General features: G+C 38.2%; 2 protein-coding genes and 1 long non-coding RNA gene across 5 annotated transcripts in view; 2 read left to right on the top strand and 1 right to left on the bottom strand.

Annotated features, from left to right (window-relative positions):
• Positions 1-29,330: 29,330 nt before the first annotated feature.
• LOC148639739 (uncharacterized) lies at positions 29,331-40,020 on the top strand. Its single transcript, XR_015930580.1, has 3 exons — positions 29,331-29,489; positions 38,175-38,307; positions 39,631-40,020. It is a non-coding gene; the product is annotated as an uncharacterized LOC148639739 (long non-coding RNA).
• Positions 40,021-45,393: 5,373 nt separating this feature from the next.
• Positions 45,394-112,603, top strand: ntrk1 (neurotrophic tyrosine kinase, receptor, type 1). Its single transcript, XM_088620789.1, has 17 exons — positions 45,394-45,735; positions 57,442-57,516; positions 62,722-62,793; positions 67,442-67,510; positions 71,091-71,245; positions 73,058-73,200; positions 80,674-80,812; positions 84,958-85,284; positions 85,653-85,670; positions 87,908-87,966; positions 89,233-89,335; positions 93,541-93,705; positions 98,620-98,750; positions 99,784-99,956; positions 104,055-104,295; positions 105,406-105,564; positions 108,468-112,603. Exons 1-17 carry the CDS (start codon positions 45,551-45,553, stop codon positions 108,651-108,653), a joined length of 2,400 nt encoding a protein of 799 aa, XP_088476915.1. The 5' UTR covers positions 45,394-45,550; the 3' UTR covers positions 108,654-112,603.
• Positions 112,604-139,351: 26,748 nt separating this feature from the next.
• The window catches only part of LOC148639737 (membrane-spanning 4-domains subfamily A member 4A-like), an 18,943-nt gene continuing 15,803 nt past the window's right edge, over positions 139,352-142,491 (bottom strand). For all 3 annotated transcript variants that reach the window (XM_088620560.1, XM_088620561.1, XM_088620562.1), the window contains 3 exons: positions 142,280-142,441; positions 140,794-140,913; positions 139,352-140,477 (listed from right to left, as the gene is read on the bottom strand). In XM_088620560.1, coding sequence (XP_088476686.1) covers positions 140,346-140,477; positions 140,794-140,913; positions 142,280-142,441 — 414 coding nt within the window. In that variant the 3' untranslated portion in view covers positions 139,352-140,345. The remainder of the gene's footprint in view (positions 140,478-140,793; positions 140,914-142,279; positions 142,442-142,491) is intronic.

The raw sequence follows: 142,491 nt of genomic DNA, 5'->3' as shown, positions 1-142,491 counted from the left end.
TGTGGCTTGCACAGCACATCCCAGTTTGTAGAGTCCAGAGCACCACGTAGATCCTCCATTGACCTCCATCCTCCATCCACTATAGTTAACAACATGAGTTCTAAGGTCTGCAATAATTTTTAATAATCTTAACAAATACAACTTCATTTAGCAATCTTCAGAGTTATTTTCAAGTTTAAAAACTAATCGACTAAAATAAACCTACTATGTCAGTCAGTGAACACGAACATGCTGGTGTAGTGCAAGAATGGGGCAAAAACCCAAAAGATAGCATCTGTTACCTGGTGCAAAACATGTAGCTGTACATGGTACCAGTCAGTAACTTTCATAGTAGTTTCCCTGTTAAACAACCCTGTCTATAACAAATGTTATATAATTAGCATAATTAATTTCTGTATGTCATTTCTGTTCAATCTATTAAAAGGATTTTGTCACTTTCTTAATATTAGCTTTATAAATGTCTGGCTGTAACTACATTTTGATTTTGATTTTTAACAAGCAACAAATTAAAAAATTAACAGGCAAGCAGCAAATTAAAAAAGTAAGATCGATAGCCCTGACACATACAGAATGACAAGTTGAAGAATCCCTACCTGCAGTAACTCCTTCAGTATTTTTTGGGAGTCTATGACACAATATGCTATACCCTTGACTTCAGCCAGCAATTTCTGCCAAAGGAGGATTTACGTGTAAATCATATGTGTACAGTGCAGTTTGAGCATTCCTACACCCTCTTAAATTTGATTACTGCAGTATTATTACTTGTAAATACGCCATAAACCCATGAGATACCTCATGTTTAAGACCACTATATTTCGGATTTCAATGACTCAACAATCATAGGTCTTTCTATTTCAATTGAAGTCAGAATGCATTAGGATCTATGGATCTTTCCTGACAGACTGCTGCCATTACCACAGATATTGGTGTTACTGGCACATCACCATAGCCATTGTAAGTGCCAGTAACACCAGTACTTTAATCAGTCTATACCAATAGGAATGAAGACACTATGTTATAAATGGAAGCTGTTATAAGCAAAAGAAGAAGTGTTTTTTCTAATTTAATGGGTAACATTCATTTTCATGTTATTGAGTTATTGATTGTTCTCATTTCTATTTTTTGGCTTCACTCATGCCCTAGTGCAGTCTGCCTATCACCAGAGCTTTTTACAGCACACCATGTAGGTTCATTTTATGCCTGCCTGCGGGCATGGCGCATGATACACTGTTTATAATGAAGTGGTCAGAAGTATGCACCACTTGAGCAGTCTGAAAAGAATCCCTTGCTCTCCACAGTCTATAATTGAATGAAAGCTGGGAGAGGGTCGGCTCTTGTAGCTGTCTCCATGGCAGCAAAAAGCACATGGCACACGCTTCCCTGCCTCGTTCAACCAGTCCTCGAAGGAAAGGAAGAGCATCAACAATAACAACTTGAGAACTCACACTCCTGGAGCTACAAACAACAACACAAAAAATCAATTCCGGCTTGCTTTTTCCTGCATTCCTAAAGTTTTCTGAGCAGTTTATTGGCCCCTTTGCTTATAATATGTCTAGCTTGGTTCAGTGGCTCAAAAGTACAGTGATGGGATCCACTGTGTTCAATAGTTAGATAGAGTGCCGGGCTGCTGTGTGTCCAGAATCAGCTGCTCAGTATTATAGCTCTGGGATGTGGTGTTTTTTATTTGTTTGGGTCAGAATGATGAAGTGCAGTGTGGAAGGCTACAGTATATGCTGATAAATATGTTATCATACGGCAATGACTTGTGTGGTTTCCTCTCAACCTTAATATTATCATTGCTCTTCAAAGTAGCATCATCAATCATACAGTACTCTGTGAAAGCAAAATGATTTTAAGAGTTCTTATTTCTTAAGACAAAGCTAGTTAAACAATACCATTAAAACAAAACATTCTCTAACAGACAGAGCACAACAGTTTGAAAGAATTTACCATTTTCTAGTACTATTTGGAAACATTTTGTGAATTTACACTAGCCCTTTTCATTAATTCTTCCAACCAGCTCTTATTTGGCATGTTTAGGAGTCTATGTAAAGAGTCTTAAAATGGTTTCACTTGCTGAATTACTTGCAGTGTCTGTATACTGTATAGTTAAATTACTAACTGGAAAACTTTGTACTGTAAACTCGTTTGTCTTTTTGCAGACTCAGAAGTGCTCTGTTTTTTGAGGCGCAGATCTAAAAACTTTCAATGCAAAGGGCATATTAAACAAACAATATTTTTTTTGTATTACCAATTGCATACTTAGTTCCCGGTGTGGTCTTTGCTGTTCTTCAAGACAAGCAAGAAAAGTGAGAAAATAAGTTCAAAATATATCACAAAAGTATACAATTGTTTTAGACCACATGTTGAATATTGAATAGGTTGTTGTTTTGTATATATACACAGAAAACTACAGAACATACACTGTGAGTTTCGAATTGACCGCTGATCTTTAAATGTGTTCATATCTCTGCCCATTCCCATCTTACCTACCTTTACCAGCAGCCATATCACTCTACAACTCACAACTGGCTGCCCACTGAAGCTAAGCAGGTGTGAGCCTGGTCAGTACCTGGATCTGAGACCTTGGAAAAACTAAGGATGCTGCTAGAAGAGGTGTTAGTGGAGCCAGCAGGGGGCGCTCACCCTATGATCCATGTGGGTCCTAATGCCCCCACTATAGTGACAGGGGCACTATACTGTAAACAGGTGCCATCCTTCGGATGAGATGTACAGTAAAACTGACGTCCTGACTCTGTGGTCATTAAAAATCCCAGGGTGTTTCTCGGAAAGAGTAGGGGTGTTACCTCTGTGTCCTGGCCAAATTTCCCATTGGCCCTTACCAATCATGGCCTCCTAATAATCCTTATGTATGAATTGGCTTCATTACTCTACTCTCCTCCCCACTGATAGCTGATGTGTGGTGAGCGTTCTGGCGCACTATGGCTGCTGTCGCATCATCCAGGTGGATGGTGCACATTGGTGGTGGTGGAGGGGATCCCCATTACCTGTAAAGAGCTTTGAGTGGAGTGTCCAGAAAAGCACCATATAAGTGTAAGCAATTATTATTATCTTAAAGGACTGTTCCAACTCTAGAGGTCCACCCAGAGCTCCAGGTCTGTGTCAAACTCTGTGTCCCAAGGACTAAGTTGTCCTCTGTGAGCAGTTCAGTTTTTTTTTCCTTTGCTTCCCACCTCTGGAATAATTTGCCCCATGTCATCAAGGCAACCAAGGCAACCAAGTCCTTGGCAGCATTTAAATCAAGAGTAAAAACATATCTGTACAAGAAGGCTTTTGTTGCTGCTGGATTTTTATCGCTGTTGTATTGATTTGGATTTGTTTTATTTACTTGTATTGTTCTGTACATTTTAGCCTTTGATTTTTTCCAGCATTTTATCCTGTTTATTAATTGTGTTGCATTTACACTACTGCACTTTGAGCCTTTTGAAAAGAGCACTATAAATACATTCTTATAAATAATATTTAATTTATATAAAACTGATGGTTGATTAATGTAAATTCTTCACTTACAGTATAATTAAAAAGGGCTTTTTTCAAAGATTTTGTTTCTGCAAAGGAAAAATTGCAGGGCAGCTTTCAAATACATGACTACATTTACATTCATACAGTAACATTGAAATGAAATCGCTTGAAGGAAATAAGGAAATTGTTCTTTGCCTCTCATTTTACCATGATTTTCTCTTTTAAACTTGTATACATGCTTTCATAGCTACAGAAACAGCATTTTCAGATCCAGCATTTATTTATTTTAAAAAATTGAAAATTGATCCTGTAATTTAATATTAAATTAATATACTGGACCATGAGTAAACCAGATATTCTATAGCACTAGGGCTCCCAACCCTAGTCCTAGGGACCAACATACAGTAGTTGCTGTTTTCATTGCATCTGAGATCTTTTCCTAAAAGATTAAGTGTTAAATTAAACAAGTTACCTGGTTGAAAGTTTTTTGTTTCTTTGCAAGTTTTTTTTCTACTTCCCATAGGTTGCATACAAAGGAAAGGTATGCAGAAATCATCGGAAACCACAACAAAAGTAGGATGAAATCAGTGACTAAGGTGTCAACATAGCATTGCAAATTCACATTGGTCAACCTTTTAAAAGCAATATAAAATTGAAGATTTATACTTCACAAGATTCATAATTCACAATTTCCCAAGGTTAGACAGATCATCCTCAAACATTGTTTCACTGTGGATCTACCACAGCAGTTCTCCTGATGAGATTTCTGTATTCTATTACGCTGGGCAAACGTCCCGAGATCGAATTCTTCCGCGACAGGGGTACCTTTAAAGCGGAGACGACGGCACCGAAAATTTTTGGCGCGCCCTCTCTTTAAAGCCCTGGCCAAATACGAAGACAGTACGTACAGTTATAATTCAAACGGAATTAAAAACTACACATCCCAGTTACCATGGTGGTGCTTGTGATCATTGCGTTTAACAAATGAAACGGGGCGAAAAATCATTCACATGACTTTGGGGCTGAGTTTCGAAAGCTTAACCTATCAGCAACAAAGCGAAAACTACACGATAGGCTACCTCAAACTGTCAGTTACACGACTGTGTATGTCGCTTAAGCCACTCCTATTTGGCATTTTAGTTATGGAGGCGGGAAGACGCCCCCCCCCCCCTTCTGGGTGCCTGACTTGACGCCATCTTTAACCGTTCTGGTGCCGAGCCGCAGCGAATCAGAGACACCCTGCGAAAGAAAAAAAATGAATCCAGAGAAAACGCTTGTGTGCCCTGGTGGTAAGGGGAAGCAATACATCAGTAGCTACTTCGAGGAATTAGGGATAGATGTAGAATTAAAATCTGAACGAATAAAAAAACTAGATGTTAAAATCTTGACGAACAGAGCGATGATGGAGATCTACAAATTTTCCGGAGCCAAAAAATCAAATAGGAAACAGATACTTTTTGATATTTTAAATCACAATTTCGACCTAGGTCTAAGAAATGAACAGGAAAAAGAATATTTTCAGCGAGTGATTAGTTTGTATGTACAGAGGATCATCAATAAGAAATCCCGCATAAGAAAAAGTGAAAGAGAAGATTTTGACAGCCAGATCTCTGCTCTGCCCTTAGTAAGAAAGGAGAGCAGTGAAATTTCAGCTGCAGAAGATGCACAGCAAACAGCTAGCACTAGTTCTGCTTGTGATGTAAGATCAGGAATGAGTGAATTAAGTGATGTAAAGTGCACTAATGAGGTAGTTAGTGAATTAGGAGCACAGTTTAAAAATGTGCATAGATTAATGGAAGAATGCAGGAAACTAGATGATGAAAGAGCTAGGTTAGACAAGAAAAAAAAAAGAGAGAGGACTTATGCTTTATAAGGCTGAAACTCTCTCAAATAAATTAAGCAAGGCAAATGAAAAGTTAGGACATGGAAGTGTTAGGAATGTGAATAAAAGGCTTAGACGCAGGGATAGTAAAATTCGGACACTTGAGCAAAAAGTTGTGGAGTGTGAGCAGGCAGTCATTTTGAATGAACAGGAGAAAAGTGAGTTAGAGAAGGAAAAGGCACAGCTAGAGAAGAGTATTGATGAATTGCAAGAACAGTTGGAAAAGCTTAGATATACAAAAAAAAAGGAATCGCAGAAGGTTGCGTATTATAAAAGGAAATGTGACTCTGAAACAGATTTGGCACATAGGGTGAGGGACCTGAATGAGGAGGTACAGTTCTGGCAGGGAGAATATGAAGGCTTGAAAACAGAGATAGACAGGATAGTGAGTCACAATATTAGCATGTATGAAAAAGGCAAGTATAGTGATGCTGTAAGAGAGGCTTATATGGATTTAGTAGCAAACATGGGCGTTAGTGCACGAAAGGCTTCTCAGATAGTCAGACTAGTTTTGGATAAATTGGTAGGTATTCAGGTAGATAGATTACCAGGGGAAAGTTTTTGTAAATATCTTGTGTTAGAAGCGAGGCAAGTTTCTTTGCAACATCTGAAAGAAAAACTGTTGCAAGAAAGTAATTTAACCCTTGCCACAGATGGGACCACTAAATATGGCCATAAATATGGAACTGCAGGGATTTCTTTCCAGGATGGTAGCAGAATGCATTTAGGACTCAGAGAGCAGGCATCGGGTTCAGCTCAGTGCATATTTGACACAGTTAGAGAGATGGTGAAAGATGTTGTTAACAGTGGAAGCAGGGTTTCGGATGCAAAATTACAAATCTAATTGGCGACAGGGCAAGTACAGTAAAAAAATTTAATGAAATTCTGGCTCAGTACAGAACTGATATCTTGCCTGAAATTGTAGATGGATTTGATGACCTCAGTGAGACAGACAAGGCTAGGATCGGAGTTATCAATGAGTTGTTCTGTGGATTACATTTAATTGATGGCTTGGCACATCAGGCAAATGTTACACTTTCTGTCTGGGAAAGAATGATTTTTGGTGGTGAAAAGGTGGGCAGTGTTAGTTTAGATTGGATGCATAGAACAGTAGGAGAGAGTGGTACAGTTAGATTGATTAGATCAGTGTGCAAAGCCATCCATGAAAGAGGGTGTGAGAAAAGTGGCAAATCTGTGCAGTTTAGATCTTTTTTGTTGAGTCAGGGGAAATCTGATCATGTCCCTCTGGTTCCCTTTAAAGGAAACCGAATTAATGCAATGTTCCACAATGCAGCTGGAGTTTATTTTTTGCATGCTGAATTGCTGGAATTCATGCATGATATACGTAATGAAAATAAACTAATAGAAGCAGTGTTTGAGGATTTGAGTGTAGGTCAGTTTATTGCAGGATGCAGAGCACTGGGAATTATTTGTAAATTAGTGACAGAGCCTTTGTGGAAAGCTCTGGGAAGAAAAGAGCATGTTTTAAAAATGAATGGAAGATACAGGGAGTTAGTGTGCAAACTGAAAGAATGGCAGGCTGATAGCAGTAAATTAGTCAGAGGTGAGGTATGCTTGTTTATTGACATAGAGGTACATTGTGGACCTGTTCTACAGAAGCTAACAGAACAGAGGAGCCCTGAATTTGAGGGCATGACTAGACAGGCTGTGGAACTGATCCTTGCTAGTTTTGTAAAGGTGTGTTGTAGGATGGTAGCAGATCATTTAGAATATGGCAGGTATGATGAGGTTTCAGAGGAGATGTTTGAAAAGCTTGAATCAGCACCCAAGACGAATGTTAGCTGTGAGAGGGATTTTGGAATCTTTGATAATTTACTTAAAGTTAAGTAAGGCCAGAGCAACAGCATTAGCTGTCGAGGGATGATTATGTTCAAGGAGAACAGGTCTTGGCAGTGGCTTGAAAAACTAGATTCTGAAAAGAAGGCAGAAGTTTTATCTCAAGCTAGAGAATCAGTTAAAGAGCAGAGGGCTGTGTTTTGTGAGAGGATGTCTAGGATAAGATATGCCAGGTTGCAGACACTTAGAGAGAATAAGGAAAAAAAGATAGAAAAGGAAACAAGAGATATAAAGACAAAGGAAGTACTAGTGGTAGAGATAGGAAAGTATGGGGGACTTTGGAACAGTGAGGAAGAAATAGACGAGCAACTGAGGAATTTAGATGAGGACAAGAAGCTTCCTGCAGTTACAACACAGTTGAAGTTTAGGAGATTTGTGATAGGAATGAAAAATGAAAAAGGGGTTTTCAATTTTTCAAAGGACGGGAAAAGGCTTAGTCTAGAACAGCTGATTGCTAACTTAAAAAGTGTTGTCTGCAGGCCAGAGGAAATCCCAGGTACATCTAGAGAAGAAAAAGATTGTTTGGCACCATCAGAACGTATTGTTGAAGAAAAGGCAGAGTTTTTAAAGGAGGCTGTTAAGCAGCATTTTAAGGCTAGAGATCTAGGTAGAAAAAAGGTTGGTATGGAAAGATTAAGAATTCCTATGTTAATTAAACCAGAACACTTGTTAGGAAAGAGAGTTAGACATGCTTTTGATGAGAAAGGTAGGAAGGTGTGGTACAAGGGCACAGTTGCTGAAATTAGACTAGATGGCCAGGAGTATATTTTTAAAATAAAATATGATGGATTTAGAAAAATGTGGTGGTTTGATTTGTGGAAAGATTATATGGATAGTTATTTAGAATTGCTTCCTGTTAGTGCAGAGGACTTCGTAGGCAAGAAAGTAGAGCACATGTTTGTGAGTAGTGAAGATGGGAGAGAATGTTGGTGGCCAGGCAGGGTAGTAAATGTAAATAGAACAGGTGACTTGTTTGTTGTGGATTATGTAGAGGAGGGTGACGATGAAGTTAGTGGCATAATTGAGTATCCATTGTTAGATGATTACATAAATAATGAGGTGAGGATTGTTGCTTAGGTTTCTTAAGTTCCAGGCTATTGCTAATGTTACACTGTGTGTCAGATGCAGATAATTTTGAGGAATACGAATAGGAACATCTTGTAGCCGATGCTGATGCGCCAGGGAGGCTGGTGAAAAGCTGATCCCTGGAGCCAGCATCTTAAGATATCTGTATTTGTAGATACCTAGGGAGTACATTAATTTGAAAACATGCAGATTATGGATGCTGATGCGCCAGGGAGGTCAAAAGGCTGATCCCTGGAGCCAGCAATGTGAAATTAATCCTCTATACTGTACATAACTGCTGATGTAACTTCCCCGATCCTGAATATGGGCAGTGTACTTCTGAATGAGCAACCCTGCAATTAATCCATGCTGTTGAAGTAATTGAATCCTGAGTCACTGAAATCACCAGACTGTAAGCAAGACCATGTCACCTTCACATCACCCTCTGCTTCCTCTTCTGTTTTATACAGGGCTGATTGACAGCAAATAGTATAAGGGCTTCTAATATTATCTTGTATATTATATATTGAGTTTCAAATGGCAGAATGTTTTTCAATCATAATGTATACTCTTTGAGGAAAAGTTTTTGGAATTTACCAATTTTTATCACAAGAGGGAGACAAATGGAGACAAATGGCTTTTTGAAGGCAACCCTGTGTTTAAGACCATTGGCTGGTGATCGTAGGTACATACCAAGACCAGAACAGCTAAAACAAGATACAGTATGCCATTCAGCCCTTTTAGCTCATGTCTTTTTTCTTAGGAGCTTATTGATCCAAGAATCCAAAGATTCTATCCTGGCTTCTTTCATAATTCTTGAATGAAGCTCGTGTTATCAGTGTTAACAGCGTGGCTGGGTAGTTTGCTCCATACTTCCACAATACTTTTGTGTAAAGGAGATCCTTCTGTTCACAGTTTTAAATACCCTTCCATGTAAATTCCACTTGTACTATCTGAAATTAGTTTGAGCTTTGATTGCTACTGTCTCTCTCAAAACATGTCCTCTGTTCCATGTTTCACTGTTCATTCTGAAGGAATCAGCTGGATCGAACCCTGAGAATTACTTGTATGAAGTCCCCTCACAATCTTCTCTGTTTAACAATTAAAAGGTTTGTTGCATTCAGATTTCAGCCTTTAGCCCTTTCAATATTACACTGAAAAGCACTGGACATTCCCTCAAGCCCTGGGATGCATCTGGGCACTCTTTTCTAGACTGACTCAAAAGCAGCAGGTATTACTAGTGCACTGTTCAATTGTAACATATAATTTAAATATTTAAATTCTGCACTTTTAACCATTTATCCTAACAGTTTGCCTTTTCAATTGCTTCCCCACATTATCTAGAGGCTACTGTACAAAATGATGTCTCAACATAAACATGTCTTTTTCATAAGAAGCCTCTTCTAGCTCAGTGTTTCCATCCATCTGTTTTTTTAGATGCTTCTTCCAATTCACATTCGCAGGAGAGCCAGGTCCTACCCAGGGCAAGCAACAGGTACACCCTGGACAGGAAGCCAATTCATCACAGGCAGAGACACAGACACAAACATGCACAAACCAAGCCAGGACCGATTTTCCCATAAGCCAATTAACATACAGTGCCATTATGTATTTGGACTGTGGGAAGAAACCAAAGCACTTGAAGAGAACCACATGAATATAGGGAGAACGAACAAGCACCATGAAAACAGCTCCAGGACCCCAGGTCCAGAACTGAACCCAGGGCCCCAGTGCTGCAAGGCAGCAATGCTGACCACTACCACCATGCCGGCCTGCAGTGACTACAATTGTGTATTTTATGTGTATTAAGTTTTTCTACCTGAATGCAAATACATGTACTTCTTTACATCAAATAGCATTTGCCAGTTGTTTGCCAATAGTATCTTCATCTTCTTAGAGCTATTCAAGGATGATTATATTTTATATCAGGGTTTACTAAGTATTTCCTAGCTGTAATGAATGTGCTGATTCTTTGTAATCACTCCCAGTATTACTTAGCTTTGTTTAGCCTCAGGAATCATTTTCAACAGACATTTTTTGTGCTAGCATGGCATTGAAACAAGTAATCTAAATAGGAATAACAACAGACAGGATTGTAGAACACTTCCATATACTGTAAAATCTTTTTCCTCTATGCCCTGTGGCATAAATATTATCCTTCTAGTACTGTGTGTCTATATATGCGATTATGTATATATACTATGTATATTTATATACTCTGGGATTTTAACAGAGTATTCACAACACAGGAAATCTGAGTTATGAACTGTATATATAACACAGATTCTACTGGATTGTGTTCAAGTGCTCCACACATACCTAAGCACAAAAAACAGTATGATGCTTAAGCTGCTCATATTTCAAATCCTTTTGGTTTGTCAACAGAAACAATTAAGAAAATACATGAGGAGGAAAAGAGCCGTAAAATGTGAAGTGTTTCATACACTCAATTTCATTTAAATTTTTTTTTAATAATCTCACCAGAAAAAAAAAAAAGAATTAAGAAGGATTTCTACATGATTTCGAATCTATATTTCTTGTCCATTATGGATTCTTTAGACCACAAATCTGTTCTCTCTGGTTTCACTTTGATATCATACATTTCTTCCAATCCATTTGACTGCCTCTGTAAAAGGTACTGGACAAGACTGTAAACAGCGGTCCTGCGACAACAGCTCTGCCTCCTCAGCTCCTGTATTAAACATTGTCTGCAAAAAGGAAAATATGAATGTTAAAGGGTATCAGTGTTTGGGTATTACAGTTTTTCTGAGTGGGACATTTATGTTTTGTGTGACATTAATTTGTGTCCCATTTGCTCATTCTTTGCAAGTCTGGAAACATTCTCTCTGAAGTATGAGTGTGCTGAATATGATGCAAGGGGAATTCTTGCTGCAGTGAATAATAATCAAAGGAATAGCAATGAGAGAGGTCCATACAAAATTTATATTGCCCAAAGGGAATCTAGAAAGAATTAGGAATAACAGAAAGTTGCTAATGACACAGACTTCAAAAGGGCTAAGGAAGTAAGTCTCCTCCAGGATACACAAATCACAATCAATTGACCTGAGCTCCCTGTGTCTATATACCCTGTGCAGTCAGCCCACTAACACACACTACATGGGCAGTGTACGTAACTTGTTAAAATTGTCTTCTGTTTATGCCAACTTAATATAAACGCCAACTGCAATTTTTCCCAGACACACTTAAATAAATAAATTGTATCTTTACATGTGAAATATAGGCCTGGATTGTTCAATTCTATTAGCACTCATAATGTAAATTCCATTTCACCGGCCATTATCTTCCATGTTCTCTCTCTAGACCTGTCTATTGGCAATATACACTGATACCTCCAGGGACACCCAACAAACTGCTTATTCAGCAATCACTGCCATAAAGATGTGTAATGACATTTTAGAGGAAAAAAAGGCCTGTGTGGTTTTTAATTCATATTTAATGATCATCAGGGTAAAAGGCTCTTGTTCCTAAATGGGCCCTACCACTCCCCACTCTTTTCCCACTTAAGGCTGAAGTTTGTCTTTGCTTAATGTTTGCATTTGTACTTTGTGGTAGGAGTCTCTTGTGTGTTCTATTTTATTTCCCAATCTTTAGCTTTTTTTAATGACTACCTTGGTAAATGGAAATTTAAATGGAGTGTTCACTCTTTTGCACAAACCTTTTATTTTTTCCTCATTTTGCAAGAACTGCTACACAGTGCCATCCAACAGAATTGGGACAAAGTCACAACTATTTTTTTTATTTACAAATACAATGTGTGTTTATGATCAATAGATTAATGTGAATGATAGGTATAACACTTTGTATTTAACTCCATGATTTCAAGTGGTAATTAGTATCGGGAGACATTCACATTTCAAAGTGTAAACATCAGAATGCAAAAATATACTTCTGTGTAATCTCAAGCCATTATTGCAGGTGGGTTTGTATTCATTCTTGTTCTTACTCTTTCAGGCAATATCTTATTCAGCATGTAAAATACGTGTTCAATTGGATTTAAATTGGCAGATTTACTTGGCCGGTCTACGTTTTTCCCACTTTTATCTCTTAATGAACTCCTTGGTTGCATTGGCCTTATGCCAACAGAGCCATTTGTCTTCTGTGGAAGAAGGCAAAATGTTTCCACAATCTTGAGAATTTATTCTTCTGTTGCCATCATCAAAACAGAGGACTTTGTCAGTTCTAGCGGTGGCTCTGCACGCCCAGACTGACAGTAACTCCTCCACATTCACCGATGAGGTAGTGCTTCTTCAATTCCATCCATTTTCCACTCTTCAGCTTTTCTGTCACTTGTAATCTTAGTCTTGTTTATCCATACAACATTTTGCCCAAAACTCTCCTGACTTTTCTTTGTACTTCAAGGAAATTCTAATTTCTTTTTTTCTTAGCACTGAGTAGATGTTAACATTTTGCTGTGCAACCCTTGTAATATGTCTCAGTACTCTGAATTCTGGTGCTTGAGATTTCACTCCCTTCTTCCCAGCACTCTGGAGGTTGCTGGTGGTTTCACTGTTTTTGTGTTTTTCTTCACAGCTCCGATACTTTGTCATGAGCTGCATGTTTTTCATAGCCAACCTGGTTTTAGCTGATAATTAGTTCTGCATTTTCCTTCTTGAGTATATTCAGTGCTAATTTAGGTATGCCCACTGTCTGTCCGGATTCTGATTGAGTCCTTGATTTCTTTCAGTTTAATAATTGTCTGCTTATCTCAAACAAAAAGTTAGTTGGTTTTCATTTAGTCTGAGTTTAGAATAATTTATTCTAGAATAATTTGTTTATTCATTCCAAACTTATAAACAAAACAGATAATCACACTGAAAAAAAATAAGTCTACAAAAATGCCAGCAATCCACCTTCTTTCCATGGTCTGTCCCTCTCACAGCAGTCTTGACTGTGCCAGCCATATTGACATTTTCTTCAGACGGACATCACTATCCACAGCTTGATCCATTGTCCTTCTGGCATTACATTGTCACATGCTATACAACAAGAGACATGGTTTTACAGATGCCCCTTGTAAAAAACGGTCACAAAAGGGATAGCCACTATCCTGAACATTATTTCACATTCAGAAAATACATTAAGTCCACATCCTTCCATGGTGCACCTGGAAGAGCTTGTCCATTGTCATCTGTATAACAAAGACTTTACTTAGAGACATTCTGGGACACCATCCATGCCAAGTCTCAGTGCTGGTTCAGTAAGTCAGGCTGTCTAATATTCTTCTATATACAGTAGAAGTGTAGTCCCTGGGAAAACTGTTTGCATGCATCAAAGACAGCAGAGATTTATACAGTGCTTAGGTAAAGCTTTCCCAACACAATTCTCCAAATCATTTCACACTAAAAACAAACTTTTGGTATAGAGCAATTTAATTGATTTAATAGAGGGACAAGTAAAAGAAAGGTCAGTACTTGTAATATTCATAATAGAATCCACCTTTGGATTAACCCTGTAGAAATAATGTTAAAATGAAAATCTACACATTTGCCCTTATCTATTTGCTTAAGTCAAGCAGGTCTTCCCCTCCCCCCTTCTCCTTACTTTGATACACTGTTTCTCATTTCAGTCTTTCACAAAAAAAGAACACTGCCTTCTTGCTCCATTTAGGGCTAAGTGTGTCAAAAAACACATCATTGCTAAAACATGAAAAGTGCTAGATATTATTTTTAAGGAGCTCAACCCATTAACTATTTCAGCTTTTTTTCCCCTCCAGTTCAAAATTCCTGACCCAGGTGCATCACATTTCAGACAAGATTTTACTAAAATTAGTTTGGTATTCCCTCCCACATTCCATAAAAAAGTACTTCACATTTTTTCTGTTCAACTGAGACACCAATATCTCACAAATCTTCCAACTTCAAGCTTTTTATGATGCAAAAGCTACAGTTTCCGGTAAGTCAACACCATCCTGCTGTCACACATGCTGGTGGCAGCTTTGTCATACTGTAGTTCTGCTACTCATCAGAAGGAATTGAAAAGATTGACAAGACCGATGTTACATTAATGGAGTAAAGTACATACAAATGTTAAAGAAAGGCTTGCTTTAGACCTAAATCTGGGACAAAAATTAAGCTTTCAAAAAGGACAGCATACAAGGCCAAAGCTAAACTGGAGTAGTACAGTTAAAGACCTGGCTTGAACGGTATTGAGAATCTCTGGAAACACTTAAAAATTGCTGTCCATTAGTAATCCCAAAGCAAGAGAAATTTTGAATGAATCTGGCAAGAACAATGGACAAAAATTGGACCAAGCTAAATGGAAACTTGACAAAAACATACCTAAAAAAACCTGCCGAAAGGTGCTTCCCCGGACACAGTTCACAGATCTGAAAACTTATGCAATTTCTCTTTAGATTCTGCTAATGTTTACTGGATTTACCTTTATAACTCCTTAATTTTAAATTCAGGTTTAAATAAAGTTAAGTTTTAATGTATCATTTTGAAATTTCACAAATGGATACAACAGAAAGGGTCTGCATATATCAATTACATAAAACAAGTTTTATAGATATAATAACATACTGTACATAGATATAAGGAATAATAACAATGCAATATTTGGTAATATCTTGAATAAGGTAATAAATTAAAGCTTTACTTTCTTTCAAAAATCTGCTTAATATAAACACTTGCTTTACTTATGACAAAGGAACAGTTGAAAGTGCCAACATATAAACAGACAGATAATGCAGGTTGATAGATATGCACATTGATTATTAAACATCCTTCTAAAAGTTTACTGTAACTAAGCATACGTGTAGGGAAGTATGTTGCATATGGTATACTTTAAATGTTACTTTCACACAAGGATGAAGTGAACAGGAAATTAGAGATACACTCTTTTTCTCTCATTCTCAGCTATCTACTGTATGTGCAAGGATACCCACCCCCCAAATTATCCAGCATAAGACCCCTTTGCGCTAAAATGTAAATACATCTCTGGCAAAGGAGATCCAGTATCCTGTTACACTCCTTACAATCAAAAGCCCTTTCATACTGCCCCAGAGAGTCATTCCTGTAATGCTGCTACATGAGAGATGCCCACAAATCTCTCTCCGTCTTTCACTCTTACTCCTTTATATCTCCCTTTCAGACACACAAGCTTCTGCTCTTCAGTGCTGATGAGTGTTTACATATGAGCATACAGAAAGAGGGATGGGGGGTGGAGACATATTTCAAAAAGGCCCTTTTTGCTTTAAGACAATTTTATAATAACATGAAATTCTTTACCTGAACTGAATTTTTGGGGCAGTTAAAATGGTAATCAAAACTAATTTTTTTATTTCAACAGTCTGCATTACAAGTAGAAGATCTAGCGACAGATAAAGCTGATTTAATAAGTGCTTTAAAACAGAGGTTTTTATAGCCCTAAATATAGTGAAATTAGAAATAGGTTTGGTCACAGAAGTCATAAAAATAGGTGTTTGTTTACTAAAAGTGCTGTTTTTAAAACTATATACAGTAAAAACATAAGAAAAAATAGAGAATTTGAAAAAGAGATTAACCAGCCATATTTAAAGGAAATGTCCTACTAGCAGGTCCAAAAGTGTCAGCAACACCAGGCTGGATTACTACACAGACCAGGTACAATACTAGATGAGCCTTAAAAGACAAAGTAAAGCCAAACTCGTTCCACCCTGAGTGCCAGGTTAAATACTAAGCTCCATCCCCAGCTCCTGTTGGATAGGAGGCTGTCATTTCACCCAGGGGTGAGATAGGCTCCGTAATCTTGATACAACATGGTGGGACAAACAGAAAAGGACAAGATTGTGGATCCACAACTGGTAAAACAAATACAACATGTTTAGATTAAGTTAATTACAATAATTATACCAAAGTTTAAAGTATAAAGAAAGTGACTTATCAACAAACTAAGCAATAGGTGAGCAAGTACTGTATACCACAATTTAGTTATAGACATCAGCAGAGATCATATGAGGAAGTGCACAGCCCTTCACCAGAGGTGCATAACAGAAATGAAGACAGCCTCTGAATGCTCATTTGAGATATACCCTAGTACTATTTTTTAAACATTTTACACATGATCAAGAGTGTTAATGTTGTCAGGAAACCAATGGGTAGAATAGGAGGATCCTTATGCGTAACCATGAACCTCGCAGGATGCAGAGTAGCATGGGGACAATCCAGAAGATGTAATCCAGGGGCTTGGTCAAAAAGGGAGGCAAAGAGTCCAGTAATGAGGGAAATCCAAAAGGCAAGAGCAAAGTTAGGTACCAGGAGATCAGTCAAAAGGTTAAGAATTTTTTTAAATTAATATACAAAATAAGTCGCAACTAAAATGATCACATTACAGAACACAGTCCATCCTTATCCTAAGACAAAACGTTTCCCCCCCCCATCGTTCCTTAGCAGCCCCATTTGTTGCACTCATCTCTGCTGCCTGCGTAATTCATACCTTACCCGCCCACTGATCCCTTGCACTCCCCACTCGTATCCATGCTTCACGAAGTGGTTCCTAGTGTCCCATAGAATCAGTTTGATTAAACACACAATGAACCACAACAAAAACTTGATCCTTCATCACCCTTAATCGTTTTCCAGCCCCATAAAACCACATCCTCTGTTAGCTGGAAACTCTGCCATAACCCAGAAAATAAAAAGCTGTCTCTCCCAGACTTATTGTGCCACCCTAGAACCCCAGAACACATGCACAATCAACTACAGCCCCACATTCAGCCCTCGGGTACACAGACGACTTTGTCAGCTTATGTTTATGCATAACTTCCTGCACCGAGCGCTTCCCCCAACCACACAACCAATTCAGGTCTTTCATCCTATAAGATAAACCTTTATAATGCAGGAACCTCCAGCGATACTCTGGGACCCTTATGCCTGGGTATTCTTTTTGCACACACACCTCTCTCACTCTTTCATACAAGGCTCTATGTTGCACACACACCTCATCCAGCTTCCCATTCGAATATCTTGTCAACCAGAGTGTTGCTTGTTTATAAAACCATGGTGTCCTTACCGCTTTGGGCGTGGTGTTTGTCCACTCACACAAAGGCCACACTGACCAGGAGAACCAAAGTCTTGCGAAATACTGGTACTCATGTTGTACCTCATTATGCACAGCGTCACATACACCTGCAACAAATATGGCACTTAACTTTAAAAGGTAGATCTGGTACATCCCTCCCATTTGATGACATACATATGCACCCTACTCACACACTCATGCTTTCCACTCCAGATTAATTGAAACACCAACCTTGTCAACTTTTTAGAGTAACATGTAGGCATGGGAAAAACATTTGCCAAAAAAAAAACAAGCATAGGAAGTATGTCCATTTTGATCACCTGTACCTTCCCAATATACTGTATGATAAACGTCTATTTCTCCACATGCCTAGCTTTCAACTAACCCGGTTCAGCTGCGTTTCCCAGTTGTGTAGCCCTAGCACCCCAGATCCAAATTCTACTCCTAGAATCTTTATTGGCCCAAGTTCTGCCCTCAGGGTCTCGGACACCTCAGCTTTGTTTCTCCACTTTCCAAAGATCTTTATTACGCTTTTGCCCCTATTAACCTTAGATCCTGTCGCCCGGCCAAACTTGTCCACAGTCTTTAGGGCATACTGGAGACTAAACTCTGAACTCAGTAACAAAGTTACATCATCTGCATATGCAGCAAGCTTAACTTGCCTCCCTCCACTTCCTGGCACACACAGACCATGTACCTTACTATTAGATCCAATCATGATAAGCAAAGATTCCATGTACAGAATATACAGCAAGGGTGACAAAGGGCATCCCTGTGGGGATGATGGAAGCCCCCTGCCCCACGTGCATCAGATCGAAGTAGCACTCTGTACTTTTTTCCCCCAGTCCAGATATTACGGCTATCCATATTTTTCTCTGGCTGACCCATGACTGAGACATGTCATAGGAGGAAAGCCGTTACATCATCATCCCCAATAAAGGGGTCATATAAATGCACTATCACCACACGAAAATTGTTGTTGTAGCAACCCAACACCTCAGTCTCTCAAAATTCTCCTCTCTTGTCCATAACTCTAACAGACACCCTCTTATATATATCCATCTTCATTTCTCAAAGAAACATCAATATACAGTACTTCAAGGGTCTATTCCCTTGGACACACCACACATCATCGGACGCAAGGCCCAAAACAATCTTTAAACTCACGCCATCCCGGTGGTTCTCCCTCACACATCCAGCAGAACCAAAAAGTCAATTTCAGCCTGGGAGCCTCCCCAGGCAGATCATAGGAGTCAACCCCTTCCGCCATCCTGGAGGAGGCCTCCAAGCCGGCTCTCCGAAGAGTCCACTCCAATCCAAAGGCAAGTAGACCCCCAAAGTCCAAACAATCCAAGACAAAGAGCACTCCACAGGCAAAAACCCAACTGCAATTTCTTTCTTCTGGCCTACACACAAGAGAATTCTGCAGGATGCTTCTCAATAGTGAGTAAGGGTTGGTGTGAGAGGGAACTTTAAATACTGAAAGGAAAGTGATGTGGTTGGATAATTGGTTTGGTAGTGAGAATTTGTGGAATCTGGTGCATGTGGGAATGTGATGGGTTCCATTAGGAATGAGATTGTGAAACAGTGGGTTTGGGAATGCAACACCGTTTGCGAGGGAGAGTGGGGCATGATAGGAATGGAACGGCGTTTGCAAGGGAGAGTGTGGGGCGTGACAAATGTACAGTATAGAATCTGACCTATATAATTATTTACATTGTAGTGATTCATAGCCGTTCAGGGACGCCAAATATGTAATGTTAGTGGCTCTCTGAAGGCACCAGTTCTGTAGGGTTTGGGCATTTACTGAGACAATTATTAATTGTAGCAGTAAATCACAAAGTTGATTCTTTTGATGGCTTTAGAGTCCAACCATGCGACATAACTCAAACAACGCACACACACAGGTACTAATACACGAGGATACATTTATTAATACATAGAATATGCCTTAAACTAACAGATCTTATCGAGAGGGTTATCAGAATACAAAAGATATATATTCAATCAGTTACGAAGTGTTACATATATCAAGAGGACATACGTTCAGTATATCATTCATTAAGACCGTTTCATAAATGAACTTGGTTATAACTTCTACATTAGATACTCGAAACAAGTACATAACTCTTAGGAATTAAATTGATATCAACTGGTTGGGATAACAATTGAATTCTTGAGCTGTAATGCATTGAAGTTGAATACTCATCCAATCTTTGGGGATTCAGATCTCCTGCGGGCACAAAGAAACAGTTGCAGGCTGTTGCTGTCCAATCCGCGCTCTCTGGCTCGGTGCCAGGCTGTGCTGTGCGGCTTGCGACGGTGCGCTGCTGATGCTCACTGACTGGCTAGTTAGTGTTGGCTTTAACTAGCAAAGTTTGTGCACAGGAGAAAAGATGACTGTGGGTCCCAGCAAGTCAGGAAGAGGACCGGTTCGTTCCTAATGAAGAGCTAGTTCTGAATAGTGATTCAGCTGTCCACAGTTCCGACCTGTTCACGAGGCCTGCTGCTGGTTACTCTCTGGCAACCTCCACTCTAGACTCTTAGAACAAAGGAAAGTTCTGGCACTCGGACACACTGGCCGTTCCGTGGTTGTCCGGGCTGAGTCTCAGGATGGTCAGGAGGCGCGCTGCGAGGATGTCCTGCCCTTGGGAGCCTTCTGCTCCTGGGCCGTCCTGCCCTGGAATTCTCCTTTGAATTCCCTTTAGAACAGTCCACAGAATCCTCTCCAGAATCCCTTCTGAATCTTGTTGAATCTGAATCTCTCAGGCTCTCTGTGTTGCCTGTTTTTACCTGGAGGAACTTCAGCTCATTGATTGGCTGAAAGTTCCATGGGCATCAGAGTCACACGTGGGTTACTCGGCCCTACCAGTCCCTGATTGGTTGATCAAGGTGAGATATGAGTCACTTACTCCTGACACTTAGGAATGCAATCCAGATGTCCAACTGGCACTCCCTAGACAGATAGGCGCCAATGGGTGACCATTGATCATGATAGCCAGGCTTAGCTAAGTGCATCCCCCTTTGGGAGCTGGTTTCTTATCACAAGAAAACATCTTGCATGAATGGTTTCTCTGTGGCTGCACCACAGAGATGAACAGAGAAATGGGGCCTCATTTGGGAAGCTCAGAAACACTTAATTCTGCCTTATTAATAAGCCTCACTGCTACAACATAATGTACACAATTGTACTATAACAAATTTGACTTGTATTAATACAACTCAGAAGCTTTTTAAGAAACAAACTTGTCAATTACAAATCACTAAATTTGTTTGTTGTGGTGAGTCCCCCAGCCTCATCAGGGTGCTCAAGACTAGTTAATTGGATTCTGGGGTTTTTAGTTAATAATTGGGAAACTCTACTCAAAGCACTTAACATGTAATAGAAACCCCCCTTCTCCATCACCAGCAGTGTGTAGCCCCACCTGGATGATGTGACAGGAGCCAAAGTGCAACAGTGCACTCAAGACACACCAGCTATCAATGGGGAGAACAGAGCAATGAAGCCAATTCAGAGATGGGGATTATTAGGAAGCCAAGATTGGTAGAAGCCAGTTGGAAATTTGACCAGGACACTGGAATTAACACCCCCACTCTTTTCAAGAAACATTATGGAATTTTTAATTACCACAAAGCATCAGGACCACGGTTTTACGTCTCACCCAAAGGCACCCAAAGGCACAGTTTGGTGTCTCAATCACTAATTCTTTAAATCCAGCCTTTTTCTAACCTGCTTATCCGGTAGAGTTACTTGCGGAATGGCAAGGAAGGATACACCCTGAACAGGATACTAGACCATCTCTGGGCACAAAAACACAAACATCCACATGCTCACACCAGAGCCATGCTCACCTACCAGCATGTCTTTAGATTAAGTCTGGTGTCCCCCAGGGCTCAATACTGGGCCCATTGCTCTTCAGCATTTACATGTTCCCACTTGGTCAGCTTTTAAGATCACATGGCCTCAGCTTTCATTTTTACGCTGACGATACTCAAATATACATCCATACCAAACCCGACACTGATGTGGCTGTCTCTATTCTATCTAATTGCATCTCTGACATAAAAATTTGGATGACTCAAAACTTCCTTCATCTTAACTGTGACAAGACTGAAGTCATGCTTATTGGTACCCCCCATCAACTTCGTAAAGCCAGTCCTGTAACCCTGTCTGTAGATGGCTCTGTACTTGAGCTTCAATCAAAATTGAAAAACCTTGGGGTTATATTCGATTCTGGCTTAACATTCGACCCACATGTACAACATACTGTCAAAACATCTTTTTTTCACCTTAGAAATATCGCAAGACTACGCCCTATGCTATCATTAACTGTGGCTGAAAAGCTGATCAACATATTTGTATTCTCTCAAATTGACTACTGCAATGCTCTGCTCCCTGGGGTATCTAAATCTACTCTGAACAAGCTGCAGTATGTCCAAAATTCAGCAGCCAGAATCCTGACCAGGTCTAGTGCAAGTGTTCACATTACTCCTATCCTGGAGTCCTTGCACTGGCTTCCGGTCAAATTCCGCATAGACTTTAAAATCCTCATGCTCACCTACAAGGCTTTACATGGCTTGGCACCTCAATACCTGTCTGAACTTTTATCGCCCTACTCCCCACCTCGCAACCTCCGCTCTTCAAATTCTGCCCTCCTTACTGTCCCCCAAGCCCGTCTACATTGTATGGGCGACAGGGCCTTCTCCTGCTATGCCCCCAAGCTCTGGAACTCTTTGCCCAAGGATATTAGAGAGTCACCTTCTCTAAACTCCTTCAAATCCAGACTCAAAACCTTCTTCTTCAGAAAAGCCTTTACTTAACTGGTTCCATTCTTCACCCCTCTGCTCTTCTTAATACCATCTTCCACGGTCTCCTCTATTGTTATTGTTGTATTGTTGTAACTATAATTGTGTCCTGTCTTGTGAAATTTTCTTATTTATTATTGTAGTCTTCTTATTTATTGTTATTGTCATCCTGTAAAGCGCTTTGAGAAGCCACCTTTAAAGGCGCTATATAAAATAAAGTTTATTATTATTATTATTATTATTATGGGAGGAAACTGGAGCACCTGGAGGAAACTCGCACAAACTCCAAACAGACAACCCCAGGGATTGAATCCAGGTTAGGAGCACTGACCACTGCGGCACCTTGCTGCTACTTGTTCTGTCCACTTCAAACATAGTTAGAACATAGTGAGTAAAGATTAGCAATGTATGTGGGAGGAAGATGTGTCTGGCGTTCTAAACACATAGTTAACTCATGTACCATGCTGACTAACATTTAGTGGCATGCTCTCTTAGTTTCCTTCCCTAACCTTTGGCAATTTATTGTAAATTTTAAAATTTTAATATGTGAAAGTGTCAGCAGTGATAGAAAAGACAAAAGTAAAGCAAAGACTGAGTCTATAATGGGACAACAGCCTAGATAATTTTGCAATCAGTGAAAAAAAACAAAGAGCTTTAAAAGGGAACTGCAGTCCCAATTTCTCAGACCGGTTATTAAATCTTGGAAACAGAATAGATTCATTGACTTTACAGAAAAAAATGACATATTTCAAATGAAGCACAAAATCGTGAACTTTGTGAAAGTACTGTAAGTGGCCATGTTGTCACAAACTTGTATTCAGATTCCCATAAATTGTGACGTGATGTGGCCCTTCCTGCTCACTAGTCTAGCCAGCAGCCATATCACCTTGCAACTCACAAGGTGTGAGCCTCGTCAGTACCTGGATGGGAGACCTCCTGGGAAAAACTAAGGTTTCTGCTGGAACCTATAGTGACAGGGACAGTATACTGTAAACAGGCACCGTCCTTCGGATGAGATGTAAAACCGAGGTCCTGACTCTCTGTGGTAATTTAAAAATCCCAAGGCGTTTCTTGAAAAGAGTAGGGGTGTAACCCCAGTGTCCTGGCCACATTTCCCATTGGCCCTTACCAATCATGGCCTCCTAATAATCCTTATCTTTGAATTGGTTTCATTACTCTACTCTCCTCCCCACTGCTAGCTGATGTGTGGTGAGCGTTCTGGCGCACTTTGGCTGCTGTCGCATCATCCAGGTGGGGCTGCACATTGGTGGTGGTGGAGGGGATCCCCATTACCTGTAAAGTGCTTTGAGTGGAGTGTCCAGAAAAGCGCTATATAAGTGTAAGAAATTATTATTATAGTCTCCATAATGACTAATGTAATGTGATGTACAATCAAAACAAATGCAGGTTGTGTAGCAGATATTTCGGCTCAGAAATATTACAACATTGATCTGAATGCAGAGGTAACAAGTAAGTAGTATATTTGTCGGCAAAACCATCTCAAAATCGAAAGCAATATTTCTATTGGATTAAAAGAGATTTAATTACAAGCCTGCTTGTTTGCAATGTCAAGGGCCACACATTGAAGTTTTGGTGCCTCATTTTGAAAAGCAGAACATGGCGCTGCACATACCTTTACATTTAATTTGTTTTGTGATAATATTGAAGGTTTTACAAGTGTACATTTTACTTTTATTGTGGTTTTGAAATGTACTTATCAAAACTAGAAAGAAGAAGAAAACTAGAAACATCACCAAAATACAGCAAATTATCATTAGTGTACAGGAAGATTTAATGTTTAGATTTATGAATCTCAGCAGGTACATACTGTATATATTCACTAATAGCTTATACAAAGCAATCCAAGAAAGAGCAAAAAGTAGGGGACCAAGAGGACACCCTTGTCTCATACCCCTCTTCAAAGTAATTTGTTATGCAGTGGGTGATTCTTAAAATGTGTGCATTATCTTTAGAACTTGAGCATAAAAAACAAAATGCCAAAGCACTGCCTGTAAGTATTCTCACTCCAACCTAATAAAAACCTTCCAAGTTTAATTACTTGAAGTAATTCTGTGCATGTTTTCTATGTACCTATGTTTTGTTTTGCTACCTGTATGTAAATTTCTGTTGTTTATATAACAATTATCTGCCAATTGTTATCCCCATTTTGAATTGTCTAAAACATTTTGAATTGTGCTTTGCAGCATTTAATAATCCTTCTAACAGGGCTATGTTCTATAAACTCCAATAGCTTATAACTTACAGTATACCAGTATATGCTGCAGAATGTTGATATAAATTAGGAAGAACAGTGTTCGTAACACCAATCCCTGTGGTACCCTGTGGTTTAATTTGAGCTTTTATCCCTTATATCTAAATTCTATCAATTAACTCATTTTCAATCCAAACATATGCATCACTATCTATACCTCTTACCCACAATTTCAGAGTTAATCTTTTATGAAGAACTTTAACAAAAGCCTCATGGAAATCTTATTATAACATTATGTATGCACTGCCTGTTTCTCATTCACAGAACTGTAACAAGTTAGGTTAGCAAGATAGGTTAGCAAGAGTTACAGTACTTTTTCTAAAGCCATGCTGGGATGAATGTACCTGTTAATAAATTCAGGGGTGGTCACATAGTCCTAAAAACAGCAACTAAACAGTTGAGCAAAATGGTGTTTCTTTATTAAAAGTGTGCAGAAACAGACACGGACAAGGACTATGGATCCACAACAGATTAGGCAAACATGAAATCAACACACAAATTAACTTAGTTACAATAAATATACCAAAATCTAACAGTTACAGTGTAAAAGACAACAGGTGAATAAGTGAATAAATATGTGTGATAGACCTCAAAGGTTATGTGACAAGGATGTGTGATAGCCCTTTGTCACACATGCTTTACCATACAACCCTATTTCCACACTGGAGATCCTCTGTTTCTAGTTCTTATTACATAACATTGTACACAATATAAGAAAGATTTATTGGATTTAAAATACTTAGTTCAGTTTTATTACCCCTTTATGGATGGGTGGTGCATTAGCAGTTTTCCAGACAATAGGCTTTACCTCTGTCCCGAGCTTGTGTTAGAGCAACACAGGAGTTTTTTAAAGGCTTACAAATGCATCCACTGTTTCCTTAAGTACAATTGGTAGAATGCCATCAGTGTCTTGAGATTTATTTTAAGTGATTCAAGCACCTTTAACACGTCTACCTCATCTATATTAATACAGTTTAATACAGCATTTTGTGTTTTCTCAGTCTCAGGGAAAATGTTCAGTTAATCACACTATTTCATCATCTTTCAATTTGCTATGATACTCATAGCTACATTTTACTTCATCCTTTACTGTTCTACTATCTACCGATATTGTTCTAGGGAACTGAACAAACATGGTTCACATTTAAGTGAAAATGGACTATTACATTTCAACACCTTACACAACTTGTTCAACGACTTACACAATGGATTATAAATATGATGACTGGATATTGAAAATAAAATTTGGATCACTTTTAAAAAGCAAAGGAAGCAGATAATTTGATATACTGGTAAACCTTAAATATGTGCTTAAGTGCTTTTCTGTTTTGTAGTGGACTTGTCTCCTTGGATCAGAGGTTTAGATCACGCGTAGAATATTTTTAGGGGGTGATTTAGCTTTGAACTAGCTTTGGCAATCAGTGTTAACTGCCCTTGGTAATGAATGGGCAAACCTTGTTTACATCACCCTAGATACATATTAGATGCAACTGAAATTACAATTTTAAAAAAATGTTTTCAGTCAGATATGTATTGCTCCTTCTTGTATTTCAAGAGGATCCTGATGCAGGATCCATAGCAGTGAACTCAGTTGGTTAACAGAAAGGCCATTTGTACTACGAGTATAACATTCTGATGTAAGTGTTGATAGCATGTCATATAAAACAAAAACATTTTCTGGATACTGACATCTTTATCTTGGGCAGTGATAACTAATTGTTCTTGAGGATGCTGTGCTTTTTAATAGTCTGTATGCATTAATATTGACGATACTGTATATCACTTTGAGACCAATATAGCATAGACAGTTGTTTAAGATAAATAAATTGTCTAAGATGCGAAAAATACCTGGCCATAATATTAGAAATCCTGTGTTGTGCCTCTGTAAACCACACAACCAAAGCCTGCAAGCTTGAACAGGGTTTGGTCAGTACTCCACAAGGATGTGAAATATGGGTGACCCAAACTCAGCTCATTTTTCTAGCACGATGGTGAAGAAGATGAAATATTTGGGAGTAAGCTGAATGCTTCACTTATTGTTTTGGTTGTCAAAACGATTAAACTGGGGTTTGCTCTGACTAGTGATTATGACAAAATCTTGTCTTGCTCACTCTCATTTCCTGCCACTGAGGACTTGGCATCCCAACTTTATTTAGGAGGACTGCTACTACACTCAATCACTCAGCCTTTTAAGGGACTCACAATCAGATTGTAGTGATTTTTCATTTAGTGTAACCAAACATATACAGTAAAACAACATTTAACACGGTCTGCTCAACACGCAGTGCAAATACAGTATTTAAAAAAAACCCTCCAAGGCGCACACATTCCATACCAAACAGATCTTTATGAATTTTGCCATATTAATCAGAATTTAAAACCATGTGATGCCAAAAACTCAGCAGGGCTTCCGAATACTACTGTCCAACTCAGGGCAACAAAAAATAAGGTGTTATTTTTTGCATTTCATGTTTCGGAAAACAGATGTAGAGAACCCATGTTTTTTGCAAAACTCCTGATATTCTCATATTAGATTGGTAGGTTAGCCAGCAGATTGTGCTAGCTTAGCTCCCTTACAAACAAACCTGACAGTTGATGCTCTCACTGGGCACTAAACAGATCTTTGAAAATCTCATAGTGTCAGATTGATTTCCCCTACTACCCAATTAGCTAGCATGGTGACATTTGATCAGTGCCTTTGTGAGCCAGTGCTTTATGAGCCCTGAGCAGACATAGATTTGTTTATAAAGGAAATTGTGTGTGCTGACAAATCTGCTGAGCAGGAGAGGAGATGTAAATACCCCAACTTCTTGAATATTTCAAGCGCAAAGAAAAGTCTTGCCCAATGATTGTGCTTTTTCTATTTTTAGAAGGGATCAGAATCTCAGTCATTGGTGTTCTGTTTGGGTGTGGAGAGCATTACGAGCATATACTGTAACACACTCATGACATTCATAAGATAAGATATACTGTAAAAGGGAAAGTGCCTGATAGTTTATTCAATTCAATTCAACTTTATTGTCATTAAACTTACACAGGTGCAATGTATAATGAAAAGTGTTTCTCATTAGTCACTCAGGTGCAGTATATAAATAGGACAGAAGATAAGACAATAGACAGTTACACAATAGCAATAATAGTAACATGTAATAACATAACATAAATAACATGTAATCAAGTAATCGAAAACTGTGCAAAATTCCGCACACAGAGAAAATTTAACAGGACAAAAACAGTGCAAGGTAATTCTTGGAACAGTGCAAAAAAAATAGTGTGGTTAAAAGTAGTATGGTTAATTATTATTAAATATTATTATGCCTGTTACAATTTTACTGGGCTATCGAGGGGACAGTACAATTTTGGCTTACATGTGTGTGTGGTGCTGTAGGAGTACAGTGGTTGTGGGTACAGGAGGATGTTAGGAGAGATCATAATAAGGTGGAAGGGAGTGGGGGCGTCACCAACTTGACAGCTCTGGGGAAGAAGCTATTTTGGAGTCTAGTTGTGTGCGACTGGAGTGACCGGAACCTTCTGCCAGATGGTAGGGGAACAAACAAGTTATGACCGGGGTGAGTGGGGTCAGACATAATTTTGGTGGCTTTTTTCAGACTCCTGGTGTTGTATATTTCCTGGATGGGTGGTAAGGCACTGCCGATGATGTGTTGGGCAGTTTTGACCACCCGCTGTAGTGCCTTACGGTCGGATGCGATGCAGTTGCCGTACCAGACTGTGATGCAGCTGGTCAGTATGCTCTCCACCGTACATCTGTAGAAGTTGGTGAGGATCAGTGGATGTAGGTGTATTTTCTTCAGCCTTCTCAGGAAGTACGGTCGCTGTTGTGCCTTCTTGATGAGACTGGAAGTGTTCAGTGTCCATGTAAGGTCCTTAGAGATGTGAACACCTAGGAATTTGAAGTTATTCACCATCTCCACCGCAGACCCTTCTATGTAGATGGGGGAGTGAACTTTTCCTTGTCTTCTGAAGTCAACAATCAGCTCTTTGGTTTTGCTGATGTTGAGACATAGGTTGTTGGTTCGGCACCAGTCTGTGAGTTGTTTTATCTCCTCCCTGTAGGCAGTCTCATCGTTGTCAGTGATCAGGCCCACGACTGTGGTATCGTCAGCATACTTGGTGATGGTGTTTGTGCTGAACTTAGCAGTACAGTCGTGGGTGAACAGGGAGTAAAGCAGTGGGCTGAGCGCACAGCCTTGAGGGGCACCGGTGTTAAGCGTGAGTGTGTTGGAGGTGAGGCTGCCAATCCTGACAGTCTGGGGTCTGCTGGTGAGGAAGTCTAGGATCCAGCTGCAGAGGGTTGTATCTAAACCTAGAGCCCTGAGTTTGGTAGAAAGTTTTATGGGTATGATGGTGTTAAATGCTGAGCTAAAGTCAATGAACAGCATTCTTGTATAGGTGTTCCTTTTATCCAGGTGGGTTAGTGTGGTGTGTAAAGCTATAGAGATTGCATCCTCTGTGGAGCGGTTTGTGCGATAGGCAAACTGGAGAGGATCCAGTGTTTTTGGAATGCTGGCTTTAATGTGCGGAATAAGTAGTTTGATCCATCAGTTTGTCTCTTAAGCCAAAATCAGCACTGAAGACAAAATCTTCACCTGATTGAACAACTGGAAATTAGTTGTAGGTGCATTCAGCAACGAAAACAGAAATAGTATTTTATTCTCAGGGTCTGTTATGTCTGGACCCAACTGCCCAGTAATATTGCAAATTCAGCATGGTAATCAGTGTTTTAATGTACAAGGCAAAGTATATTATTTTGTGAAACAAGTAGTACTGTTATGTTACTTTGCTATTATTGTATTGTTTCTTCTTCTGAACTTCCTCACAGTCTTCATTAGGAAACTGTTACACAAAATTCTAGTCCTTTCAAGTCTGATTGGGTAGGTTGCAGCACCCCCTGTCACTGGAACTCACAGAGTCCTCCATCCAGAATAGTAGCTTTGCTGTTTGCCCTCTGGACTTGCACTATGATAAGAAGAGGATTGATTAACATGCACATTTGGAAGACATCTATTTGTTGTTCCATCTGTCCCAGGCTGACGACAGAAGGTTGCAGATGTGATTTTGCTTGAATTGTGCATTTCATCTTTGGTAGGTAGTAAATGAGATTTCAAGTGTATGTACAAAAAAGAATTAAAAAAACAAAATGTATGATATTATCTAATTACCTGTGCACATTAAACTTTCTGGAAATAATATGTGAGATTTTTGTTTAGTATTTTATTATAAATGTATTTTGAATTAAATGGAAAGCTGAGAAGTACAAGATCCTCATGGTGTTTTTGATGAGAAAAGTGGAAGAGGAAGTGAAAAAGTATGTTGGTATTTTCACTTACAGATATCTTCAAAAATGTTTCACACTTTCTCTGTCTATTCGAAGGTATACACAAATTTTACCAAAAAAAACAATATGTTTTCACCTGTCGTCTTTTTCACTAAGCACAGTAAATACATGCTGCAAATGTATTTTGGTTATGATATCCATTTAGAAGCATAATTTAGGCCTAATAGTTCAATGATTAAAGGCTGTCATTAGAAGTCTGTAAATGAGATTCCTGTGTAAATTCGGGTTTAAAGTTGGATTTTATGGTTTTCCTGTTTGCAGATCTTTGGATTTACTGTGCAAAAAAAGACCCGATCTTTCTGTCCTGTCCTGATACAAAAGTTTTTAAGAAATAAGTGAAACCTCTGATTAATACTTTCAATGATCACTTCATGTCTGTGCAGAACTTTAGTATACATTCATCTGGGCTTGTATATTTTTGTTAAACACTGTATCATCACTGTCATAGTCCACAGAGAATTTTTAAAATCACAAAACACAACAGCTCCCATAAAAATTCTAGCCCACGCACATTCAGGAATAGCTCTGTTACTTATACACTTAAAAAATGTAAGTCTTGTGTTACACAACACCGAGCACAGAATGGAGCAGAGAAGACAGGGAGTCTGTTCAGACAAGTTTCCAGCCCCCCTTTCTCATTGACAGATGGGCCAGGCTCATTTGTCTGGGCCAGGTGGCAAATCTGCAGCCCCCACTCAGCAGATCAGAAGTTGTTCAAAGCGGAAGAATGTGTTGGGCTGACAGACCTGCATGTCTGTTTGATTTGATTGCAATAGCAACCACTTTGTCTTTTTTATTTGATTTGAATTATTTGTTGCATATATCCAATGCCAAATGCTTAATTGATTATATATATATTTTTTTTACGTTTTGGATGTCTTACACTTTTCAGTGTAACTCACTAAAAATCTTACTGAGCTGCAGAACTGGAGGTCAGATGTCTGTCTCCTAGAAAAGAACGAATGTTGCTGTGCTGAAAGGCCTCTTCAGCACATCGGCTCATGGGAAGTCTGATGAGGCTTAAATTACTTTATCCTAAAGCCCCGGGAAAAGGAAAAGAAAAATACACAGCCACAAAATATGTCTGGCAACTCTTCTGACACGGATTTCCCCACAGAAGACAAAAATCTCGATCCCAGAAACTGCAGTGAGATCATACTGCTGAAATTCCCATAAGACTATTTTTCTCTAAAAAGGTATGGGGCCTCTTCACTGTGAATAAGCTCACCTATCCCCACTGTTCGGCAATGACTAATTTTACATTCTGGTCACAGTTTTTCACAAGCATGACTGCATTACAGATAACAAAGGAAAACAACTTTCGTTCCCACTTTATTCTGTATCCTCCTATTTCTGCCATGTTATGCTTTTTTTATCTGACTAATCCAATCTCTCTTTAACTATCTTGAAAGAGTCTTCTAATGTGCTAATTCAAACTAAATGTTAGCTATAGAAATCCTGGAGCTTTTTTGTGTTTTCTTTGCTTCACTTTTACTTTGAATAAGGCTGTTTGTCACGCCCAGTACACCTAGAGGGTGCTCTACTTCTCTCCTGCTCCTATTTCCCTGTGATTATTCATGTCTTTCTGGTGTGTCTTGTTGTGTAGCCTATTTACTTCCTGCTTCTGCTCTGCTCCTTGCTCAGCATCGAGGTTCGGATGTCCTTGAAACCTGCCTAGCACCAGGTCGCCCCAAGTTTGCTACCTGAGGGCATAGGTTTCTATACGGCATTTCCTGAACAACTGAGCCTGGGCTAACCCACGTCTTGCCGCTACGCATAGGGTCTTTTTCGCTCTCCTGCCATTCCACAGTTCGTCCCTTCCGACATCCGTGACACTGTTACTGCAACATTTAGTGCACTGTTCAGTAGTTATTGAGAAGTGTTTATTTGCCATTCTTGAGCTCTCAATGAAAAAGCTCTCAGTATCTTCTTATAAGTGTTGGTGGACTCCTTGTATATCTAATACAATTACAAGGCCTGTGATTGCCGCTCTCTTCAGGCTTCACCCCAGGGCACCAATCTCTGACTAAAGTACATTATCAGGGCTGCTTGCTGTTGATCTCAACACAGAAATCAATAGATAAACTCAGGAATTTATATGTGTAAATATTTAAGCCTGTTACTTATGGGAAAATATATCCAGGACTATTCTAATCTGGTTAAAAATAAAGGTAATATTGCAATTGCAAATCATTCCTAAATCAAGGCTCAGTGCAAAATTAATTCAATATGTCTGTCCAGGTTATTTTTGTTGCCAGTAAATATATTACTATTACTAAGTAGTTGGCACCTTATCTGCCAACCAGTTTCACTAGTACATTTGTGTTTGCCTGCCGATTGCACTTATGTTATAACTGTAATGTAACCACTAGTAAAGATACTGTCTCTATTTACATTATTGATTCATGTTCTCAAAGTGGCCAAGTATTCTCAATCCTGAAGGCCTTTTACCATGTCAAATCAGAGGACGTTTTAATGATCAGCATCAATACTGGGACCCCAGAACACAAGCAGAAATTAATATAAGGAACATTCAGTACATAAAAGAAAAAAAAAATCTGTACTTAGAGGATTCCAGAGTCATGAACCAGCTCCTTAGCCATATCTTGAATGTGACTTCATGGAATCTTATAAGAAATGTATTATTATAATTCTTAAAATATTAATATTATTATTAGCAACCAATTAAAGAAGATTTACCAAAAAGACTCCTTTTATTTCTACCTTACTTATGTTCCTATACTCCTTTCAATGGAGACAATGTTTGGTAATGTAATTGTTAACATTAACCCTATACAGTATTTTAAATGCATTTTTCATAATCTTGCAAAATATTGATACATAAACAATATTGGTATTATTATATATTTTCCTTATACATTTTTTTTGTTTTGAAGGTCCTGGAACATTGTTGACTACTCAGTGTATTCAATAATATATAATTAACCTCATTAGTACAGATTCTTCTCAGTCAATTAATGAATACTGACGGACATGATCAGCAGAAGAAATCAGAACCAGGTTATTTGCATGGGTAAACATTTAAAAATCCAATCTTTTCAAAGTCTACTATCATTATCCATTATTATATGCACAGCCATAAGCTGAAAAACAAAACATGATCCCTTGTATATAAATAATATACAAGTGGGATACCTGAGGATCAAGCAACCATGGTACAATATATTATTAAATGAATATAAATGATGTAAACAAACATGAAATGCTTAAGCACAACAGTTCACAAAGAAAAGGGAGGTTTATTTCAGGTCAGGCAGCAGGGTTTGAAATGAAGTGGGATGCTGCTGGATTTCTTTAGTTATGAGCTAACTGTTACTCACACAACAGTAACAAGCTACTCCTCATGTTTCAGCTCATCTGCATGAAGACAGCACACACATTGCCCCCCTGCCACCAAGAAAATGATTCTAATGAAGAATGTGATATTCAGTTACATTACAGAAGCTTATAAATGCACTAGCAGATCAATCCACCTTTTCTCTTGTGGGTATTTTAACATAGTCTAGTTATTTAGTCTAGATGTTGGTATTTGGGAGTTTTTTGTGTTTTCCTTTTACTACAAATAGAAAATTAGGCTGCAGCACCAAACAACAGAAATCACTTGCAAAATGAACAAATCAGAGCAGACCACCTCAGCTTGTCTTGGTCCTCCATTTCATGCAAATGCATTGATCTAGTTGTTGATGGATTCCATAGAAACTGCAGTCACAGCATGGCCTGGGCTGTTTAATCCATATGGCCACCCCTCATTGTGAGAAGATATTCCTTAATTTCTCATTTTTGAATGCAGTTCTACTCCATCTTTCTTTTTTTCTTTCTAATGGAGTAAATCTATTTTTATTTTTTTATTTCAGAGCAACATTTAATTCAATAGTTGTTTTTTACACAATATGGTAAACTTCATAATAAACATTTTTCTTGTTGTTTTTTGTTCTCATGATCAGAATTGTAACTGTGCTATAATCCTTCTGTTAATCAGTGTACCACCCTACTCCAAAGGAAAACATATTTTTTTCATCTTTATATAAATGATTTTAACAGTCATATGGAACTAAATTTACAGCTACAGTTGCTACACTTGCAGTATAAAAAAGATAAGGACAACATTTCTGTATCCTTTTAAATTTGCATGGTCAAAAGCAATTCACTCACTTCCTTAACACTGCAGGTGCGAACTACGCATGCCCATGCTGAAAAGCGGTAAGATGCCACATTAAGAATATGAACCCACTCTTATCATCTTGCAACTCACAACTGGCAACCCAGAGAAGCTCAGCAGTAATGAGCCTGGTTAGTACCTGGGTAGGAGACCTCCTAGGAAAAACTACAGTTGCTGCTGGAAGTGGGGCCAGCAGGGAGTGCTCACCCTGCGGTCTGTGTGGTTCCTAATGCCCCAGTATAGTGACACAGTATAGGGGTCACTATACTGTAAAAAGGTGGTGTCCTTCGGATGAGACGTAAAACCGAGGTCCTGACTCTCTGTGGTCATTAAAAATCCCAGGGCATTTCTCGAAAAGAGTAGGGGCATAACACTGGTGTCCTGGCCAAATTTCCCATTGGCTCTTACCAATCATGGCTTCCTAATAATCCCCATCTATGAATTGGCTTCATTACTCTGTCCTGCTGACTGCTGATAGCTGATGTGTGGTGAGCATTCTGGAGCACTATGGCTGCCATCGCATCATCCAGGTAGATGCTTCACAGTGGTGGTGGAGAGGAGTCCCCATTACTTATAAAATTGCTTTAAGTGGACTGTCCAGAAATGCACTATATAAGTGTAAGCAATTATTAATTATTATTATTATATCCAGTGTTTGGCCAAATGTGTCTTCCTTCCTAGAACACAGCCCCAGTTAATGTATATAAGCCAGAAATTTTGGGCCTATAGGATTCAACATACACTCCAAATAGAGTGTGGTATCACCTGGTAGCCTTAACTTTTCTTTAACAGAACTCAATACTTTGAGTCTGCAATGATCATTTGGGTTAACTGTTTTAACACCATCACCAAATCTTGCTATTTACTGTATTTTAGTGGTGGTGCGGTGGCTCTGTGGTTAAGGATCTGTGCCTGTGGCTGGAAGGTTGCTGGTTTTGTATCCCGTGGCCGGCAGAGGAATCCTACTCTGTTTTGCCCCTGAGCAAGGCCCTTAGCCCCAGCTGCTCCTGGAGTGCTGTATAAATGGTTGATCCTGCACTCTGACCCCAAGCTTCTCTCCCTGTCTGTGTGTCTCATGGAGAGCAAGTTCGGGTATGTGAAAAAGACAAATTCCTAATACAACATATGGCCAATAAAGTGATCTTATTTTCTGGACTAAAAAAAGGAACATATAGAACAAATAACGAGTCTTTGAACTTCCAAACATGAACTTTGAACGTCCATTCATTTTCTATTTTTTTAAAATACAACAAAACACATATTAAAATATGGATAGAAATTGAAAAGAAATTGATAAAATAGAGCTTAAATGGTCTTTTGTTAAAACCTCTGCTTCTGTCCCCAAAACAAAAAGCAAATACAATTTCACACATTTAAGAGCTATTCTTTATCAAAACCTGTATCACTTTTGTGAAAAATTATTTCCATGTTGCAATCAGTGAGGCTGTGTTACAAATTCAAAAATGCATACATTTGTTAATTTTAAGAAAATGTATTTACCAGCATTCCTCTTGTGAAGATCTAAAAGTTCCCAACATCACTTTGTCTCCCTACTGCATTCTCCATGTGACTATTTCACATTCCAATAAAACAGTGTCTGGAGGACTCAAGAATGGTGGCAGATTCACGGTTATGACTTAGCAATCACTTCTGAGCTTTAACTGCTCACTGTGTAAAATAAAATTATTGCTCCCTTGTATCAGTTCCAAATCTGCTTTTACTGAGTTTCCATTTATGTTCCCCTGCAACCTGCCAGACCATTTCGCTTTTGAAATAAGAGTCAGATCTTTTAACTTTTTTGCTTATGGTAAAACAACTTTGCTCTTTCTGCTGGCAAATGACCATGTGCACAACATTTACAATAACTTTGTTGTACACTTTCACCTAATTAATTGATTACACTGAACCCCTCTTCCTTTTACTGTCCATAGGATTGTAGGATCCTCCAGCACCAAAACTGTAGAGTATTGATTTTATCCACTCTACCATAATCCTTATTCTGTTTGAGTGCTCAGGATTACAGGATAATTATCTAACACTACTGCTTTCTACTGCTCTCATACGTAATCAGAATAACTGAAAAAAAGCTCTTATTATAAAGACATTATGTGCCAAATGTGTTCAGGAAAATATTTCTGATACACAATTCACAGTTAACTTTAACTTTATGTCTCTCTAGCTAAACTATAAAGCAAATTACTGTATTACAGATTTTCTTTTGTTTTGTTAAGAGATTTTAAACTACCACAATCTCTTAAACTCTCTGAAGTGTTCTGCAATTTTCCCATTTAATCAACAGATGTGTGTTCGTTAGCTAACATGGCTTTATTATTTTCTATTTGATGCACCCCCAAATCTGGAATGATCACCTAGCTGCTAAACTAATTTCATTTCATTGCACAGGACAAATGATGACCTCCAGCTTGCTGCTTTGATGTCCTCCTGTCAGAGTTATTCCTCATGCTGTTAGCTGTAATATGAGAAATAGCACCAATGCGTCTGTGATGCATCTCCTGACAATGCTAAGCAAGTGCCGGGGTTTGGTGTTAGGATAGAAACCAGGAAGACCTTAATTAAGTCAAGCATACCCAATCCTTGTGGCTCTTGGTCATTTGCATGTTGCTATTGGAAATTCTCATCAAAGAAGGCCTACAACATAACTCAAACTGGCCATATCTGGGGAATAGCAGAATTGAGCATTCATTTTGGAATTATCTGATTATTGCTTAGTATAAATATAATACAGACCTTACACTGCAGGGCAGAAAATAGTCTTTTTTTCTTTATCTTCATTTGCTGCAGTGGCATACATTAATGAAATAGACGAAAAAACTAAATCACATATGAATGTAGCCTTGTGATCCATCATAGGTTCGTTGATACCCAAGTGTTCTGTCAATAGTTTAAATGGACAGGTTAAGTAGCACAAAGTGGAGACGAGGAGGCCTGCCCCAGCAGGTCTGGGATCTCCCCTAGTGGTAGGTTTGGTTAATGGTCTGGGTTTGGTTCTGACCCAAGCACTCAGGAGGCCAACTGTAGGAGTGAAGTGGAGCCTTTTCATTTTGCCTCTCAGGCTGCACTGATGAATAGCCTTTAGCTAAGGCCCTTGACAGATGTTGCCAAGAGGAAGATGGATGATTGTGAAGTCCGGGCTCCTCCTAAAGAACCGTGAGAGCTGAACCATTTTCCTGCCCTATAAGTACAGTAATACATCATTCTCCATCATTGCTATTTCTCATCCCAATAATCACATAATTATTTTGTGGTGTGCAGTGTGACATCTCATAAAACAAGCCAGTTAAATGTGTTCTATTTTAGGGTTTTTTTTAAGGTCTTTTTGATCCTCCCCAGATAGTGGATACAGTACTTAAAACACTTGTTTATTTTATTTTTTGTTGATATACCTTTTTCAAGATGGTAAAATTGAATTAATGAGACAGTACACATACCAAATAATGACTCTGCCAGATAGTTCATCAGTAGCTCGAGAAGCATAAGACCTACTATGTCCAAAGCAATCCCCAGACCTCAATTTAACTGAACCTATGGAATATGCATCTCAGTCTTTCACACCATTTCTCATTCTTTTCTTATGGAGATGTAAAAACAGTACCGTGGCAGTCCTACAGTACAGTAGGTGCTGGTTTAAGAGGTTACAGCTGCAGCTGTGAGACATTATACAGTATTTAAGTGGCCTGCCCAAAGTTTCTTGAGGATGAAAACCTTCTTTGAAAGAGAAAAGGTCATTGGTACAAAGTTCTCCTAATCCTGTTGAAAAGGGCCTGGTGTGTCTGTGTTCACTGGGGAAGAAGCACCGCTGGACAGTTGAGTGCTACGTGCTACAGGTGCCTCAGAGGTACAGGGGACACAACTTGGAAGGGTGGCTGGATCATTGGAGAAGCAGCCAGACAAGAGCTATGAGGTGTTTGAGTGGTGAAGAGAGAGAAGTGCCACCCTGCCTTCCTCTAGATCTCTTCATCGTTCCTTCTCTTCCTCCCTGGGCTACCTGCCCCCCTCTCTTACTAAACCAGCATTCCGTCTCTTCACAGGGATCTGTTCCAATACCAGGCTTTCTAATCACCTCCTATTCCTTTACAGATGTTATTGTTATAATATAATTCCTAAAGGATTTCGCTTGAAATTTAAGACTTTTTCTTTTGACTCTGACACCACCCAGAGTAACACTCAAAGACTTATAATAATCCCCATCTCTGAACTGGCTTCATCACTCTGTTCTCCTCCCCACTGTTAGCTGATGTATGGGGAGCGTACTGGTGCACTATGGCTGCTGTCCAGGTGGATGCTGCATATTGGTGGTGGTGGAGGGGAGTCCCCAATATCTGTAAAGTGCCTTGAGTGGAGTGTCCAGAAAAGCACAATATACTGTAAGTGTAAGCAATTATTATTATTATTATTATTATTATTATTATTATTATTATTATTATTATTATAATCATTTTACTGACAAAATAGTTTCAGCTTAATTTTGTCCAGAATAAAATCATTCTTCTCTACCTCCCTTAGCCTTTCTAATGTCTTGTTGGACCTGTCCTTGAAACTATTGCGATCTTTTTATTTCCTTTTACCTTTGTCCCTTTTGGATATTTTGTAATGTTAAACCATTAAGCCATTTTTGTGCTTCAAAAAACAGTATACCTCTCAGATGTAGCCAATCACTCATTCATTAATGTGTCCATGTCCATTTTATCCCATTCCCTCTTGAGCAGTGTTCCATTCATTCACAGTAGGCTTTTTATACCTTTGCTTCTGAATTGTCTGACTGGGGTTTCAAAGTTAATTTTAAACAGTCATGTTGTTATCACAGCTCCCTAAGGTTGCATTACTTTAAGGAAAAACACAACATTTCAACGTGACACCCAAAGAAGGCTCCGCAGCCGAAACGTCGTGTTTCCTTTCTTCTCTTTTCAGCAGGGAATAAACCTTTACTTGTTCCTTTGCAGACTGCACATGCTGACACAGCTACCTACTTGTCTTACTTTAGCCTTCTAAATCTATTTAAGTCAATTGTAAAGACAGGATTAAGAAACACTCTTCCCGGTAACACTTTAGAGTTCACAAATTCTATTTATACAATCTTTAAAAGATTAAAAGTTCTTTAATTGAGCATTAATAAATTTATACATAACTGGCCCTTATTAACAATTAACAAGAATTCAGATTGGTCTTGTATATTATATGTATGTTATATTAATTGATAATTAAGAGTTAATGGTGTTTTACAGTATTATTTAAAATGCTGAAATTAAACTGCCGCCTCTTTTCCATAGTTAGTTTCTACCATTTCATCTAGTTATGTCAATCAGGTAATTGATAGAAGAAGGCATGGCAGTAAATTAAAAACAACTAAAACGCTACTGTATGCATTAATGCTAAAACCTTCTTCATATTCCACAAATTAATAAAATAACAGCTGGCAGTAAAGCCTTTAGTTACAGGGCCCCTAGCTTATGGAACAGTCTCCCAGCCCATATTCGGGATGCCATGTCAACCTCAGTATTTAAATCAAGACTGAAGATTTATGACTTCAGCCTAGCCTACTCACACCTTACATTACAGCCTGCTGCAACCATGGCTGCTGGTGCTGCTGTACATGCCATTGTGTGTCTCTATGTCGGCCTACCAGGTAGATACATCTGTTCTGACCAAACTATCCTATTCTTCTCCCCACATGTCTGGATGGCGCCCAGACTGGGTACCATCTGAGTTGGATGCTGCATCACTGCCATGGATCCAAGAGGGACATCGTAGATAAAGCTATTGTTTAGGAGGAATTTACTGGTCTACAGATATCTGCACACAGAAGACATGATGGCTGAATGGATTAATACCCTCATCTTTTCCTTTTTTTAATGATATAATGTTAGCATGCCCAAAGGGGTTGGGCAACCAGTTGACCTTGGACCCCTAGAGGTTTTTTCTCTCCTTACTAAGGAGTCTTTGGTTCCTCTCCTCCATTGTCTTCTGGTCTTCTGTTCTGTATTGACAAAATGTATCGTCAATTGTATTGTTAAGCACCTTGGGGCAACCTTGTTGTGAAAGGTGCTATATAAAAATAAATTGAATTGAATTGAATTAAACCAGTGCAAGCAATTCTCAATTAGAGAGAATATACCATTAGAAACAATTCTGCAGTCTGAGGAACATATCTGCTTCCTTGTTTTACGTTTTGTTAAAAGACTCTAACAGCATACAGATATGATTGTGTATATGTTTCATCATGTGTAAATTTAAATATTTTATTTCTTCATTCTTTAGACCCATCTTTTCTTTTCTTGCTGTTGCTCTTAAGCAGACGTTGCATTACTGTCCTCCAATTCCTCCCTACATTCGATTTAATCCAGTAAATATGTTATTTACTTCTGCAAGAAAATTATTAATGTAGCTATAGTCTATCTGTGTATACCAGGTGTATATGTCAAGAAGCCTCTTGATTGTTTTGAAATCTAGAAAATATTTTTCTTTCTTTCTTGGTTATCAGAACTTCAAAAGGAAGTCAAATTCTAATATTGCTGTGGTATAAAAATACGCCCTGTCTCTCCACAACTCCACAGCTGTGGTAGCTCAGATGGTGAGAGTGTCTAGCTCCTCCCTGGATGGTCCTGGGTTCAATCCCAGGTAGGGGCAAGTGATGTACAGTAATTTGCTCTACTTCCTTCCAGATGGGTCCCAGGTTCACTCAGCCTACTTTCCAAATGAGTGCTGGTGGTTAATCCTTCTTGGGATAATAGGCTGGCTGGAGTGTGATGCTGACCTCATCACCTCCAGTGTCAGATGGTCAAGAAAAATGGTGGCCCTTGCCCCCCCATTCCCCATGGGGCTTTATGGCATGAAAAGGCACCTACCTACCTCACAGCTCTGTATACCTTTTCTGGTTCTCCTTTTTGCACCCCAGCTTCACTGTTGCAGCACCTCACTGGCGTACTCCTCATAAGCAAGAGGGGTTGTGCCAGCACTGGTCTTTGGCAGCTGTTTTTTCCTCATTCAGACTACTAAAGCATACAAAAGCATAAAAAATACAAAGCATACAGTTCTCTGTGAACTTATTTGGTCATTATTAGAATTTGACTGAACAACAGAATGCACTTTTAAATTGAAATGGTGCACTCTACAGCACTTTAGGGAGAAGGAATGAGATATCTTTATTTTGACCGACATCAGGTGACTTAAATTATGACATGCAAGTACAAGCCATGTCATGGTGGCAGCTAGAATGTTCATTTTTAGTTTCAAACAGGTGGTTTTGCACTAGAAGAGGTGACATTTCAGTAAGATCTAAGAGCTTATGCTTACTCTTCTCTATCAACTAGGCAAAGCGGAATACAGTAATACAAATGGAACAGAAGTTGATTCAGGTATCCAAAATCATGAAAGATATCAACTTAGTCAATCCACAGATATTCTTCATAAATCTAAAATATAATGAATGATGCAAGTCAAAATTAAATTCCAAAGAGGAAAACAGGAGACATTCATTTACTGAAAGAGTTGTGAAAGTCTGGAACAAGCTCTCTAGCCACGTTGTTAAAGATAACACTGTGATAGTGACTTCTAAGTACACATAACTGTAACAAGAAATGCTGTACAAATATTGATTACTCATCTTTAATAGTTCTTTTGTGGTTTCCAGAAAAAGGATTGCCGATTAAAGGTAAAGTAGCCCAAACAATTAATTTGACCGTCTACAACTGAATTGCAAAATTATAGTTTTAAGACATTTTATTTGCACAGTAAGTGTGTGATACAACAGATGTACAACAGATGTAAGTCCAAGTGGTGATAGCCTAAGGTTAATTTAAATAAGGTATTTTAATTTACTATTTAATCAAGATTTCTCTGTAGTCAAATCATAATTATTATTCCTGAGCTATTTGTTTTATTAAAGTTTTTATTTATAGAGTAATAAGAAAGACTGTGAAATATGATATTTTATATTCTACCACATGTCATATGTGACTGTAGTATTTAATATTTAAGTCCTTTAAAACATTAATTTATACTGTATGACCCTAATAAAATGTCTATTTTCTTTATTAACCTTTTGAATTCAAATTTAGTTTTTAACATTTTGTCAAACTTCTTTCCTAATGATCTACTCTTAGACTTTAAAAAAATATGTTTTATTGTTTATGATATTTCTTCAGTGGTATAGCATTTGACTGAATTCTTATTGGACTTTTCTTTGCATTTGATACTTAATCTGATTGGTCACACATGTAGCAAAAGTGTGCTTTCTTTTGTATTTCATATCAATACTCCACCCCTCCCCTATCTCTCTACTGTTTAGTCTTTGGAGTTCTGTAAGTTTCTGAGTTGTTGTGAAATCTGGGGAATGGGTAACTCTGGAAATAAAAGTCCCCTGTTCAATCAGAGAGCAGATATGTCAGATGCAGCCTTGGTTACTGAACCTTTAAAGACTATAAACCTTAGATTCTGTCTCAATGCAGTAACAACCAATGTTGTGAAATAAAACACCAAAACAGATGAATAATGAAGATAGGAGTCTTTTATTTTTTAAAAATTCAGGCCTTGCTAATTTTCTTAAAAAGATCATACAGGCTCCACTCCACATTACACCATGTTCTGGACAGGAAATGAGAAATATTTGCTAAGAGTTCTTCGGAAAATGTCCCTGCAAATTGAAATACATTATACTGTATATTAGAGCCAATATTTGGTTAATTTTTCACCATAAAAAGGTGGTCTATAAAAAGCTGAAAAGAGTGGGGTCATGTTGTTGCTGTTTTCCCAGAAACCAAAAGCCACTTGTTTTCTCACTAAATTGTGCAAACGCTGGGGTGGCTCTCAAAGGTAACACAATTCTACTGTATGAGTGCTGGTGTGGCAGGAGATGTAGAGGGCTGAAAATGGAGCCATTTATTGTATCCTGATTGCATCAACAAAACAGTAATGCAGGCCTCGTTAGTAGTTGTGGTTACACTGTGTTGGCCCTGCTCTTTATGCATGGTAATTCTAATGGCTGCTGGTGGAATACTATATTTATCCCTTGGGTGGAATCGACTCCACTCACAGCTCAAGGTTTAGCACCAAAGCTTTGTCTCAGATGGACACCCAGCCACACCCCAAGCTCTGCTAGTATTGCTCCATCCTCCTGGGTTCCTTGTATTCAAGTGGGTGGGAGTTTCTAAGCACTGATGTTTATCCAGGCTCTCAAGACAAAAAGTATTGTTATTAGACTTGCTACACATTTTTTATATCTCCTCTTAGAATAACACAGAGAGGGAGAAAGGGAAGACTTCTATTGTGAAAATACCAGTTAACAAGGCAATAATGACATTATTTAGAAAAATAATGTATTATGTTTTCAATAAAATCTTGATTACACATGACACTTTTGATAACTATCTATAGAAACTGGTTTCATCATGTGCTGTATACATTTAGCTGATGAATACAAGACAATGTGAACTGGTACCAATGCAAAATTCTCTTAGTGGTATCTCTGCATTGTTTTTATTTCTAACTGCATGTCCACTTCTGCTTTTCTGTTTTTTACTTTCACAAACCAATCACTTCTCACCATATAGTAGAGGTTGATCCAATCTATAGCTGAAGTGAAATTCAAATTCAAGAATCAATGGAGTGAAGACTTAAAAAGGTGGTACATTTCTCCTGGTATTTGTGTAGGCCTGGGAACCAATTTCATACAGCAGATGACCGTGGGACTGAGCAAATAGAAATGTAGACATATTGACACACATCTGCTGAAATGTGCACTTCTGGCCATTTCTATTTATATCCAAATTCCATTAATGAACTGTAGTACCTAAAAACATGCCTTTAAAAATGTCTTGCTTTAGGAAAAGAAATGGAAGATCTGACATCTTATGTCACACTCTGACTCAGGATTTTTTGCAGCATGTGTTGTAAGGTTTGAGTTTGTCTTATTCTGCTGTATGGCTCACAGCTCTAAGGAAATATCTAGTGAAAGATGTTCAGTTATTTTCCGTGCTACAAAAAAGAAATAAGAAAGAGCTAACAGATTTTACCCTTGCTAACAAAAGCTGTATTTTAATCACATCTTTGTGAAAATCTTTATTCAGTTTGTTTCAGCTTTTTACACATCTGTTATTCTCAAGAGCACAGTATTTGCAACTGATGTCACCACTACTTGCTAACAAATGTATCCATCTAAAGCACTAATAAACGTTACAGTTAAGATCTGTTACTACAGGATTACAGATACCAGGACTATGGTTCTTCTGTGTTATGCCCATTTGTCTGTTATTCCATTGATCACCTTTTTTTAATAGTTCATTGTGATCCTTACCTACAAGTACAAGTATTTTATTAGTAAATGATACAGAAAGTTTTTATACAGTATATATTATATTCCATATGTCCTGTAAAAGATTATGCAGTACAGTTTGTTAGACTTCTGGTAATATTTCTTTTTATTTCAGATATTTCCATACTTTCTTAATCAAATTCTCATAAGGACTTTGTAATTAGTGCTTTGTAGTTATATCTAAAGCATTTTTTATACAAATGTAAACATTACCCTAACATTTGTGCTGTATTGTACATTTTACTAATAGGGCAAAGCACAAAACATTAAGTAACTGTGGGGTCACACAGTGAGTCTGTGGCAATAAGGTCAAGTTCTGGCAACATCAAATGAGTTCTCTTAACAAACAGTTTACTTTAACTACTGGGCCACCCATACTCAATTTATTTCTGCTTCTCTGATGAATAACAAGAAAAGTCAATATTCCTACCCTGTTGAACACTATTTAAAATTTGTAGACTATTGTTCGCTTAAGGAAATCTCCTATATTGTAGCTTTCAAAGGCAAAGTATTCTAGTTAAACACATATTGTATATTGCCCTCAGATATATTGATTTTATAAGTTATTTATTAGAATGGATTATTATTTATTATTATTATTTATTATATTATTATTTATTTTTCACCCTCTTACACTCTGGTTCTGCACGTAAACTCGGAGGACTCTCACTGCTTAGCCTATATTTCCATTTCAGGCATTTGGAATTACAATCTGTTGTGTAAGATAATATCAGAGGTGTTATATTTTAACAATAGTATGCTGATTGCAGACAAATTGTGGATTATATAACTTCTCTTCTTTCATAGTAGAGCTTTTTTTCAAGTAACTTAAGGCTCAAAAACACCTGAAAAGTCTCCAAGTTCTTTTAAAAATGAATAGAGATTTCCTGATATACTATCCTTAAATTTGGGCAAGGAGTGTTATGCAGAAACAGAACTAAAAAGATTGATCCCCATTAACTCCATCTAGAGCTTCATCTCTGCTCTTTATGTATTGCCCAGTATCAGTAGTACCCTTCTGACTCTCTGATACAACAAATGTATTGTCTTGCTCCTCCCTCCATCTATGACTGGAGAGAGGAGGCTACATGCTATGTCCCTGGGGCCCAGAGTAGCTGCTGTGTTCAGGAACCAAAGTGCCTGGCTTATAACAGAGCAGTCTGGTAATAGCCCCGTGCTGACAGACTGTCACTGAAGAATAAAAACAGTTGTTTGGCTATCTGAAGAAAGTGAGGGAATCTATTTTTGTGAGCCTGTTTTTGTAATCGAGCTTGAACAACCAGTCTTTTCTGAAAGGTATTATGGCTTTAGGCTTTGCAGGCTGGGGGACTCTTGTGCTGGCAATGCTAAGCTTGGCACTGCCAGCTTTCTGCAGCTGCCCGAGCTCATGCAGGTGCTCCTATGCCACCCTGCAGTGTTTCGAACCCAACAGCATCACAAGCATCCCAGCACTGCCCTACCAGGAGAGCGAAAATGTTACAGAGATGTAAGTCTTTTTCTTCTTTAAATTCTGAGATAATCGTTTGAGAACCTTGGAGGTAGAGAGTGTATGTTTGTTTTGTGGGTGGTATAGTCTTCAGAAGTTAACTTATCCTTAAATTCAGTGATTGGCCCAGCCCAGGTGCTAGATATAGTCACCACAGAGCTTCCTTTCCTTCTCTCCTTACTTGTTCCGAATTCATGAACCAGTCTAATGGCAACAAGTACTGTGAAACAAATTGGTTATGGCTAAAAATGTTGGACTTTTGTATTTTAACTAGGCTATGTTGTTTTACCAAGTACAGGTAATAAAATTAGTTTTCTTTTGTTAATGTGCTCAGTATTGATTATTATTGTCTTTCTCAGTACTACAGCTTCTGGTACTTCTTATATTATTATTAGCAGTGATTCTAATGGCTCCACCAATCTCACCTTTATGTTTCAATATGTTGAAATATTTTCCATTTTATCTTTCTGATGGCTGCAAAATATTTATTTGGGCTATACATTAAACTGAACAACCAGACTGTAGTGTTCATTTGTGATGATATAGTCCTTTATGTATTTATCAAGCAGGATTATTGAATTTGACCAAATAAATCCCAAACAAGCAGGCTATGTTTGCATGATACTGTACAACTCAACAAGGTTTAGAACAAATACATACCTGTAATACTTTAACATATAATTTCATGAAAGTGGACATTTTGCACATGAAGTTTGAAATATTTCACTATTAAATATTTTATGCAATGCTTCTGAGTATAAATTGTAACTGTCTAGATCTAGAATGATAAAGAATTAAACAATCATAAGTCAATATAAACCTAAAACAGGGAAATCTGAGACATATCCTAATCTCATGATTATTAGGAGGTTTCGCAGGAAAAAGTGCAAATGAAAGATGTTCAGTTTGGTGACATGTGGGCAGTGATCTATTGCAGAGTGATGATGGGATGTTGATCTGATTTTGAGTTTCACATGTTAACAGTCATTTACTTTTGTCTAGTAATGCATAATTCTTATAGATTCAAGGGATTAAGTGAAAAAAATGAACCAAAATGACCTTTAAGAGTTTACATAGAAGGAATCTTACAGGTTTTTTTCAATAACTGTAAAATGTATTTTGATCAACTTGAGCAAACATTTCAGATGTTTAATTTTTCCAGTCCCTTCTATTTTTTCAATGTTTCAATGCCCGAAAGGCACTATATGATATAAAAATCTTTTTCATTTTTTTGCAAATTATATGTGATTGATTACAATTGATTATTTTAGAAACTGTATGGATGTATACGTTTATAAAAATATATTATATAGGGTTCACAATTGTGCATCTGATGTTCTGTGAAATTGTTTTTTGAATGTTAGGTTATTGTCATCTGCTTTTCTTGTTTTTGTGTGAATTGTTATGAGCCAGAATACTGTGAATGTGATTAAAACATCAGTTGAGATGACTCCTATTGAAAAATAGTAAAAAAATTGTAGAATGTTGACTGTAATCTCACAATTAGCTTAAACTAGTGTTTACTGTCCAATGAAATTCAAGGGCTATGTAAATTCAATTCCAACCTTAAGCAGATATGTTACTATTAACTTAGAAATCCTTGTTGAGATTTCTAATGCAATAAAATATAAATGTGATTTAACGAATTAGCAATGAATGCCTGTTCAACGACAATTGATAAAAATTAGCCATTTCACTAAATTGAATATACAGGGCAATCAACGATTTCTGTCTAGCCAGCTGGCTCCTTATGTTGCAGCTGTATGGGTGCATGTGAAAGAAAGAAATATCATACCAAATTGTTTAGTACTGCAACACACATATAGCCACCTTTTAATGTATATTTAAGGCAAGACTATTCAATGGGAAACATGTTTATATTTAACATTTTATTTTTTCAGAAAATATTGAACATGCAGACACTTGCAATTTTTTAATATTTCTGTAACACTAAATCAACTTCAGATAATTAGACAAATGAAGAAAGTAACTTGGAGGCACTGTGGTGCATTGGTTGGTATTGCTGTCTTGCAGTGGTGGCAACCTAAGCTCAGGTCTGGATCTAGGGTGCTGTCTGCATGGAGTTTGTGATGTTCTCCTCCTGTTTGTGTCAACTTTCTGAAGTTACCTGAGGGTCACTTACGGACAGGGGTTTTCAACTCTTTTCAAAGATTCCTAAAAGCATTCAGTGTGGTTTTGGCCTTGTGCTGTAGATTATTGTACATGTTTTCCTCTAGTATTTACCTGGATTTTCCTCTGTTCATTCTTTCTTCAATCCAGGATGCTTTCTTGTCTTTCCTAAAGAGGAATATACTGCCAACACCATGCTTGACTGTAGGATGGTGTTGACTGGGAGATATGATATTTTTCTTTTGCTCTAATCATAATGATTTAGACCAAAACGTTCCAATTTGTCCACAACATAATTTGGCAAATTTTACCAATATCTCTTAGGTGTTTTGTTGCAAAATCCATGCAGGGTTTGAGATGGGTTAGTTGTATTAAATACTTACTCATAGTAGCATCTTTCACCAGTCTCCTCCTTGACCAGCAGCTCAGTTAGCAGGGATGTCCTGATCTAGGCAGTGTCTGGGTGGTATGATGGGTACCCAGAGTGCACCATCCATTTCCTGATGACTTAAATATACTGTGCTCAAGGATATTCAGATATTTCAGTTTTCTGTACCCTGCTCCTGATCTGTGACTTGCTTAGAAAGCTCCTTAGTTTTAATGTTTGAGTCTTTACTTGAAATTCACTACCTAACCAAGGAACTTCACAGAGACAGTTTTTTTTTTTCTGAAATCATCAGAACTACTACTATGTCATTACATGGAGACAGGGGACACCCTGTCAGTTGTGTGGTTCGTTGTGGTCATTTTATTAATTTAAATCAATTAAGGTTTGTCACAGGAAAAGATCCGAATACTATGCTATCAAGACTGTTTTCTTTCATTTTATGCATTAACGTTTTGTTTTTTTCCTTTAATGTTTGGGGTAGGGAAGGTCTGAATACTTTTGAAAGGCACTCTGTATATCAGTAATAAGAAATAAGATGATATACTGAGAAGAATGTTAGTTGCCACAGCAAAGAAACACTGAAGCATCCTCCTCAGCCCAGGGCATCCTGAACAATGTACCCCTGGTATTCGCACTCTATCCTGTTTGTGTCTAAGTCCAGTTCTGGGTTGAGGGGGCAGAAAAACAATACTGGGATTTCCTCCTCTGCTCTCAGTCCCTAGTCTTTAGGCTTAGGCCGTGACTCGTTCGCTGGGGGTGAAGGTTTCCCTGTGATATCTTGGGCAGAGCAAACTGCTTGGGGCTCATTGAGGAACTGGCTGAAGCCAGATGGCTAGGTGTACAAATACTGTACATTGCGTATTTGCACCCTGTGCAGAGTCTCCATCCAGATCGCAGGCTGCCTTCCAAACCCACATGTCACCTCTGAACTGTGTGGTAATTGCCTGGCGTCTGTGCTAAGAGGGCCTTTGTTCAGGAGAGAAAGTTCAGGGAGCAAGATTCAAATTCTATTACACTTATGGTGACACTGCCCCTTCAGTGCATCTTTTGTTTGTTCATTAAGCTTTCATAAAGTGGAATTTGCAACTCCGAAATTAAACGTATACCATCATTCCTCATACAGACACTGTGTGGAGGTGCATAGTGTGTTGGTTGCAAAGGAACAACATGAGTTATATGCCTGTTATGGATTTAGGGTCATCTTGGGGTGTGAGAAAAGCTTTATACAGGTCTGTTACGCTGTCACACTGTTACTGAAGCTGATACCATGGGAGTCTTTAAGGAATATCTTGCTGGGACTCTCAGTCATTAAGCTACCAGTAATACAACAAACACAAATGTCCAAAATGTTCTTTTTTTGTAGCCTTTGTAAATGCTCTTCCATTCAGAAACTGCCAGATGAGATCCTCAGGTCAATTAGCTACTGGAAACTAAATCAATCAGAGGAGCTGGATATCTGGACTGTCTGATGCCCTTTTTATGTTTTCAAGTCTCTATTTTTGTAATTTTGTAACCCACTGTAACTGTCCAGCCCTATCTCCACCAATTGAGCTCACTACTATCCTGCTTGTGTGTCAACCACACCTCTTTCCAATGGGCAAGGAATCTTGCTTTGAACTTGCACTCAGTATAATTTGGAAGGCATGTTTGTTACAATTGTTTCGATTCAAATTGAGTTAAAATATTTCAGTTCAAATGCCAAATAAGAAAGAGCTAACATATTTTACCCTTGCTAACAAAAGCTGTGTTTTGTTAGCAAGTATCTCTCATAGGATCTGTGAATCTGTGAAGACATGAAAGTTTTACATTAATTTCGATTATGGAACGGTTAGCCAAACCCTAGCTTGTGATCAACAGTGAAGTGATAACAAACTCTTATACTTGAGTTTAGCTGTATCTGTTTGGTTTGACAATCTGCTGCATTCTGGTTGTTGCTGATCCAAGACCTTGTCATAACTTGCTGGGGCTCCCTGAATCAGTAAACTGTATCCCTTCCTAGCTCTGTGCATCATCTGTCACATTTCTGCGACTGCAACGCTCTTCTAAGGATTTGTCATTAGCTACTGTACCTGTTTCTAAAGTTTCTAAAAAGTGAAAGTAACAGGATTTTTATTATTTCTGTCAAAAGAAAAATCAAATAGAACTGCGCTAATGGCAGGCATGCTGTGTGAGAATATCTTTGGTAGTTGTACTGTATGTATGCGCAGGGAAAAATATAGGGGAAAATATTGATAATAACTAAAAAACCTCTTCTAAAGTACCTTTATCAATTACAAAGATCTGTTTCAGTGTGTTCAAGCCATTCAACTTTGTGCATGATATCAATCCAGCATGGTTCAAAGATTTGTAGGGTTGTGCCATACATGAATCTTACACTTGAATTTACTTCTAAATGGAAAATGAAAACATCCCCCATGAATGCAAAAATCACTGACTTGCTTAGTGGGCAAAATAACCAGAAGAATCCTCCTGTGTTCTTCTGAAATAAACACTCCAAATACCATCAAATTATCTTACACCTGTAGTCAAGCAACATCTGTGTACTTGGCATATTGCCTGTACAATGTTTTGAACATGTTTCTTTCCCAATATTTTTTTTGTATAATAGAAGCACGGATAAACAAATCCTTTTGACATTTTGCACAATTTATTTAGAATAAAAGACTAATTTCTTTATGAAAGAAGGTTCAGAGTAAAAATGAGCACCTGGTTGTGAGACCAGAAAACAGGAACTCCTGGCTCTTGTGGTGAACATTGGGTGAAGACCAGAGAGCAGTATGTGAAGCCAGAAGGACCACAACTCTGTGTGTCTGTATCCGCACTATAAAGACAAAGAAGGACCCTGATAGGGGTGACTACATTCCAGACTGTGAGATTGTGAATAGCTATGTATAGTGGGCGTAGAAAGTAATGACCTCCTTTCATCCTCTACCAAATTTTGCTATGTTTCAACCTCACATTGCAACACATTTGAACAGGATTTTTTGCATGACTAACAAAACATATTTAACAATTTGATGGGGCATAATCATTTTTATTATAACACAAAATTTTATTAAAAAAATAGAAAATTGAAAACTACAGGTTGGACAAGTATTCACCTCCCTGAGACCTAAAGGTAGGTTGGTAGGTAGGTATGGCCCCTTTTCCGGCCATAAAGGCCCATGAGGGAATGGGGGGCAAGAGCCACCATTTTTCCTCAACCATCCCTAACTGGAAGTGGTGGAACCAGTCAGGAACCAGATGCCCTTGCCGTCTGAGCTACCATGGCTCCCCCTAAGACCTAAAGCATTTATTATTTAGTTGCTCCTCCTTTTTCAGCAATCATGTCCTCTAGTCTTTTGTGGTATATAGTAACCAGCTTTGCGCATCTTGCAGTTTTTAATTTTAGCCCAGTCTTCCTTGCAAAATTACTCCAACTGTTGCAGGTTACTGGGGGAGTGGTAGTATACTGTACAGTAATTGACAGTTCCTATAATAGATTTCCTTTTGGATTTAAGTCTGGACTTTGACTGGGCTTTGGCTTTGTATTTAGAGTCCTTGTCCTGTTGAAATATGAATCTCTGTCACAGTTTCCGATCTTTTGCAAATTGTTCCAGGTTTTGAAGCAACCCCACAATATTATGCCACCACTGCCATGCTTCAATGTGGGGATAATGTTCAGTGCTCTTCTTTCGCCAGACATACAGTTTGGCATTAAGGCCAAATAATTAAATTTCTCATCAATTTTTTCCCAAATCAATTCAAAGGCTTTACATGCCTTTTTGCATATTCAAGACAGGACTTTATATGAGTTTTTTTAACATGTCTTCCTTCTCGCCCCTCTACCATAGAGCCCAGTTTTCTGGAGTACCTGAGCTATTTGTTGGCTCAGTTGTAGTTTCTCCCATCTCAGTTAGGATATGAATTACTGTAGGTCTTTGAGGGTTGTTTGAGCTTCTCGACTGCTTCTCTTCTCTGATGTCCATTTACACAGCTGCTGAGTTTTGGATGATAACCAAATTTGAATATACTGTATATGTCCTCCACTTCCTGATGGATTTAACAGTACTCATTAGGATATTCAGAGCATTTGAAATCTTTTTATATCCCTCACCTCACTTGTGTCTGTCCACAACTCTGTTCCTTAGCAATTGTGGAAGCTCCACTGTCTTCGTATCAATTTTATGTAGTGTCCAACTGTTTGAACTCACACAAAGAGGTGTATTTAATCTTATAAAGACGTGTATTCAAGCTGAATGGCTAACCTCTTTCAGGGTTGGCACTGAGCACAGGTGAACTAGGTGACTGCCTAGGGCCCCGAGGCAGCCAGAGGGCCACCTCAATGTGTTTAAACAGCACATTCAAATGTGAGCGAAAAATTCCCTATAGCAGCTCTTTTGTTGCTACTGTGGATCATCCTATCATCCTATCATCCTATCCCGATCCTATCCCGATCAAAAACTAACAAACTATAATTGAGTATGTGTTGTGTTCTGAAGCGCATAAAAGAACAGTGGGGATAAGCAATCTCAAAACAGAGCTATGCCCAAGTCATTGTAATAGTGCACAATATTCATAACGATGTAATAGTTTGTATTAAATTTGGTTTTGAGTCTGTCAGCTCCATGTACCTAGCGAACAGTAGACTGCTTGAGGTGTTATAGTAGAAATGAACAAATCAAGTAGGTAGCTGCGTCAACTACAAGGGAACAAGTAAAGATTTATTCCATGCTGAAAAGAGAAGAAAAGAAACACAACGTTTTGGTTGTGGAGACTTCTTTGTTTATCTTTTGTTGTACACATGCTGTGTCAGTCTCCTTCCTAAAAATCAGAGCTGCACAGCCAAACAAAAATGGGAAAGCTCATGTACGATACAAAAAACTGTATTTTACAGCAATTAGATGTAATCGTCATTAAAATGCGATGTTTTCCTGTATTTCATTAAATAGGAGTATTGAGTACTCAGATTGAAGTCTCTTTCCCAGTGACAACGACAGGAGCAGAGGAGCTTTTCAGAACTCAAGTTGATTAAAACACCCAAGTTAGAAAATACTGTATAGGCAAATTGATTTATAGAACATTTGTTTAATAAAACTTTCCGATCTGTTCAACCTTACTAATCTCACCTCCCTTGTTATCGATTGGACATGTTTTTTTTTTTTATCTTACTTAATTTCATATTTATTTCTACAATTCTTTTCTTCAAAGGTTTCAGTGCAGTACTTTTTAATTTATGATTTGGTATAATTCTGAAGTAACAGAGGTCTTGTTTATCATTTTTTATTTTTATTAATCTTCCTGTTTATTACTTTCAATGTTATCTTTGTAAAATGTGTGCTTTGTGTTCTTGTTTATGTAATTTATCATGTGTTCTTCAAAGCTGGTTTATTAAGGTTTCTAGTTATAATAATATTATTATTATTATTATTAATAATAATAATAATAATAATAATAATAATAATTGCTTACACTTATATAGCGTTTTTCTGGACACTCCACTCAAAGCAGTTTACAGGTAATGGGGATCCCCTCCACCACCACCAATGTACAGCATCCACCTGGATGATGCGACGGCAGCCATAGTGCGCCAGATATATGTAGACTATATAATGCATTAATTTAATTGTACTATATACGTAAATAAGGTTGTGTTGGGAGCTAATAATAATGATGTTGGTCAAGTCGTGATCCAGAGGGGGCCCTTTCCAAGATCTTGCCTAGAGCCTGCAAAAAGCCACAAAAAGCCAAAAAGGACCACTTTAATTGCACACAGCTGGTTTCCAATCACCTTTTGCTGCAGCACTATAGAAAGTGTCCTACCTAGTGGTATCAGTGTGTAGTACGGCAATACTACCATACATGACAGAGTCGCACTACAAAGGGTTGTGGCAACGGCACAGAGAATCTAGGATCTGACTTACCATCCGTTGATGGGATTCACATCATCTGCTGTTGCAATAAAGCCTGTTTCATTATTCCAGATTGTAACCATCCCAGCCACAAACTATTATCCCCCCCCCCCCCCCCCCATGTTCTGGCAAGTAGTAAATCTCCCTTAAAGTACAGACAACTTGGCTTAAGAATAGCTTCTACCCTATAGCAGTGCCTTAGAATGTAATGCACCACTGTACTCTGCAATTTATTCTTGGATATCACGTATTTATTGTCCTGTGTTCATTGTTCTGTACTACCCATTGTATGTTATTATGCTTTGGTGTACTGGCATTATTTATTGTATTTATGTACTGTTTTGTAATGTAATGTGCACATTGTGTAAAAGTGTAGTCTATTGTACTGTGCACTGTGAAAGAAGAGCATGAATATGAATCCCAGTGTACACATACATACAGTATGGCAAATAAACTTCTCTTTCTCTCTATCAAGATATTGTGCAAATTCTGAAGGCAATGGATGAGACAGAGCTTATTAAGGAGTGTTAATGCTAAGGGGGTGATTACTTTTACAATGTAGGTTTTAAGTTTTTATTTTTTACTAATTTAGTTTTTTCACTAGTTACAGAAAACTCTGATATGGTAGAGCAGTGGCTCTCAAAGTTCTATGGTCCACGGACCACTTACACCACCTACAGTATATCTACTTACACTTCTTACCCTGTAATAATCATCACCTATGAATGTACTACAATTAATATTGAATTGAATTTAATGAAAGTACTCATATTTTTATGAACAAAATAATAATAATAATTGCTTACACTTATATAGCGCTTTTCTGGACACTCCACTCAAAGCAGTTTACAGGTAATGGGGATCCCCTCCACCACCACCAATTTGCAGTATCCACCTGAATGATGTGACGGCAGCCATAGTGCACCAGAACGCTCACCACACATCAGCTATCAATGGGGAGGAGAGCAGGGAGTACTGAAGCCAATTCATAGATGGGGATTATTGGGAGGCCATGATTGGAAAGGACCAATGGGAAATTTGGCCAGGCTGCTGGGGTTACACCCCTACTCTTTTCGAAAAACACCCTGGGATTTTTAATGACCACAGAGAGTCAGGACCTCGGTTTTACATCTCATCCGAAGGACAGCGCCTGTTTATAGTATAGTTTCCCTGTCACTATACTGGGGCATATAGTGCAGCAGCAACCTTAGTTTTTCCCAGGTCTCCCATCCAGGTACTGACCAAGCTCACACCTGCTTAGCTTAGTAGTTAATTGATCTGAGGATCCTATACAGCCGTTTCTGGGAAAGAGCCAGGGTATTACCTTCAACAACAATTTTGGTCACCATGTTAGAAGGCAGATATTGTTGCTCTGGAATTAGTCAATATTAGAGTAGATGCATTCCAGTTCTCAAAGCACTCACAATGACACTACTCACAATGACAGGCTAATAGAGCTGAACCTCTTTAGTGATGAACAGAGGACAAGGAGAATTTATTCAAGTATTCAAAGGCATTGAGGAGGTCTTTCTTCAGAAACAACACTGAAATATGAATCAGAGTTTTAAAAGAAAAAATTGATTCTGCAGACATTGGGTTGACTGTGTTTATGTCTATACACAAATTACAGGATAATGGCAGGCAAAAATGAAGGGTGTGGAGTCTCTGAGGGCAGGAGCTCCCATTAAGAGGTGACAGAGAGAGGGTGCCACTGGGGCAAGTAAGTGTGTGAAACTGTAAGAAAACTGTAAAGGCAGCAGTGGCTGGGTTCGAGAGTGAGGTGCAACAGCGACTATGAGTTGCACAGCTTGGGACACAAGAGTGAGGAGTCCGAGAGGTTTGTCGGTTTGATGAGAGTACCTCGTCTGAGCTAGGATCTGAGGCACTGGAGACTTAAAGTGTTGTGTGGCGAAGGTGGTGACAATAGCAGCTTGAGGAGGACCTAGAAGTCCAGGGGCTAATTAAGTTACAGAGCTCATAGCCTTCATGGGATATGTGACAGGAGGGGAGCAGAGGCTTCATATGGGAGAAAGAAGAGCAAGGTGTTTAAGATGTGAGACATCTGGGAGCAGGAGGCTCTGGATTAAAGTAAGGGAGCAGACAACTCCATGTGTGGTGGCTAGAGGCAGGGAGACTACTAGAGAGATTATATCATCGGGGTCAGGGAAGGCCTTGGTCGTTGCTGTGTCAGCTTGCCGGTAAGGTAAAGATCATGATAGATTGGGTGTGGCCAAACAGGAATGACCGAGTTGAGCATTTTCCACTGCTGTTCCCTGAAAGGGACAAGTCAAAGGGTGAGAGCTGGAGGTGAGGTTAGTCGAGCCCGTGAATCCGTGAGAAAGGGTTCTGCAATGTGTGTAAACCTCAGGAATGATCTTAGAGGAGATAATGAATGGACACAGGCATGTGTGGGTAGGAGCCTCTTAGCCTGATAGCCCGCAAGGGCTCAGAGATCTTGAAATATGTTTGCCTTGGGTCCAAGTTGCTGTCTGAGAAGAGTGCATGTAAAAGTAGAAAAAATGAGCAAAACAGTTCCCCAACATTAGGGGTGTGTCTAGAGAGGTGGACACAATTTGTTCATGCCCACAGTGGCAGCTACCATCCCTGTGGCAATATATACAGCACAGTAGAGGAATGGTGGGTGGTGCAGTAGCAAGTATATTTTAAAAGTAGAAGGGTCTCAGGGAAACAGACACACATACACACACAGCTATATGGTAAAAAAATGGTGCTCTTTTTATAGCATAATTAAACTTACAACACAAACAATAGCATAGTTTGTCTTCTGACATGCAGCGAAAATAACTTCTTCAAGCGGCCTCTAGATATAACCATGTAGCTAAGTACCTTAAATGTTATCAAAATCCAGACTCAATTCCAAAAAGAGCCTCCACGGGCTCATCAGCTGGATGATGAACAGTGGTATTTCTCTCACTAACTGGGTAACTGAGGAAAGATGGTCATTCTTTTGATCATGTTTTCTGAGGGATGTAGTTTAGACACGATCTGCCATCCTATCACAATACATATATATATTTAAAATGTTTCAGTTTACAAGTGCAGCAGTAGAATTAAATGTCATTGAGTAAGAGCTCTCTTTCTTTCAATTGGTTTTATTCTACCCCTGCTTGATTTTGCTAAGGGTCACATCTAAATAGGATGAGTGTGACTTGATTACAATTACACAAATCACATAATAAAGTGCAGAACACATTAGAAATAATGATTTAATTTGAATTTGTTGTTGCATGGGTTGTATTAAAAATTATCACTCTTTTTCTGTACCCTGTGAAACAGTTATATTGAAAACCAAGACCACCTGGAGAACATTACAGAAGCTGACCTTGTCAACTACAGGGAACTGAAAAATCTGTAAGTTTGTTCACCTGCTGTGTTTTCAATCTAAAATATCTTCCCAAAGAATTATACTTACTCTGAGGCAAATATTCTCTATACTCATTTTGGTATATACTATATACTCATACCCAAGTGTTATTTATACAGCTACTGTGAAAGCTTATTAGTGGAAGAGAAACACATAAATATTGCATTATTATGTTATCTTGTACTGTGTAATTTCACAAAAATTGTAACATGTCAAAAGAATCCATTAATAATGATTGTGACAGAAAAGGCACATTTTTACCAATGGTTTACATTTACTCATTTCATACATAAACACATAGAACACAAAATCTTGGTGCATACATTCATTCATACCGTGCATTCAATTCCTTTTTGAAGGAAAAAGGAACATCTAGTTTTTCGATGGCAGGAAGCACAAACATGAATGAAAAGGAACCCGCTTTTACCAGTACGATGTACAGTACTCTCTCAAGATGCTGTACAATAAAGCAAAAGAGACAGGCACACCCAAAGCAATACAGCTAAACTGAATTAAAAATAGTGTATAAAAGTCAGTTTTTAAAACAGGATTTGAAAGTGTTTATTGGGTTAAGCTTTATGATCTGGTATGAGCTGGGAGATTATTCTACAGCCTTGGAAGTGCAGCCTCCCTTTGTTCAGAGTTTCATATTGAAACTTGCCAAAAAATGTCTGTGTTGAAAGAGCTCAAAAGAAAAAATAAGACATCCCTCCGAAAAAGCTTAACATTTGACCTACATTATTTCATTTGCTTCAAAATTCTGTAAAATATTTTTGAAATAACACTATCTCAAAATACAATTTTTTTTTCATCTGTGGGAGTAACAAACTTTGCTGATGTACAGTATATTTAATTTTCTATTAATACAATTTAAGAAACTCTTGCTGTAAATGTAAAATATTTCTGTAATTAAATGAGATATTTAATTTCTCATTTGAGGCATATTTTTAATGCTACAAATCTGTGAATATCATTATATATATATATCTTTATATATATTAATTTAAATATCTTTTTATTTTACATATCTTTGTATTTTACATCTAAAATAATCTACATCTCTTTGTATGATCAACAGATTATATTAATTGATTACATTAATAGAGTGTAGGAGGCTATTACATATTGATTTTTCTAATTTTGCATTTTTAATTCTGTTGGTAATTATTTTACTCTGTCACAAGCATTGAACTGTACTAAGCTTATATAAATACACCAGTAATTATAAATCTAGATTTCATTGAGTCATTTCTTGAAGTAAGCAAAGAGAGTTTATGTACTAATAAAAATTATATTTCAGCTCAAAAGATTAATAAATGCCCTGCAATGGACAGACTTCCCATCCATGGTGTATCCTACCTTGCACCTTTTGCCTGTTTTAATAGTCTCTAGTTCTCCCATAACCCCAAATAAGATGAAGCAGTTAAAACGGATGAATGGAAGATTCATATACAGTAAGGTAAAATGTAGAATTTCAGTTTTTTTGTTTCTGGGTGTTACTGTCTGGTGGAAAGTAAGTATACCCTTTTTCAGATTTTATGGTTCAACATATTTAGACATCTTTGACCTTCACCTGTTCCTCATCATGTCCTAATAGTAAATAAAACTCACACCGCCTGACAAATAACACACATAAATTCTACACTTAATAGGTGCACCTACTTTTTCACCACCCTTTATGTTACATACATGTTCAACCATGTTAGAAAAATGTGTTTTTGTTGTGTTCAATCCCCCTATTTCAAGTGAGTAGACATATTGGCACAAATGATTGACAGGTACTTCTTATCGCTCAGGTCATCCATTTTGCAGTATTTTAAAAACAAGAGAACTGTCTCATTCTTTTGAGTTTACGCTCAAAAGCTGTGAGCTGTAACAAAATCACTAATATAACAGAGAAGACTAGAGACTAGACATTGACTAGATAATTACAAGGGGTATGCTACAAGATGCAAACTTCTCATAAGAACTAAAAACAGAAAAAAAAACATTAGAATTTGCAAGAACAAAGATGGGCCACCACAATTCTGGAACAAAGTTTTATAGAAACACGAGATGATCAAAGTGTTATTATTTGGACAAGCATGTCTGCCTCTGCAACTGGCCAGCAGGTCTTTCATAATGATGTGACTGATGATGGCTGCAGAATGAATTCTGAAATGTTCAGAAACATCTTGTCTGCCCATGTCCAAAAAATCCTCCAAACTCATTGGGAGGCAGTTGACCCTGCAGCACAACAATGACACAAACATACTGCACACTTATCCAAGGAGTTCATCAGGAAGAAGTGGAAATTTTGAACCAAGTCAATTGGTTGATCTGAATCCTATTGATCATACATTTTACTTATTGACAAGGAAACTAAAGTCAGAACATCCCACAAACAAGCAACAACTAAAAGTGACTGCAGTTAAGGCTTTGAAAAATATCTCTAAAGAAGACATAAAAAATCTGAGGGGTCATAAAATGTCAAGGGGATATAAAAAGTCAACAGGTCACAGACGTGATGCAGTAATTGCATGTAACAGGTATGTTAGGTGGAAACGTTACAGAAGCTTAATTTAATTTATAGTTAATTTAGTCCAATACTTACAGTATGTTCATGCAACCCTGTCTTATGGAAGCCAAATATAAAACTGGCTATGAATGTTCCACACGTAGCATTGGCTTAAGAACAACAACTCCCATAAACAAATGATGGTGTCTGTGTCACAGTCCCTGTGCTGCCTGGCTGTGATGACGTCCAGTACTGTCAGCTTCATGGCTAGTCATCTCTTGTAACTTGTAGGCACAGAAGAAACTGACATGGGATTCCGTTTTAAAAGTTTATTTTCGAAAAAGAAAAAAACATGGGACGGTTCCCAGAGATAATTACAAGTCAGGAGTACTGCAAGCTGGTAGCAAGGATCTAATTGCCCACCTGCATAAGGAGCTGCTTCCAGACTCCTTTCCCGACCCCATCACATGGTTACATTCGAACACTTACTTGCAATGGAGGGATTAAACACTACAAATGACATTTTTTCTAATATGGCCAAACATGTTTGCATAATAACACCAAGAAATGAGGAATCTAGGCTAGGAATGTATCTGGTTGCTGTTTCCTTGGACAAATCCCTGAGCAATATCTTTTTTTATAAACACTCTGCACTTACCTACATTAAATGTCATCTTCCATGCTTGTCATAATCTTTTTAAGATTGCTTTGCAAATCCAATTTCCTAATCCTCTGTTTTTGATATTAGCTGTGAATGTCACTGATTTTATAATCAGTCATGATTATCGATATAGAATAGGAAAACCTATGGTCCTATTTTACTCTCCTGTGTTGCTCCACAAATTCTCACCCAAATTTGAACATTCATTACTTATGTGTACTTTCTAGTCTGTGTGCATTAACGAGATTTTAATCCAGATACATGCATGACTTGAACGCTGATTTCAGTCTAGGTATTAATCTTTTATGTAAAAAAAATGAAAACCTTAATAGAAAAAGATAAATCAGACCTTTTTAAACTGATGTTGGTTATCCCCTAGAATCCTATTGAAAAAGAGACAATACTCTAGTTCTAAATATGGTCCTATAACCTGAAAAGTGCTAAAAGTGTATTGCTTTAATTTTTTAAACATGTCCTACATGAGGAATTTTGAGTGATGGTCATAAGTGTTTTGTAAATGGCCTATAAATGAATTGAAATCCCTTGTGTCATTACGTATTGCACTGGTAGACTCAGTGTGGGCTTGTTGTAACACTGTGATCTCTTGCGCATTTGAATCATTGTCATGACAAGTTTTATTCATAATTAGTTTATCTCTGCATACACATTAATACTCTTAAAGAGCTACTGAATCATAATAATACCTAGCAAGCAACAGGCACAAGGCAGGGTACACCCTGGATGGGACACCAGTCCAACACAGGACACACACGGACACAAACAGAAAACTGTCATAAAAATCTCTACCATTTCATTTTTTTCTGCTGGGATTCCTTTGTGTTTTTCCCAGTGATTAAGAGAAAATCTGAAGTCTCCCATAAAATATACTTCATATACTGTAAATAAAATTTCATTATACAATCTTGTGATTAATAGAATATATGGATTTGATGGTCAATAGCCTACTGAATAGATATGTATGCCAAGAATAATGGTGTTCATGTCTATCAATTTTATAACTTCTTTATCCAGTGGATGAAGGGCACCGAGATCCTATACCAGCAAGCACCGGGCACATGGGGTACACCCTGGATGGGACACCAGTGCATCACGGGGCACAAACAGAAACACACTGACACTAAGTACCAGTTTTCCTAGAAGCGAATTTATCTAACTAGTACATTGAACTGTGGGGGAAAACTGGAGCACCTGAAGTTAACCCACGCAAACACAGAGAAAACATACACAAAAATATCACCCGGTCAGGTATTGAAGGTATTGGTGCTGACAGGGGTGCTTTCCCCTGAAATAAATATAGAACCAATAACCACAAACAACTTACAAATTATTATTATTATTAGCACCCCCCCCCCCCTTCCCTACTTCATTTCATGAAGTGAAGTTCAGTAAAACTCAATTACTAAATTACAAATACTACAATGTGTTTTCACACCTGAAAAGAATGAATGTCCTGGGATTTAATTAAAATTTCACACAATTACAAAATTCAGTACCTTGATTGGAGTGGTGTAGATATTACCAAATTATATGCTTCCTGTTCTCACATTCATCATCATTTATGTTTTTCCATTGTTTTGTTTTGTTTTTTGGAATGCACACACACTTTCTCTGAACTTGTTTTTCCTTGAATTGTTTTCAATCATGGTTCAGATACAAAGAAATGAGCGCCTTCACCTGGGAAGGGAACACAACACGGTATTGGAAAAACAGCACATTAAGTTAAAAATGGCATTTAACAGAATCCAGTGTTTCCAGAAAAGGGACTTTTACATTAGTCTTTACAATTTAGCTAAAACTTGAATGTTAACAGTGCAGGCTCAGAAGAGAGATTATTTTAATACTTTGTGAACTTCCAGTTCTGTACTGGTAGTATATCCTAATTCCTGTTCAAAATTAATTTAAAGAGTAAATGTAGGCTCTAGAAATGAGAGGAAGAAATAACTGACATTGTTCAAGACAACTGAGAACATAGTGAATTCCTTTTTCACTTTATTATGTGCTTTCTCTTTCCAGAACAGTTATCTTTTGTGGATTGGTGCACATCTCCTTAGGGGCGTTTCAGCACAACCCCAAGCTTCAATATGTGTAAGTTAACAATATGGAATTGTTTACTTTTCACAAAACTGTTTTCTTCTATCTCAATTTTTTCCTACAAAGTCATGATTTGGATGCCCTAACTCCTAAGCAAGTAAAAACCTTCAAGTCCTGTATGTCCTCCTTCTGTCTCACTCCATTAACAGCACCATTCAGGCCAAACTGTCTCCATGCTCCTCATCTCTACACAATGGTGAATATACACTGTGTTTACACAAGCACAGATATTATGGATTGAGTAGCTAATTGGACAGCTTCTGATATTACTGTATGCTGTGGTATACATGCTACCAAACACAGTTCAGAATCTGTACTCCTGACTTCTCAGATGTTGAAAACACAATCCAGCACAGTCACAATACTTACTAATGTAAACACAACTATGTCATACTTTTCTACAAAGAGAAAAAATGTACATGGTACACTCATAAATAACATAATTTCCTACATGTTGTTTTAGCTTGAATGTGAAGATCTTAAATTATTTATTTTATTTTTATATATGAATGAATATTCTTCTTTGTGTTGTCACTTTGTGATGATGTTTGATGTTGCGTGTTCACTAATTATGTTGTCCCACGCACAACAATGGCAGACTGTTCCACTGTTGTGTGGAATTTTCATACACAAATTATTCTACAACAGAACAATGATTCCAGAATGCAGGTGAAAAGACACAAACGCTGTCTCTCTGTCTCCCCAAGTTTGTTCAATAGCCCTTAAAGGGGAACCACAGTTCCAATTTCTCAGACCGCTTATTAAATATCGGTAACAAAATAAATTCATTGAGAATTTTTTTTTTTAAATTAAGCACAAAATCCTGAACATTATGAAAATACTGTAAGTCACCATGTAGTCACAAAACCCTGTTCTCACCATGGGCGAGAGCGAAAGTTGCCACGAATTGTGATGTGATGCGGCCCTTTGTGCTCACTAGTCACTGAAATGATTCATGGGATGCAATGTAAGAGCAAATAAGAACAGGTTGTGCAACATGATCTGCATGCAGAGTTAACAAATAAGTAGTATTGGTTGGCAAAACCGTCTCGAAATTAAGAGTAATATTTCTATTGGATTAAAAGAGATGTATTCACAAGCCTGCTTATTTACAGTGTAATAGTGTAATCATGTCACTGGAAGTTTTGTTGCCTTGTTCTGAATCACAGAATATAGCGCAGCACATAGCTGGGAATTTTGTCTATTTTTGTGATGTAAATTGGAGGTTTTACAAGTTACAGTACTGTGTACATTTTACTTCAATTGTGGATTGAAATTACCATATCAATGCTGATTCTTTCTAACCCCATACATTTCTAACCCCAAAATATAAAAATCTAAAACAAAATATAAAAATAACAGTTGCTCTTTAACATCAGGAGTTTGTTGATAAGAAGATGGGAGGAGGATGGGGGGGTGTCTGGAGTAATTGGAGACGACATCACCTTTTACTCACTCCTGCAGATTATCGACAATTGATGCATAATAAATACACTCCACTAAGGGTCCATTATCGCTTAATCGATAGTGCACAGAGGGCCAGAGTTGTGTACTACAACAGATGTGCCCCTTGAACTGGAAAATCTACACCAGAAAGAGAGAGAGAGAGACAGGAACATTCTGATGGGAAACAGTGGGAGATAGTGATTTGAAAGGGTAGGCTGGGCGAGTTGTGCAATTTGATTTACCGTAACCTTATAAAAAAAAAAAACCTCTGTTGCCCTAATTCCTCCATACACCATTTCTATTTTTTATTATACGACAAAGTCAAAAAGAGAAACAGTGCCAGCCCTTCCTTCATAACAGCCTGTTCTTTCTTCACTTTTCCCTGGGGTTTTAAACAGAATTGAGCTGGTGATAATTGATAGGCCCTTATGGTTAACCTGCTGATGTGAACCCTTTGCAGCCAGGAAAACAAATAAGTTAACTCCCTGCCCCCAACCCAGCATTAGCCCTGACGTGACCTACATGTAAAGGCTTTATAGAGTCCAATACAGTACACTGCTTCATCCTTTTTCACAATTCTTTAGAAATGCTGATTGTGGTCTGTTTCAGGTGGAAAAGACCAAAAAATTTAAAACACACTGTTAAATAAGAAATGATTTTTTCATTTATTATGCAGTGATATGGATAACTATGTATTACAAAGAGATACTGTACATTATGTCAGCCCATGTGTTGATCTTATACAGTATGTCATATGGTACAGAGATTATGGAAAATATCTTATATTGGCCTAGTGGACAGAGAAACTCAATTAATCCTCACATAATCCTCACATAATACTCACAAAACAACTACAAATTGTTTTGTAGTTTGCACAAGAGGAGTTAAAATAATATTTTATATATATTATTTTGTATTTTAAATATAAAGGACATATTTAAAGCTGCAGATTGTTTTAATTTTCAATTTTGTTTCATTCTGTTTTTTGGAATGTCAATATACTGACTTAACACAGTAAGTCAAAATTCAAAAGATACTGATTTTTTTCCAGAGCAAACAAACATTTCTATATGAAATGGTTTGTGAAGGTAATATTTACTTAAAGATTATTTAAGATATAAAGTTATTTGCAGTATCATACTATAAATATAAATCTAATAACCTTTGTTTAGCCAAGAGCTTTATAATTCCAGTGTTATCCACTTACATAATAAATTGTAAAAGAAAATATTTTTTACTTTGATGTATCCTAATACAGTTTTCAAAATATGTACTCTGAATTACTTTTCAATTACATTTAATTATTTCATGACCAAAGAAATAAAAAATTGTTGACTCACTGATGTATAGCTGGTGGGACTAAAATAAAACAATGTGAGCATTACCTAGCATCATCACAAATAATTTACACTAGAGGTTAAGATTCAATTCAGGTTTAAATTCAGTCTTCACTATTTTTTATGATTTTTTTAAATTTAGCATAATTATCTTAAGTAATTACTTTCATAACATTTCTTTTGGATGGGGTATTTTCCCATATATTTTGATATAAACTTTTAATCTTTTCTTTATTAGGATTTGACATATGACTTCATTGATCGGTTAAACACAGAGTGGAGTGCACAAGTACAGTAGAAACTACTTTAAAGTATAACCAAGAACAGGAAGCACTTCTTTACCCAGAGAGTTGTAAGAGTGTGGAACAATCTGCCCAGCCATTCTGTTGAGAGCAGAGTAGAGGAGTTTATTGCCATATGAATACTCTCTCCAATCTCTCAGGACAGACACAATACAGTGAACACAGTACAACAGACAGCACCACACTATGGAGACAGTACATTACTAAATGGTGCATAATAAATAATAACAACCAGAACAATAAATATGTTGTAGAGAACAATAAATACAGTGGTAGTGGTGGTAGTGAAAGAACACATGGTATTCCATGCAAAAAGTGCATAGTGCAGACAAGCATTGAGCTCTGAGGCATTGCAGTTAGCTGTGGTAGGGTAGAAGCTGTTCGTAAGCCTAGTGGTCTATACTGGTACACTGAAGCTGATGGACTGTCTCCTTTCACGTAACGTCTGTCCTTCCATCAGTGAGCTTCTGTCAAACGGGCTTAATGGAATGAATGGTATTTTGAAAAAAAATTCTATTTACCGTCTTCATAAACTTATAACCTTATAAATAAATCACACATTTACTGCACATTTTCATTATTTTTTACAATTTGGTTTGTATATTTTAATATGGCTGTTTTGGGTAATGGGAGTGCCTTAATAAACTATGACACTGTTTCTTAATGGTATTTACTACTGTATAATAAAACGATAGTTTACATTTTGCATTTAAAACCTTGCCCCTTCAAGTGAAATTATGAAATTGCTCCAATTTCAGATTTTATTACTGACTTTAAAATGTTGCAGATTTGTTTAAAACAAGTGGAAATAAAGTCAATTCCCAAAATATAAGAGATTATGAATTTATTTAAACTTGAAAATCATGTTGAGAATTGGCTTGATGAATTTATTTCTTAATAATAAAAAACGAATCTTTGGGGCTGCAAAATTAAAGATCTCTCCTTATTTATGAAACCTTTCTTGTTGCCTTCTGTCCCAGCTGCTGAATATTGATCATTGCTTTAACAATAATATCTATTGTGTGTGTTGTCCCCTCAGCCACCCTTGTAATGCCAGAAGCCTCATTCAAACGAATAGAGTGACTCCCAAAACAAGTTTGCTCCAAAGTAAAACATGCTCTCACGTGTTTAAATGTAAATTTAGCAAGATACAACATAGGAATGTGAAAAGAAGAAAACAATGTTGTATAAAAACTGTAATTCTTTTAGGACATCTCTATTTTTGTCGCACAGAGAGACAAACATATTGAAATCTGTTAAGATCATACAGAAATGTATTTATGGCATACAAAAAAATAATACATCTGCTTAAGAGTGTATTTGGGGTCACTTTTTGTTTGGGAACTAAGATACTGTAAGCATTTTATTTTCCAGATGGCATAGCATGATGGAGTGTTGTACTATTTGTGATCCAAGAGGACCAACAGCAAATGTTCTGAAGACTTTATTTATCCATCCATCAATTTTATACATTTAAACACTTTTTTTCAACCGCAATAAAAACACTGTGTGTCATTCCTGCTGGCCTCTGACCCTTTCTCCACTTTTATTTTACAGCAATCTGGCTTCCAATGCCCTGGAGCATGTCAGCTGGAGGGTCTTTCACTCCCTGCCTCTGCTTGGCCTGTGAGTGCATCTCCATACTCTTAAACTGTCCACTGTACTGCCATGGGTATTGCCTCCCTAGAAGTGTTGGATTTGTGCTATACACATATGAAATGTCATATGAAATTCGGAGAGATCATTTTTTTCAATAAAGTACTAAATATAATAATAATAATTATTATAATAAATAACAATAAACACTATTTTATATAGCGCATTTAAAGGTGGCTTCTCAAAGCGTTTTACAGAATGACAACAACAATAAATAAAAAGAATACACAAGATAAAACAGAATTAAAATATACAGAGGAGACCGTGGATGGTGGTACTAAGAAAAGTAGAAGCAGAGGGGTAAAGAATGGAACCAGTTAAGTAAAGGCTCTTCTAGTTCTCCTCTAGTTTAGAGAATTCTCTGATTTCCTTGGGCAGAGAGTTCCAGAGCTTTGGGGCATAACAGGAGAAAGCCCTGTCACCCATACAATGTAGATGGGCTTGGGGGAGAGTAAGGAGACCAGAATTAGAAGAGCGATGGTTGCGAGGTGGGGAGTAGGGTGATAATAGTTCAGACAGGTACAGTACTGATGTGCCAAGCCATGCAGAGCCTTATAGGTGAGCATGAGGATTTTAAAGTTCACACAGAATTTAACAGAAAGCCAGTGCAAGGACCCCAGATAGGAGTAATGTGATCACTTGCACTAGACCTGGTCAGGATTCTGGCTGTCGAATTTTGGACATACTGGAGTTTGCTCAAAGTAGATTTAGATACCCTAGCGAATAGAGCATTACAGTAGTCAATTCGAGAGAAAATAATTGTGTTGATCTGCTTTTCAGCCACAGTTAGGGATAACATAGGGCGTAGTCCAGTAATATTTCAGAGGTGAAAAAAAGATGTTTTGACAATATGCTGCACATATAGGTCGAATGTTAACCCAGAATCAAATATCACCCCAAGGTTTTTCAGTTTAGACTGAAGTTCAAGTACAGAAGCATCTACAGATAGGGTTACAGGGTTGGCTTTACGAAGTTGATTGGGGGTGCCAATAAGCATGACTTCAGTCTTGTTACAGTTAAGATGAAGGAAATTTTGAGTCATCCATGTTTTTATGTCAGAGATGCAATTAGATAGAATAGAGACAACCACATCAGTGTCGGGTTTGGTATGGATGTATATTTGAATATCATCAGCACAGAAATGATAGCTGAGGTGTTGTAAGATCCCATTGCCTTTATTAATGATTAATCCATTCAAAATACTCTCTGTGTGCAACATTTAGGTGCAGAAAGATGAATCTCAAATAGTTTTTGAATTCAGTAGTATTAATTGTTAGTGCCATCTTTTACCATGTAGCATTTACTTGTATAATGAAATGGGATGAATGTTTTACAGTCAAACAAAACTCAGTTTTACTTAATTCAGTTGTTTAATGAAATATATACAATTTGAGCTAAAAATGACTGAATTCTTTTGTATTTTTTCTATTTTTTATAAAAGGGTAATGGAAGAATAGTATTTAGCACTTGATCATGTATGTTTTATATATCATACAGTATATTTATATTCTTAACACTGTAAACAGGGGTGTAAGGGATTTGTACTTTTCCCTCTCATCTGGTGTTTACCTTCTTTGAACAATCACTAGAAAAATTGCAGTTTTATTCCCATGTGTGGCTTTTTTGCACTACTAAGACCAGTTCCCTCACAGCCACAATTATAGGTGCATATGAATGGTAATCCTGATAAGGATTCAGGATCCAGAGGAATGTTTTTCTCCCCATTAACATTTAGTACCATTCTAATCCATTCTAATGTATATACAGTATATGAGATGGTATACCGTATGTCATATGATGGCGCAGTACCGATCTTTGCATCTTGGGAGTGTTCTGTGATAAAGTGATTTTGAGTGTATAGACAGTAAGTCCCAGGCTGTTCCTTCTCAAATATAGCTCCTAGTTTAGTCTGTCTTCTAGCAGACAAAACTGAAGCCAAAAAATATATTTGTGAGACTGGGGGGAGATTGTGATTCTTCTGACCTGGTTACATTCAATCATAGGTATTGTTCTTGTAGAAAGAAGCACAGCTAAGCTGCACTGTGCTAGTGGAGATGATTTTCTCTCTTTTCATAGCAAGCTTAGTTACCTATTTTTCTTTACTTTTTGTTCCTTTTTCCTATGTGTGTTGTTGTATCACTTCAATTTTTTTTAAACATTTTTTACAGTATAGATCAATCTGAAAAGTATTTTTTTATATGGTCATGGCCAGATTGTTGGACAATTAACAACAACAGAAATTATTGCAGCACCTGGTGTCTTTAACAACTTTTTTAATAGCTAGTAGTTCTAGTACTAGCTAGTGTAGCATAGAGAGCTGGCAAAAAATGTGAACCCTGATGTTATTATCCGAACTGCTGTAAAATTTCTTAACACTCTACCATTGTTTAATTGAAAATGGTCTTTTCTTAACCAAAATTCTTCTTTGGTAAACAATTCTCATCATCCTGGAGAGGGTTTCAAAAACAATTTCTAAATATCTGGGGCTTCATCCATCTGCAACAACCAAAGAGCAACTCAAATAGATCATCCAGGAAGTCATAAAGAATCCCAGCGTAATCTGCAGACCTCTATTATTGTGGCTAATATCAGTTGTCTTGCCTCAGCTGTCAAGAAAATACTGGAATTGTTTTCACTGAAGGATAGCCAGGAAGAAACCATGGCTCTCTAAAAAGAACACTGTCACCTTAGAGCACCTGAAGGATCCACAAGACTACTGGAAGATTTTTCTCTGATCAGACAAGTCATAAATTAAATATTTTGTCCAGAATGAGAAAACTTTGTGTGCTGAAAATGAAATACTGTCTTCAAACGGGGAAGACATCCAACTTGGGGCTGTATTGCTGCTTCTGGAACTTGACAGCTTGTCATCATCAATAAGAACTGTGAATTCAGTGTAGTATCATATTAACAAAGAAGCATGTTTCTATAGGAGAAAGTCACACCATCCATCTCACCATCTGAGAATTACAGCTGAGACAAAAATTAGTTTTGCACCCAAATTATGATCTCTAAACATACGAGCAGATCTACAGCAGAATGGCTGAAGAAAAAATGTCACATTTTAGTTTGGTAACATAAATAATTAAAACACATTTTATGCCTTTGTGTTACACATTTAATCAGGTTATATTCATTTTTATGAAGACTCTCATTAAAAGCTAATTACATTTGAAGTTATCTACAATACCGGCTAACCTAGGATGTTCACAAATGTTTTTCTTAGCCCTGTAAGTGATTTACTTAATAATAATAATTCCTTACACTTATATAGCGCTTTCTGGATACTCCACTCAAAATGCTTTATAGGTAATGCCACCACCAATGTGCAGCAACTTGTGCCGGTGCATGAGTTTTCATCAGGTTGAAGTCACTGAGGTTGTAGTTTACTTACCAAGACCATAAGTCATGAGAAATACCATGAGAAAAATAAGTATCTTCTAGGAAATTATCTACTAGTTGTTTCTGCTAGAAGTCAATGCGTTCTTGCTGTTGCTAAGTTGAGATCTTCTCCTCTCCCCTAGCCTGTCGCCTTTTTTACTTCTTCCAGAGTTCTGAAGGACAACCCACTTGCTTGCTCCTGTGACATTCACTGGTTGCAGCTGTGGCAGTTTGCTGGTCGGGCAGATCTTCTAAACCAGTCCCTGACCTGCCGCACTGAGGACCACATTCTGCAACTAGAGACTGTGGTGATGGAGAACTGCAGTAGGTGGAACATTACTTTCTAAGATTTTTTTCTTAAAAATCTAAGTCTTTGTGTTCCTACTAATATTACTCATAGTACTAAAATATTGCTTTTTAAGCTTTGCTTTGGCATGTGGGAAGTCAGTAATGAGCTTGTGGTGACTGCAGTTTGGACTCATTAGCCGTTGTGTGCTCAGGCCTGGGTTATGTCACTAGCCAATTGTGAGCACGGTGCCCCAAGCAGTGGCTTACAACTAGTAGAGTGTCTGCACCAGTTGTAGGAATGGTATTAGGTAATCCAATGCTCTTGGTGGTTCAGAACAGAAACTAATGCAACTGTCTGTCTTTTGGGTCCTGCAGAATTGCTGTACTGTCAGTAAAGGATGTTATACTTCGCCAATAATTAGTAGCCATCCTGTAAATCACTGTGAACCTTGCACTCTTTGCTCTTAAAATGTGAAATGTTTTATATACAAATATTTTAAAATGATAACACTCAAATAGTTATAGGTTTCACACAGTACTTTCTGTTAGGTAAAAGTTGACAATATCTGAATGTGAGTGGTTCTCATTTCAAAATGATGTTTTTGTTTTATTGCATATGGTTACTGTACATTGAGTGAATAGGTATTTTCAAGTTAAAAATTAATTTAGTTCATTTTTGGCCAATAACTGTATAATGCAGAATAAACACTAAAATATTAAAATTCTTCTAAATGTTTTCCTTTAAATAATCTTAAAGGTGATACTATACAGTATACTGTATATATATATAGTAGTGTAGTTTAGGGTATATACAGGTAAACAGTATGTACAGTAATTAATTTAACTGTAAGGAATTATTATTATTTAATTTTGAGTGACATACTGTAACATTTACCTCATTCTCATGTTAGGAGCAGACATACATTCCAGTGACAAGCAATGCCTGTGTTATTTTTTCACATAGAAGATTTGGTACTGTAAAGAGCTCCTTGTGGATTGGAATGTGGCACAGTGGATTTATATGGGGCAGCTCCCTTACTACTTATTTAATAAACAATTTGAAAAGAAGTTAATGGGGCCTCCCAAGTGACGGAACTGGTATTAGTGCTCGTTTGAGCACAGGATCATGGGTTGAGCCTGCGACTCTCACCAGCTGACTGTGACCAGGTTTCCCCAAGCAGCAGCACACAATTGGTCAGGGACTGATTAGAATAGCTGATTAGGGCTTTCTGGGATCTCACTGACACAACAATACCTTAGTCCCTTTGGCACTTGCAGGTATGATGTGCTGTTTGTGATAGACGCCACTCTCCTCTAATTTAAAGAGTTTAAAGCTGCAAGTTGAAACGTGAAAGCCACACAATAGCTATTCTAAAGTGGGTGGATATTAAATAAATAATCTCTGAGTCTAAATTTGGTAGATATATTGACAATAAGCATTAGCTAGATATATAGGTTGAAGGTTAAAATACCCTTATTTTGCTCCTTACAGTGTTCTTTTTTGGGGTGGTGTTATTTTTTAAATAAAGTTTATTGCTTGGTTTCAAAATTCTCTTTATGTTACTATTTTTTCACAAAATCATTCTAAACAGAAGTATTCTAAATGACACACGCTCATCTTTTTAATTTATATTTAAAGTTCCATATTTAAAGTTGTTTCCTTGGCATCTGGGCTTGTGAAGATTTTGAAACCAGTGGTTTCACTCAATATCTTCAGCTTTCTGGGTAACTGTTACTCTGAATAACGTTTTGATACATTTATCACTTTATCTAAAGGCTATGTGCTTGAAATAGCATCACAAGATTCATGAACAGCCTTGTCAGTTGTCAATTTGTGTTGCTTTGCAGGTGTACCTGAAGTCTCTATCATTGCTCCCCAGCTGACAGTGGAAGAAGGAGGCAACTTGACCTTCTTCTGCCAAGTTTCAGGGACCCCGATGCCTGCAGTGAGGTGGCACACTGATGGCCTGAACTCCCAGTACACCCTGGAGGTATGAATCACAGCTACTTTAGATGGACAGAAGGCAGGGAAAGGACATGGCCTCTGTGACTACTCTACTTGGAAAACCTTAGAGAATTTCAAGTCACTGCTACCTTTCCATTGTGTTCTTCTTACATAAAAACAAACATTTTCAAAGATTCTCGTTACAGATTTTATTAATGTGAGTCCAAATATCGAGTACAAATATAATAAAAACAAATTTGGAACACCTCTCATTAGCCCTTTGATTAACCTTTGACCAAGGGTTTAGAGCAGTGGTTCTCAAACATTTTGGACCAAGTACCACCCCTAATCCAACCAAAGCATCCAAGTACCACCTACAAGTCATGATCTCATAGGAACCCCAGAAATTCTCAATGACCAACATGAGCGCGCGTGCACACACACTCACACATACATATAATAAATATTATAATAATAAACTTAATTTGATATAGCGCCTTTAAAGGTGGCTTCTCAAAGTGTTTTACAGAAAAAAAAACATTAACAACAACTAATAAAAAAGCACCATTTCAGTGAGAGGGGTGAGCCTGTTTAGTTGAGCAAAGCAGATGTGAATTAATTTTTCGAGCCTTGATACAATTCACAACAGTCTAACAGATTTTAAATCAACAGGCATTTTCTTGACGGCAAAGGTCTCGCGGTGGATGTTGTAATGCGTACATTAATTTCTGGAGCAACCTCTCTAATTTGTGCAACTACACCGTTATGTCGGCTTGTCATTGCTCTAGCACCGTCTATACAAACTCCGACACATTTTATCCAGTCGAGGCCATTCTCTTCGATAAATTCATTCAGAAGCTGAAATATGTGCTCTCCTGTAGTTCCTGTTGGTAGAGGTTTACAGAACAGAAAGTCTTCATGGGACATGCCCTCAAACTCGTATCTAACGTAAACGAGCAAATTGGCCAAATCAACTACTGACTCAGTGTACTTTTGATATAATCCTTCATTTCAATAATTCTGTGAATGACTGTGTCTTTCAAGGGGAGGGGGGCAGCAGGTCGAGCTGTTTAGCAGCTTTTTCTCCACACATAATACGTGTCAGCTCTTTTGCCAACGGTAAATAAGGTTCTTCAGAAATAGTGTACTGTAGCTTACCTGCTTTAGCAATCCGCAAGCTTGCATTTTATTTCCGTATTTATTTAAAGTTTTTATTTCATGCGCATGGGAGCGAACACAGAGACGCTCTGTGTATTTTTCTCAAATTAGAACAATTCTTAAATATTTTTCTGTTATCACGCTTTCGTGTGCTCACAAGATTACATTTGCATCCGTAGCACACATTGCTATAGAGTGGTATAGAATTACAGAGTATCTCTTGTGTCCACTGAAGTATTAGCGCGCACTGTATCGTAGTACGTAGGCTGCCTATTCGACACGTATTAAAATACAAAATATGAAAACCCGTCCCGATTTTTCAGCGCACACGACACAGTTCCAGGGTCATTTGGCGTACCACTTGGCGGCACTCCACATACCACTGCCGGTACGCGTACCACAGTTTGAGAACCACTGGTTTAGAGGATACAATTGTTTAAATTATGAATTGCAGTGTAAGATGACACAATAAAAGTATGAGTAATATTTTCTAAACATTGGAATCATGTATGGATTCATGTGCAGTGCAACTATGTTTTCCTTATTGCCTGCAGCAAAAAGCATAAGAAAAGGTACAAACAAGAGGAGGCCATTCAGCTCACTATGCTCATTTAATAGTTTAGTAAAACCTAAAGTTTTGTCCAAATATTTGTTTAAAGTCCCACCATTTGAGTATCAATGACCTGGCTGAGAAGCATTTTCCAGATAACCCAAAACCCATTTCCCATATAATAAGTATTAGTAGTTCAGGTGGGTAGCTGTGTCAACATGCATTGACTGCAAAGGAACAAGTATTATATACTTTATATGTAAACATTAATATAAAGACGTGTTTCTTATTCTCAATCCTAAATAACACCCTTTTGTTTCCAAATGTGATCTGTGTCCTTGTTTCACTACCAACTCTGTCTTCAGGGTTGACTTTATTTTTAAACTCACCTTTGTTCAGATCAAAAAGGAAGTTCTTCTTTGAACTCTTTTATTAAGATTTTTATCCCTTTTTTTCTGAATGTGTATGTTCTATGGTTTCATTTTTTTGTCCCTTTTGAAACTATTTTGTGATCTTATCCGTTCAAGTACAGAAAGGTTCCTTTTTTAACCTCTATGAGTAGGACACTCTGTTAAGCCTGAACATAAAATTAATATGATTGTTCTCCTCTGGACTGATTGCAGAGTAGCAGTACGATGATAAAAATTTAACACAATATTCAAAAAGAGGTCTTACTAGTGCATTGTACAATTTTAACATAACACCCCTTGAAATTCTACACTTTTAAACATCAGTCCTAGCATTTTGTGTGCCTTTTTAATTGCTTTCCTTACATTATCTAAAAGTTGTAAATGAGGTGTTAAACAAGTCTTTTATCTCTTTTAGCTCAGTGTTTCCCATTTTTTATTTATAGTTTAGGTTTTTACTACCTCTCAGTTTTCTCCTTTTTGTGGATGGATGCTACATTCTACTTTCAGCAGTTTTAGCAGTACTACCTCTGTCTTAAGACATTGTTGAAAGAGTTGCATCAGTGAATCTAGTAATCTGGCACTTCTCCCTCTTTAGGCAAATACCTTGTACTTCCGTTACCTGAGGCAAACTGTTGGCTTTTTATTTCCTTTTTATTTCACCCGAGTGAAATACCCACTTAGTAAAATACATTAGCAATCCACCTTTCTTTGTCTGAAACAGTGGTTCTCAAAGTTCTAAGATGCGGTGGACCACCTATGCCTACGTCCACTTCTTACACTTTAAAAATCATCATGTATTAATGTACTAAAAATAACTGATATTGAATGAAGCTGCTTTTGTTGAACAATCAGAGAAGTGATATCTGGATCCATGCTGAACAACTTTAGTATTTTGTCGGGCTCCACATTCAGCCGATTTCTCTTCTTTGTTTTCAGTCCAGTTGGTAATAGATGCTTCTGAGCTATGTCACTAAGTCCAGCATACTCAGATCGTACTTGGAGCCAAATGTCTGTCGAACTTTTTCCAGCAAATAACAGCTTCATTGATCCATCTGATGTCAGCTCTACAAGATTGTCCACCTCTCTTGATGGAAGCTTGAGACTGGTCACTTCAATTCGACCAATATTTGCAAATTAATTTCTTATCCATTCAAATCCAATCTCGGCCTCTGGAAAATACATCCCGAATTATTCATGTAGTCCTCACAGATGTGCTTTGAAAAAATCAACAATCTGCTCATCGGTTTCTTGCTCAGACATAAGTACAAAGTTGTGAATGAGTCAAATTCTCCGCGATCGATACAGTCACACCATAGCTCCAACTTTATGCACAAAGTCTTGACTTTATTATGAACATTAAACATAGTGACATCTCTGTCCTGCAATGCCAGATTCAGTTCGTTCAGAATGGTAAAGATGTCAGCCAGATATGCCAGTTGAGCAAGCCAAGAAAAGTCATGCATGCATACCAACAAGTGACAGATCTGACATTCACTGTCATGCAAATATATTTTGACCTCTTCGCGCAGTTCAAAGTGACGGGTAAGTACCTTGCCCCGTGACAGCCAACGGACTTCGGTATGGAAAAGCACTTCCCATCTCTTCACACAACTTTGATAAAGTTAACAGTTTTTACAGCCTCATCCAGAACCAGTTTAAGTCCGCCTGGCATCTTTTTCGCAGCCAGTTGCTCATGATGAATGCAACAATGTGTTGCTACTGCCAATGGTGCAACTTTTCTGATATGTTCAGGCCTTTCACCCTACCAATCATCAACAAAGCTCCATCAGTATTAATACCAACGCATCGTGTCCAGTCAACGTTATAACTAACAATGAAATTGTTTAGCAACTCAAATGGCCTCAATGGTTGTGTTGGTTGACAAACATCGGCAAAAAAGAAATTCATCGTGTACTCCTCCTAAATACTCATACCTGACATATGCCAGAATGTGAGCATTGGCTACTATATTGGTAAACTCATACAGCTGAAGCGCGAAGTACTGACTTTGACACAAGTGTGATATCACCTGGCATTCCACATTTCAGTTGCATAAAACTAAAACATTGAAGCGATAGGCGCTGATAGAAAGAATGAAGAGGTGTGGTGTACAGAAGAGTACAGCCTAGGAGAATGAATGGAAACTTTGCACTTTCGGCAGACCCTCAAGCCAGCCAAGCCGATGACTAAGCTGTTGCTTGCCCCATTACTGACACACACAGTACCCATAACGGTTGGTGAAATCCCGATACCTAGAACCAGCATGCAAGTCCCTCCTACTATGCAGATTAACAGTCCAACTATTTACAACTTGCAGTTCATTTACGTTCATTGTTTTCTAGTCTTTGTTTTACTTACTATAAATCTCATCTATATCTATTCTGTTCCATTCTATTTCTATTAAGTGCTCTTTCATTCCTTCAAAGTCTCCCTTATTTGAAATTCTAAATGTTTGATGTGGATGCAACTTTGTACAATTTCATAGTTTACTTCAAAGATCACCATATTCTGATCACATTTCCTAGTGGTTCACTCACCTCTGTTTGCTTCACTTTATCTTGATTGATTACAGACACTCCCCACTCACAAGAATGTAAGGAACAATGATTTATTGGGTGGAACAAAAAAAAACAGCCTGTTCTGTATGAATTCAACCGGGGCAAAAGGGCAAACAAAATCACCCAGCCAGGCTTTAGCCCTGAGACTGGTTTAATATAACCCAGACCGGGGGCGTTCAGCCCTGGTCTGTACTGAAAACAAAGACAGCCTTTGCTGGGTGAGTGATAACAATATACAGTAGCTACCCTGAAGCGCTGTGGCTGGAAAGGGGGGAAAAGCCTGTGTTTGTGTTAAGCAGCTGTTTGTAAATACAGCAGATGTTCTTAAGCCCTGTAGCTGGGATTGTTGCAATGGAAAAATATAACTGCTTTTTTTTTAGCCCAGGGCTGGATTGCGATAAGATGTACAGTACGTCACCATCTTAGGTAGCGGGAAAGATTAGAAACAATTTAGGAAAATGAACTGTAGAAATAACGCTCCGAGGGGAGACAGCTCCTTAAGGCATCACATTGTCAAATGTATCGAAGCTGATAACAAGCATTGAAGAATGTCATTAAGTATCTGATCTTGGCACCTGCCGTCAACTGTTGATGTCACTGTCAGAGACAAATCAGTCATGCAGTATATTTACGGTCCTCTTCAGATGTGTTTTGTACAATGTCTGTCAGTTCACCAGTACTTGATTTTCATTGTAAATGAGCAAAACATAGTGATCATTTACATCTGGAGGTTCAGCTGTAAATATAGATACCCTGTTAGACATTTAGGTTTTGTGCAAATCAGAAGTCTGTTGTAAATAAAAGCTGGTATCTGGTACAAAGGCATTGTCAAGGTCAACCCAGTATATTTCTTCAGTATGAGCATTAAAACATCGATCAGAGGACATAAATGAAAAATGTGCAAAAGTTTAAGTTTAAAACCAAAATCAGGGGGTTGTGGGAGTATAGAACGAGCTACCCTGCCATGTTGATGAAGACAGTTCTCTGAAGAAATGAGATCCTTGGATCGAATATCTACTTACTATAAAACAAGCTAGATGAGCCAAATGGTCTCCTGTCGCTCGACTTGCTGTCACATGTGCCTCACCATTTGCAGTTGTTGAGAAATGCAGGTACAGTATCTTTGGAAGGGTAACCTTTTCAATCTAATACCTGTGCTACTCAGTAGATTCAGTTTTTCAAGTTTTCTTTTCCTTTGTGCTTTTTAAAAGAAGATTTCCTCTTGCTACCATCAATCTCAGTCTTTCATTTTTATATTTTTTCTGATTTTAAATGTGAAATGTTTGTCATTATCTTCTGAGGGTCAGCCAATGATAAATATCTATTTGTGTGAAATGTGTCCATTACACTAGACAGATACTATATATCCAAAATTAGTACATTTTATAATACAGTAAGTATTCTCAAATTTAAAATCCTTCGTAGTATTGCATATGGCTGTATGGCTGTATATTATGTACTGTATATTTGCTGATTTCTTGAACTGTGACAATTTATTTGCACTACTTATGTCGTCATCATTTCTAACTGTTTAATTAACAACAGTTCTTATGATGATTAGATTGGTGAGATTAGAGTTCTTATGGCCCCTTCTTTGCCCCAAATCCAATCTGCACTGGCTCAGTATCACCACACACCTCAACATGCTATCCCTTACTATATGGTAATTGAATGGCACCTGAGTAAATAGTGTCCTTCAATGCTTGTTGATTGATATGGTACCTTCCTTAGTATTTGTACTTCAACATGTTGATTAGAGGGAGTCTCTGTGTCACTTGTTAAATGCAGAGCTACTGTAGCTCAAAACAATAATTAAGCAAATCTGATTTTTCTACTTCTAAATGTTAGTTATTCCAGAGACTCCTACTGTCATATAGATGATATTATAGCTAATTTTAAATGATTTTTCCATACTTTCGCATGTAATAAAAAGTAAGATTTAAAATAATTACTGGGTTTTGTCACCTACTATATCAGAAATTTTCCAGTGGATTAAGCGAATGGCCTCAAGAGAATGTTGAGTTTTGTTAATGGCCTAATAATACCTATTGTTTCCTTAAGTACAATACTTTTACTTAACTACAATACCATCAGACCCTGGTGGTTTCTTCATCCCAAGTGTTTCTAGTACCTGAAAAACTTCTGCTTCTTGCATGCTGATATAATGTAATATATAATATTGTGCTTGCTTCACACTTCCTCTTTTTCCTTGGTAAACAGCTGGGTACAATATTAATTAAATCGTTTTAATCAGGCATTTCCATTAACATCAGAGAAAAGAGGCTGTCGTCAGCAGACTGCAAAGAACGGGTTTTGAGGCTTTAGTCTCAGTCTTCCTCAGAGAGTACATTATATTTACATATATATTATTTAACAGTATACTAATATCACACAAAAAGTCCTGTGGGCTGTATGGTGGCATTCTGTTAGCAGTATAAGTTGCTAATAGCATCAGTAATTAACTGTTAGTTAGCTACGCTTAACAAAGGCTTCAGTGTGTTTTCATACTCTCCTCATGCCTGTTGGTTAGTAACTACATTACTAATGGTTTTCTTTAGTGGTTATCTTTTGCTATTATATAAATTGCTTATAAACTGCTACAAATGCAACTTTACTATAATACATCTGCAAAGGAACAAGTAAAAGGTTTATTCCATGCTGAAAAAAAGAAGAAAGAAAACACAAAGTTTCGGGGTCACACCTGAAGAACCACGGCCGAAACGTTGTGTTTTCTTTCTTCTTTTTTTCAGCATGGAATAAACCTAATACTTGTTTCTTTGCAGCCTACGCATGCTGACGCAGCTACCCACCTGAAATAATACATCTGTGCTGGTTGTCTGCAGGAGAGGACATCAGGCCATAGACAAATGGTAGTGCTGCAGCTGGTGAACGTATCCTCAAAGGACAATTTGCAGAACTTGACCTGTCAGGCCGAGAACAGAGCCGGGCCGGGCCAGGACACTGTGAAGCTTGACATCCTCTGTGAGTCCCACTCAGTCCTTAGCACTTTACTGTAAGGAGTTTCCAAAAACACTGTCACAAATGCAGGCCTCCTTTGCAATTAATTGAGCTACTGTGCATGACAAGACACAGATTCCATAAACTGACATGTAAACTGTATCGTATGCATGCCATATGTGTACATTAGTGTACATTGTTTCATACATACAGGCCTATATATTTCATATACTGTATAAATGGCTTTTACTGTGTAGAGCTGCAGTACATTATAGAACTTTATAAGTCTTTTGAACCCATTACATATCCTTTATCAGTCTTTTGAGCTCGTCACATATCCTTCATCAGTCTTTTGAATGTTTGCCTTCAGGAATATGTTTTAGCTGTCCACAGTGCAAGACAAATAGATTGAAATTTAGTTTTGTTCCAGAGGCCATCAGGATTGCAAACAATGTCTATATAGAAGTCTTATCAATATGATGTCTGTTGAACAGACACCCCTCTACAAATGTGCATGTACTTTAATTCTTCTTTTTATGGTCTGTTTGCTGTTTTTATTTATGTATAGATTTTTTTCTTAGCAATGTTTTTTTTTTTCTATTGTTGTGTTTTATGCTGTACCGCTAGCTGCTTAAATTGCACCTATGCTGGGGATAAATTAAGTATTTTGAATTGAATAAAACTATGTAGGACAGCCACTAATAACAAGCCAAACAGAAGCCACAGAAGTGCAAAAAAACACACATACCTACAAATGGCCTTTTCCAGTCCAGACAACCATGATAAGAATATACTGTATAGTCTAAAGCAGGTCTGGCTCATTCTACTGTTTTTGTACTGCCTTGCCAAAAATCATAGACAATCTGCAACAGCAGATTAATCCATCTCTGTCATTGATCGCACTGGCATGTGCATTCGTGCCATTATATGTTTACATATACTGTATATGAGGAAAAGGGAGACAACTCAGCCAACAGCAGCTGAAGCAGCTCTACATGGTATATAGTAGTGTTGAACTACGTCTTATGTGATAGTCAAGAGCTTACCACTGGCATACTGCTAAATTCCAGGGAAAACTCACCCATGTGGTTGTCTGCATTGACACATTGCATACAGGTAGGTGTCCTGTTGATTTCACAAGAGGCAGATATACTGCACTAAGAAGACTTCATAGAGAAGCACACAAATGAAAACACTTGGTTTACTAATCCTTTGCAGTTCCTTGGAAATTATTAAATGTGCATGAGCAGTCTCCTTTTATCTACAGGATGGATCATACATATGAAGAATACCTTCTTCAAATATCTTCAGAACATTTAGTCCCAATTAAACCCCTCACAGTAATGATGAAAAGAAAAAAAAAAGTATGGATTGCAATTGCAAGGGGTGATTGTAAGCACAGCAAATGGCAGACTCCAGCACTGTCGGGGGAGCCAGGCTCTTGTCAGGAAGAAGAGAGGCTTAATGTTCAGATCCACTAGAGATGAGTCACATCTAACCTGCTGATTAGAGATGCTGAGCTAATGGGCCTCGCCCTCATGTTCCGGAAGCCTAATTGGTGAAACAAACCCTCATGATCAGTAAAGTGCCTGGCAATATTCATCCATCACTATCAGTGCCCCCATTTCCCTCCTAGACCACAGATCATTAACTCCCCCTCCTCCATTAATTACATCTCATATGATGAGCAGTGCTACTGATGTTCACACCTCTAGCTTATTCCAATAGGTCTCGTTTTTTCTGTTATATAATATAATATATATATGCTATGTAATTTTATATATAATGCTACTGTATATTATATTGGGCAATCTGCAATGTTACTTAATTGAACTGTAGCTGTGGAAGGATTTGCAGAAAAAGATACTCCCAGAAATATGAATTTTCATACCCTTCATTTTGTCTCGGTGATGTTAATGGTGATAATAATAATAACTGCTTACACTTATATAGCGCTTTTCTGGGCACTCCACTCAAAATGCTTGATGAAGGTATTTCCACCCAGTAAGATGTGGATACCCTTTGTTAATTATGGAAATATTTCTTAGCAGCTGGGTTTTTCTAATCACAGTGGTTTAATAGAAGATTAGATTATCGTAGTGCAGATATCAAAAACTAATCCTTAAACAAACAAAATGCTATGTAATCAGCTGTGTTACCTCTTATCCTTCAGCCTGCAAAAAATCTAAATGTTGTTTAACCAATATGTTTTTATGAAAGATATGTGTCATTTCCAATATTTTTCTTAGCATTTCTAAACATGGCTGCTCTGTGGTGGATTATTAGATTTGTTGCCTCACAGCAGGGTGGCTTCTATCTGGAGTTTGTATGTTCTCCCCATAGTTTCTGCCTGGTTTCTCTTAATTGATGTCCTAGAGTGGTATAAAATAAAACAATCTGCAGGTCATGGCTAACTCACCATCATGGACTGTAGATTCACAGTTGCAGCCAGCTTAGCTGAGCTGATGGTACTGATATACTGTAGCAGCTTCACATTATAAAGCCGCTCTCAAGGAATGTTCATCAGTGTAAATACTCAACGGATTTGTTCAGAATAGAAGGAATTCCCAATACAAGAATGTGATTCAGTGTTTTTAGTCACTCAGCACTATACCACATAAGATAAAGATAGATAACATCATGAGGCCATTGTTCCTACATTGTTTTGATCTGGACATCTGCCTCAACATTCAGATTCCTTTTACTGTATATGTAGCTTCCTGCAGTCTAGATTACGAATGTTATATATATAGTGTGTTCCTACTACCAGTAGTAGTCCTATGACTTTGTCCTTTTGTAAGTCTTTTTTTATTCCTTTGCTGCTATTTCTGTGTTTACACCTTTTGTTATGTGCTAGTTAGTTGCTACTTAGGTTGTTTGCTAAGAATATGAGAACCTATTTTTTATGTTTATCAAACAACAATGAGCCTGAAGTTTACCTTGAGGCACACTTAGTGACACTAAGTAATAACAAAAGCAAACAGAATTATACCTTGACACCAGAAGAAATCTTAACAGATTATATGTTCTGCTTTTTCCTTCCGCTTTTCAGTGTACAGTATACTATATCATATTGTATCATTTTCTTTTATCTATTATCCATTTTGCTTGTTTAACAAATTCCAGAAAGCTAGCTAAACAAGCCATTACCTTTCTAAATCCTTATTGGCTATATCTTAAAATGACATTCTTCTAAGCACTGTAAAACATGTAATTATGATTTAGTTCAAAGTATCAATCCATTAACTTTATCAATATTAAAAGTAAAATCTATTTGTCTAAAGATTACCTGTTCTTTTCTGCCACCATTATTTATGAACTGGTCTCATAATTTCAGTTTTGCAATATCTGGGTACTCTTGCCATTTCCAATGATTTTATTGTTTATGTTAGGTTTACTGTACTGATGAAAGACATTTATTAAGTAGAACATGCACACTCAAACAGACTGAGTACAGTCACCATGTATATTTTAAAAAGAAGAATAATATTAACTCCCTTTAAAGGATGATCCCTGCAATCTACAATTGCATCTTCTGGAAAACATTCTTTCAGGAATTTCAGAGCCGGATTTTTCTAATAGTATAGTATCTGTGACACTCTCAGAAGGGATAGTACCCATTTTATTTATTGTTTCTCTTGCAAAACTCAGGAGGGTTGCATATTATGAAATGAAACAATCATTTTATTTGCTACAGTGCCCTAATTAAACAGTACGCCACATATTCTTTAGCATTTATTTCTTTTGTTTTATTTTCCCAGAAATTAAAAATAATTTGAGTGCAGATAAACACCCTTTATATTTTAAACATCTGCAAATATTAATCAAAGTTGAAGAATGTTGGACAAAAGATTTCTAATTTCAGGATCTTTCAACAAAAAGACAACACATAACACCCTGGAACCACCATTAGCACTGTGCAAGCCAAACAAATATCAAACAAAAGCCTGACTGCATCTATGTGAGAACGTGAAGTTCTAAACCCTTTACTAATTACCTAATAGTTCAGTCAACCCCCTAATGGAGCTATTTACAAGTTATTAGAGGACATATAGCAGATTCTAGGGGCAGGTTGAATGTAACTATAGCCCCTTTTTAAGCCACACATACAGAAGGTTTCATATGAGAAACATCTGACATGAAGATGTCTCCTTGCTTTCTGTTCACAGTTCCTGTCAAGATCCTCTTCCTGGGCGATGCTGTTCCCCAGCATCACTGGTGCTTCCCCTTTACCGTGGATGGGAATCCGGCACCCCAGATTCGCTGGCTCTACAATGGCACCAAACTACCACTAACAGAGTTCACATACACACAGCTGATTCCCGATGCAGACGATGGCTCTGTCCTGCATGGCTGCCTCTTCCTCAACAAGCCCACCCACCTTAACAATGGCAACTATACACTAATTGTGGACAACGGCCTTGGATATGACTCAGCAAGTGCCATTGGCAAGTTCATGGACAACCCATTTGATGACTTAGAGGGCATCATACCAGGTACTGGAAGCGTGAGATGGCATGCCACTCATTGTGTCATATTCGGTAGTGCTTAAAAGAAGTCCTGAGTGTCCTTAAAGGAGAAATCCTTTAGCACATTTTAAGCTTAAAACATGGAGGTACCTGCAATGTGTTTAATTACTATACCATTTTATAAATATTTATATGTAGTTATAATTGATAAATTGCAAACTTGCCTAACTGTCCTTTCTTACAGTTTTTCTAGACTTCACTGTGCTTTGAAGTTAATTACTGAGACTAAAAATCCACTTTCTTTTTATAATGTTTCCTTCTGTTTTCCCTGCCTCTAACTTTGCATCTCATCTTAAAATTGTCATTTTCTCTCTTTTATACTTCTCCCCCCCTAGTTCTGTTCAACGATCCAAGTAAGTATGTACCATGTTTGTGGTCAGCAAAACTGCATGAAGTAGCACACAATATGTTTCATGCCTTCATTTTACTACCTTTTATGTTACTGTGGTGTACTAGTGGTGTACTAGTAATTTTATTTGTTTTGTATGCTACAGTACATCCTAATTTATATTCTGCCAAGGAGTCTTACTGGAATTACCTGGTGTTCAGTGATAGCAAATTCAGTGCTATCAAAAGCTTGCTACAACAGACAAAAAAAAATGCCTAAAGATGTCCTAATAAATGTCAAAAGGTTGCTAGCAAAATCTGCCAACCTTATGTTTTTCTTATGGTCCTATCTTCATCGCAAATATTCATTCTGATATACAGAATGGTACAATGTTGAAGTAATTTGCCTATAATGTACCTATAATTTCTGAAAGTTGCTTTCATTTTTATGTGCCCAGATAAGTTTTGAAAATACTGTGTGCATTCTACTGAAAGTGCATTCCCACAGGTGGCCCTGAGATCTGTCACTCTTTACAGTACTGCCTGTACTGTAGCTACAGGCGCAACCATGCGTGGAGATTTTATGAAAGCTACTGTATTTAATAGCTGTATAATACAATGTGTCAGAAATATAGCAGCCTTGAGAGACACCTATGCATATTTCCAAGATAATGCCATAAAAGCATGTGTGATGAAAAAATGCATCTAAAAACATGTCAAAGAAAACCAAGAAAACAATATACAGTATCAACATATTGTATAACCTAAACCATTGTACCAACATGAGGGTGAAGTACAATACTACAGTTTTCAGAACTTCACTATGCAGTCTTCAAATTAATTGATTTATTATTAATTCATTTTGTAAGATAGAGAATGTGTTTCAATGATGAAATGTGTTCTTTAGTGATTGTGCTGTAAATTAGTATTAGAATCCAATAGATGTTATACAGTTAAGTTGTGACATGATAAATGTCCTCCACAGAACAAGGTTAAAATTCTTTTAACACAATAAGGGTATAAGAAAACAAATGTAACCTAACCACTGCATGTTTTCTTACTTCATTCAATGTATTTGGAGACTATTATCCTTTCCATTGGCTAACCAGATTCCTTCCCCCTCACATCCACCAATGATGCTGCTTAATCTTCTTCTCCAACAAATATTTGGAGTATCGACATCATGTTTCTCACCAGAAATGCAGTTGAATTATATACATTTTTCACATTTTGCAGTCATATACTGTAGTTTGTTTTTATATTTCCAGCCAAATAAATAAATACTCAAGAGTACTAAATCTAAATCCTAAAACAAGCATGTTAATGATTATCTGACAAATCTATTGTTTATGTATGGTTTTATCATGCCTGTGCCCATCTTTTTTGTTAACAAAACAGAGCTGCATTACCTTGAGAAGATAAGGATGTTTAAGACAAGTTGTTTTCTACTTATATATCTATAGTAGACAGCTAAATTAACAATATTTCAAATCCACAGCTGTCCCCCATGGTGTTCTTTACTATACTACATTAAGAGCTCTCACCCAACCAATAATTATAACAATATTTAATCAGACGTCTTTCCATGTTCATGGAGACTAGTCAACCAATGCAAGCAAGCTACACTATAGATTTCTAGATCACACTTCCCATGAAAAAGAGGCAATATAATCTAATACAATATAAAATCAATATAAAAAATAAAAGTCGAGTCATTTTCCTGAACTGAAAAAGCTATCCAAGTAGATCTGATTTTTCACACCCAGTGGTTGTGCAAAATACTCTTATTTGAGCTTAGAAGACTCTTATATATATACACACTGTATGTGAAGACATTCTAGTCCTTTGATCAACAAAAACTACCCAATTAAAAATCAGTCTAAATTATGTTAGATCACCATTCTATATGTCCCAGACCCCTTCCTGCATGACTGAATGTAAAACTCACACATGTATGTATTTGATTATGTTGTCCAACTGGGATCATTGCTCTGAAGTTCTTGTACTGTTTTCGTACTTATTGGTGTGTTTTTTATTGGTATTCTTTTGTAACAGGGGCCCTCAGTAGCAGTACTTGAGGACATAATCCAATGAGTTTTGACCTTGGGTGCATTACAATCTATGAGACCATTGAGTGCTGGAGTTGAGGAAAACTACTTTAACATCTTGGATGTTGTTTGGTGTGAAATTTCTGCCTATTGCCATTTGTAAAATTTGCTTTTAATTTGTCTGATAAATAACATTTTACACTTATTCTTCATAGCTCCTACAAGCCTATCTCCCAGGAGTGTGACAGAGAACCTGGAGAACAGGAACTTTGGTGTGAGTATTCATGGTAGAGGAACTTGAACTCGAACTTTATTGCTATATGTAACCGGTACATGTACTGGTACAATGGAATTTTTACTTAACTAACTTAAAGTCTCTCGATTGTTAAAAAAAAGTGTAAAACACAAAGTGCAGACAGTGCATCAAGACAATATACAAACAAACAGTAGACAATGTACAAGTAAACAAGTAAACAGTTCAAATGTAAACAATGCAGACATGTAAACAATGACTGGAGATGTGCAATAAATAAAATCATAATGAGGTAGATGGTGTACAGGTGTGGTCCCAGGGGCACGGCCAAATGTGTTCACCAATCGCATTGCTTGTGGGTAGAAGCTGTTGAAGAATCTGGTGGTAAGTGTCCGTATGCTCTTGTATCTCTTGCCTGCGGGCAGTGGGGTGAAGAACTCATGCCCGGGGTGGTGACTGTCCTCTGTGATGGCCAGAATTCTACCACAGCAGCGATCTTCATCGAGCTGTTTAATCTCTGTGAGACCACAGCCGATGATCATTTTCTTGGCCACATTCACCATTCTCTGCAGTGCCTTTCTCTCTCGAGAAGCGGTGTTGCCGTTCTTGAGGCACCTCAGGAAATAGAGTCACTGCTGAGCCTTCTTCAAGAAGGATGTTGAAGAAGTAGACAATTGCCAAGTTGTCTGCTCCAAAATAAAAGTTAAAGTGAAACAGTTCTTTTTTAAGAAACAACTTTCAGATGAAAAAATCATGGATATTTCACTAGATGGAACACAAGGGTATTGTTCTCAAAAGAATTGGGTAGAGACATTTGTCTCATTTAACAGCATAATTCAGGTTAGTGAAATGTGTCTCTGTATAAACCACTGCACTTACACAAAAAAGGTAGAGAACTCTAAAAACCAGGGCACTAATATAGAACAGCAAATATGTCCATCTCATACAGTACATATGTCTATCTCAAAGTCCACCCCCCCCCATCATAATCCCACCTGTCCACCTCCTCACAAATTACTGTGCTTCAGGAAAAAATGTGTTTGGTATTAATTGGTAAATTGTGTATTAATTGGTAGAAATCTGTCATATTGTTACCAGCGTACAGAAGAAACAACATTCAGGTATTATTGATTTTGTGAAATATTTTAAACATAAATTATAGATATAAAAAGGAAACACCAACAAGTTACAACTTGTTAGTAAAGGATTTGAAAATATAGTGGGAATTACAACAATATGTATACAGTTGCTGTGCTCACTGGTGTCTGTCTGTGCATCTGTGTACAGGTGTCTGTTGCTGTGGGACTGGCAGTGTTTGCGTGCACTTTCCTCCTCATCATGTTGTTGGTCATCAACAAATGTGGGCGGCAGTCCAAGTTCGGCATCCACCGTGAGTCCACCCCATCATCATCCCACCTCCGCCTCCTCACAAATTACTGTGCTTCGGGAAAAAATGTGCTTGTTATTAGTTTAACTTTTGTGCATTAATTGGTAGAAGTTATTGTTACCAGCACACTGAAGAAACAACACTATTACTGATTTAGTCAAATATTTTAAACATAAACTACAGATATATAAAGGTTGAAGAGGCTACTTAAAAGAAATGTAGGTGCTTAAGTAAACACATCCCTTTCAGACAACAAAGTATAAAAACCAAACAGAATGTTAGTATCTACTGTTAAAAGTATAAATTTTAAATCTAGAGATAGTACGTAAAATCATGTATTTTTTAAAGTTTAATTATACAGATAATTAATGTAAAATGTCAAACACTTAACACCCCGCTGTACTTTGTTATAGAATCATGTGGCATGAGCTCAGTTTTCATTTTCATCGTGAATCAGTGCGTTTCTATAGAACACCAAAGAACTGGGATGTCAGTACACAGTTATGTCTGATGGGTTCAGTTTAGTACTAAAGAAGAAGTACTAAAGAAAGAAGTACTAAAGAGTTATTCTCTACAGTTAGAGAACAGGCAGCCTGGGGTGTGTTCTGAGTAGACCTGGCACAATCTTGTCCATGTGGGATTTCCCTGGACACTTTTGTTTCCCCTGACTGTCTCTATATAAGCAGGCTAGGTTAATGGGTGTTTCTAAATGGACAGTAGTCTCCTCCCTGGCAGACTGCACATACCCCTCTGGGTTACCATGATGCTTACTAGTAATAAATGTCTTTCTAATAATGGATGGCTGAAAGTTATGTACAGTAGCTAGTCAAATATGGCAAATTAATTATTTTAAACAGACAACAGAGCGATGTATTTTTGAGTAACAATTTCCTTAAGATTGATTTATCTACTTTATATGATATTTTTGAACAAAATAGCATATACTTTTTTGTTAGCATACAGCAGTGGTTCTCAAACTTGTTGGACCAAGTACCACCCCTGATCAAACCAAAGCATCCAAGTACCACCTACAAGTCATCTTCTCATAGGAACCCCAGAAATTCTCAATGACCAACATGAGCGCGCGTGTGCGCACACACTCACACACACATATAATAAATATTATAATAATAAACTTTATTTGATATAGCGCCTTTAAAGGTGGCTTCTCAAAGCCCTTTACAGAAAAAAAACAGGAACAACAGCAAATAAAAATAAACAATAAAAAAGCACCATTTCAGTGAGAGGGGTGAGCCTGTTTAGTCGAGCAAAGCAGATGTGAATTCATTTTTTGAGCCTTGATACAATTCACAACAGAGTCTAACAGATTTTAAATCGTCAGGCATTTTCTTGACGGCAAAGGTCTCGCGGTGGATGTTGCAATGCGCCCATTCATTTCTGCAGCAACCTCTCTAATTCGTGCAACTACACCGCTGTTTCGGCTTGTCATCGCTCTAGCACCATCTGTACAAACTCCGACGCATTTTATCCAGTCGATGCCATTCTCTTCGATAAATTCATTCAGAAACTGAAATATGTGATTTCCTGTAGTTCCTGTTGGTAGCGGCTTACAGAACAGAAAGTCCTCACGGTACGTACCCTCAAACTCGTATCTAACGTAAACGAGTGAATTGGCCAAATCGACTACAGACTCATCTAATTGCAGTGAAAAACATCTGCTCATCTTAACGCACTCTGTCAGCGTACTTTTGATATCATCCGCCATTTCAATAATTCTATGAATGACTGTGTCTTTCAAAGGGGTAGCAGGTCGAGCTGCTTAGCAGCTTTTTCTTCACACATAATACTACATCAGCTCTTTTGCCAACGGTAAATAAGGTTCTTCAAAAATAGTGTGGGGGTTACCTGCTTTTAGATTTTTCAGCGCACAGGACACAGTTCCAGGGTCATGTGGTGTACCACCTGGCGGCACTTCACGTACCACTGCAGGTACGCGTACCAGAGTTTGAGAACCACTGGGCATACAGTATAGCATACAGTAATGCCAAAGCCTATAAGGCAGTTTTACAATTATATTGCCAAGAGATCAGAAGTATGAATTCTTGCTATTTCAATAGCTATGACTGTGGTTCCCTAATGGGTATCTCTAATGAAAAACATCACCTTCTCATGTCTTTTGTTGCTGTGTGACTTAGCACACTGTTGGCCTAAACAAGCATGTCACCTTACATTGCAGGCCTTAGAATATGAACATATTTTTTTCCTGCATGGTATGGGTCATAAGCACAGGTGATTAACAATTGCAATTACTAAATTGGAGAGGCAGCATATAGGAAATAACAGACACTTCCATATCTCATATAAAATGGGACAGGATCTCTGTGGATTTTGAATGGATCTAACTGTAAGGAATATTGTAGCACACCTGAGAGAAGCAATTTCATTTTCAATGCAGCTGTAAGTATGTTTGCCACAGCCAGCTGGGGAAGCTAAAAAACCAGAGAGTTTTAATTAAAGTTTTGAAAGCTAAGTGTTGGCAGATCCCACAGCTGGCTGAAGAGCCATTAAAGAAGACTGATAAGGAGACTGTCTGTGCCCTTTTGGACTGTTTTCAAAACGCTAAGTGGAGACTGCCCTACTGTAATTCTCACCCCTACACTATGCTCTCTAGCTGAATGCATTATTAGATGTGATGTTAGTCAGCTGCAGAAAAGCTTTCTGGTCTGGCTTGCACCTATTGATCTTTTCTACACCCTGGGTATTCCAAAGCCTGGTTTTCAGTCCAAAACCCGTGTTATAGAAGTTTATAGCTGTATGGACAGAAGCAAAAATGTTTTTGTATCCTATTTCCACTTTGTTTCATGGTATGGTTTTTAACATTGGAAGTATTTTCTTAGGTTTAGTTATAATAAGATCACTTTATTAGCCCTATACAATTTCTTGTATAAGGAATTTGTCTTTTCACATACCCCAGCTTGCTCTCCCCATGAGACATACAGACAGAGAGAAGCTTGGGGTCAGAATGCAGGGTCAGCCATTTATACAGCACCCCTGGAGTAGCTGGGGTTAAGGGCCTTGCTCAGGGGCCCAACAGAGTAGGCAGATTCCTCTGCCAGCTGTGGGATTTGAACTAGCAACCTTCCAGCCAAAGGCACAGACCCTTAACCACAGAGCCAACCTCATTTAATGTTTTAAATTCTAGGGTGAGCAAAAGCCAATATTAAAAAATGAATGTTTGTAATTTGGTCTGATATGCAGTCAGATGAGGCAAACAGCAGAAATGCTGGCCACAACTCCCCAAACTGGATACACTCCAAATCTTGGCTGAGCCTTGATATCTTGTCCATGGAAATCAAGAACAGAAGAGGAAGCAAGACGCACCCATTTTGAACAGATTAATTACTAGAATGCACAAACAGAACTCTCTCTCTACAGGGACCAGATAGCACACAGCTATCTGGTGTGCATGGTCGTAAGCCTTCTCCAACCCACAAATGTGGAGACAGAAGTAGTAAATTCCCATACCCCCTCAAATATCCATGTGAGGAAAAAGAGTTGGTCTGCCATTCCAAGGCCAGGACAGAATCTGTATTGTTCTTCCTGTATCCAAGGCTCAGTTATCAAGGTGAAGCTCCTTTCCAGCACCCTGGATAGGTTTTCCTGGGAAGGCTGAGGAGTGTGATCTCTCTGTGATTGGAACACACCCTCTAGTCACCCTTTTTAAAACTGGGGACCACCTCCCCAATTTGCCAATCCAGAGACACTGTTCCAGCCTTCCAAACAACAGTGAAAAGGCACATTAACCATGACACCCCAACTATGTCCAGCACCTTCAGGGAGCAGCAGGGAGAGGAGCTCAGCAAACCAGGTGAACCTTAGAGTAGAGTAGCTGCTTCTCTGGATTGAGAGGAACCAGTTGAGGTAGTAATTAGTGTTAAGCAAGTTGATTAGCAACTGACAACTGTGAAAATTGTGTGGTTAGTTAAATCGTGTGGTGTGTGTTAGGGTGTAGTTTAACAATTGTCAGAAAATTATTTTATAATAAAGTTGTATTAATGTATATCTAAGTGCTAATAGTTGTTAAGTATTAATAAAAGAAGATCAATTTAATACATGTAAAACAACACTTTTCCAAAACAAAGTGACAATCCTTGTAACCCCTATTGAAATTATTCAGATGATTTGTAGGTTGTCCAATCATTCAATGCTTGACTAATGCTTGTTCCCCCTATGCCTTATTTGAACAGGGCCAGCTGTCCTGGGTACAGAGGATGACTTGGCTGTCTCTCTCCACTTCATGAACTTTGGGGCTAGCCCTCCCTCCTCAGCTGAGGCGACACTGGATTCTGGCCTGTCCAGCTTTATAGAAAATCCTCAGTACTTCTGTGGCATCATAAAGGACAAGGACATGTGTGAGTGAATCTAACAGATCTATTTGCCATTATTCCTGTGTCTGACTTTGTTGTATGGAAATTGCTTACGCAATTTATGCTTCGTCTATGTCTCTGTCTAGTGCCTTGCAAAATAATTCACTCCCTGCCGGTGATGTCCAATTTGAATTGTAAATGTGTAGTGGTTTGATGGGTTTACTGAGACAATTATTAATTGTAGCAGTAATCACGAGGTTGTTCATTGGGGCTTTTAGAAAATCAATCGTCAGAACAACTAACAACGCACACACACGGGTTCAATACACGAGATACATTTATTAATATAAACTGTGCACCAAACATATACTAGTCTGCCTGGATACGAGCGGCAGACCTTACTGTGAGGGTTATCAATATACAAGGTATATAATCTCGAAGAGATGCAAACACAAAGAGATACACAACAGAGAATATATGTCAATATATATCGTTCGGTTACCAAATCGCTAAATCAGTGTTATCACCCACTGTTACTCTAAACTCGTAAGTAAATACATTACTCATGAATTAAATTGATAACAACTTGTGTTGAGGTACAATTGAATTCTCGAGACGCAATGTAGAACATGGGGTTTACTTATCCACTGTGTTTGGATTTGGAATTTCCCGGCACGAACACCAAACCAGCTGACAGACTCTGTTGCAGCCTCTGTTCCAGCGGTTGTCCAATGGGCGTTGTGTCGGCGTACTCTGGCTACCGGCCAACCAGTCGAGGTGCAGCTCGGAGTAGGACGGGCGGAGGAATCTGACTGCGGTGCGCAGGGCAGTCGTTGCTCCGAGGGGATCTACCAGCAGTCCGGCTGGCTAGTAGAAAGTCTCTATGCACAGAGTGTGACCGCGAGTCCTCACAAGTCACTCTTTTGCCTGGGAAGAAGCTGGTTCGTTCCCGGTCCAGCGCTGCTTCTGAATAAGCTATTCAGGTTGTCGACGAGGGTCCAACTGTAGGCTGCCGTTGATCAAGCGGAGCATTCACGTTGGTAGAATTCTCCCGTACGTACGGGATCCTCGGCCTCGCGCTTAGAACAAAATCCAAGTCCCTTTGCAGACAGCAGCAGTTGTCACGTGATTGTCTCTGAGGATGCGCGAAAATGGCCAAGGAGAGCTCAGAACTGAGCTTGCGCTCCCTTTTTGATCAAAACCCAGATCTGTGCTGATTGGTTGAGAGTTTGGCGGGCATTGGAGACCCACGTGGTATTACCACGCCCTGCCAGTCCTTGATTGGTTGGTCAAGGTGAGATATAAGTCACTTACTCTTGACACTTGGGAATGCAGTCCAAATGTCCATTCGGCACTCCCTAGACTGATAGGTGCCAATGGATGACCATTGATCATGATAGCCAGGCTTAGCTAATTGCATCCCCGTCTGGGAGCTTGTTTCTTATCAAAAGAAAACATCTTAAATCAGCCTGCATGAATTCTTTCTCTGTGGCTGCACCACAGAGATGGAGGGTGAGATGGGGCCTCCTTTAGGAGCATACCAACGCTTAATTCTGTCTTATTAACAAGCATTGCCGCTACGAATGTTACAATACATACTGTACACATTTTTAAAGAGAATATTTTAATCAGAAATTAATATCTTGTAGTGAGCACTTTAATGGAAGAAATAAGTTAAACGTCTGCAAAAAACAAAAAATATCAAATATTTTGATTGCATTATTATTTATCCTCTTGCTGGGGCAAAGCTAAATTAGTTATGCTTCACAAATTACTGTAACAAGTTACACAATTAGTTGAATGGCCTCCTTCAATGTATAATAATAGTGGTTCACATGGTTTCAAAATAAATACATTTGTCTTTCTAAGGTCTCTCAGCCAGGTAGTGTTCAAAACTCAAGAATAAATTTAGAGAGAATTCAAGAAAGGTTCTGGTGGATTTCTGTACAAGGCACTGTACATAAGCATATACAGGAGAATCTTGTGTCTCTTCTATTTGTTTAGTGACTGTAGACATTGAACCATTTAATTCATTGAACATCCCCAGGTATCCCAATTTTACCTCCTCCCCAAAATCCACAAACCCGACACCCCTGGATGCCCCATCGTCTCAGCATGCAACTGTCCGACTACTCACATCTCTGCCTTTCTCAACAGCCTTATGAGACCGCTGGTTGAAGGGCTACAGTATATCAAGGACACCAACCACGCATTCCAACTTTGTAATGATTTCCAGTTACAGGGCCCAGAATGCTACATTTTTACCATGGACATCACATCTCTTTACACCGTCATTCCTCACAATGAAGGTCTTACAGCCCTCAAGCACACGCTGGACAAACGCACAGTGCTTGATCCACCCACCCATATGTTTGTACGCCTTGCAGAATTGGTACTCACACTTAATGCATTCTCTTTCAATAACCTTTTTTCCAGCAAAGTAGTGGAGTCACCATGGGCACCAGAATGGGACCCAGCTATGCCAATATTTTTGTCGGCTGGGTAGAAGAACACTTCTTCACTTCCTACACTGGCTTTATCCCAGACCTTTACAAGCAATACATTAATGACTGCGTCGGTGCCGCCACATGTTCTAATGACCAGCTAGAGCACTTTCTGCATCACTTCACGAATGGATGGACTCAGAGACCACATCAAACAACATGTTAGGGCTGTGAAGATTAAAGACTTCTCCAAGCCCATAGTTTCTCACTTCACCTCTGGGGGCCATGATCACACTGATCTCTCCATCTGCATTCTCAAAGTAGGGTTTCTTAACTCCTATAGCAGAAAAACATTAGAAACTAAAATTATCCTGATACTCAGTTCACACCTTCCCCCTTCCCTCAACGACAGACTTGTTTTCTTCTAATTCTCTCCATTTATAGGTCTCGTTTCACACCTCCCCTCACCTCTCTTGACCTCGTACCACTTGATTGGCCACTCTGTCTCTCCCCTGCTCCGACCTCCTCCTCTATTATCTTTGCCGACAACCCTATCTTTCTTACACCCGAAGAAGGCTCCACAGCCAAAATGTTGTGTTTTCTTTCTTCTCTTTTTAGCATGGAATCAACCTATTACTTGTTCCTTTGTAGCCTACACATGCTGATGGAGCTACCCACCTGAACTACTTCATCTATTTAATTCAGTTGCTTTCTGTGCTCTCCCTGTTACACCGATGTGGTGGGGACTTGATTAGCTCCACCCTCTTTTCAGAGGCACTGAGCCACCTGCAGTAGTCCTGCCCTTTTTCTGCTGGGGTAACAATTACATCTATGACATTCAATCTCAGGCCATAGAGCACCACTCTTAGCCCTCCCATCAACAGAGGTGCTGATGACAGCAGCTGCTGACTCTTGCTTCTGAGTGGCTTATACAGCACTTCCTTTACAGAGTTTGTCAACAGCATCACCTTCATCCTCAGTCTCCAGCCAGTTATTCTTTTCCTTAAGAGAAAGCTCATATGAAGGTGACAAGCACTCAAGTTCATCTTTCATTTACACAATGAACTCTTGTTATGCTTGCAGCTCATTATCCCTCATCACTTGGGACTCTCGGAAGACAGAGGCTCCTGCCTCACGTCTGGGGACTCCTACATTTGGGCAAATCCAAATCCAGACTTGCTGAGCTCTTCTTTTCATCATTCTTTACACAATATATCCCACAGAGAAAGTTTTCTCCACCCAGAGACTTGGGAGTGGCCTAAAGTATATTTTCTTCTTCCCTCTGACAGTAATTCCAGAAACTCAGGCATGTCCATTAGCTGGTCCCCATTTGCTCATTATAGTATTTCACTATGCTTTTTCTTCTCCATTTCAAACTCAATGCTAGTCACTCAGGTGCGTGGAGGTCTTTAACAATTCTCTCAGGACACCATCATTTTTTTCTCACTGGGTAGGGTGATGCTGTGTGACCATGTTCCAAGCACATGTTCAAGTAGATCCTATCACTTCTCACAGCCTTTATACTTCTCTATCCACCTCCGTTGTACTGTTAAATACTCACCAGAGATATATAAACTTTTTCAAAACACCTTTTGGAAAATATCTGGACATTTTGAACTGCACCCAGAATTGATTTTACTTACTGTAGCTTTGGAGAAACTAAGAAAAGCTTTTTTTCTCTATCTTCAACCATAGTGAAGTTTCAGGATCTCAGGAACTTATTTACACTAGTCCCAGTAGCTTTATTGATTTTTTAAATTCTCCCTTACACCATCACTTCCAACCACTAGAGTGTATATTCTCCACAACATGCATGGCATGGCATGTTCATGGCACAGTGCAGTAGTGGGCCTCTTTAAGGTACGGTATGTGGATTTAAATTAAAAAAACATAGAGAAATGACAAATAAGGTGAAGAAAACGGGCATTTTGTTTACAGTGTTGGGAAAATTAAGCTGAAAACCTATCTTTGGTCAGAGCTCAAATTAACTTCCTCCATCCTTGTCTTTTTTATTTGTTTTTTTATTTGTTAACAGATTCATGTTGTGTTGAATGTATAATGCATTGTGTTACAGGTGTGTCTTTTACCTACCTGCAAAGCAAATTTCCCATCTGTGACAATAAAGTAACAGTGTGACACATAGTGGTCATGTTTAGCCAAGTTCCTTCCTCTGTCTCCTCTGTCTCTGTCAAAAACAACACATTCCCAATTGTCCAATTTGAATGTGGACACAATTTTATTGCTTTATGGTACAGCTATCTCCATAGACTTGATTTGTTTGAGTGAATTTCATATACTGTATAGATATACATTGGTCCTCTATGCATACCTGTTGATAATAATGCTACCTGACCTGACAAAAAGATTGTGGTACTCTACCATGCAATATATGACTAGCACAATGTTTCTTATGCGGATTAAACAGGATGTCATGTAATGTTTTCATACATTCATGCACTCCTACTGAATGTGAATAAATGGGGAATGGGTTAGGGACCTTCGTTTTCCTCTGCAGGTGTCCAACACATCAAGCGACAAGACATTGTGCTGAAGTGGGAACTGGGAGAGGGAGCTTTTGGGAAAGTGTATTTGGCAGAATGCGCCAACCTCAGCCCCCACAATGACAAGATGTTGGTTGCCATCAAGGTAAAGAGGGGATGGAATGAAAGAATATGTACAATACAACTCCCTCAGGTGTTGGCTTTTTTGTGTTTAAGGCTTTCAGATTGGCTCTCCATTTGCATATGCTGCCAGTGTAACGTCCTGCATCTTGTGTTCATGAGGTCAGAGGTTTAAACTTAGACTGGTGTACAAAGGAGTAAATTTCAGTTTATACTGAATTAAACTAAAACCTAGTTTGATACCAATAATGATCACTGGCTACAACAGGGCTCTGTATTTCTGTTCTAAAGAGGAATACCAATAAAAATACTAATAACCTTAATTTATGAAGTGTCTTTCAAAGCCTAGGTTTTTGTTTTTAGTAAAAGGAAAAAGTAAAAGGGAAAAATACGCAAAAAAACCTACAGGATAAATTGTAGGGCAATCAGACATAGGTCTTGGCAAAAATCTATAGGAGGGAGTGTAAACATGAAGGAGTTCAGAGATGTATGATTGAGTCAGATTATTTAAAGCTTTAAATGTCAGTAACTGTAAACTGTAAAGTCAATATGATTGAATATGTGATGTTATAGGCAACTAACAATGATTGAAGTGAAGGAGTAATATTCTGTCAAGGTCTGATGTGAGTTAGAAGTCTAGCTGCAGGGTTTTGGACATTTTGCAACTAACTTAGTAGAGTGTTGGGGAGCCCATAGTGTAAACAGTTGCAGAAAACAAGCCTTGATGTTATAAATGTGTGATTTATAATACACATGTAATATTGCTGCCCACCAGTAAAATTAATGTTTTGTCACTTTTTCATGTCTTCTGGTTTCCATTACAACTGAATTTGAAATGACTAAGTTAACATGCTTTCCAAATCTCTGTCTGCTGACCCTTAAAGGTTACCTAGGAATCCTGCAGAGATTAGGTTCTCTGGGTCTGTGGTTGCAGATCCTTGGCATTCAGCAGTCTGTCTGAAATGTATTAATGAAGAGTAAGTTTACATTTTTATCTCATCAGACACTGTGGTCCCTTTTTTTCTTCACATCCCCGTCTCCCAATCTCTCTGTGTCAGACTCTGAAAGATGCCAATGATTCAACTCGGCAGGACTTCCAGCGTGAAGCAGAGCTCCTGACAGTGCTGCAGCATGAGCACATTGTGCGATTCTATGGGGTCTGCACAGATGGCGAGCCCTTAGCGATGGTCTTTGAGTACATGAAGCACGGAGACTTGAACCGCTTCCTCAGGTATGTTGTGGACCCCCCATCTGCGGGCACACTGATCACAATCAGTGCACATGAAATGATTTAGGATTTGTGGACGGCACAAGCCTTTCGAGTAAAGCTTGGTTGCCCATATATTAGATGTGCCAAACAACTAAACATACAGTCACAGACAAAAGTATTGGTACTTTATCAGAAACAATGCAAAGGGAATTTGGTTAAATTCTGTAACAAGACCAGTATTGGGCATTTTCATGTGTGAGAAATTTGAGATACAGATCTGGCTTTAACTTATTTGGCAGGGAATGATAATCTGGCTGTGACGAAAATTACAAACAGGGCCAAGAAGCAGTGGCACAGGTAGTAATGTGTTGCAGGGAGGGAACACATTCTGAATGCTGGGAAAGAGTTTTTAGGTACCCATGTATTTATGTTTAACTGCACTTTGGGTTAGTTCCATTTGATGGTTATTAGGCCTTTCTTATTTATTAACAATATTTTGCTAATGTTTATTAAACAGTGACTCAACATAGAGGGAAGTAATTAAGAATCCCGTAAAATTAGATGGGGGAGTCTGTTACACTAAATTAGGTTGGTTATGTAAATTAAATACGGTAAACTTTAAGTAGTAAACCCAGCACCTGACACGAGCATGAGTACAAACAATTTCATAAAAGGTTATTAATATAATCAAGAAATTTGAATGGAATGTCCTGCACTGACATCTGAATCTTGAAGATAATGAAAATATATATTCAGAATCCTCAAAGGTTTTTGTGGGCATGTGGAACAAGCCATGCTGTTATCCTTTTGAGAAACCATGGATGGGATCCTTGTATCAACTAACTACTTAATTAACTACCAAATGGGTTAGATAGGCTGAATGGCCTTTTCTCTTTTATATAATAATTGATATACAATAATATATAATAATACATTATAATAATATAATAATTTATATAATTTATTTTCTTCTCTTTCTTATGTTCTTATATAAATTAAAATTTATATTCAGACTTTGGGCTTAATTCTAGCCAGAGCTCTTCAGAGCTCAGCTCTGACACCACTTAATTTCAAGATGTCCTTGCTCTGGGACCGCGAAGCACAGCATGAACATTTCTTTCAGACAGGAAAAATTTCATTTCATGTTAAGTATTTAAAAATAGACTAGAAGTAAAAAAGAAATAGAAAAGGACACACAAGATTGGCTCACAAGTTTGGAGGTTTCATCACTGACTACAATGTGTGCTCCTGGAGAAATTGTGTAGTCTGAAGTGTGTGTGTGTTTGTGTCTGTGTGTGTCTGCCAATGTACTGGCAGACAGACCAGGCTGTGTCCTGCCTTGTGCCAATTGCTTGCCTTGATAGGCTCTGTGTCCCTTGCAAGCCTGTATTGAATAAAGCAGTTAAAAATAGATGGATGGAATTAGGTTAGCAAAGAAATGCAGATGCAGCCAGTAAAAAAGCCTAGGGTGTTTCGTAGCATTCCACAAAGAACATGCCATGGTAACTTGAAAGATACCACCCAACACTTTTTTATTTGTTCAAATAATCTGATGCAGGAGAGCTCTGTAAAACTGACAGGTGGTGCATTGAATCTTTGATGGGCTATGTATCTATCAGTAGAATTCTGCACTGCTGTCTTTGAGGTCAGGGTTCAAATCCCTGCTGCTGCTGAGCCCCTTGGGAATAATCCTCTAATAATAAAGTTTAATTTGCATACCAATGTATTACTAGTGAGACTTAAAGTGTTTCATTTTTCATTACAACAATCACAACAGAAAAATGTAGTTAAAACAAGCACATCAAAATGTTTCCAAAATAACCACAACTAGTGATTGAATTAAAGAATTTGATGCAGATGTTTATGAAGAAAGTGGAATACACTACCACTACCAATTATATGATATTTAAATTAATAAATTAATATTGTTAATGACGTTCAGAAACGTATTTTTGTTTTCAGCTACAATTAAAATACCCCTTTAGTTACATGATTCCATATTAATATTCCATATTAATATACTAAATAGGTAGAACAACATTGAATGAAGCTAATGTTTTCACTAATACCTAACGCACCACAAGTGCCACCTATTGATCCTCTTTGGCCAGTGAAGATTCTCTGAGGCAGTATACCGCGTATGAGTATAGCAAAGTCATTTTGCTTCAGTAATGAGTTTTGACGCACAACCTGAGTGGATGCATTTGTAAAAAATATATATGTTTTTTTAAACAGGGATTTAGTGAAGATGCTGACTTCATTTTGAAACATTTTAAACAAATAATGCTGTGAATAAACTTTTATTCCTCCAGATATTGTCCATGTGATATTTAATTTTTATAATGGGCTCTACTGCTCTATCCCAAATATAGTTTAGCTATGAATTAAAAAAAGTCTACCCAGAAACAGCAGTTGGCATTTCAGCACATCAATAACCATCAACACAAGTTACAAAGAATAATAAAATAATAATCAACTCTGGTGCAACTAATGTTGATATTCACTTATAACAGTCCAAAATGCCGACATGGAAAATGTGTGGGACATTTTGGTCAGGGAAGTACCACTAGCTGGTTTGTCTGTATGAAGCCTTAGCACATTGAAATAATGACTAATGATGCAGCTGCATGGCAAGGAGACTGAAAGCTGGTCTTTTAGTCCCCTGGGACTGTCACAGAGATACACACCAACATACATATACGCATTAGTGATGATTCAAAGCCCATAAGCCAGCCATTAACTCTGTGCCATATGTCAAAAGGGCATGGTGAAGAAGCTTTGCTAAATTGTTGGAGAAAAATGCATATTCATCGACCGATGGAACATATTTCCACCAGACAGCTTAAATATGGCGCCATCTACTCCCCCCAATGCCACCTGTCCTGTATGTCGAATTATTATGCAATTCCAAGATAAATCCATCAACATGCACCCTACCAAGGAGCAGAACAGAATTAAAAACAAAATGTTTTAGCATATTTACAACTGTTATTCAAACATCTGTTGAAAAGCCATTTTATGCTAATGTGCCATATGCTATTTTCATAAATATGAATTGCAAAAATGAATGCATCAAATATGTTAATACATTTATTTTCATAGCTTACGTCATACAGACAGTGTAACTGTAGGTATAAAACTAGCTCCCTTGGTCTTATTCCCAGTATTTTATTCTGCATAGTGTTACAGTTATAATGCTATATACTTGCACATTATACTAAAGCTATGTATAACTGTGTTTTGTAATAATCATCAACTACCAAAAACACTTATCAAAGTCTGTAAATACATTTCAATAATAAATTACAAATGCAAAGTGTTGCATATTATTTGACCTCTGGTGTATCTTTCTATGCAAATGTGCACATAACAAGGTAACTGTCACAGATGTGGTTCAGCAATCCCAGGTTTGTTGTAAAACCCTATGCGAGGAGGTAGACAGGAGGCGGACTTCAGGGAAGAGACACAAGGGTTTATTGGTGATGCTAGTGAACAGAGGTGGTACATGAACAGGTGCACAAGGGAATAACCAAAGGCAACCAAGTCAAAGCAGGTCAGGGCACAGTCCAAAACTCCGATACCTAGAGATTCATCCAGAGACAAGAACAAGGCTAAAATCCCCGGGAGGGGGGAACACAAACACAAGAACGCCGAGGGGCGAAGTTCTCCAGGGCCCGGGCTCAGAGATCAGGGATGTCAGGGATGATGCCTATGCCCTCAGGCAAGCCGTAGCCTGGTAGTAGGCGGGCCTCTAGACATCTGCAGTCCATTGCTGAGCCCTGAGCCCTGGAGGCGCTGGGGTTATATAGGAAAAGACAAAAAAGGCACACCAGGAGAACATACAAACAATCACACGGAACTAATGACAAGAGTAATGGAGCGCCCTGTAGAGGAGGGATGTCCACCATGACAGCAACAAGCTAACAAGATAACAAAATATTTGTGTTATAAATCTTGCAAAACCTAAAATGAGTCTTGCAGTTCTGCTATATGAGTAACCTTGGTCTTGCGTTTGTATTAATACATTAATACATCAAAGGTATGTACACCAAAGATCTAGCCTTCTATGAATGTTATGTTGGACCTTCTGTGACATTCCAGTTCTCTGCATTTTGTTAGGGCTCATGGTCCAGATGCCCGGATATTAGAGGAAGGAAAAGCTCCCCCACTTGGCCAACTGACCCTGCCTCAAATGCTTCAGATCGCAGCCCAGATCGCTTCAGGAATGGTGTATCTTGCCTCTCTTCACTTTGTGCATCGAGACCTGGCCACCCGGAACTGCCTGGTGGGGGAGGGAATGGTGGTGAAGATTGGAGATTTTGGCATGTCCCGGGACATTTATAGCACTGATTACTACAGGGTAGGACACAGTTATTATAAAATTTCAATATGTGTGTAAATCTCTAGTGTACATCTCTAATGGATGAACATATTATCATGACCATCACCCCCACAAAATTAATAAATATGCCATCTCAATTGTTTTAATTTCATGTATTTAAATGGGCCAAACTAAAAACAGTGATTCCAGTAACTGACGTAATTTCATCTGTATCACACATCAGCATCAATTCAATCAGATGTTCACTGAACTGTGAAATATAGGATCACTCCACTAAGAAAAGACTATATGAATCACTATCATCATGTGTGGTCAGAACAGTGTTTCCTGTTGAAGGTATATCATCTGGCAAGTGCTCCCTTTAAGTACTTTGACTGTATAAAAATCCACATCAGCCACATCACTTGTAACCTTTTTAAAGCACATGTATCCCATCTTTTATGGGGCCAGTTGCACCTGTTTTCCTTTTCACAGCTTTGCCTGATCTGTTACTACTTTACAGTCTTCAGGAATCAAGGGACATGCAATATGCTGAGCCATCACCACTGCTCTAACCAGGAACATTCACCCATCTATTGTTATTGTTTATTCTGGTGGAGATTACAGCATGCCAGAGCTCATTCCCGAAGGACAGAGAGAGAGTACATGGCTCCTCCTCCATTACAGTAGTCCAGAGTGACTAGAGTCACAAATGTGATACTTCTCGCTGCTAGTGTGTTTCTGTTCATTATAGTATAGTACATATTGATTTGGAACCCAGATGGATATGTTTGTGTCACAACCTCTGCAGCCAGAGGGCTCTCCTACTCTGTCCTGTATGTTGTTTCTGGTGCTTTGCTGTCCTTCTGGTGTTTCTCTCTCTCTGGGGCTATATATTTCTGGGTCTTTCATTTGCCTTCGCTCAGCATTGACGTTCGGATGTCCTGAGACCCGCCTAGCACCAGGTCGCCCCACGTCCTCTACCTGAGGGCATAGGTTTCTATACGCCATTTCCTGAACAGCTGAGCCTGGGCTAACCCCCGTCTCGCCGCTACGCATAGGGTCTTTTTGCTCTCCTGTCATTCCACGGTTCATTCTTTCTGACATCCCTGACAGTTTGCACTTTTCGATGTCGTCTTTGGTTACCAGGTGGGAGGCCGTACTATGCTGCCTATTCGCTGGATGCCTCCAGAAAGTATTATGTACAGGAAATTCACCACAGAGAGTGACATCTGGAGCTTTGGAGTGGTATTGTGGGAGATCTTCACATATGGCAAACAACCCTGGTACCAGCTCTCCAACAGCGAGGTAACATAACATACAGTAATTGGTGCACAACTTCAGCCATGGAGACCTATAATAAACAGGTCCCTTCATATGCCCAGTACCAGGAACAAATTGTAAAGCTGGTCAGATTAAATGAGATCACTTTGGTACTTTATAAAAACCTTCTAACACTGCAACTATTTGTAGTGGTTAAACTGACCATCTGGACAACAGAATACAGTTTTTATTGCAGTTGACAAAAAAGCTCAAATGGGTTTTGCCCCCGGTCTTTACTTGGTGAAATTAGTACCCAGGAGAACTGTCTCAAAACCTAAATTTTTATAATGTGTTGGTGCAGGAGATAGCACTGCAGGAGAATGCAAGTTATCAGCAGCTTATATACATGTTACTGTATGTTTCTCAGGGTGGATAAGGCATATGGATGAGGCATACTGTATATTCAGTAATTTTCCATCTTCCCTGACCTTGGTTCGTGGTTTTGATACTCAAGAACACTTGCTCCTGCTAGCTGCCTTACAGTATTCTTTTATCCTTTCTCACGCAAATTCCAGTTCAAACAAATACCAAGTCACACAAGTACATTGTTCAGTTTAACCGTCTGTCTATTCTGCCTTCCTGAATTCCTTCAGTATTGGGCTACAACCCTGATGTAGAGGGAGTGCTGTACCCCTAAGGTGGACGATTAATGTGATCCCTTTAGATTTTAGTCACGTAACATAATCTAAAGAGGTCATATTATAGAAAGCTGCCTTAATTGTGTGATGCTGTTAATGTTTCTTTATGTCTTCTTCACTTGCCTTTATAGCTGCATTGTTAAACCAAGTCTAAGTAATGGAAATAGATCATCCATTTTCTAACCACTTTATCCAATACAGGGTTCCAGAGGAGCTAGAGCCTTTCCACAAACCATGTACAGGTACATGGCAGGATACACCCTGGACAGGATAGGAGTCCATCACAGGGAACACACTGATACACACTCACATCAGAGACAATCTTCCCAGAAGTAAATTAACCCACATGTTAAATAACTAGTATTTCTTTGGATTGAGTGAGGAAACCAGATCACTTGGAAGAAAACCACTCAAACACAGAGAAAACATGCAAACTCTATGCAAATAGCACCACAGGAATTCAGGCCAGAGCCCCAGCACTGCAAGACCACAGTACTGCCCATCTATAGACATAGCCTTGTGTAACTTACTAAATGGGTAAAAAAAGAATAATAAGAAATAATTCAAATAAATAAAGAAAAAGAAAGTTAAAAAATAAAAGATTAGGATGGTAGTCTCGCTTTTAACAAGCAGTTGGAATTGAGTCAACAAACCCATCAGTACAGATTTTATTTTCACATTTAAGAGCTTTGTTGAAAAGAAACCCAAGTTTTATCAATTTGCTATTTTAAAAGAGATGTTAAAAGCTAGCAGCTCGTATTATGTGCTATGCTTTTACAACAAAAGACTTTATATTCTGAAAGTCTTTCCAACCCCGATTGAAGAACAACACTGCGGAAGCCCTGATAACAATGCTGCTGGTGTTCTCATCTGTACCCTGATCTCTCTCCCTTCTCTTGGTGTTTTCAGGACCTCTTATTCCTCAGTTCTTGCAAGGAAACAGCCAACTCCAATTTAAGAAGAAATGGCAGCTCAGGAGAGTGGAGAGGCAGACAGAGACTTGCCTAATGACACTAGACCAGCTCCCACTTTATGGAAATATGAGCTAGTAAATGTGCTGGAGTCCAACAGGCTGCGGTGGTACCATTATAGAAAGTGGACTCTTTCGGTAACGGCATGGGGGACTGGGGGAGTAAGAGGTGGATCACCTTTCCCCTGTTCCCTCTACATTAATCTAATTTGCCGTTATCCACCCTTGCATTTACTTCATTTTACATTGCTAATCTAATTTTCTCTATTATCAGCCCCCAGATTGACATTGGGCTTAATTAAGAAGGAGAGCTAGAGGGATCAGATACTGTAGATATTTAAAGGCACTCTACCCAAGAGGTTTTGGATAAGACTTAAAAAAGAAACCCTTAAAAGATATAGAATTCACAACAGTGATTGAAAGCCATTCATAATTAATTCAATTATGTGATTGCCCAAGCCTGACTCATTTAGAATTTGACAACTGTGTCATCTACTTGAACCAATAGTATCACATTTGTTTGCCCACCCTTTTATTATTCCTTATTTAAAAAGAAACGTGTTCAGCAACAATTTTGTTTCTGTGAAGGTTGTGATTTTATATAATAAGTTGTTGCCGATTAAAGCTTTTTAGAAATGCAAGAGAAAACAGAATAGGAAATTTGATTAATTATACTCTGGATGCTTAATCTATGTGCTTTTCAGAAAAGTTTCACTTTAAGTTGCACAATGCAAACTTCCTACCTAGTAGTTTTGGGACTTTCATTTTACTATTTGTATCATGTAAACTTGTTGGTTATCATAACAATGTATTCACAAATAATGTACAATGTGAAATAATTGCCAAGCTGGTACACAGAATTGATTATATATACTTATGTGTATTTACTGTATATTCTGCATTTTTTTTTTTGGTTGGTTGTTTCGTATTCGTATTGTCTTTGCTTACATCATCCTCTAACTTTAAATCTCATATCAATGACAAGAATAATAAAATCATTACAATAATTTAATCCTGTGTGCTTTGCACCTGGGAGGAAGCTAATCCAACTGAGGTCATCCAGGAAGACAAGAAACCAAAAAGCTTACATATTTCTTTTAGTATTGAATTAGTTTTACAGAAGGTTTGGTAAGAATGTTCAAGATTAAGCTCTGAATGAGAACAAACACATTTCATTCTATGCAAGAGAAAAAAAAAGGCATTTGCTTAGGTGGTCTACAAATATGCGCTATTCTGTATAACAGGAAATTTCTTCATCTTTTTTCTTTCCATTTCTTCAGGCTATAGAATGCATTACTCAAGGCAGGGAGCTGGAACGCCCACGCACTTGTCCCAAGGAGGTCCACCTCATCATGCAAGGCTGCTGGCAAAGAGAACCACAGCAGAGGCTCAATATCAAAGACATCTACAACCGCCTCACTACACTGGTTAAGAGTCCCCCGGTCTACCTTGATATCCTGGAGTAGCCCGCGAAGAGAAGTGACTCCAGACTGTGGGGACAAGGGATAGTGGAGAGGAATTACACTTTTATACTCCATTACAAGCTTTCCAACAATCCGTCCCCCCTTTCATCATCTCTCTTCCCAGGGATGCTTGTTTGAAAAGAGTAAACAAGTTCCTTAACTAGAATGCTGGCCACAGGTGGTCAAGATGTTGCAATGTATAGACAGAAGAGTTAATGTGGAAGATGATTATGGAAGACAGTGTGAAACTGTTCAGGCCTGGCACAGTGATGGAGGAGGCTAGACTTTTAGTGGGAGGCTAAATGTCTTTTGTATCTGTGTAAATACATAAATCTGGAAAACCAAATTCCAAATTTAATATAAATGTATACCAAAAGAAGAACAGTGTAGGTCAACATGGTGCTGTGCTTGTGACACAGGTGCAGAAAGAAGATGGAAGGATTAAAGATAATATTTCAAGCTGTACAGAAGTGAACTATTCCCTTAGTGCTTGAGTTTTTTCTTCCTGCAACCCCTACAGATGATCTTGATCAATCATAAGCCAGTAAATCCAGATAATCAGTCATTTTATAATTCTGACACTAGTATCTAGACAATCTAAATAAGAAGAACTATATTCTGTCTCAATATAAATCTAACAGGAAATTGTAAAGGTGTTTCATTAATAATTAAAGAAAACTGTACATTTTTCGTCTCAAGAAGGAGTAGGACATAATGTTTTCACCAACGATTCAGATGCAGACAACTTAATTTATACATTTCAGCCTGAGAGATACTACCAATAACATATTACTGACTGATAATGTGTGGCAACAGTGGTGCTGTTGTTCAGGTTTGCTGTAACATATTGTGCCTTGCCTTTTCTGTATCATGGAAGCTAGGTTAAATTAATGGTGGATTAAGGGTGTAAATTAAGAGGGTTCATTGCTTCAGGCATACTGTATATCTGTCACTGACTACTTGTATGTTACTGAGTTAATCAACTTCCTTGTGCTTTGTACAGTACTTAAGGCATAAAACTGAGCTTCGGTTGTTTGTGTATCTCCAGCAGTAGTTGTTAATGCATACTTGAGCTCCTAGTTACTGTAAGTGTCATAAATGAATTACAATGGTGTTGGTAATAGGACAAAAACAAAATGGCTTCATGCATCTTAGAGACCATGTCCATTTCCTAGTGATTAAGTGAAATGGACATGGGTTAATCCAGAAACCAGCTTTCGACAATATGCTCTAGCTAGTCTTTGTACTTGATAACAATTTCTACATGAATTGTATAGTTAGACTGGGGGCCCTCAACTTTCTCATAGGATTAAGGACTCTTTTATTCTGTTTGTTTTTGTTAACAAATTGGAGTTTTCCAATTGTCTTTACACTTGTATCTGTCCATATATTTTACAGTTGTACTATACAATCAAAATGTTTCAATAGAATGGTGTCCTAACTAATTTGTGCTGATCCAATAATATTCAATTCAATATTTTGTATTTGATCAGGACTAAAATCACAATACGTCATTTGACTTGTGTGGAGAAAAGCCTACTCTTTCTCTACTTACAGTACAGTTAAATCTGTTTCATTTCATTGATTCCTCAAAGGCCACAGTGATTATAGATTATTCATCCAATTCCTTGCTATTTAGGTGAAAACAATTGTAAGTGTCAGGTCTTTCAGGTTAGCAGACTGATCAACATGGCAAATATTCATATGACAATATTAAGTACACAGAGAACAAGTATGATGCCTAGAGCAGTTTCACAGTACTCTCCGGTATGTAAATTGAAAGGTGGCCACCAAAAACCCAATTTGGAAAATTCCTAATCAGTAGGGTACTGTGCTGTCACCTTTCATCCTTGAAGAAAACACGTAGCTTTGAGAAGGAAAGGGAGAATCCAAAACATAACAAAAACATAACAACATGACATAAATGATTATTGTATATGGCTACCCCTTCCATCCATTGTTTACTAAAAAACTGAATATTCATAGTGTGATGACCTACTAATGTCCAAAATTCAGCAGTCAGAATCCTGACCAGGTCTAGTGCAAATGGTCATATTACTCCTATCCTGGAGTCCTTGCACTGGCTTCCGGTCAAATTCTGTGTAGACTTTAAAATCCTCATGCTCACCTGTAAGGCTCAGCATGGCTTGGCACCTCAGTTCCTGTCTGAACTATTATCGCCCTACTCCCCACCTCGCAACCTTCGCTCTTCTAATTCTGGTCTCCTTACTGTCCCCCAAGCCCGTCTACATTGTATGGGTGACAGGGCCTTCTCCTGTTATGCCCCCAAGCTCTGGAACTCTCTCCCCAAGGATATCAGAGAGTCACCTTCTCTAAACTCCTTCAAATCCAGACTCAAAACCCTCTTCTTTAAAAAAGCCTTTACTTAACTGGTTCCATTCTTCACCCCTCTGCTTTTTTCTTAGTACCACCATCCACGGTCTCCTCTGTATATTGTAATTGTGTTTTATCTTGTGTATTCTTTTTATTCATTGTTGTTGTCATTCTGTAAAGCGCTTTGAGAAGCCACCTTTAAAGGCGTTCTATAAAATAAAGTTTATTATTATTACTTTTGCAAAAAAAAATATGTGTTTGTCAGGAAAACAGAATCAGCCTAAAAACTAATTCTGACAAGGTCTGTCTGGATGAATGTAAATGGACAATGTTGAATAGTGTTGCACATAAGGGTGAAGTTCTTTGGTGAGCAATTACCATATTACTCCCACAATATATGTAGTGGTCAACAAGGACACTCCACCTCTTTGTAGGGCTATCCTACACATTGAGGATAGAACAAAGTGAGCTTCTGTGCACCCTAAGCAATCTTTTCTTAAGGTACGAGTGGTCACACTCTTGGTCCAAATTCCACAGTACAAATCAGTTGACCATTGATATTTGACATCAAAGTACAGCCTGAGTACAAGGTCAGTTTAATAAGATACATTACTCCTACTCCAAAGAACATTAATAACAATATATACTGTATATTTACAGTATAATCATCAGTGTATAAACTACTGTCTGTTCAGTAAATATTCTTGATTTAATGGGTTTTACAAAATATGAATATGGTATTAGAGTTGTGCCAATGTTTTTTGTTGTATTGTATTTTGAAAACTAGATTCCATTTTTATTGCTCTAAAACTTATTCTTATTGCAAAGTTTAAAAAACTAAGTTATTGCAAACTTGTTCATAGGTTGCTATTTCTCTTCATTGTTGATTTATTTAGTTTTACAAGTCTTTGTAAATTAACTATGTAAGAACAATCAGGTCAATTGTTATACAGTACATATTACTCTTAAAAAATTTTACCAAATGAGGCAAGCTTCTCATAAGGCCAGCATGATCAAAGCAATTGCTCACTGTAAGTGTTTTTGTTTCCTGCTGCACATTTCTCACTTATTTTCAGACTTAAAACACATGAGCAATACCAGGGCTATTGCTGTTGCATAATGATATGAAAGAAAAAAAAGCATCCATGTTAGGAACAAACAATGTCATGATGTCACACTGTTTAGCAGAGGTTACTGTGCTGAATGCTGATGCTGACATGTCACAAAGGGACATTTACCATACCCTCTATGCTATACACAAAGGAGACAGAAAGCAACCTGTGTTGTGATGTAACAAAGGTGGTGTGGCATAGAGATATTTTCCCCATGTTATTTCCTTATGCTCTTCGTAGAAAAAGCTTTTTCAGAAGACACTGTTTTTTTTTCAGCACAGAACTGTGGAGGTGGTGCACAATGTAATGAGGAACTAAACCGCTTGAAGATGAAACCAAGCAATCCTATTCAAATGTGAAATCCCTCTTTCACAGACAACAGATCTGAGATGGAAATGAAAGGAAAAAAATTGACTTCTGAAAGAGAGATCATAATTGTTGCTATACAATAATATAAGTGTAAATCTAAACCTACGACCAAATTATTGTAGCTAGGTATTTGTGAGTCTTTGATGAATAAAGGTGATTTATACTTAAATACAAAACACTAGTCTAGTTGTTTTATTTAATAATTCTGTATTTCGTTACAAAAACACCTGATTATTAATATTAATAATTCTTTACACGTACTGTATATAGCAGTTTTCAGGTAATGGGGACTCCCCTCCACCATCACAAATGTGCAGGATCCACCTGGATGATGCGATGGTAGCCAGTACCAGTACACTCCCCACACACCAGCTATCAGTGGGGACCAGAACACAGTGATGAAGCCAGTTCAGAGATGGGGATTATTAAGAGGCCATGATTGGTAAAGGCCAGGGGGAAATTTGGCCAGGACACCAGGGGTAACACCTCTTATCTTTTTGAGAAGCACCCTGGGATTTTTAATGACCCCCAAGAGTCAGGACCTCAGTTTTACATTTCATCAGAAGAATGGCACCTTTTTTCAGTATAGTGTCCCCGTCATTATATGGGGACACATACAGGCTGCAAGGTGAGCACCCCCTGTTGGCCCCCCTAACACCACTTCCAGCAACAACCTTAACTTTACCAGGAGATCTCCTATCCAGGTACTGACCAGGCTCCCACCTGCTTAACTTCAGTGGGCTACCAGTTGCGAGTTACAAGGTGATGTAGCTTTTGGCTCATTATTCATAAACAGACACACTGGAATCCATTTTGTGGCCTTTCTCATCCTGACCCATATCAACAATTTAGGTTTTTGTGATCAATTTTGGTTTAATAAAATTAAGAAACTTTTAAATACTGATAAAGTATTTACAAAACACATATAAGCATTTACTAATCATATACAATATTGCATGACCAGTCATGTGTTATTCTGTCAAATATTTCTTACAGTGTAATTCAAGGTGTGCAAAGCTTAATGAACATCTGAGCGCATTCATGTACACTCATGTACGTAAAAGCATTGTTCACATTGTTCATACATTAAACTCATTTTCACAGAACACTGTGGGAGCATATGGATGTTGGGTTTTGCCTCACTGCATAGAACTTGCCATACAGTATTTCTTTTTGCATCGTGTACATTGGGTGGGTAGACAAGCAGAGGTTAAATTCACACTGAGACATAAAGGAAGACCTAAAGAAGGCGTACAGTATGCAGTTAATCTTTACTGTTTTCTTATCATATGTTTCGACAACATATAGTTGAGGACATTGCTGTTTTAATTTTATTGTATAATGTGTTCTAGGTTGCCTAAAGCTAAATCATTTTAGTGTTTTAAAATGATAAATGTGCAAATAATTACTATTATACAAATTGATATTTCATTTCACAAACACAAACATTCTGATGTTGTACTTCACATTGAAAAGTAAACCATACAGTATTTAGCACAGTCTGGGATTTATTTTGAGCTACACCCAAAAGGCATCTGTAGATTGACATTTAACATTACAAAAACACACAACAAAGGTCCTAAAATTAGAATATATAAAGTATACAACTTATCATGAGTATAACTAAATACATTCTGAGATTTAGCTACAAGGGGCACTGAAGACACCATAATCAAGAGTATTTAAAGCTGACTAACAACTATCACTCAAAAGAAGGCAAAAAGAAATCACATTGCATTTACCAAGCTTGCAAGAGTTTGAAGACATTTTTGAACATTTTGTTCATTTTAGATTCAACTTGATTTTTACCAATTTATATTCAGGAATATCCATACTGTGGTAAAATAGAACTAGATATTTCAATAAGAAAAAAGAATCAATAAGCATGTGGTCTTATTTTACAGTGGTGACTGAGCATGTCCAGTCAAAGTTATTTTTTTGTGGGAAGTGTGGTTTCACACAAGAATCTCCAACTTATCTAAACCTACTACCCTCTTGCAATAGTTATTACATTGTTCATAAATAACACCAAATGGAGTTTATAACAGAGGCTCTGGAGGAAGGTTAGATCTTAGTCCTGCCCATTTTGCCCCCTCCTATGTACTGAATATAGAATTTGTATCCAGTGTAAAGAGATAATACTGAGGAGAGCAATGCACATAGCATTTATTAAAAAATGGCTTTGTAGAAAGTCTAGAGACCATGGTAGTAAATCATGAACACATATTCACCCAGGTGAGCCTAACAGCCTATTTTATACTGGTGCAATGGCTTGGAGGAAGGATCGAGAAAATGGGTGTGAGAGGAACACATATACAGTAATAATAATGATAATAATTGCTTACACTTATATAGCACTTTTCTGGGCACTCCACTCAAATCGCTTTACAAGTAATGGTGACTCCCCTCCACCACCACTAATGTGCAGCATCCACCTGGATATGAAGCTCTTCTTGCATCTCAGTATCAGGTTAGACTTTAAGGAAGAAGTATACTGTAAGTCTCATGGAGCTAAGGAGACAACAGATCTTTGTGGAAAGCAGTCCTAGCTGTTGGGTTATGTACTGGATTTCTGAGACGTACAGATGTAAGTAGTAACAGACTAAGTTGTAGTCTCCCTGATACCCAGCACTGTGAGGTAACAATGCTAACCACTGCACTACTATGCCACCTGGTTTATAATATAAATACCAGTGAAAATGTATTTACTCTGAAAGGGGCAAAGTAGCTTCGTTGGTTAATAAATTGAAAATCATCTCGTTATAAATTTCAGAGAATGATTTATTTGGATTCATTGGCGGGGGGGAAGGGAGTTGTAATTAGATCCAGGTTCTCCATCAGGGAAACAGGAAGGTTGAGGGTTACAAATTCTGAAGGGAGTTTGAGTAGAAAGAAGCAAAGGTTAGGTATTACACTCAAGGTGAGCACAGTCATATCTGCTTGGTGTAATGGACAGACTGGATAGAGGATCCAGGATGATGGACTGGATTAGCTGGGTGTCTCAGAAGATGGGGAGGAGCAAAAGTTAGTTTACTACATACCCATTCCCCCAACTCAAACAGGTGGTCAAAATTGAGCGACGAGGTTGTGGATCCTGGAAAGGGCATTGGCATTTCTGATTGCTAAGCCTGCTCGGTGTTCTATTGCAAATCTGTAAGGGTGGAGAACCAAAAAGCGAGTCACACTAGTATTCTTATCCTTATTAGATTTCATCCAGGTCAGCAAGGAGTGATCTGTTATTAGGATAAAGTCCCTAATGAGCAGGTAGAAACAAAGTGAGCCCATTTCACAGCCTGACATTCCTTCTCTACGACCATGTAGTTACACTCCCTGAGAAGGAGCTTGCGGTACAGGTAAAGGACAGGGTGTTTTACACAGACAGAACAGCACCAAGCCCCTTCTCTGATGCGTCTGTAGGAAGAAATGTTGATTTAAATCAGGCACCCTCAAAACTGGGTCCATACAAAGTGCACCCTTCAGGTCTGCAAATCTGCAGAGTCAGTGGTCAAGTGGACTATTTTTGGGGCAGAGTGACAGGACATATCTGTCAGTAGGGCCGCTCTCCATGAACTGAAGGATGAGTCTCTGGTAGTAGCCCACAAATCCCAGGAAAGCTCTAACCTGTGTCTTAGTTTTTGGTACCGTCCAGTCACAGATCTCCCTAACATTATCAACCTAAGGTCTCCCATGTCCACTTTCTACTATGTATCCTAGATACTGATAGGTGGAACAGTCAATGCTGGCTTCAGCACGGGAAGAGACCACAGCTTGTACCAATTGAAATGCCCAATCTTTGCTGAAGATTTCCAGGTTGTTCATTTGGGCAGAGGCATATGCGAGATGTAGGTGTAACAGGTGGTCCATCAGAAGCTGGAAAGTAGCAGGGACTCCATGTAGACCGAAGGGCAATACTTTGTAGTGATAACACCCTGGGTTGCATTTAAAAGCAGTCTTTGGCTTGGTGTCTGCAGACCTTAGTTAAGTCCAGGGTTATGCGGTATGTCGCCTTTCCTAGTCTCTCCAAATAGCTCATTGACTCTGTGCATGGGGTAGGCGTCAAACTGACACCTCGTTCAGTTTCCTGAAGTCACTGCAGAAAAGCCAAGTCCCATCAGGTTTGGGTATGAGAATAAGGGCTGGACCAGGGGCTGGAGCTTTTTTCAATGACGTCCAGGCCTTTTCTGTACTTCCTAATGGATGTCTTGGCTTAGCTTCAGGAATGCTGTAGGGGGAACCTTGACAACAACTCCATGAGGCGTCTGGTTGCGATACTGAACAAGGTGTGTGCGACCCAGTAGTGTGGAAAACACAATAGCATTCTGCTGTAGGAGCGTTATAGCATCTTATTGTTCTGTTGGAGATAGATAAGAAGACATGGAAACTGGCGTTTCAGCAATGAGAGCATAGGAGCAGCAGTGTGAGGGGACCCTGACCTCTCGCCATGGTTTAAAAAAATTCACATGGCAGACCTTCTCCTTTTGTTTGCAGTCGGGGCGGTATATTTTATATGTAGCTGGTCCTGTTTGTTCACAGACTTCTTATGGTCCTTGCCAGTAAACATAAAATTCACACTCTAGTGTAAGCAATAGGAGCATCGCTCAATCCCCAGGGCAAAAGGTTCGAGGCTGTGCTCACCGGTTATAGGTGCGTTGTTGTTCTAAGTTCTCTTAAGATTCTTGCCTACAAGGAGTTTCAGGTGAGCCAGATATTCCTGAAAATTATTTAATGTAGTCAAGTACCTTGTTATTTAAGGCTTGTGGAACTTCCCTAATAACCAACATGAGGAAGGGAAGAAGTCGGTTCTAAATGTCCCAACATTTGCTTCGGGGTCAAATTAATTCCTTCTACTAAGTCGCTGGTTTGTGGCTGATATACCAATGTCCTTAAAAGTTTGATGTTGAGAAGGTTAACAACCTCCTTTGTAAGGTGTAGGGTGAACGGGGTCCCCTGATCTGTGGGAGCCCAACTCGGGTGAATAAATTCGCAAGCTCTTTGAGTATGGCATTGCTGACTGGCACAGAGGTATTGCTTCCAGGTACCTTGTGGCACAGACTAGGACTACTAATACTGTATATACTCCTGACCTTGGGATGTTTTAGGAAATGGGCCTACAATATCCAAAGCTATGCATAAAAAGGGTTCTTCTATAATACTGTAGGTAACAGTTGCAAGGGGGCATGCAGGTTGGGCTCAGGAGAGTACAACTGACAGTAAGGGCAGTACAGACAATAACACCTGATGTCTGCATAAAAGCGCAGAGTTTCTGCTGGCTTTTATGCCAAAATAGGTTATGACCAAATTGGAATGCCAGGTTTCAGGATTTAACCATCATCTGAATGATTGTCTTTCATCAATTGTTCAGGTAACTGAAGACGGCAAGTCTTCACTGCCTTCTGGGGATTTTTTTTCAGACAACTAAGAAGAAAATGTTAAAAGAATATTTTTTTAATGATAGAAAGCTTTGTTTTAACTCACGTCAATAATCTCCAATCGCCCTACTGTAGGGTGAAAAAATAGAAACCTTAACCCCATCCAGAGTTAATTGAAGGAGAGTTGAAAGGCTTGAACACCCTTATACACAGTACACTGTAAGTCTCCTCTCTATACTGTATGTCGTGTTGCACTTATCTGTATGTCAATGATGAATTGATTAAGTTGATGTAAGAATTCCACTCATTTATAGTACACTATTCTGTGGACAGTTCATAGATAATTTTGTTCTGGAAATGAAAACATATTGTGAAGAACACGTTTTTACCACCAAACAATATCTCATTGATTCAACCAGTGAATCAAAGCTTGATCACTGAAATATAATTTTTTTAGGGAAAAAAATCTATTCTAAAGCAACAAACAACTTTATTGGTTTGGATAAGACTACTGTTTGAATGTTGTTGGTGACACTACTGTATATATTTCTATTTATTGTTTCTTTATAGGCTAAAGGTGCATTAATTGCATATACTGTACTTGTGTCTGATCTGTATTTGGAAGCGCATCTAAAAAAAATTACATTATTCCTGATGGATATTAATTCACCTTAATATATTAAGTAATTTCACTATTTTAGGTGTATTATTCAGGAACCTGGACTTACAACAAGACCCTCTATACCGTATTTGGTTAGATAAAAGTGAAATATAAATCAATTTATGGTCAAATACCCGATTCTATTGCATCAATTCTTATTGGAAAAGCCCCTAACGTTAAGGTCCTGAACCCTCCAAATTAACACTATTCTTATAGGGAACATGCCTCCCCCATAATATATAATTTCACTGTATTTCGCAACATTCTGTTCCTTAGCCCTGACATATAAATATATGTATATGTATTAATATATCCATACTGTATCTATATCCATTCCCGTAGAATGGTGCTCTTGAAAAATCTGGTACTTTGCTCCTAACTTGTACTTTTCTCTGCATTGGTGCTTTAGTCTATACATTAGATGTTGGCTAATAATCTATTTGTAATTGAAATATCATACGAATGTAGGTTTTTTTTCCTCTTGTTCACCATCAGCATCCACCCTCACAGACAAACACACAACTCGCCTTGTTCTAACCCCAGGGAGCTGTAATGGATTCTCTGAGTAATGCAATCACCCTGTCATTGCTTTTCTCAGCAATCATCCACACGAAAGCTCTCTGGAGCCCACCGTCCTGTCAAGTTCTTTGATTTCAACCCCCGCCCCGTCACCCAAACACACAAACAGAGCCTGAGGCCATTAGACCCAATTAAAAGATCTGCATTTTGTCTGTCAGCTTCTCTCTGTCAACACACAGCCCCATTTATCTCCATAGCATTTCTTTTTCTCATATAATTCTCTTATGTATCTTTTCCTTTTACCCATTTAGCAGTAATAGTGAAGTTTTTGTTAAAATAAGTATGTGGAATCATATTCAGACCCATTTTGTGAACTTAAAAAATGAATGCATTTACATTTTGTAAATTTTATATTTTATTCAAAGCCTGAATGAAGACTTATAAGATATTGTAAATTACAGTAAACAACAGCAACAACTAAAGTGAAACAAATGAAATATGTTGAATTTATAAGTGTTAAGATTTTCTTGGCAGATTTCTTTAGCCAAGAAAAGTTGCTCACTTATGCACAACAGTTTCAAAGTCTTTGGACTTAGGTTAGATTATCAACAGAGTTTAAAGAGGAACTGCAATTATATTTTTATATTTTGATGAAATAAAAAAAAGGCATTGATGAGTGCATTTTCAAATCACATAAAAGTAAAACATACACAGTAACTTGTAAAACCTCTAATTTACATCACAAAATGGGTTACATTTCCAGTTAAGTGCAGCGATTCAGAATGAGGTAAACCAACTTCGGTGAGGAGAGGTGACTTGTTTTAACAAACGCGTTAAGGTAATATTCACTATGCCCTTACAAGAGGATTCATATACAGTGGTGTGATTTCTTATTTTTTGCATGTTTGTCACACTGAAATGTTTCAGATCATCAAACAAATTGAAATATTAGACAAAGATAACACAAGTAAACACAAAAGGCAGTTTTTATTATTAAGGGAAAAAGAAAATCCAATCCTACATGACCCTGTGTGAAAAAGTGATTGCCCCCCCCCATTAAAACATAAATCAACTGTGGTTTATCACATCTTTGGAAAGCTGAGTTCAATTTCTCTAGCCACACAAAGGCCTGATTACTGCCACAGCTGTTCTCAATCAAGAAATCACTTAATGTAATGTTTCTTTATTAGCCCTATACAATTTCTTGCATTAGGAATTCATCTTTTCACATACCCCAGCTTTTCTCTATGGAGACACAGAAAGGGAGAGAAGCTTGGGGTCAGAGCACATTGTACAGCGCCCCTGGAGCAGTAAGGGTTAAGGGCCTTGCTCAGGGGCCCAACAGAGTAGGATTCCTCTGCCAGCCATGGGATTTGAACCGGCAACCTTCCAGTCACAGGTGCAGATCCTTAGCCACAGAGCCACCGCTCTGCCTTAAATAGGACCTGCCTGACAAAGTGAAGTAGACCAAAAGATCCTCAAAATCTAGACATCATGCTGCGATCCAAAGAAATTCAGGAACAAATGAGAAACAGAGAAATTGAGATTTATCAGTCTGGAAAAGGTTATAAAGCTATTTCTAAAGCTTTGGGACTCCAGCGAACCACAGTGAGAGCCATTATCCACAAATGGCAAAAACATGGAACAGGGTGAACCTTCCCAGGACTGGCCGGCCGACCAAAATTACCCCAAGAGCGCAGCGACGACTCATCCAAGAGGTCACAAAAACCCCACAACAACATCCAAAGAACTGCAGGCTTCACTTGCCTCAGTTAAGGTCAGTGTTCATGACTCCACCATAAGAAAGAGACTGGGCAAAAATGGCCTGCATGGCAGAGTTCCAAGACGAAAACCACTGCTGAGCAAAAAGAACATAAAGGCTTATCTCAGTTTTGCCAGAAAACATCTTGATGATCCCCAAGACTTTGGGGAAAATACTCTGTGGACTGACAAGACAAAAGTTGAACTTTTTGGAAGGTGTGTGTCCCATTACATCGGCGTAAAAGTAACACAGCATTTCAGAAAAGAAACATCATACCAACAGTAAAATATGGTGGTGGTAGTGTGATGGTCTGGGGCTGGTTTGCTGCTTCAGGACCTGGAAGACTTGCTGTGATAAATGGAACCATGAATTCTGCTGTCTACCAAAAAATCCTGAAGGAGAATGTCCGGCCATCTGTTCGTGACCTCAAGCTGAAGCGCACTTGGGTTCTGCAGCAGGACAGTGATCCAAAACACGCCAGCAAGTCCACCTCTGAATGGCTTAAGAAAAACAAAATGAAGACTTTGGAGTGGCCTAGTCAAAGTCCTGACCTGAATCCGATTGGGATGTTGTGGCATGACCTTAAAAAAGCGGTTAAGGCTCAAAAACCTTCCAATGTGGCTGAATTACAACAATTCTGCAAAGATGAGTGGGCCAAAATTCCTCCACAGCGCTATAAAAGACTCATTGCCAGTTATCGCAAACGCTTGATTGCAGTTGTTGCTGCTAAGGGTGGCCCAACCAGTTATTAGGTTTAGGGGGCAATCACTTTTTCACACAGGGCCATGTAGGTTTGGATTTTTTTCCCTTAGTAATAAAAACCTTCATTTAAAAACTGCATTTTGTGTTTACTTGTGTTATCTTTGTCTAATATTTCAATTTGTTTGATGATCTGAAACATTTCAGTGTGACAAGCATGCAAAAAAATAAGAAATCAGGAAGGGGGCAAACACTTTTTCACACCACTGTATGCTGTTGAGTAAAATGTTTTCTTTTCTGTACTACAATAACAAACATAGGACTGGGAGTCAGAAAAAAATATATTAATAAATTAGAACGGATTAAAAGGAACGGATAACGGGTTTATTCCATGCTGGCAAGAAAAGAAAGGAAACACAACATTTCAGCACTGGAGCCTTCATCAGGTGTTAATAAATGAGTATACATATTAATAATATATACTGTATATTAATGATATATGACCCATGGATATACAGTACTATAGTACGTCTCCAAGAGACCCATTCAGTGGAGAAAGAGAAATTTAAATGGAAGAAACAATGGGGGGAGGCATGCGTTTTAGTCATGCCTTTAGAAATAAAATAGGGGTATTTATTTTCATTGGAAATAATATTCAATATATTAGGCACCCTATTATCAAGGATATTGAAGCCAAATGGATTTTGATTGACAAAATATTGATCAGTTAGGAAATTCCAAAGATGCTTTCTTTTCTTAATAATATATGTAAAATGTTAAGTGAAAACTTTAGTGATAGTTCTATTATTTAATACCGTTTTGACCATTTACTGTATATGGACAGACAAGGAGCTAGACAATATAATTATCACCCAAACACATTTGAATATATTTCTTCTTTAATGTCCTATTTAGTCTTGGTTGATATTTGGAGCCTATATGTGTCAAAGAAATGAACAAGCTAGAAGGATTGATTATTTTCTTATTTCCTTTGCTTTAGTAGCTAAGGTTACACAGGACAAAAATGCAGGCTGACTCTGTTCAGATCATGTTCTTAACATTTAATAACAAGTAAATTTCCTAGATGAATAAGGTATTGGAAACTTAATCCAAAGTGATGAATTTGTTGAAAAAACTAAAAGATTTGTCAGTATGTATTTTCAGCTAAAGAAGATAAAGACAGGATAGATAAATTAAATCAAGTAGTAGATGTAACAACAGATCCTCCAGAGTTGTTACTTCTTTTATTAAAGGATAAGCAAAAGGAAATGGAAAGGCTACATGTTTAAAAGCAAATCGCTAATTTGAATATCAAGAATGGAATAGGTTTTAGGTATAAGTTAAATAATAGAAATTATCTTAGAAAAAATATTGGAAAGTTGGAATCATCAAATGGGATCTGTTTAACATCTTCTTAACAGATATTAAGTGAAAAATTAAATTATTTCTGCAATATTTTCTTCTGTTGAACAACCTCCCAGTTTGACAGAGTTGAACTGTTGAAGATTTCTTCCTTATAACAATATAGTAAAATCATCTGAACAACAAAAGGCTCATGATGGCTTGGTATCTGAGCAAAAACTGCTTCAAGTCTTTTCGATCTGGAAACTCTCCAGGAACCCTAGATGGGTTCCTGACTGTATTTTATTAAGTATTTTTTACTGAGGGCCCTCTTCTGGCCTATTTTAAGTGTTCTTTCTTTGCCCATGCAGAGGGAGGGCTTAATTTCATTATTATTTAAGCATGATTCAGTTGGAAAGCATCTTGCGATATTAAAAAATCAGAGACCTTTGACTATATTATGCTGTAATAATCATCTAAATGTTTGGCTCTTATATTGAAAAAAGTGACTAATAAAATTATTAATAAATATAAATATATATTATATTATCATCATAAAAGTATACTTATGGACTAATAAGGTTTAATTAAGACTGGGTACTTACTATACTTGAGGATCATACAGTAAGTGATTGTAATATTATCTTGAGTACATTGATAATACCAAAGCTTTCATTCACAAGTCACAAATTGCATATATATTTGCGTATATGCAAATGTGTTAATGTTGGATAAAAGCATGTTAGGACTGTTATAAGTGATAATGAAATGAAGTTTCTAAAAATGGAAATAGTTGACTTAAGTATGAAGGATGATTACATTTTTGTGTTTATGTGTTATTTGTTGAAAGAAGTGTAAAAAATATTTTAAAGAGTTCATATATATATTCTATTATTCACATTCTTTCTGTGCATCCCCTTTGATTTCTTGACTGTCTTATGTTATTGGTTATTAAAGTATTAATTTGATTTGATCGCTGATTATCATTATTTATTCAGCAGGTCAGTTAGATGGTAAGAAATGTGAAGGATGAGAGAGAGACAGGAGTGTATGACATAGCTCATCTGGTTGAGGAAATTGGCAACCTTGACAGAAAGGGGAGGCTGCCCAGATCCCCCCAAAAGATTCAAGATTTTTATTTGCCATATACAACAAGTCTATTTGGAATGCTTACTCGTTTCAGCTGTATCCAGTAACAAAAGAGAAAAAATAGGCACAAATGACAAACAGACATGGACAATAAATTTAGACAATAGACATTTTAATACAGCCAAGACAGGACAAAGTGCAAACAGTGCAGTACCTTAAAGTACAGGTGTTAATATGTGCAGGTGCTAATTTGAACTGTTTGAACTTTGATGCGGACTGCTTGGGGGAAGAAACTGTTTTTGAATCTATTGGTCAGTATTCTGATACTGCGATACCTCCTACCACAACCCAGGGGTGAAAACAGATCATGCCCAGGGTGAATTGGGTCCCTATATATAGCTCGAGCCCTGTTGTGGCAGCAGTCGAGATATATCCGGTCCCCAAATCCTCAAAAACACTGATGCTGAGTTCAAACATTGAATGCCAATCAGTTTGGCTGCAGCTTTGCTAGAACTGTAGATTTTTAGTCAAACTTATGTGCCTGCAAAAAACGAAAGTATGTCAGTAGCTTGCACTATTGATAATAGCTTGCACTACTATATGACCAAGTACAGAATTTAGCCAAATATACAGTATGCTACACTTTTTTTTTCAAATTTCAAGGTGGTACAATTGACTGTGGCTTATATTCCAATAGAAGTAAAAATAATTCTGATTGTTGTCAAAATTACTGTGTAATGGACCATCATTTTGCTTGGTTCAGGAGTGTTATTGCGGATATACTGTATATTGAGTGAAAAAATACCAGAAGGGGATTCATTCAGGAAGGGAATGCTCCTGTACTCTGAACTGCAGGGAAATTGTTGGGCTGGAAGGCTGGAAGGGTTTGGAGTGGACAAGCAGTGCATAAAGAGATGGAGAGGGATGACAGAAGAGCTCTTGCTTGAAAAGAGAAGCATTACATTATTATATTACATAACTTAATTTCAATGAGTTATGGTGCGCTAATCATTTTGCTTTAGGCAATGTATCATTGTGTATCATTTTGGTTTCTCCACCCTTTTCTCACAGGTACTAGGAAGTTTAATACAGTTTTTGCATTTTGTCTATTAAAATTTCTTTCCATTTTCCTTTATTTATTCAAAACCAAGATACGTTTTGTTTTTATTTTAACCATTTCTTTTCAGAATGGCAACTTGAGCTTTATAAAGTTCTCAATTTCATAGTCAATCGTCACAGTCCAAATTGCGCTCACTCCTATTATGGACACCGCTATTTGACACATGGTGGAGTTCTATAATGGGGAGCTGCTGTACTGACCTGGAAGGAGCAGCTTGGAGCTGCCTGTGTGGAAGTGGTATAGGAACCATGTGCAGGATGTTGTTTTCTTGGTTTTCCAGTTTCCAGTTATTGCCGTATGAGCGAATTCTGTTGATGTTGTCATTGTGTTCATACTGCTTCCCTAGATGTGATTTGTAGAGCTTGAAGGGCAGCAGGAAGCAAGCCACCAGTTAGCAGATATCTGTACTATTTCTCTGAGACTGGAATTCTGAGGTACAATAGCAGAAGAAGTACTGGCAACTTGCAGAGCTGCCAGCCCAGAAAATTCACAATGTGGGACGCGGAAGAGAGTTGCTGCTTGTTAAATTTAGATAGAAAGCAACTAATTTTGAGGTGAATACCCAAAAATGGAGGAACATTTGCTACATACTGTATGTGAATAGAGGCAACAGTTGGAGCAGTTGGAGGTTGGAACAGACCAGTTTAAAACGGGGTTTAAGGGGCATCCCTGTAGCTGTCAAGGCCTGATTGCTAGGGAGTGTTACGGTGAATGACGAAAGATTGACGTTTTTGCTCATATTTGTGCGGCACAGTGGGAGTCAGTGACCAGGGGCTCCTGAAGTCAAAAGAAAGTTCGGGGAGAGACAAACCAACATTTATAGGCTGGATAGGTTCGTGTGGTAGGTTGGACATTCAACCACAAATGGAGACAGAAGAGGCGAGAGAGGAGAATGAAGCAGGAGAGAGTAGGAAGAGAGAGGGAATGGGGTAAAAACCGCCATGGCAACAGGGTGTAGAGCCACTTGCTTTGCTGTGAATTAAATTGATTGGCCTCATTTTCTCACTTTCTAGTTTCAGTCTGTTGTGCAATGCTAAAATGTTGTCTGCCCTCTTTTGATCATCAGAATAGAAGACCCATGCCAGATTCGGTTTAGCTAAAGCTGGCCTGACACTGAGCAGCCTAAACCAAGATTATGCAGACTTACAATAAATACCTGGTCTCTTTAATTTCAAGTTTTTGTTCTAGCTAGTTGTCAGATATTGAAGTGATCTTCAACAGCACATTAATAATAATTGCTTACACTTATATAGTGCTTTTCTGGGCGCTCCACTCAAAGTGCTTTACAGGTAATGGGGACTCCCCTCCACCACCACCAATATGCAACATCCACCTGGATGATGTGACGGCACCATAGTGCACCAGAACACTCACCCCACATCAGCTATTAGTGGGGAAGAGAACAGAGTAATGAAGCCAATTCATAGATGGGGATTATTAGGAGGCCATGATTGGTAAGGGCCAATGGGAATTTTAGCCAGGACGCCAAAGTTACACCCTACTCTTTTCGAAAAACACCTGGGATTTGTAATGACCACAGAGAGTCAGCACCTCAGTTTCACGTCTCATCCAAATGTTGGCGCTTTTTTACAGTAGAGTGTCCCTGTCAGCACACTGGGGCATTAGGACCCACACAGACTGCTGGGTGACCACCCCCTGCTGGCCCCACTAATACCTCTACCAGCAGCAACCATAGTTTTTCCATCCAGGTACTGACCAGGCTTATACCTACTTAGCTTCAACTGGCTGCCAGTTGTGAGTTGCTGGGTGATATGGCTGCTGGCTAATAAACAACAACTGTCTGGATTGAAGTGTTTCATGGAAATGTAATGGACAAGCCCACCCATACACAACTGTGGCCTCACATAAAATAGTGAATGAATCATCAGACCTTAAGCAAAGCTGAATGACAGAAATCCAGTGTTGCACAAGACTAAAGCCATGAATCTGTAAAAGCTCATAGCTTACCGTGTATGCCTTCAGAGCACTGTGCATAACTAAAACCGTTACCGAAAGGATGTGAAACACGGACTGCTTTTAATCTCATGTCAACAGGCAGATGTCCTTTAAATTGCATTAGTGTAGTCCTTTAGAAAGTAATCCTTCACATGTCTCCCAGCAGAGTGAAGACCATCAGCAACATTATTTGTTTGAACAGTTCACCTCACTGCTCCTTTTAAATCCTTTCTTGCTCCTTTCCTAATGCTTTTCCTGTTTCATTTTCTGCGCCATTCCATTGGGCTATTGGGAGGGCAAGGGTTAATCCCTGCAGCTATTTCAAATGATCAGACATTTTCCATACATCAATGAAGATGCTTCACAGGGCTGCACAGCCTGCGGTTTCTTTTAATGCACTCAAGATTAGGAGAGAAAGGAGAGGCATCTGATCCAATTATGGCAGTCTTTAGTGCTAAATGGAGCACTAATTGGACGAGTACAGAACTCAATAAGAATTAGGCTCCCAGATATACTTTTTTATTTACTTATTTATTTTTTAAACTTCCTGTCGATAGCAATTACCTTCCCGTCACTTTAACATTCCCTCTCCCCAGAGTCACATTTCTTCTTGCCATTTAGACTTCATAGCCAGTCTTGAAAATATGTTGATCTGCTTACATAAGGTGGATGAACAGCAAGTGAAGATACAGTATTCATTTTTTTATTGGCTTATTTTTCATCTAATGGTTGTTCAAAGATGTTCATTACCTGGATGTTAATTGTTCAAGATGCAATATTATTAGTTCTATTACATTCTAATTTTTGAAAATCTTAGAGAATGTCTTCAATAGTGGGATTCTCTACTTCTAATGGCAAGTAGAGCCCTAAAGCCACACCAATATTTAACAGAGTGGGACCACAAAACATTACAAAAATGGAGGAGGCCATTCTGCTCTTCTTTTGGTTGCTTCATCAACATAACTTTTTCAGACACCTACAAACATCAGTCCATCAATCCATTTGCTAACTGCAATGGGCGCAAGGCAGGGTACAGCCTGGATAGGAAGCCAGTCCATAACAAGGCAAACATTGACACGAACAAAGAGATGTGTTTAATTTCACAGAGTGCCTCATCACTATGTAAGGGTTATGTCTTAATGTTTACAAAGGGAGCTGGGTAAGGTTCACTGATGCACCTCAGAGACCAGCCATCCAGTGGAATGTTGAAAAAGTACAACTAGACAACAAACCAGGTAATATATTACAAAAAATGAAATACTTTGAAATGAAATAGTTATGAAAAGCAATCAAATGTTTTCTCAAGTTAGAATTCAAGGCATTATTACAGAAAAATCAAAATATGGGGCAGCTAATCAATAATGTATGGATAGGCTGCAGTGACAAACACTATAATTGAAAGCAATGGAAACATAAACTCTTCCATAAACATTAAAAATAGAAATTACCCAGAATATTATCCCACACATTGTTGTAATGATATCATTATATCATTATACGCACAAATATCTTCTTGGTAGTTTCCCTATCTAGTTCCTGATAATTTAAGTTTTATTTAATCTATTAACCTGAGGTCTGACTTTTCATTATCAAGAGCAAATTAAATAATATAAATAAAAAACTTTAAAGGTCAAAATAACTTTCTGACTTCACTATAACACCTAAGTCTAAGTTTTATGATTGAACGTGCAAAATTAGCATGCTTGATATTACAGTATATTGTATTAACGTTGTATCAGATCAAATACTGACCCATTAAACGTGAATATGTAATAAGCAAATATTACACTTTCCCATTGACAAGCTTATACTTACCTTGTAGTCAGTAGAATATGTGGTATTTCCCCATTTTTCAAATTGTTTTCTCACTTTACGTCTATGCAAATGAGGAAAAGGGGGCATTCTAACATTATTGTCTTCAATTACTCAAATGCAACTACCATAAGAAAAAAACAACTATTTACCAGATTTTAAAAAATCTGATCACCTCGATTGTTTAAGTGATGCGAGAGTTTTTAATTAACTGAAACAATTAGAAAATGGAGAAGTAAATTGCAAGACTGCTTTCATGACTCTTAGGAATAAATCAAATAGAATAATCAGCAGTCACTGCATACAAATTTGGAAAAAATAGTTTATTAATACAATACACCAAAACATGAACAGCAATGCACCAAGAGTGAAAATCTATATGAATCAATCTGAATCTGATGTGATACAAATGGTACATCATTTACACATAGTAAATAATAATGAGAGTTAAAATCTATACAGTGCCAGCAGCCATGTCACCCTGCAACTTACAATCGGCAACCCACTAAAGCTAAGCAGGTCTGAGCCTGGTCAGTACCTGGATGTGAGACCTCCTGGGAAAAACTAAGGTTGCTGTTGGAAGAGGTGTTAGTGAGGCCAGCAGGGGGGAGCTCACCCTGTGGTCCATGTGGGTCCTAATGGCCCAGTATAGTGATGGGGACACTATACTGTAAACAAGAGCCATCTTTCGGATGAGGTGTAAAACTGACTCTCCGTGGTCATTAAAAATCGCAGGATGTTTATCAAAAAGAGTAGGAGTGTAACCCTGGTGTCCTGCCTGTGTATCTCAGGGTACCAATCTGGGGTATGCAAAAAGACAAATTCCTAATGCAAGAAATTGTATATGGCTAATACAGTGGTCTTAAGGTGTTGAGAACAGTCTATGGTGAGATATAACAGTCAGTAACAGTCTTTGTGAGAAAATTTTCAAAGTTTTCATTTAATGTGGGTAACCATGTAAGGGTGTCCAAAATAAAGAGAATGTTTGAGAAGGGGTAAACAGACCTTCACGGATGACATTTTCATTGTCAAAGAGCGGATCCCAGCTCTGAGACTGTATTACAAACTGTAAGACTATGCAGGCGATGACATTAAGGGCTCCTTTTACACAGAGGAGCTGTAGAAAATAAACCCCAATGCCGAGCGCATCTACCACATACAAAAGATTCTAGCATCCAGGGTGTTTGGCAAAAACAAACAGCTTTTGTGAAAGTGGCGTGGTTGGAAGGATAAATTCAATAGTTGGGTAAAGGCCTCAGAGGTGAAAGATAAGATAAGATCACTTTATTGGCCATATACAATTTCTTGTATTTGGAATGGGTCTTTTTGCATACCAGCTTGCTCTCCATGAGACACACAGACAGGGAGAGAGAAGCTGACCCTGCGGGGTCAGCTTGGGGTCAGAGCGCAAGGTCAACCATTTATACGGCACCCTTGGAGCAGTTGGAGTTAAGGGCCTTGCTCAGGGGCCCAACGGAGTAGGATTCCTCTGCTGGCCACAGGATTTGAACCAGTAACCTTCCAGCCATAGGCGCAGATCCTTAGCCACAGTGCCACAGATATATAGATCCAAATATTTCCAAAAAACACCATCTCATGCTTCACGGAGTATTTAGCAAAGGCGATTGACTTAGATGGGAGCTGGGAAGTGTCCCTGGTAGACTGCACATGCTAAACACATTCGACCAAGATGAAGATTTTCTGTTCATCAACGAAGAAACTGATGCTATATGGACCTGCACCATTCCCAGGGGGTACTACAGTAGCATCAATCAGCTCATGCTTGAAATGAAGCACACTATGGACAAAACCAAGCTGACAACTGTAGGTTTTAAATACAACCCCATTAGCAGGTCTATAAGGGTTGTTGGGGATACCCAGCTTGTTATGTACGCGCATGACTGTCTGGCAAGGGTTCTGGGTTTCAGATCTGGTGTTGGAAGTGTAAAATCGCTACATCCTGTCGATATGACATGTGGAATTAACACCATGTACTGTATATATATATACAGATATCATAGAACACTTGTTAATAGGCGACGTCTACGCACTGCTTTTGCGTTGTGTGCCTTTCAAAGGTGTGGATGGTGAATTTGTCACGCTTTTGTATGACAAGCCCCATTACGTACCAGTGAGCATCGATCATTTTAACACCATCACTACTGAAATAAAGACGGATCAAAACGAGCACGTGTCATTTGCATTTGGCAAAGTTATTGTCAAGCTGCATTTTCGACCTGTGAAAGCGACAAACACCTAAAAGAATGACTGTCAACAAAAGCTATGAGGATCCTTCTTTGTACACAAACTACTACAAATACCAAGCCAGGTATGGATTTCCAGGATCTTCGGAGCTTCCAGTCTAGTACAGTGCGGGTATAGGCGCTACTTTCAGAGCGCTATTTAGAAAAGCTGTACCTTTTCTGAAACACGGGTTTGAAATAGCTAAGTCACATATGTCGTCGGCAGCTAAAAACATCGCCAAAGATGTGGTTAGCAACGTTACAAGCGCTGTCATGTCTAAAGCAACCGTGCCACAACAGGAAGGTTTGGGTTTTGCTAACATCAGAAGGGGTGTCAAGAGAAAAAGACAGGCATCATCATTTCATCCCGAGGGGCCACCAAAGCCTGATAAAAGAATGGTTAAGATTGCAGCCATCTTCTGTCAAGTTGACATCACTGTGGGAGACCAGCTGATCACCCAGAGCAACAACTGCTATCCGTACAGGGCCTTTATAGAGTCTGTTCTCAACTACAGGGAACAGACATTGAAGACCCAGTATTTCACAGGGCTCTTTTACAAAGACACAGCAGGGCAACACAAGTCCACAGCTTTGGATGGATCCAACCTGGGATTCCGAAAAAGGGCATCATACACGACACACAGCTGAAAACTGGAGCTCCTGGGTCACATTCATATGGACCTGTTTTTTCATGACAAACTCCTGCTGAACAGCGTGGACCTAAAAATAAAACTCACGTGCAACAGAGATACTTTCTCCTGAATGAATAACTTAGTAGGACACAAGAGTGCTTTACACTCTTTTTTCTACAAAGCTAGAAATTAAAATCAAAGAGCAGAATACTAATGTCCTCAAATGTGGAAGGGGGATTGAGGAGTATGTAAATAAAATGAATGAACTTACTACAAATCTGCTGTTTTCAGATCAAAAACTGAAGCCTGATTCTGTCTGTGGGGTCTATTCCAAAATACAATGCATGTTGCATAGAACGTGTGGTAACACCATCCCTCTGATTACTCAAGCCAACTTCTTTGCCCTGCTAGACAGACATGATCGCTTACTCCTGATACAAATATACACTTTTATATATATATATTGTAGCACTCACGGGGGGCGCTGTAGCCATGTGCACACAAGGCAGGCTGGGAACGTCGGCTGATGGGCGGGACTACCCGCCTGTATATAGTGGGACGAGGGCTGGAGACGCCCTCTTCCCTCTTGTGTCTGTGTAGGTGTGGTGCAGTGCTGTATCTCCCCTGTCCCTATGTATGTAACCTCCCTCAGCGTCTCTTATAAATGTCCTGCCAACCCGTGCCAGAGCGTCCGGCCTGTTTCTTTCCATCAGTGAACCCCGTGAGCGTTACAATATTTATAAACACGGGGCAACGGAAATTTGGGACCCTGCAACACCACACCACTGACGAAGGTGGGGGGCGGGACATACCAACACATAATGGCCTCCCATCGGCTCAGAAGGGGGCGGGGCATCCCAACAAATAACGGCATCCCATTGGATAAGAAAGGGGGCGTGGGACCTGTATACTTACACTACTATGAGGTCATGACATTTTTTTCAGCAATTCTTTGTATTGTTCATTATAAATAATGCTAAAATAAATGTCATGACCTCTTATGCACAAATTATGTGATTTGCACATTCCTAAATGGTTTTATGCACATGATTATAATTTCTTGAGTAACAGTTATGAAGGGATTATCAAGTCATTAAGCAGCAACATTCAAACAAAGCAAACAGAAACTTGTCCGAGGGATTGTGAAATTCTCTCATGCAGAGATCTCTGGTGTCATTCAAGTAGCAGCTTGATTTTTATATACAGTATTTTTTTCCCAATCCATTTCTTCTTGATTCCCTGATACATCTTTGCAGATTTTTATGTATGAAGCATTATGGTGTCAAAAACTATTAAGAAGAATTTTCAAGTTTTGCCATTTTATTAGAATATGAAGTAAAAATGAAAAGGTTTTCTTTTCTCTTTCCTATTTTAAATTTAAATGTTCCGTTACCCTAACAGGATACAGTTGCCTCCTGGGGCAGAAACTTTAATCATTATTGTTTCGATGTGAAACAACAGACATGTCTTATCTCACACTAGCTTGCTCTGCTCCAAAGAGAGTTTAGCGTCTTCCCAAGTAGCAAGCTGTATCTGTTGATTACACATCTGATAGTCAGCTAGTATCGACTGTACCTGCATCACCAATCTGGACCCAGAGTGGAGGCTAATAAACCTCAACACTGTTACACCATTTGAGATGCTCTTAGAGTGAGAGTGGAATGGGGAAATCTCATCCCTAGGGGAGTATTAAAGGGCTTTCCTTCAGCAAATTCAGTGGGGTGTGTGCATACAGAGCTCACTGATACCATCTGTTTTGACCCTTTCCATTAGTATTCCACCATCGTCTTTCTTCATCCAAGGACTATTTATAATATACATTAATGTCATAGACAATACACATATTTTAAAAGAACTCAAATTAACTTCTGTTAACCAATAAGCTAACAAAATGTTTCTATACGATGCAATGTGTTTAGTATTTATGGTAGTGTACTATAATAACTTGGATTTATAAAATGCCGTTCCAAGCTCAAAAACACTGTAGATAGTGATATTGAAAATGACAAAAACATACAAAAAGTAAAAGAAAAAAACCCCAAAAGTATACAGGTTCATACAGATATAATATATATCAATCAGATGTAAACTCTGGTAAAAAGAAGTCTGGTTCTTAAGTCTGGATTTGAAGAAAGTAAAAAAACGGACAAACGGGGGCTGTCCAATGTCCAAGGTACTGTATATCCTGCATTGCTTGCCAGGATAGGCTCTGGCTCACCTGCAACCCCAAATTGGAAGAAATGGCTAAAAATGGATTGGTTAGATTAACGAATTAATGTATTAATTAACTAATTAATATAACTAATTTAAGAAAATATAATTGTAATAGTTCAAAATGTGTGTTATCGAATGGAGAAAACACACCTGTCAACAGAATAATATTAAATTCTATGAAAGGACAGGTCTTGAAGACTGTAAGGTCACTAGAGATGGTATTAAAATAAAAATGTATACTGTACAGCTAATGAGCAGTTTTATTAAAAGGATTGAAATAATGAAAAACGCTAGAGAACTGAGCAGGCTTTATTGACTTAAAGCTGAAATAAAGCTTACATTTAATGCAATGGGGCCCTCTGCTGACTTACATGTAGTACAAACATACCGGCAGTGCCAATAGAAAGTCTACACTTTCCAAAGTAACACATTCTGTGGCCTAACAGCCTGAAATCAAGATACACTAAATCAAAACTTACACTTTACACACAGTATTGCAACACATAATACACTACTCCAAGATAAAAAATACATTCTGAAAAGTAATAAAAACCTAGAAATATGGCTTAGGTAATTGTTAACACCCCTGAATTAGTATTTGGTAAAAGCACCTTTTATTTTAATTTCAGCCATTATTAATTTTGGTTAGATCTGTGGCAACACAGCACATCTAGATTTGGCATTGTTTGCCTATTTGCCCAAAAGAACTGTTCAGGCACAGTTCAATTGCAAAGCGACTGTTGATAGAACGCAAACTTCAAGTCATTCCATGATTTTCAATTGGACTGAGGTCAAGGCTCTGACTGGGCCACTTGAAGGCATTTATGTTTTTGTTCTTCAGCAGCTCCACTGTTGCTTTGACTGTGTGCTTAGAGTAGTTGTCATATTAAAAGATAAACTTCCACCTCAATTTTAGCTTTTTTGCAGTGGACAGAAGGTTTTCTTTAAGAATGCAACATTGAAAAAACTACAGTACATCTGGAATTCGGCAGCCAGAATCCTGACCAGATCTAGTGCAAGTGATCACATTACTCCTATCCTGGAGTCCTTGCACTGGCTTCCTGTCAGGTTTCGTGTCACCATCAAAATCCTCATGCTGCCCTTCAAGGCTCTGCATGGCTTGGCACCTCAGTATATGTCTGAGCTACTATCCTCCTACTCCCTACCTCGCACCTCACATTCATTTAATTCTGTTCTCAATCTCAGTCTGTCCCCAAAGCCCATCTACACTCTATAGGTGACAGGGCTTCTCCTACTGCCCCTGGCTCCCCGAAACTGGCCAGATCAGCACTACTAAACACCTGCTCCTTCAACAATAAGGCTCTTTTCATAAGTGACTTTATTCAAAATTGACTTGACTTTCTGCGCTTAACCGAAACCTGGCACAGACAAAACAGTGGTCTCCTGTTCAACCAGCTAGCTATTCTTTTCAATCTAGAATTACCTGTTTCTAACACTTACCTCTCATGCTCTGTAAGTTTTCATAATTGGCAATCAGTTGATCAACCTAGTTTCACAAATTCTGTTCTATCCTCCATATCTTGTTTCTCTACTTCTGATCCTCTAGGACAAAATATATTTGCTTAATAGCACTGTTTTATCTACCTTTGACACCTTCACTCCTCTAAAAACTCGAACCATCTCTTTTTCGTGCTCTGCCCCCTGGGACACCGACTACCTGTGTTCAATGAAGGCAGTCTCCCGGAAACTTGAATGTCTTTCTGGCCTAAATGTACATTATCAGGCTTGGAACAATTACTTGTCTGAATATAAGGATATGATACAGTCTGCTAGATTCAACAACTTCTCACACATCATATGAAAATACCATAACAACCCCAGGCATCTTTTCTCCACCATCAACAGACTGCTAAAGCCAAACTACCCCATCATATTACCTGCCTCGTCACAACTTTGCAACACATTTTTAGATTTCTTTAGCTACAAGATTGACAGCATGCAGCATCACATTCTCTCCACAACCCATGTCAGTCCCACACCTCCTCTTAGCTTGCCTAACTTTACTGGTTCCCTTCTTTCTAACTTCTCTCTTCTTGACTCTGCATTCCTCAGTCAACTGGTTTAACATATGAAGTCCACCACTTTATTTCAGTCCTGTTTCATATCACTCTGCCCCATTGTCCTCAATATAATAAATGAATATTTGAACACTGATGTCATACCAATGGTCCTCAGAACGTCTGCAATTACCCCTGTGCCAAAACAGCCAAACATAGCTCTGGACAATCTTAACAATTTTCACCCCATTTTCAACTTACCCTTTCTTGCAAAAATTTTAGAGTGTGTTGCTGCAATTCAGTTCAATAATCACCCCATTGCAAATAATGTTTTTGAACCCCTCCAATCTGGTTTCTGACAACTTCACAGAACAGAAACTGCCCTAGTCAAAGTCACTAATGATCTTCTAATAGCTTCTGATTCTGGTTCTTTTTCTTACTCATTCTTCTTGATCTCAATGCTGCTTTCAACATTGTTAATCATGATATCTTACTCATCTTGAGTATGTTTGAGAGTAACTGCTCTCAAATGATTCAAGTCTTACCTCAATGATCGCTGTCACTTTGTCTCTCTTGGCATATTTAGCTCTAAAATTGGCCTCATTAAGTCTGGTGATCCCCGCAGATTGATACTGGGCCCCGTACTTTTCAGCATTTACATCTTTCCTCTTGGTCAGCTTTTAAAATCACATGGCCTCAGCTATCATTTCTACGCTGATGATACTCAAATCTACATCCATACCAAACCTGATACTGATGTGGCTGTCTCTATTCTCTCCAATTGCATGTCCAGCATCGATGAGTCAAAATTTCCTTCATCTGAACTGTGACATGAATGAAGTCATGCTTATTGGCACCCCTCCCCCCCGCCCACATCAACTTTTTAAAGCCAATGCTGTAACCCTATCTGTGGATGGTACTGCACTTGAGCTTCAGTCTAAATTAAAAACCTGGTGATGATTCAGGCTTGACGTCCAACCTATATGTGACCTATCATATTGTCAAAACATCATGCTTTCACCTCAGAAATATTGCCAGACTATGTCCTACGTTATCACTAACTGGTGCTGAAAAGCCCATCAACACATTTGTCTTCTCCAGAACTGACTACTGTAACGCTCTACTCGCTAAGGTTTCTCAATCCACAATGAACAAACTCCAACATATTGCAAAATTTGGCAGCCAGAGTCCTGACCAGGTCTACTGCAAGTGATCACATTACTCCTATCCTGGGTTCCTTGCACTGGCTTCCTCTCAGATTTTGTGTTGATATTAAAATCCTCATGCTTGCCTATAAGGCTCTGCATGGCTAGGCACCTCAGTACTTGTGTGAGCTACTATTGTCCTACGCTCCACTTCGCAACCTTCGCTCTTCTCCTTTCTCCCAGTTGTCCTCCCAACCCATTCCACACTCTATGGGTGATAGAGCCTTCTCCCGTTATACCCCAAAGCTCTGGAACTCTATCCCTAAAGGATATCAGAGTCACCTTCCTTAAGCTCTTTCAAATAGAATCAAAACCTTCTTATTTAGAAGGGCCTTTACTTAACTGGTCAGTTCTTTAACCCTCTGCTCCTACCGTGTTCAGTACTCCCATTTACTGTCTCCTCTCATTGTGTATTTTCATTGTGTATATATTTTTTTCGTTTTTTGTTGTCATTCTGTAAAGCATTTTGAGAAGCCACCTTTAAAGGTGCTATATAAAATAAAATGTATTATTATTACTACTACTACTCTTCTGGTCACCCAGCGGCTTCTGCTGCTCAACACTTCTGTGTCACCTACATCCACACAGGTAGCTCTAAGCTGATCCTTGTTTTTAACACTGTGTTCTTGAGGATTCTTTTGGGGGGTCTGGACCCCGTCTGGCTAGGCTGCCAATTATACTCTGAATATTACAATATCTCTTTCTCACATTTCTTAGGATCTAATCAAACTACTGAAGTGTAAATAACTTCTGATTTAGTGCATCTTGATTTAACATTTTTTACTGTATTACTCTGAAAAGGATCTGCAGATGTTCTTTACCCACTGAACAGTATATGTTAAAGCATTTTCCTGAAACGTTTACTTACCTGAATCATTAGAAAAGGTCTTTTCATCCAGTATGTTAAAGTATTTAAAAGGCCCATGATCATCTAAAATAACTACTAGTTCAGGTGGGTAGCTGCATTAGCATGCGTAGGCTGCAAAGGAACAAGTAATAGGTTTATTCCATGCTGAAAAAAAGAAGAAAGAGAACACAACGTTTTGACCGTGGAGCTTTCTTCAGGTATGCTGAAGAAGGCTTCACGGCTGAAACGTTGTGTTCTCTTTCTTCTTTTTTTCAGCATGGAATAAACCTATTACTTGTTCCTAAAATAACTACTACTGTATAGAACCCAACTGATGACATTGAGCAACAGCCGTTCTGAGAATCTGTGGAAAGACTTGAAAACTGCTGTCCATAAGAGATCCCTTAGCATCCTCAGAGAGCTTAATCAAAACTGGCAAGAAAAACACCCAACTTGCACCAGTCTGTGCTGTTAAGAAGTAATTCATAATATGGAACTGCCACCCATTAAGTCACTTATTGTATTATGATTATTACAAAGCGCTTTACACAAGTATCTACAGTTTAATCACCAAATATCATAGCATTTCAAAATGTGACTACCCATGTTAGTTATGTATTTTCAGAAGTCTATAACCTATGAAAATAGAGACATTAGAGGTCTTAAATACTGTATGTTCTTGACATGTTTCACCCTCCCTGAGAATGCCTGATACTTCACACTTATTTTTTTAACTTCTCTAAAGGCACAAAATATGCATCGGATAAAACTAGCACAAGGAATAAATGATGGACAAAGTAGAGCTGGCTACACATTGTATACATACTGATAGACCGGTGCTATGCAATGAGGAGTCTCATGGCAAAGATAATATGAAGTCGATATTTTGGAGCCTGTGTATCTATGATGTTAATTAAAAAATGTAGTTCTGCGATAGTTAATTGTTATAGTAATGTCATGACTCAACCCATATTCAGTGCATGATTTGTATGATCTGCAGGTGTATTTTTTCATGTTTTAACTTCTGGGGGGGAATCACTCTAGGGGTGAAGGGTGATGGTAAAACAAATTGCCCCTTTGGCAAAGTACTTATGTGTGGTTCATGACAGTAAGTCCAACAAAAATGTGGTGGAAAATCAGTCTTTATTAAGTATATATATACTGTATTTAGTAGCATTTGATTTTAAAAATGCATAAAAACTCCACCAGTAAACTCAAAGGCGACAGTGTATGTGATCACTGGTGAATAGTAATGCCTCAAGTGAGATGTGTGCAATTGGCAATTACAGGTGGGGTGGAGTTTAATGTATTGGATTAACAAGCAAATAAGAAAAACAAATAGGCATTACTACTATGGCAGATATCAACTTTCGACTCATAAACTGATACAAAAGACGCATTTTCCATATTAACAGGTTTATTTTAGAAAATACCAAGTAAGATGTTTTCACTGCACTAAGAACACAACACAATTGAACAATTTCAGATAATTTGATGAAAGTAGGCTGTTTCAAATACAAATACAAATAAGGTGCATTTACAAGGTGTTAACATGGTGGATAATATTATATCTATTGTATTTGTCTTTAATGCTCTTGGATCAGCCTCCTTACTGTGCTTTTTCCAAGTGACTGCTATTAATTCTTTTAATCTATAAGATGAAAGTCAAAGACTGGAAAAATTATCCAAGCAAAGACTTTAACATACATTGAGAAAGTGCTTCCCAACATGTTGCCACTATGCTGTTTTTATATTTTTTTTTCTTCAACGGGTTGAATGGCAGCATTTAATTTGGATGAAGATATTTTTCAGCCTTCAACATGCTCTTACTCCCCTTAAAAAACTTTTAAAGTGCCTCTGCTAATTTACATTTGCTTCGAGACTTAAACTTTCCGCATAAGCAGAAGTTTAATGGATTTCTGCACACATTCATGCTCTATTACTTATGGTCTCAAGTCATTCCCTCATTACATTGCTATAAATGCACAGGTGTGCTGCTGTTTTAAACTTGATTCTCTTACTTAAATAACTATGAAGTGGGTGGAATCTGGATCAAATAAGTATTAAAAGGTTCTTCAGCATCCACAGCATCTTGGATGCCTAAAAGCACTTTAGAACTGCAAGAATGTGGGTGTTGATAGCTATTTAAAATGTTTAAAATAGCAGCTTTATCAAAGTGTGGTAGAGTTTTGGATCACTTTTTTATAAGATTTTATGTTTATATTTTGAAGAACAAATGTCCACAGTAATGTAAATACAGTATGTGAATAATGCTGATTGACTGATAGAGATTATTACCTAAGCTAAAAGTGCAAGATGTGATGTAGTTACAGAATCCAGCTGTTATCTTATTCCTTCGGTAAGCCTTGAACCCAAACTGTTTTTTTTTTCAGTTATGCAGAACAGGACGGTGACGTGTGTGGCTGTTCTTCACTGTCCAGCAGGGGTACGTCACTCTCGCTGGGACTGCGAGCCAGCTCTGGGTCAGTCATCAGGTCACCAGTATTCTGGACAAGGACCACAGACTACAAGACAACAACAGGTGAAAATATGAACAAAAAATATGTCTGAGAAACAGAAATCGTCCTTTTTATTCTCTCAGCTGAACACATGTAATAAGGAACCAATTCAGTGCCTGAACTGAAGTTATTACAACAGTAGTTTAACACACAACCTTTGAACTAAAGGGACACTTCAGGCCAAATTTTAACAGAAAATTAAGACATTTTATGCAACTAGCCACCCATTTGGGAAGCCCTGTTATAATGTTACAGTCTGCTGCATAAAGTGTTGTTCATGTTTAAGAACTTAAATTAATCCACTGATTTGCAAGATTTATACCATTTGATCGCCTGAATTGGAGTGAACCGCCTTGCATCCAAAGACACAGATGGACAGTGCCACACAGAGCTCCACAACAGAGTAAATCAGTAGGATCCCCCTGATTCCATCCAGTGCAGCCTGTCAGAAATGCACAAGACAAAGAATCACACAATGGAGGACTACAACCATTAAGCAACGTGTTTACTGTAGTACTCCTAGGCATCAGAACACTACAAGCACAGAACACACAGAATACCATACTACATCAGTGGGGTATTTTCAAGCCCAGAAACACAGGTCATAAATATTTTCCCGAGTCATACGTTTCTTTGATTTAGGGCTTGAGATGAAGGAATAAAGTATTAATTACATATATGTGAAAGGTATCAATTCTACAATTAGTAGAATTACTTAGTAGAACTATCCATACATTACCAGAAAGCTTCATATTTCTGGTAAGGACTGTGGCAGCCCAGAGCCTGTCCCACATGCAAAGAGCACAAGGGGAGGGGAAACAGATAACTGATCTGTGGTCATGTGCTCATAGAGATGTTGCTGTTTGATCCTTCAATTTTAATGCTGTGAAAAAGTACAAATAAATTGGGCTAAGACTGCAAAGAAACAATCAAAATTAATATTTTCACTGCTTTCAGCAGTTTAATTTGCAATGCTTTTCTTGCAAACATTCTTTCAGAATAATTTTGTGGTTGGAAATCCTTGGAAACACCCTGACCGACAAATAGGGTCGCCATTAACTTAGTGATGTGCCGTGTTGGGTATGGGACAAACATAACCCTTTTGCATTTACAGATGCAGCCATTCAGAATGCATATCAAAACTTCTATGCCACTTGTATGCGACACCTCACACATTTTAAATGGCTACATCTGTAGTTCAAAATGTTCCAATTTTCTCTTTTTTGACTACAAACTATTTTACTACATGCTTGCAATATCCCTTAAATGCTGTTGCAAACCCAGTGTAGGATCTGAGTTGTCATGATAATGTCTTCCTTCTCACCACTCTGCCATAAATGCCAGCTTTGACGCACTGACATTTTCTCAACCTCAGCCATTGAGCTCCGTAGCTTTTTCAAAGTCACTGCCTAAATCAGACTGTGTCTTCACACTGAGCACTGTAAGGAATAATTAAGTGTACTTTTTGTTCAACTTTCAATATAGAAATTTACACAGAAACTTGGTTACCATATGAAACAAAAGAGAAGTGAAAAAAGCTTATAAAAAAGAATGTATGATCAAATACTTTATTCCCTCAGGTGCGTTAATCATCTACAGATGATTGATTATTTTTTACTTATTTCATTCATCACCTTATACTGAAAGAGCAAAATACATCTGCTTCTGCAACTTACTTGAGAATCTGTTTAGAGAGGAAGGGTTAAAATTACTGGTGCTTTACTATTTAAAGCAGTTTCATTCCTAAGGATACTCAAGTACTAACAACACAGCATTAAGTACAATTGTTATTAAAATACATTACTTACATTGAGCTGGAATGTTATTAATTGGCAATCCCTGTACTCATAAGTAAAGGAAGACCATGGCCAGCAGTTAGAGTGTCTCATGCTTAGGTCAATACAGAGGAAGACAATCGCAACACAAGCCATTATACAGCTGAAAATGTTCATTGCTATAGTCCCCTTAATCTGAAAAATAAGAAGAAAGTGAATTATTAACAACAAAGGAAGAAGAATAT

This window comes from Lepisosteus platostomus, chromosome 26 (genome assembly GCF_059453375.1).
Source record: "Lepisosteus platostomus isolate fLepPlt1 chromosome 26, fLepPlt1.hap1, whole genome shotgun sequence".
NCBI lineage: Eukaryota > Metazoa > Chordata > Actinopteri > Semionotiformes > Lepisosteidae > Lepisosteus > Lepisosteus platostomus.
The sequence above is the reverse complement of the archived record's forward strand: the minus strand, read 5'-3'. Positions and strand labels throughout refer to the sequence as shown.

Bases quoted from the DNA above. Each gene is read 5' to 3' on its own strand.
- ntrk1 (XM_088620789.1), top strand. From the start codon at position 45,551: ATGGCTTTAGGCTTTGCAGGCTGGGGGACTCTTGTGCTGGCAATGCTA. The intron at 89,336-93,540 runs GTGAGTCCACCC...TTATTTGAACAG, and splicing joins GTCCAAGTTCGGCATCCACC to GGCCAGCTGTCCTGGGTACA. The intron at 99,957-104,054 runs GTATGTTGTGGA...GCATTTTGTTAG, and splicing joins GACTTGAACCGCTTCCTCAG to GGCTCATGGTCCAGATGCCC.